This window comes from Tenrec ecaudatus, chromosome 18, assembly GCF_050624435.1.
Source record: "Tenrec ecaudatus isolate mTenEca1 chromosome 18, mTenEca1.hap1, whole genome shotgun sequence".
Taxonomy (NCBI): domain Eukaryota; kingdom Metazoa; phylum Chordata; class Mammalia; order Afrosoricida; family Tenrecidae; genus Tenrec; species Tenrec ecaudatus.
The window spans coordinates 9,753,569-9,896,848 of record NC_134547.1 but is presented as its reverse complement, the minus strand read 5'-3'; the positions used below and the strand labels follow the sequence as shown (position 1 = coordinate 9,896,848).

Genomic DNA, 143,280 nt, shown 5'->3' with positions numbered 1-143,280 from the left:
CCTGCCTCCACTGGGAAGGGAAGGGCATTATCGGGCATCTGAGCTTCCCCCCACTCCTTCTTCTCTTTCAGGAGCCCTGGCCTGGAGTCCAGAGTCGCTGAAGATCATGATGGCGTATATGAACCCGGGGCCCCACTATTCCGTCAATCCCTTGGCCCTGGGTGGCCCCAGTATGGACTTGATGCACCAGGCTGTGTCCTACTCAAGTGAGTACAGCCCACCTCTTGGGGAAGTGGACTTTTGGGGTCCCCTGTTCTCTCTGAAGAGCGCTTTCTCCCTCACGGCACCACCCACCACTGGGATGTGAACACCTGCAGAGGCAAGACCATGCGTCATGTCACTTAGCTGCATTTTGTCCTTGTGCATTGCCACTGAGGCAGTTGCTACTTGTGGCAACCCCTTTGGGCAGAGTGGAACTGTCCCGTAGTTTTCAAATCTGTGAAGTGTGTGGGGGAAACAGGTCAGCAGCCTTGCCTTCCCCGGGGACCCCTCTGAAGGGGTTGGAACCATCAATCCTTAGGATGGCCGATGGGTTCTTAACTGAGTGTGCCACTCAGGGACTCTGGATAGACAGGTAGCTCTATCTAGCTATCTGTATACAGGTTTCCCAAGACTGTACATCCTTATGGGAGCAGACAGCCTCACTGTTCTCCCACAGGGGAGCGGTTGGGTTTGAATCACCAGGGCTCCTGACCCATCGTTAGGGATAGAGATAATTATCACATTACTCATAGGAATGGACGATGGTGGTGTTTGGGTGGGTGGGTGGCAGTGGGGCACGGGGATCTGAATGGGAGCATCAAGAAGAATTTATCTCTCTTAGCAATGCAACACTGCCTTCGAGTCGATTCTGATTCCTCATGACCTCCTAGGACAGGGTCGAACTGCCCTTGTGGATTTCAGAGAATGTCACCCTTTGTGGGAGTAGAAAGCCTCATCTGTCTCCTGCCGAGCGGCTGGTGGTTTCGAACTGCTGACGTTGAGGTTGGCAACTCAACGGTCACAGAAACCCACAGGGGCAGTTTTACCCTGTCCAATAGGGTCACTTCTGAGTGGGCATTGACCTGAGGGTGGTGAGTTTGGTGTGGTGAGTAGCGCAGCAATGGACTGAGACATTATGAGCTGGTGCAGGATGGGGAGGTGTTTCCTGCCCTCGTACAGAGGGCGCTTGTGCTTCGGAACTAGCTGGATGGTACACAACAGCAGCAGCAGCGGACATGCTTCATTGATAAGCCAAGTGAGACCTGGGCTCTTGGCATGACTCTGTGTAAGTCTGGGTACATTAGAGACATAAATCCACAGAAACTCATATGTATAAGAGAGAGTTTAGTATAAAGGATAAGTGCATATCAAGAAAACATCCCAACCCAGTGCTGCCCAAGCCCACAAGTCCAACATTAGCCCATATGTCCAACACCAATCCACAAAGTCCTCCTTCATCTCACAAAACTCATGCAATGATGCCGACTGCAAGAGGAAAGCAGAGTCAGTAAATGTGTAAGCATCTCAGCGCTGGCAGGGGTCTCCACATGGCTGCTCCAGCACCCAGGGTTACATTGGAATAGGCCCATGTGGCTTCTCCTTGGGAATGTCCTGCAGGAAGTGAGCCTTTTCAGTTGAAGCAGGGAACTGCTAAGGCAGCTGCACCCTGGTCCGACCATCACAAAGCAAGAGCCCAGAGAACTCAAAAGGCAAGGCTCACTGAGCCATTTATCCCTCTGCCCTTCAATTAACCCCACATGTGTTTATTGGCCAGGTTGGCACAATAGGCTTTAAGTGTCTCACTCTTACAAAGTAATTATGGCCAGACTGCTCCTTAGAAGCAAGGATGGTGAGGCTTGGGGCATGTTGTCAGGAGAAACCCGTTCCTGGAGGAGGACAGCATGTTTGGCAGCAAAGCCCGTCTTTGAAGGTCCTCTGTCAGAGAAACCAGCCTCTGACAACCGCAGGGTCCGTAGGCGCAGTTGTACGGTGATAATATATAAAAATGATAGTAAAATCATAGAGGATAGGAAAGATAGGAGAGAGAGTAAAATCAAGGAGTCAGACACATTTCATGGTAGCATGCTCACCTCAGCCTCTCTTGGTGGTCCACATGGAGGTGGGAGGAGAGAGCGTGAGTATTTTTCTAATCAAGGCTTATATATACTTAAGCGACTTGCAAGCCCCCCTGATTACATCATAACGGAAAGGGGTGGTACCATAGGTGATACATGCAATGGGAAGGGGATGGTCTAGGGGTGTACACACAATAGCAAGGGGAGGGATTAGGGGTACACATGTGACAAGATGGGCAGATCCTAGATTCCTTGAGTGGGCTCAACCTTGTCTCTGAGTGCTCCTTCAGGGGAGAAATCCACTATCTTTTTCAGCAGGGAGTGGGCCCTACTTAGTGTGGGACAGACTATAGAGACTGATTGCTCTAGATGGCTGATACCCTCAGGAAGATGCCCCCTAAGCAGCTGACATTGACCTCCAAGCACAGTCATTTACCATGAGTTGCAAGCAGTGTCTTAGGTCTGGCATATATTTGGGGGCCACGTTGGGAAAAAATATTTCTGTATCCTACTGTCCTCAAAGAGACGGACTGACACCATGGCTGCGACATTGGACAGCAGCTTAGGGACAATTGTGAAGATGGTGCAGGACCGGGCAGTGTTTCCTTCTGTCATGCAAAAGGTCACGTATGGGTCAGAATCAACATAATGACAACTCTTTTATTAATATTTTAAATCATTTTATTGGGGGCTCGTACAACTCTTATCACAATCCATTCACCCATCCATTGTGTCAAGCACACTTGTAGAGAAGTTGCCATCATCAGTTCCAAAACATTTTCTTTCTACTTCAGCCCTTGGTATCAGCTCTTTCCCCCCTCCATTCCCCTCCCTCCCTCATGAACCCTTGATCGTTTATAAAAAAAAAAAATTCATGACTGATGTCTCCCTTCACCCACTCTTCTGTTGTCCGTCTCCCTGGGAGGGGGTTCTATGTCGATCATTGTGATCGGTAACAACAACTCTTACAGCTTTGTTTTTCATGGTGTTCAATTATGTGAACGCCCCATTTTTGTGGCCTAGAATGCGTTGAACATAAACAACCTCATGCTTCAATGGTATAACTCTTAGATATTATGATTCTGTGTCATCGCACCCATTCTAGCCCAGAGTGAGCCAGGAGCCCGAGTTGAACTGGCCCCACCTGGTTCTCCAGGCTGTCACCGTCATGGAAGCAGCGAACACATCTTTGTCCCACGGAGGGAGCTGGTGGATGGTTTTGAACCCCCGACCTTAGGTTAGCAGCCGAGTGCTTAACTGTTGCTCCATCAGAGTTCTTTGCACATATCCTTCAATGCCATTGAGTCAGTCCCCACTCACAGTGAGTTGATGAACAATAGAACAAAACACTGCTTGATCCCTTGTCATCCTCTCAACTGTGATGTGGGAGCCAGTGTTGCAACCGCTGGGCCCATCCATCTTGTCAAGGGCCTTCCTCTTTCTTACGTCTTGGTGTTGAACACATTTTAGATGGGGGAAGAGAGCAAATTCACCGCCACCTGACAGGACTCACACCACTTCCCCTTGGGATGAGATGTGAGCCTTCAAATGACAGACAAAGGGGAGACCCCAGTTCCAGGGAGACGGAGTGAGATGTAAAAGGGCAGGGAGGACAACCAGCCTTCATCTGGCCAGACAGACGTCCAAAAAAGACTTCTCAGGCCCCTATCCAACTTGAGGGCCCTCCCACAGCTGTCCTGGCACTGGGAGGTTGGAGCTCCTGAGTAGCCACACCCCTTTTCCCACCCCAGGCACCCCAAGGAAGCAACGGCGGGAACGTACCACCTTCACCCGGAGCCAGCTGGAGGAGTTAGAGGCCCTGTTCTCCAAGACCCAGTATCCGGACGTGTATGCCCGTGAAGAGGTGGCGCTGAAGATCAACCTGCCTGAGTCCAGGGTTCAGGTGGGATGTGAGATCCCTGGGCCCTTCTTGGACTTTCTGAGACTTCCACCCTGGGCCCTTCTTGGACTTTCTGAGACTTCCAGGAGAGACCCAAGGTGGAGGGTAGAGGGAGCCAGTCACAGAGTAACAGTCAACCTTTAAAGTAGCCTAAAATCCACCACCTCCACCACCACCACCACCACCACCACCACCTCCATCACCTCCACCACCTCCTCCACCACCGACCTCCCTTGCCATGTTCATTCTGTCTCATATTCCTTCAGCCACATGGACCCCTGGATCTTCCTCGAATGTGCTTTGCAAACACCCTCCTACCTCAGGACCTTTGCACTCCCTGTCCCCGCTGCCTGAAGTGCCCATCCCTCAGATCAACACCTGGCATGTCCCATCACCTTGTTGGAATCTGTGCTCAAAAGTATCTGAAGGAAACCCACACTCACTATTGCGCTGAAAGCTGCAGCTTTCTCCCAACACTGCAGCCCCCCTCCCGTCTTGCTCCAACGGTCTCGTCCATGGTCTTTAGGATGACGATCACCTCCTAAGTATTTTCTGATTTACTTATCTACTCCACCACCAGGGCTCCTTGTGCATATCTGTGTATGGATCATTGTATATGTGCGTAGATCCCTGGACGGATAGATGGATCTGTGTGTGTGTGCCTGGTTGTAGGACTGGCTGGATTAATGACTAGATGGAAAGATGAAGAGATAGCATCAAGGAGTAACTGTGGAACAATGGGTTAATGCTCGGGTTGCTCATCACAGGATAGGTCATTCAAATCCATCCGCCATTCCTCGGGTGAAAGATGAGGCCATGTGCTTCTACAAAGATGTAGTCTCAGAAACCCTATAGAGAAGTTCTACTCGACTTTATAGGGTCGCTCTGAGCCATAGTCAACTTGATGGCAGTTGAGTGTATGATGTGCCACCGGATGGTTGGATGGATGGGTGACTCTGATTATATGCATACACATATATATGAATAAGGAGCTCTGGTGATGTAATGGTTGCACATTGAACTGCTCACTGCAAGGACTGCTGTACAAAACTCCAGATGCTCCAAGGGAGAAAGGCAGGGCTTTCTACTCCTGTAAAGAGTCACAGTCTCAGAAACTCACAGGGTCAGTTCTACCCTGTCCTATAGGGTCGCTGTGAGTCTGCATGAACTCGATGGCAATGTGTGTGAGAGAGAAAGAAAGATATACACATGAATGATTGTCATTGGATGGACGAATCATGACTGTTGGGTGGATGGAATGTATGTAGGTAGGTGTGATTGAATTAGTGGATGGAGGGGTGGGTGGGTAGATGTATGAGGCAGTTGATGGATGAATAGATGATGTCTGTCTCTCTGTATGAATGAATGAATGAATAAATGGATGGATGAATTACAGGTGATGGGATGTGTGAATGAATGGATGGACGGTCCCCAAATGGTCTGTACGGTGGAAAGCTGACATTTCTTGCTGATAAACATCATCTTTCCTAAATACCACGGAGGCTCTCCAGGGCCTCTTGCGCATTCAATCTTCCCTCTTCCCACAACAGGTTTGGTTCAAGAACCGCAGGGCTAAATGTAGACAGCAGCGTCAACAGCAGAAGCAGCAGCAGCAGCAGCCCCCAGGAGGACCAACGAAGGCTCGTCCAGTAAAGAGGAAGGCGGGGACACCCCCCAGAGCCTCTATAGATGCCTGTCCAGACCCTCTGGGCATCTCAGATTCCTACAGCCCACCTCTACCTGGCCCCTCGGGCTCCTCTACCACAGCGGTGGCGGCTGTGTCCATCTGGAGTCCGGCTTCAGATTCCCCTTTGCCTGAGTCCCAGCGGGCTGGGTTGGTGGCCTCTGGGCCTGCTCTGACCTCATCCCCCTATGCCATGACCTATGCCCCCACCTCTGCTTTCTGCTCTTCCCCATCGGCATATGCGTCTCCAAGCTCCTATTTCAGTGGTCTGGATCCCTACCTTTCTCCCATGGTGCCCCAGTTGGGGGGTCCAGCTCTCAGCCCCCTGTCCGGGCCCTCCATGGGACCATCCCTTGCTCAGTCACCCACCTCTCTGTCAGGTCAGTGTTATGGCTCCTACAGCCCTGTGGACAGCTTGGAATTCAAGGACCCCACAGGCACCTGGAAATTCACCTACAACCCCATGGATCCTCTTGACTATAAGGATCAGAGTGCCTGGAAGTTTCAGATCTTGTAGAAGATACTCTCTCTAGCTGGCATCAGCTCCCTTTTTTTGGTCCAGCTCTGCTTCCCTGCAGCTGAGATTCTTGGACAGCATCTCTGTGGAACCAACAAGGACTTACATCCTTCCAAAGGCGGTGGCATCCTTGGCTGCATGTTCAGATTAGCTCAACACAGTCCACCCCTTTCCTTCCTAGGGAGAAGTCCCCCTCTCTCTGCTGGGGCAGTTCAACATGTCCCAGGTGTTTCCTATAACACCATCTCATGTGGGTTGTGTCTGACATGTTCGTCTATAAGGTTCAGACACCAGAACCTGTGCTGAGAACTAGACCCTGAAAAGAAAGCAAATCTAACTTACGGTTGATACGGGGGCGGGGGTGTCTTGGTTAGGCCAGAATCACAGAATCACTCTGGAAATTTTTCTTTGTGGCTGCTGGGCGCTGTCAAGTTAGTCTTGATTCATGGGGACCCCAGGTGACAGAGTACAATAGCCTTCTAGGGCTTCTGAGACTGTAATCTTTACAGAAGCCGATTGCCACATATTTCTCCCACAGAACTGTTATCAGCGGCTCTCAACTTGTGGGTCGTCACCCCTTTGGGGGTCAAACGACCCTTTCACAGGGGTCGCCCGATTCATAATAGTAGCAAAATGACAGTGATGAAGTAGCAACGGAAATAATGTTATGGTTGGGGGTCACCACCTCATGAGGAACTGTATGAAAGGGTCGTGGCATGAGGAAGGTGGACAACCACTGTGTTAAGTGGATGCAAACCACTGACCTGTTGATTAGCAACTGAGTGCTTTACCATTGAACCACCAGAAGAAAAACAGAAAATCAAGCTGGTGGATTTGAATCTTTAATTTTCATCTTTGACTTTTTTTTTTTTAAAGCATGAGATGAAGGTTTTTTCCTAGACATTCCCAAGGCAGACGTTAGGAATTCCCATCAGGAAACCCTAGGCAAATTATGAAGTTGCATTAAAAAATAGATGGTCAAGTCCGTAGATAGGTGTTACCAGTGTAAGGTTTACATGGTAGATTTAGTGGGCTGACTTTTTCCCTCTTCTGCATTTTTTTCCTTTAAAAACAAGACTTTTCGGGGGCAAATTATGTTAAAGTTTACAGACCAGGTCATAGTTTTACCTTCAACAATTCAGACACATGCTGGTTGAACACACCCACTGCAATTTCTCCGGTGCATCACCCTTTATCCCACATCCCTCCTATGTCAGCTAACTACAAGGTCAGCAGTTTGAAACCAGCAGCCGCTCTGAGGGTGAAAGGCAAGGTTTCTACATCTGTAACGAGTTACAGTCTTGGAAACTCACAGGGGCAGCTCAACCCTGTCATGTAGGAGTCCCCGTGGACTCAGTGGTGGTGAGAATTTGGGGTTTTCTTTCCTATCCCTCAGAGCTGTGTTCTCCAGTAACTGCTGTCCTTTGGATCTCACCTAGTCAATTCTTCTACTCCAGAGCGCGGTCAGTTACAGACCAGAAGGTTAAGGGCCACCACTCGGAGGTCCCAGCACTATGCATCCATCCTCTTCATTTATTCCTTCAAGTCATTTCTTCCTTCCTCCATTGGCCGATGGGTTTGGGAGTGGGACATGTTTGGTAGGGCAATGAGTGGAAGGCAAGTTGTCTGTCCCGACCCTTCATTGTTCTTCTCTTTCAGAATTTTCTAAAGACGGGCTTCTGCTCAAATAGTGGTGGAAGTCGGGTCATCTCATGGAGTGGACCCTTATTGTGAACTGTGGTCGAGTCAACTCGTGGCAACCGCATATGCGCAGAGTGGAACAGTTCCGTTGTGTCTTACAGACTGTGACTTTGAGGGAGTTGATCACCAGACCGATCTTTCAAGGTGCCTTTGGGTGGATTCGAACCTTGAGCCTCCTGGCTGGTTGTCGAGTGCTTACCCATTGGCACCACGTTGTCTCTGTACTCACCATAGCTGCGGGTATTTCCAAGAGATGGGGCAGGCAGACAAGCTTTCCATCTGCCAATATACACGAGACGGGAGAGAGACGTGGTTTGGGAGGCCCCGTGAAGTGTCAAACATATAGTCTCTCTTAACAGTGTTTTGCTTTCAGTTTTGATTGTGGGGTTGGCTTGAGGAAGTTGTTTTGAGGGTGGCACCGTATTTCGCTAGATGCAATTTTACCCACAGGACAGCGCCAAGCTCGGGGAGGATTTTAAGAACAGTTCGGGCATGTTGACTCTCCTGGGAGTTGGGTAAGGAAGCCTGGTGGTGTGGCACTTAAGCACACAACTTTGGATACCTGATGGGGACACGTCTACTCTGTCCTGTAGGGTTGCTTGAGGTTGGAAGTGACTCCATTGTTACCGGGTTTGGAAGTTCGGTATTTTCCTTCTTGCTTTCTTCCTGAATTCTCCTTTCCATTTTGAGTGGGGGAAGCAGCAGAGATGCGGCTGGCCCCGGGTGGATCTCACAAGGCATCGAGTGTAAGAAAATATGGTGGTGTGCTGGTAGATGTTGAATCATTGGCACTGCAAAGAAGAGAGGACGTTCTGATTCTTTTGGGCGTCTGCCAATTTTCATGGTGTAGACACTCCCGCCATTATCTGTTTCAAAATCCCAAGCTGAGCTCCATGAACTTGGACTTGGAAGAGACTTGGGAATACAATGAGTATTCATGAGCTGTTACATCTCATTTCAGGAAGGGCATGTCAGGAGGAAGGTAAGGAGATGTACTGGGATCTCCCCACCTCCTACTTATTAGAAGTCCTCACAGACTAAACCCCCCAAAAGGGGAGTATTTCAATCACTTTTGTTGTTATTAGATGTCATCAAGCCAATTTTCCACTTTTAGAGACTCTATAGTAGCGGTTCTTAACTTGTGGGTCGCGACCCTTTTGGGGGTTGAATGACCCTTTCACAAGGGTCGCCCGATTCATCACAGTAGCAAAATGACAGTGATCAAGTAGCAACGAAAATAATCATATGGTTGGTGGGGTCACCACCACATGAGGAACTGTATGAAAGGGTCACGGCAGGAGGAAGGTTGAGAACCACTGACTGTGCTCCAACCCAACCCATAAACAACATCACGATCCATAGAGCATTTTTCAGTTGTCAAGGTCTTCATTTTACCGAGATCTACAGTCCCTATCCATGGAGCAGCAGTTAAGGAATCACACAATGTCCAACTCCATAAACTCAACCCCCAAAGAAGGCGGTGGTGTCCATTATGATGGACTGCCCTGAAAGAGATCACGAGAGAAGGTCCATGATAGACTGGGGCAGGGGAGGGAGGGAGGTGGAACAAAACTCAAAATCATGAAGCAGACGGGGTTTCCTGGTGGGAAAAGAGTCTTGTGGAACCTCGAAGACTATGGCTTTGGGTCACCCGTCAGATCTGGGACTGACCTCATGGGTCAAGTTTCCATTTTCAGCCCAACCACTGACTGGCCTGGAAGGGGAACAGGGACATGAGTCAAGAGGTGCACACCCCATAGGCTAGCCCACCGCTGGACAGAAAGAGAACCCGGACCTAAGGAAAGAGTTCAACAATGATCAGGCAGACAGGAGGACACGGTGAGGTGAAGCACCATGCGCACGGCCGGGTGGGAAATGGGTCTGCTCTGTAAACCTTCATTTAACTCACCATCAAAAGTTAGAGACACAGAGATCCACCCATGGATTGCAGTGGGTGCACACCTGCTGCGAAGAACCTCCTTTCAAAATGTTAAAAACGCAACATCCTGGGGGGCGGGTAGTTCTAGTCTGTCTCAGGATTGGAATCCATCCCAAGGCAGTCAGTTGGGTTGGGTTTTATGCCTGTGGTTATGTGGTTATGATTCTATTTGGGAATGTCTCTCTCTCTCTCTCTCTCTCTCTCTCTCTCTCTCTCTCTCTCTCTCTCTCTCTCTCTCTCTCTCTGGATTCTGTGTAGGGTGTGTCTGACGCTCATCTCTCCTTTTTCCTTTCCTCAACACTTTTTACTGTATATTGGGTGAAGGCTCACCGGGCAGCTCATCTGTTTCACCTTTGACAATTCACACACGCTTTGTTTCATCTCCTTTCTTGTGATCGCTTCACTGTAACAAACGTCACTTTCCTCGCTTCCTGTCTGTGCCCTGTTTCCAGGCCTCCACCTTTTCTAACCTTTCTGAATTTTGTCCTTGGGTAAATATTGTCCTTTTGACCTTAAAGAGCTGGTCATTCTAAGGTGTTTGTATCTCGCTAGGATTACTGCCCCCCTTACAGACCTGTCTATGTGACGGCTGAAAATTGAGGCATGGGGTGAGTTCACCTTTAGACCTGAAGTCTGCCACAGGGCCATCATCTTGGCAATGGGGATTGATCTCCCCAGTCTCTATCTGACTGTCAGCCTGACTGGTCTCTTATGATTTTGAGATATGGTCCATATTTTTCTCTTTATCTAGCACTTTCTTTATTTAAAAATATGCTGTTGGCTTTCTGTTTTCTATTTTTATTAATCATTTTATGGGGGGGCCTCTTACAAATCTTATGACAATCCATCGTTCAATTGTATTCAGCATGCTTGTACATAGGTTGCCATTGACATTTCCAAAAACATTTTCTTTCTACCTGAGCCCTTGGTGTCAGCTCCTCTTTTATCTCCTCCCTCCCCCAGCCTCGCACCTTCATGAATCCTTGATCAACTATATATTATTGTTGTTGTTTCGTGTCTTACACTGTCTGTTGTCTCCTTTCATCCACATTTTTTGCTATTCATCCCTCCTGGGGGGTGGGCTAGTTAGTCAGCCTTGTGATGGGGATCTAGAACTTTCTAACTGGATCCCTTCCAGAGTAGTTGGTAGTGAAAACCAAACACCACAGAGCTCTTCTGGTCTCCGTGCCACAAGGACTGCTGTTGGCATGTTTTTGTTAGGCCATTGGACGACTCTGTTGCGTGGACCATCGATTTCCATCACTCTCCTCCAGGTACGGGGAGACCAATCATTGCCCCTTAAATGCCCATTCATAAGGCTCCAAGACCCTAGTCTCTAACTTGCCCAAGTAGGATGCAGAACCATGTCTTGGTGGACTTTTCCCAGTTGCTCACCCTCTTCCTTCCTTCCTTCCTTCCTTCCTTCCTTTCTTTCCATTGCAGAACATCTGTCTCTTACACATTGTTGTTAACTGGCCCCATTTCCCACCCTCCTCCCCAGCCATGGCCCCAGGGAATTGTCAATCCAGGTTTTTGCTGTCTCTGTAGCTGTACTAAAATGTCAGTCTCTTTGGTGATGATAGAAGAGATTCAGTGAGCAAGCCAGCAAGGGGAGTGGAGAGAGAGGGGGTAAAATCGAGGCCAAGTCCCAGGAGGATCTCCAAAGAACCAGGAAGCAGAAGCCGATGATGCATGGAAGACCTTCCTGATCTCTTCAGTCACCTCCTTGCAGAATTTCGGTCTACAGCACTAGCCCATTGCAATTGCTCTAGGAGCGAAGCAGAAGGGGGCTTTGAATCCCATCAGGCGACTGCCAGTTGATTTTCCCAGATGGCAATCCCTGCCTCCCTATGTGCAGTCTGTCCAGCTGTCCCCGGAGGATGTCAAGGGTTTTGCTTTCTAAAAAACGGGAAGGGCTCCAAGGATGTGAGGGCAGGAGGAAGGGCCCGGAGGCCTTCACCTGGTTCTGTGTCTGTCTGTCTGCCCTTCCCTTTCCCACTCACCGGGTCCCCCACAGCCCCCCACTCCGCTTTCCTGGTCGCTCCCCGAGGAAAAACTATTAAAATGTCGAGTCTCATGGAAGGCCTGGGTGTCTTGTTTATTTCCAAAGGCAGAGGATGGACGAGGTGCGCACTCTAGGTCGGTTATGAGAGGCATGGTCTCAGGGGCACCCGAGGTAACGTGGTGGAAACTGGTGACATAGTGCAGCTGCAGCAACTCCAGCCCCTCCCCTGCACTTCTCACTTTCCTTCTGGTTCCGTGTCTCTCTCTCTCTCTCTCTCTCTCTCTTTCTCTCTCTCTCTCTCTCTGTCCCATGCTTGCCTTTGCCTTCCCGGTGTGTGAAGAGGCTTCCAAAGTTCCCAAGAGGAAAATGAAGCTACAAGATATGAGTGTGGGGGAAGAGATAACGCACATTCTGTGGTTTCTCCTTTTAATCTCAGTCACATGGTACATGCAGGTGGGCTGCGAGTCATAAGGTACAAGACAGGCTACACAAAACCATGAAATACATTTAAATACAGAAAATACAGCAAGTCCGTGTAATTCATTATCCTGACATCTACTTTCTAACTGACCACTACTTAAAAGTCTTATGCAATGGCCCAGAATGCAGAGACCGTAGATTGAACTCCAAGCAAGACTCAGTCATTCCCACCCCTCTTTTTTCCAAAATCATTTTATTGGGGGCCCTTACAGCTCTTATAACATTCTGTACATCAATTTTATCAAGTATATTTGTACATATGTTACCATCATCATTTACTAAACAAGTTCTACTTGAGCCCTTGGTATAAGCTCCTCTTTTTCCCCCCTTTTCCCTCTCCCTCCACACTCGTGAATCTTTGATCAATTATATATTGTTATTACTATTTCATATCTTACACTGTCCATTGTCTCCCTTCACCCACATTTCTGTTATTCGTCCCCTTGGGGGAGGGGGACCTGTATATCACCTTGTGATAGGTTTCCCTCTCCTCCCCCTCTCCCCTCCCCAACCATCCCCCATTCCCCAAACTCTTGTTTGAGCCCTTGAGAAAGAGCCCAAACATACCATTGATAAGAGAATTACAAACTTGACTTTACAGAAACAAGGCTGATTCACATGAAAACAGCTGTGATCTTGCTCACAACTCACAATCTTTCTTCCTTCCTTTCCCACCACTCTCCCCTCATCCCCATATGTGCTCCCTCTGTTCCTTCCGATCTGACAGGCCCCTACCCCCATCCCCTACCCCCTACCAGGTTGCTCCCTGTTCCCGAAGAGAACTAATTTAGCACCCTCTACAATCCTCTTACACAGGAGCTGACCTCAGCAGAAAGGCAGGGGGATTAGCAGGGATTAGGAACAAAGTCAAGGAGCCCAAGAAACACAATTGGTTAAGGGTTGGGCTGAACCCAAAAGTTGTCGGTTGGAAGCCACCAGCCTTTCTGAACCAGAAAGATGAGTCAGTGTGCTTGTGTTATGATTGACAGCCTTGGAAACCCAGTGGGGGCTGTTCTACTCTGTTTTATAGGGTCGCTATGCATTGGGGTGGACTTGGACCCAGATGCGTTTCTGTTCCATTCGTATGGTAAATACCATTGATTAGTATTCCTGAGCTAAACCCTGCATCTGGTCAGGATTCAGTATTCTTGTCACATATTGATTGGGTTGGACTGATGGACGATGGGTGGGTTTGACCTTTGTGTTCATGAGGGATGTCATGGCTGTTGTTAGGTACCTTGGAGTGGATCTCTGGCTCATGGTGACCCCATGCGACAGAACTACAGAGGTCCCCAGAGGATCCGTTAGTTTAGGTGGATGAAGGATGAACAAGTCAGAAAAGAAGGGTGGGGCTATTTGCATACCTGGAAGATTGAAACCTGTGTCCCTGACCTGTCCAGGTAGCTACTGATGAATCGGTGTATGTTTGGCTGCGTGGATTCTCAACCACAACAAAAATAATTTTAACAACGATCACTTTCATTCCTTAAACAAATGCAAGCACACGTGCCTTATGATCCCCCAAGTTCTCTACTGGACACACCTACTAACGAAATCAGTAACCCAACATGAACAGACCTGCGCACCCCTGTGCTGACTGCGGCCACTCCCGTATGAGCAACAAGATGGCAAGAACCCCAAACTCAGGTTACAGAGGACTGGCTGCACAAACTCTGATACGTTTCTACGGCGGAATCTTATGCCTTCGTGAACACAAGACGTGATTATGCTAAGCAAAGTTAGTCAAGTCTATAAAGATCCATATTTATTGACACCATTATGATAAGGAAAAAAACAAAGAAAAAGTGGTTTTCACTCCAAAGTGACTTTGAAGATTATGAGGCGACCAGGGGGTGGCGGTGGTGGGGAGGGGGAACAGGGAGAGGTGGGGGAAAGGAAATTATCTCGGGGAGAGAGGGAGGGATGGAGAGGGGAACAAAGAGAAAGGGACTTTAAAAATCATCACGATGTGTTAAATGGCACCTAAAGGGAAACCGCAAAGGAAGAAGAGATTTTTTAAAATGAGGCTAGAAATGAACATTGTCGAAAATAATATACTATCGGATAAAAAGGCCCAAGACAGAAGTAGCTTTGTCAGGGCGTATGAAGGGGCTAGTCAAATAAAAATCACCGTGTATAAGCCAGTAACACGAACATCGATCGTATCACTGTATCCCAGCAATAAAAGATTAGAAAATTCAAAGTTGGCATGCATGCCCTTTGGTTCATTGTCAAGCACAGCTAACCTCTGGAGCCATCCAGGGACACCCTTGTAGACCATGGAATTGCCTGGAGGGAAGGGGCACCGTCTGTCTTGCAGACCAAAGGATCCTCAGTCTCCTGCAGGTACAGTGTAACAGGGGCTTCAGAATGTCTGTTGAATAATGGAATAAAAAAAATGAAATTTTTCCCAGGAACATGTTGAAGCCACATTATATGTCCATGTGTGTCAGTCTGGGTGGACTAGAGAAACAAATTTGTAGACACTCATATGTGTATAAGAAAGAGCTTTATTTCCAAGAGCAATTGTCTATTGAGAACATCCCAGCCCAGTCCAGATCAAGTCCACAAGTCCGATATGAGCCCATCTGTCCGATTCCAATCTATAAAGTCCTCTTCAGACTCTCGAAACACATGCAATGACGCCAAATGCAGGGAGGTCACAGGCCAGTGGGTGGAAAGGCTTGTGCATCCACTGGTGGTGGAAGCCTCTCAGCCCTGGCATGGGTCTTCACTTGGCTCCTCCAGCTCCAGGGCTCTGGCTCCATCATTGTGTCTTTATGTGGTTTGTCAACAGGAATGGAGAACAGAGAGAGCTCCTGGTCTTCAGTGAGCTATTTATCTCCTATGCACCTCCAAATGCAGTCACCAAGCTGCGACCTGATCGACAGGCTAGACTCCACCCCTTCGCAAGTTGACAGACAATGTAAGTGCCACACCACATGCATTGTAGGTCACAGTGAGATGTTGTTAGGAAGTGTCATCCTGTTGGTTCCGACCTATAGCAACCTTATGTTCAATGCAGTGAAACACTGCCCCGCACCGCTCCCTTCTCACAATATTAATCTGAAGCTCATTGTAGCAGCTACTGTGACCATCCATGCCCTGGACGTCTTCTTGTCTTTCATGGACTTTTCCACACTGCCCACCGTGATGTCCTTTTCCAGGGACTGATCTCTCCTGAGAACATAGCCAAAGTGAATGAGACCAAGTCTCGCCATCTTGGCTTCTCAGGAGCACTCTATACTACGTGTCTTGTTCTATACTAAGATTTGCTTGTTCTTCTGGCTATTTTCATTTCTAAAATTTTAATTTTAATAAATCATTTTCTTGGGGGCTTTTACAGCTCTTTTAAAATATCATTTTATTGGGGGCCAACTATTTTCAATGTTCTTCACCAACACCATCATTCAAGCGCATCGAGTCTTCTTTATTCATTGGCCAACTTTCGCACTGAAAATAGCGTGACTTGGGTCAGATACACCTCAATGCTCAAAGTGACATCCTGGCTCTTCAACTCTTTCAAGAAGTCCTGGGCGGCAGAGTCGCCATTTGATCTCCTGACTGCTGCTTCTGTGAGCATTGCTTGTGATTCCAGGCAAAATGATGAGCTGGACAAGTTCAGTCTTTTCTCCATTTGTCATGATGTTGGCAATTGGTCCAATTGTGGGCCTTCTGACTTTCTTTCCATTGAGTTGTCCTCCATCCTGACAGCTTCCATCCTTGATCTTCAGCAGCAAGTGCTTCAAATCCTCCTCACTTTCAGCAAGTAGGGTTATGTCATCTGTACACTGCAGGGTATTAATGAGGCTTCCTTCAGTCCTGAGACTGCATTTTTCTTCACATAATCCAGCTTCTCTGTTCACTTGCTCAGCATACAGACCGAATAGGCATATTGGAAGGATGTAACCCTGCCACACACCCTTCCGGAGTTTAAACCCAGGCAGCAGTGTTCTCTTGTTCTGTTCCAAGAACGATCTCTTGGTCCATGTGCAGGTTTCACATGAGCACAACAAAGGCTGCTGGGATTCCCATTCTTATCCGTAGCTTAGAAACCCATAGGGGAAGTTCTACCCTGTCAATAGGAGTCAGCATTGACTCGGAGGCAGTGAGCATTTGTTAATTGGGTGGTTGGGTTTTGGTAGGTTGGGGACAGATGAAGGTGGCTGCTGGACTGGGGATCCTCATTCTTGCCAATTACACCACGTGAATACAGATTTCCATTCCTCTCTCGGTGCTAGCCCACCAATGGTTGAGAACCACCTGAGGGCAAGATCTATTCTCAGCTTCCAAGTAAGTACGAGCTCAAAAAAACATCACTAATGTAGCCAATAGTATAGAATTCAAAATACTAGTGAGAAAAGGAAATATATATGTCTTGCGGGTTCAAATAAATGACAACGACTATAATGTCTTGATAATTGAGAAGAGTCATTATTCGGTATGACTGGACTGCTAGAATCTCGAAGCAATTGATTGATTGAAGTCCCAAGTGGAGTGGACATTTCAGTCCCTCTTTAAAGGGACAGACTCATTTATCCTTTGTTTCGGACTTAGGCCAACATGGACAGAAGCAGAAAGCCAAATTAATGTTGCTATTTTTTATAGTTCATGAGCGTTACAGGGTCCAGCATTGATTATAACATCTTGGTTAATAAAATAATAATATGCTAGTTGCAACATCAAACAGAACACTATTATTAATTACAATGTTCTGTTCTCGAACATATAAGAGTATATTTTAAAATCAATCACTCATGGGATTGTCCGAGATGGGAGGGGGAAGGAGGCAGGTCATTTGGCAGTTAACAAGATGGCCTTACAGGGACCAGTGCGAGTCTGTCTCAATGTGTGTACATGTAGATGTATGTATACTTATATATATGAAATCCCCATAGATTAAAAACCTTAAGTGACAGAACATTGCTTGAGAAAATAAAGAGGGTTGGACCAAAGGCAACCATTTTCAATAAGATAAAATGATTTTTTTCTGCAGAACTAAGACATGTCTCACACACACACATCCAAAGAAAATAGTAGATGGACGTTAGTCTCAAATCACCAAATGCGGGCAACCTCAAAGACAACAGAGATTCGAACCCTAATCCATTGACTTCAAGTCCATGACCTTGAGATAGTGCTTCTGTGTTTCTTCTCATATGAAAGTCTTTCAGCTCTGAATCCAAGGGACTATTTCAGTTCTTTTCATCCGCACTGGGTGTTTCTAAAGTAAACTGTGGCTCCCAAATCGAAGTCCTTCTGATAGGACCTATAAAGAATGCAAAGATAAAGTGTAAATCCAGGTGGTTTACGGCACGGAAGCCTGGATTACTGAAGTCAGAGCAGAAATTTGGTTAGAAAAAAATACATGCTTAGCAACATAATCCTGGGCAGATTTTCCCACTGGGGTTGTATACAGATAAGTTGCCAACTGATTTTTTTTTTATGGTATAGAAGTAAGGTTAGTCTTTTCAACAGAGAATTTGTTAGCAATCGAATATACGTTTGTTAAAAACTTTGAGCCCTACCTCAAACCATACAATTCAAAATGGCATAGGGACGCAGGGGCCCATCAAGGTCAAGTGTCACAACATAATCCACAAAGACAACTTTCTACAGCCTACTTTGCAGAGTAGTGAGATGGGTCTTAAATATTTCTGAATGGTTGATTAAAGTGCCACTATTGGTCTTTCCCCAATCAGAGAAAAGCAGCATGAGGAAAGCCAAAGATGGATGGAAAAACATTAGTCCAAACACTAACGGACCATACAAACCCCAGCCTCTGCTCTAAGACCAGAAGAACCAGAGCAGTGGTCCTCAACCTTCCTAAGACCGCAGCCCATTCACACAGTTCCTCATGTTGTGGTGACTCCCCAGCCATAACATTATTTTCGTTGCTACTCCATCACTGTCATTTCGCTACTGTGATGAATCGGGTGACCCCTGTGAAAAGGTTGTTGGATCCCCAAAGGGGTCGTGGCCCACAGGTTGAGAACCGTGGGACTAGATGATACCCAGCTACCCCTCCTACCCATTCTGAAACCCATCACCACAGGAGATCCTGGATAGAATGGGAGAAAACAATGAAACAGAACTAAAAAGCATTAACATAATAGCATATTGGTTATGTTTGTAAATAAACTCAATACATGAAAAAAAACCATATCAACAACACCCCCACACCCGCAATACAAACAGACACATAAAAACACAGTCATCCTCACACCCTGGCTGGTCTCCCAATGATGCCACTCACAATGCACTACTCGGGCTACTGACATATTGCTTGATGCAGCTCCGAAAAGGGGGGAAAAATGCTACTATAGAATAGATTCTGACTCACAGCAATGGTATAGAACAGCACACAGCCACTCCCGTGGGTTCCTCCTGCGACTGTCAGGCTTTAAAGAAACAGATAGCCACGAGTGGCTGGGGGATTTGTGGGGGGGTCCTTACAGATAGCAGCTGGTTGCTTAACCCACTGGGCCACCAGGTCTCCTGGAAACTGCAAAAGGCATCTTAATTAGTGATGACCCTCTCCTAACATGTACCCCAAATTTATCTCATTCCCTGCAGCAGTCATCCGAAGTACCATGGGTCTCCGTGAAACATGGCTGCCGTGATGCCACGGGCTCACCAGGGGGCACTCACGCACTGCCTTGTGAACCCCGGGAGCAACCAGGAACCGAAGTAGGTTGGGGGAGCTGGGGTTAGGAACCCCCAAGGTCACCCAGACAGCCTGGTTCCACTTAGGGGCGTCTGCAGTTCAGAGAGGGGCAAAGGCCCGAAGGTCACCTCATCATTGCCTCTGTTTGTGGTGGTGGTAGTCGTTACTAAGGAGCGCTCATGGTGTGTAGTGGGTTACCCACGGGCCAGCTAACTGCAGTAGTTTGAAAGCACCCGCTTCCCTGCAGGAGAAAGGCCAGGCTGTCTGCTCCAGTAAAGATTTACAGCGTCGGAAGCCCATAGGGCAGTTCCACTCTGTCCTGGAAGGTCGCTAGGGGTTAATGTTGACTTGATGGCTGCTAGACTTTACTTCTATTTGTGGTTCATCAACTGCTGCTGACCCGGACTCATGGCAATCGTGATCCAATGGGCTTTCTGTCCTTCCTTCCTTCCATTTTATTGAGGGGTATACATCCACTGTGTCAAGCACATTTGTACATATGTTGCCAGCACTTTCAAAACATTTTCTTTCTACTTGAGCCCTTGGGATAAGCTCATGTTTTCCACCCTCCCTCCCTTATGAACCCATGCTAATTTATAAATTATTTTTTCATGTCTTACACGGACCGCTGTCTCCCTTCACCTACTTTCCTGTTGTTCGTCCCGCAAGGGGGTGGGGTGGGGACGGTTATGTCCATCATTGTGATGGTTCCCCCTTTCTCCCCTCACCTGCCCCCTTACCTGCCTGGTATCACTGGTCTCCAAGTGCCCTCTAATGGTGCTATGAGGTATCACAGCAGCCAGCTGAGCTCTCATTGGACCAGACTCAACCACAGTTTTGATCTGCCCCCACATAGGGCACATGGACATCACACCAGTGAAACCCCCGCACCGTTTTATCGTTTAAGTTATGTTCTCTCAGGCACTTTATTTTAGGGGAAGGATTCCAGAAGGAGAGAGAGAGAGAGAGAGAGAGAGAGAGAGAGAGAGAGAGAGAGAGAGAGAGAGAGAAACTGTGAAAATGGCATTATGTCGACTTTTCAACCAGCACAGCTTCTGAGACTGTATTCATAGTGTATTCAAGAGGAGCCTTGGGGGCGGAATGGTGAGGTGTTGGGCTGTGATTCCTCAAGGTCAGCAGTTCCAAACCACCAGCTGCTCCGAGGGGGAAAGACCAAGGCTTTCTGCCTCCGTAAACAGCTGCCGTCTGGGAGACTCACAGGGACAGCTCTCCCCTGACCTGTAGGGTCGCCGTATGCATCGATTCCAAGGCAGGGACTGTTTTTTGGATCGTGGGGTCACTGCTGCCTTCGTGGCGCCCCTGTGTGTCACAGGGTGGAACTGCCCCGCAGGGTTTTTCTAGGCGGTTGGGATGTCTTGGTGGGGATTTGGGGCTGCCATTGCAAGATCAGCAGTTTGAAACCACCAGCCCCTCTCCCTGGTCGAAAGACCACTTTCTACTCCTGTAAAAAGAACTGTCTCAAACCCACAGGGCCAGTTCTACCCTGCCCTTAGGGTCGCTGTGAGTCGGTATGGACCCAATAGCAGTGATTTTTAAAAAATAAAAATCATTTTATTGGGGGCTCATGCAACTCTTATGACAATCCATCCATCCATCCAGTGTGTCAAGCACATTTGTCCATTTGTTGCCACCATCGTTCTCAAAACATTTGCTTCCTACTTGAGCCCTTGGTATCAGCTCATTTCCCCCCTTCATGAACCCTTGATAATTTATAAATTATTATTTCGTCATATCTTGCACCGCCCGACTTCTCCCTTCACCCACTTCTCTGCAGTATGTCCCCAGAGAGGAGGTCACATGTGGATCCGAGCTGCGAGGAGGCATTCCAACCGCAGCGTGGTTGCATCGGGGGCTATGAACCACCACGTCCACCCCTTCCCCGGGAGGCGAGGCTTTCTGCTCCATCAAGAACCTCCCTGGACAGTTCTGATCCTTAGAGTCGCTGGGAGTCAGAATATGGGGAGGGGAGACCCCAGGGAGTCTTGTTTGGGGAGCGGTGCAGGCCAGAAACCTTGGGCTGCCAATAGAAATGGGGTGAACACACCTGCGTGCTCCGCTGGGTGGGGAAAACGCCTTCCAACTTTGGGGACTGTGGGGGGGAGTAGTGGGGGGGGCACAGCGGTAAAGCCTTCGCTTGAGGGCCCATTCAGACACTCTGCGATGACTTGAACTCGACCTGGTGGCACCCAATGACCTTATCCATTTACTATTCAAAAAAATAATAAAGGTGATTGTTCTTTGCCTCCTCTGCTGCAAGACTGAACATGACAGCAAGCGGAGAACGTGCACATTTCCCTGAAGGGCCTGCGGAGGGACTTCAATCACATCACGTGGAACTCCGTCTCCTTGGAGAGAAGAAGGGGCCTCACGTTGCCACGTGGCGGGGAGCTAGAAAGCAACTGGTTCTAGTCCTGTACAGGGAATGTGATCAGAGGCACAACACCCAGACTTCCGATCCAAGAGGAGGGCTGTGTACCCCGGCTTTATTCATGGCGCCCCCGTGTTACCGAGCAGAACTGCTCCAAAGGGTTTTCATTGGCCTGGAGGAGAACCGGGTCCCTGGTTGAAATCTTGGGCAAAAAATACATCGGGGGGGGGGGAGGGGGTTACATGGGGACCAGTGTTGCCTGTTCCGTTTCTCAAGCCCTCCCCCCCCCCCAAGCTAAGCTGATTCTGGAAGGAGAGTCCTTCAGCTTGGACCCAATTCGGCTGCTTGAATGCCACAAGCCCCAACAGTTAAAAACAAGGGTATCCAAAAAGTTTCGGGGATCCAAAGGTATCTGTGTTTCTGGGAAAGGCACAGCGCAGGCAGGCTGATGAGGAAGGTCTGAGGGGAATCCAGCCACCGTCTAGAGGACTCCTTTAGAGCTGCCTGTGATGTTTGGGTGCAATGAAGTTTATCTCACCAAGAAAAATAACAAATAAACAGGGCTGACCATTTAAAATCTTCTTATGGCCCTGGGTTTTCTTAAGTGGATTATCTGCAAATGAGCAAACACCACACACGCAAGCATGTCAAATACGTTTTGGGGGTTTCCCTTTCATGGTGTAAAGGCTTGGTAGGGTCTACGTGGGGGCCGTGGGGTCTCACAGTAAATGTTCTCACCCCCAGTTGGGTTCCCAGCCAATGGCCCTCCTGCTCTGCCCCTCCCCAGTCAGCTTGTGTGTTGCTATGGTGACAAACGGGGTCCAGTGGAGCTTACAGACTCAGATAAACTGAGGCCCAAAGACCTGGCCAGCTGGACCTGATTGCACAGGACAAGGTAGCACTGCCCCCGTGGGCTCCAAGATCAACTCTTCACAGGAGTAGAAAGGCTTGTCTTTCTCCTGCCACGTGGCCAGTGACTTCAAATTGCTGCTCCGTCAGTGAGCACATAACTGCTGGGCCAGCGTCTCCACGAGTCAGAAGCAGCTCCACGTCGGTGAGTTTGTGGTGTGTGTAGGATCAGTCGATGAAGACGGCGAGACCAATTCACAGCAGCTCAAAGGGCAGCAGATCATGGGGATTGGATGGGCCTGGGTCCAGGGAATGCTTCCTTCTGCTCTGTGTGGGGCTGAACAGTCGAGGCAGCTCAGCTCAGCACGGAGGGTCTGAGTCATGACAAAACACACGTGCTCAGGACTCCATCTGATCCCCAACAGGCATCCAGTAGGGACCAGTAGTTCTCAGCTTTGCACACTGGAATCACCAGGGGGAGCTTTCAACATACTGCTGGGATAGATGCATGGCATCACTCTCTGGGGGAAGGTTGGGACACTGGACGCTTTACACGTCCCCAGGTGCCTCTTGTGGGGGGCAAAGTTGGAGAACTATGATTTTAAAGCATTAGCATCTCTTAGATTTGTAAGAAACACAGAAACACACACACACACACACACACACACACCTCTCACTTCATGAAGTCAACGTCAGCTCAGAGAGAGCCTAGATGGCAGGGTAGAACTGCCCCTGTGAGTTTCCAAGACTAACTCTACAGGAGTAGAAAGTTCCATCTTCTTCTGTTGGAGCATCTGGTGGTTTTGAACTGCTGGCCTTATGATTAGCAGCACTGCACAACTACGGCGCCACGGAACTCCTAAGAAATGCAAGGCCCACGGCAACAACCCATAGGGCCATCAGCCAATGGATGAGCAAACCAAACGCATTGTGTGCACACAATGGGACAGCAGAGGTTTTGTCAAGTAGACCGTGACTCAGAGCAAGGCCAAGTGCCAGAGTATAAGCGGCGATAAAGTTTCCTTATAAGTTTATTGTGATTTGAGTGAACGTGACTTGCAATTTACAGAGCAAATTGGCTTCCCATTCAACAATTCACATGAGCTTCCCCGCCCCCAAGCCATTTCTATTTAAGTCGAGCACTTAACCAGTGTGCCACCTGAACTCACTAGAGCCAGAAAGAGAAAGGGAAGTTCAGATCCAGGCTATCCCCTCTCTGATCTTTCCCCTCAGGGTGCCCACCAAGGCTCCCCCACCCCCCAGCACTCAGCTCCCTCTCCTGAAATGACTGCACAATTCCTTTCTCCCAATCCCCCTCGCCCCTTTCACCCATACACAATGTGAGGATCCAACATGGGTGGATCTGTGTTTTCCTGCACGGTATCCCCAGAGGGTAAGTAAGCCCCATCAATGGCTCAGCGCTCCTCTGCTAACCAGAGGTTAGTGGTTCGAACTCACCCAGGGGCTCCTCCCTCAGGAGAAAGGCTGCTGCTGGGTGCCCTTGAGTCAGGCCGGACTGATAGCGACCCCCTGTGTCATAGCCCTGCACCGTCCTTACCGCTGTTCTGCTTGCCTACAAGTTGTCGCTGCTGTGTTGATACATCGCGTTAAGAGCCTGCCTTTAATAGAACCCCAGCCTTACCAGGCACGTGGTCCTGTTCCTCATCACACACCTAAGGTACACGGGGCCAAAATCTCTCCCCAGCCTCGATTCCAAGGCCCCTTCAGGCCGTCCTCCTTCCAACACAGATTTGTTTATACTGCTGGCAGTCCAGGGCAATGCTAACACTTTAAAAACAATTTAATTCCAACATGTCTCAGCCACAGTCACCGCCTAGGAAATCCTGCGGCACCGTGCTACTCTCCCATGGATCATGAATCAAGGTGAATCAGAATGGATTCGACAGCTCCCAACAGTCCTGATAAAACAGTGGCTTTCTTTATAATCTTCGCAGTCGGCCCCTTCCCCCCCAACACACACACACACACACACACACACACACACACACACACACACACACACACACACACACACACACACACACACCACACCACCCCACCCTAATTCTCTCTGCCGAGGCTGGCCTGCCTTAACAGGATTAGAGCCTTTGTTTATTGGGACCAGGACAGACAGTGGGGAGACCCAGGGGGCTGGATGCCCACCAGGTGGCAGCAGAGGGAAACAAGGAAGGGGAAGGGGGACAGAGCAGCAGAAGCTAAAATAGCTTCACTGCCTTTGAGCCGATTGCAATTCAAAGTGACCCTGGAGGACCGAGTAGAAGCGTCACGTTGGGTTTCCCAAGGCTGAAATCTTTCTAAGAACAGTCAGCTTGCTCTTCCAAGGAGCAGGTGGTGGGTTTGAACTGCTGGCCTGACAGTCAATAAAAGCACCCAGGACCGCTCTGGGACCGGGGAGGTGCTGGTGATGCACGCAACCACCTTAGGAGGCACCGCTGTGACACACTGTGGGGTGGCTGGGAGTCAGAATGGGCTCATGGCAAGTGGCTTTACTGTTTGCACAGTGGTGCGAGCTGGGGTCCAGCCTTCAGCTGGTTCTCAAGTCCAGCGTCGAGACAGCTGGGGCGAGTGGAAATCTTTATTCTCAGGGTGTAGGGTGGTCCCTTCTACCGTTTCCCCGAAAATAAGACAGTGTCTTATATTAATTTTTGCTCCCAAAGATGCGCTAGGTCTTATTTTCAGGGGATATCTTACTTTTCCATGAAGAAGAATACGGTACACATTTATTGTTGAACAACAAAAAAGGAAATGTATTACCTGTATAGGGTACGGTAGTAGTTGTCATCACAAACCAGCATAACCAGACCAACTGTGAATCCTACAGTATCAAGAATTTCTTGTTACCACCATTACTTCCATGTACACCAATCCATGGTACATTTATTCACACTTCTTGTCTGTTCCGGCTGCACTACGGTCCAGAGTTACGGTGGCTTCAGGAGGCCTTACCGGGGGGCTTATGTTCAAGGAGGTCTTATTCTCAGGAGGATGCCTTCTATTTCAGCGAGAGGCAAAACTGTAAGTAGGTCTTATTTTCGGGGGATGCCTTACTTTCGGGGAAACACGGTAGGAAAAGAATCGACAAGCTCAGTCATCCTCCTCGATTCTCTCCTAGCCTGGAGCCACACCCGCAAAAGCAATCTACTCACGCCTCTCTGTGCCCAGGGACCACCACCTTGGATGGCCCTGCAGCCTCCTCTCTGGCCCCAAAGACCACTCTCTGCTCTACACTAAGTCCTTTGGGGAAGATCCCTTACCCTGTCCCCCACACACAACCTCGTGTCTGTACCTAGGAAGCGCTTCCATTGACTCTGATGCCGGTTGGGTCTCTGTATGGGATATGCCCACGGACTGAAGGCCTGGTGGGGGTGTTCAGGTGAAGGGCTAATTTCTCATTATGGAATCACCTGGCCTTTGATGTGTTCATTCAACTCAGGAGCTGCTCACGTGAGTCCCTTCCCTCCGAGCTGCAAGCCGTCTTCAGAGAACAGCCAGCTGAACTCGCCCTCCATGGTACCTGGAACCATCATCATTCTGAAGAGTGCTGGTGGGGCCGTGAGGAAGGCGTTGGGCTTCAAACCACAAACTTGCTCCTGGTAAAAAATGTACAAGTCAAGGAAACACTAGGTCCGGTTGAGGAAACCAATGACTTTTAAATTTATTAATTGAGAGTTACGATGTATAACCTACCCTTCCACAATCCAGTCATGTCAAGCAGTGTGGTACAATTGCTACCTACTACTATCAGATTCCAAGCACTTTTTAATCTCTGGGCTCAACATTCGTCTTCCTTTCACTACCCCACCTTCTCTCCAACCCTCCCTCCCCACTGCCGCCCCTAGAGGTTTAATAACGCACACAGAGAAATAAAAACATCCCTGTCAAATCTAACCACTATAAAATACCCAGAGTCATAAAACAACCAACACCGCCAGAGATTTCTTTTCCATTTTAAAAAGCCATGAAAAAAATGAAAATATATTTAAAAGCCATAAAAACCAGTAAAAGCAAATTAAAATCATTCGAAATATGGCAATAACCCTAAACATCCACCTTAGAAAGGATTCCCAGTGCCCACTGGCAAGGGAAATGAATGTTATAATAGCAACAAAGTCACCCACCAGCCCATCAACAGCGGGTTGGTCCAGAGTGAACCACCCACAGCCGCCCTTGGGAAACTCCAGGGCCACATCCACCAACCAAGACATCCCGCTGCCCTGAGCCACCTCCTCCACTGCTGGTCCTTGGAAATCCTGGGAAGACCAATATTTGATGTCCATAACTGAGCTACCCACAGTGAAAACACAGTTTGAGAGTGAGGATCCCACACTTGAAGGGTTAAATGCGGGTGGGCACCGTTAAAACCGGGGTGGGATTTAAATTCTGAATGGGCCTTGCAAACAGAGCCTCAGTGGAACCGAGCATCCATCCAGCTTGAGCAGGAGGGAAGGGGTGGACCCTGAATCACGAAGCTGTGGGTCAAGAGCAGCCGGGCCCAGTACTCTGGTCAGCGGAGCCCGCAGGACATCAGGGGCAGCAGAGGCACCCACCCAACATGGCAAAGGGCACCACGCCAGGGAGGTCCACGGTGCTCCGCTCCCACCGCCACTGGACATGTGCGCTTAGCTCACTGGAACAGCACCCCCTTCCAGCTCCATGCGGAATTGCAGGCGCAGTCCGTTTAGCATTCCGCCTATGCCTGTTAAAGTGAAGCCTCTCGGGAGCAGAAGGGTCCATTGAAGTCCGGCCAGAAGGCCTCCTTGGCGCAGGAGTCCCTGGTTGCAGTCTGTGGTGCCCGGAACATCACACTGGGCTCCCTTCGCAGGGCAGGTGACTAGCCATCTGCAGGTTCCTGCTGTTTGGGAAGGTGCCCAAGGGGCACCTGGGCTGGGGGCTTTAGAAACCGGTCTCTCCAGTGGGGATGGAGGCATCCACAGGGACTTGGGGAGGGACAAAGGAGTGGGGTGGGGGTTGGCGCTTCCCCCTAGCAGGCTTGGTTGGTCACTGCAGGCGGGGCCTGGGGTAGCTGCCCCTGCTGTTCTCGCTGTTTCTGCTGTGGGCAGTCCTTAGGCCAAGGACTCTTGAACCACACCTGGGGGACAGAAGGTATTGTGAGAAGGTGTGTTGAGGGACAGGGACCGGGTAAGGGAGTGACAAGTAGGATCTTGCATGTGTCCTGCTGCTCCCTGCCTGCCCTAGACTCCACGAGAGCGTCCCTGTGTCTTAGAGATGACCCCCCACCTCTGACCCAACCCACGCAATTGGGAGCCCAGGGGACATTCATGCAGAGGCCCTCGGGGTGGGAGACTGGGTCCAGGGATACCCAGTGGTATCACACTGCCAGGCTAGCAGTTAGGGCTGGCCCAGGGTTGAGTGGGACCTTTGGGTCCAGAATTTACACCTAGCCAGGGCTCAACCAGAGTAAGTCCATAGGTGGCCAGGTTGGAAGTGCCTAAGGTAACAGCAAATGCATCCTTGGTATACCTGCACTTGGTGGGCTTCCAGGGTGGCCAGGTTATACCTGTAGTATGTGCCCTTCCTGAAGTGGGTCTTCATCTCCACCACTGCTCCGGGTATAGACCAAGCATCTCTCCTGGTGCCATCTCCACGTTTAGCCCTGGGAAGGTGGGGCATGGACTCTGCAGGTGAGAAGCCAGGTCAAGCCAGTCCACCACTAGGGACCTTTTGCTCCAGCCCAGTTTGCCTCTCTCTAGCTCTCCGTGCCCACATCTTTGAAATGGGCGTGGTAATAATAGCTTCAATAGGATTCCAGGGGTCCCATCTCATGCCAGAGCAACCCAGGGGGTGCAGGATTCCGCTCCACCACCCCTCGTCCCCTTTCACCCAAAGGCTGGTTCTGGCAGAAACTTGTGATTCAGAAGCTGGCTACCCGACTCACCTTGCACTGTTTGAACTCAGTCTTCAAACAACCCACAGCACGGCGAAGAAAAGTGTCCTTCAGTGAGTCCTTCCCAGGCCCAGAGCTGTCCTCTCCCATTCTCCATACTGAACGCCCCCTCCCGTCCCTAGTCAGCACCCCCTGGAAGCTCCGTCCCCGACCCAGGACTCACCCACTTGATTCTTCACTTTCTCTATATTCAGTCCTGGTCTGGTGGAAGCTTATTTCCAGCCAGGCTCTCTCCATAAACGAGGCTCCTTCCGCTCAACTTGACCAGGGTTTAAATCCCACCCAGATTCTGGCTTCACCTACTCAGGCTAGTCCCCGCAGACGTGGCACCTTCCTTCCCAGTCCTGCAATTCACCTCCTGGTTCAGCCGAGGATCATTGAATCCCTTCATGACTGCGCAGTCGTAGGTTGGGGCAACTGGTAAATGCTGACACCTGGCTACCAGCTGAGGATGGAGCCTGGGGTTCACCCAGAGACACGTGGAAGAAAGGCCTGGTGATCTACTCAGCCACAGAAAACCTTATGGACCCAGCTCTGCTCTGACACTGGGGGCTCGTCATGAGTCGCAAGGCATCTGGTTTCATGGCCTGGCTGCCCAGGGCAGGGACCTGGGGTCACAGCACAGAGACGCATGGAAATCCTTATCTGCATGGTGTGGGGTCCCTTCTAGGCCAGATGCTACAAGCTCAGGGGTCACCTCAGTCCCAGGAACCCCACCTCCTCAAGGGAATCCACTTCCTTCTCCCAGCTTTCTGTCTCCCTTCTCTGTCCAGGTGCCATCGTTTCCTTCTCAGATGGTCCAGGAATGTCCTCCCTGGTCCAAAGACCACCCTCTGTCCTACGGTCTGTCCAGTCTGGAAGTTTCCCCCCAAGGATCTGTGACTACGGAGGCCGCATTACACATTGACCTTGGTGAAGGTGGAGTTTCCAGATTGGATTTCGCACGTGGAATGACGGTCTGGTGGGGTTTCAGGTGAAGGAAAGCTGAGGATTTCTCATTAGTGAGTCAGGTGGTTTCTGGTTTATCTATTCAATTCATGAGCTCAGCTCAATTCATGAGCCCTTCCCCCTGTGTAAGCATCTCAGCGCAGGCAGGGGTCTCCACATGGCTGCTCCCGCACCCAGGGCTGCATCAGGGTAGGTCCATGCGGCTTCTCCTTGGGGATGTCTTACAGGACGTGAGCCTTGCCAGCTGAAGCAGGGAACTGGCTAAGGCAGCTGCACCCTAGTCCAACCATCAGAAAGCAAGAGAGCCAAGAACTAGAAAGGTGAGGCTCACCAAGCCATTTATCCCTCCGCCCTTCAATTAACCTCACGTGTGTTTATCAGCCAGGTTGGCACAATAAATTAACAACCTCACTTCTAATGCCTCCCCCCTGTAATACAGTTCCTCATGTGGTGGTGACCCCCCAACCATAAAATTATTTTTGTGACTACTTCATCACTGTCATTTTGCTACTGCTATGAATCGGGCAACCCCTGTGAAAGGGTTGTTGGACCCCCAAAGGGATCGCAACTCACAGGTTGAGACCCACTGCCATAGACGGCCAAATAAACCTGTTTTCGTGGAAGCACATCCGGAATGCCCCTTAGAAAGGTGACATTTCACTTGAACTCTGGACATATTATCAGTAGCAAACCAGTCCCTGGAGAGGGACAGGATGCTCGGTAGGGTGGACAGTCCACTGAAAAGGGGAAACTCCTCCAGGAGGTGGACGAATGCGGTGGCTGCAGCAATGGGCTCCAACATAGTAGGATTTTGGCACAGGACTGGGCAGTGTTTGTTTATTGTGTGGTACAGGGGTTGGTAGCCTCTGACAGCAGCAGCAGCAGCAGCAGCAGCAGCAGCAGCAGCAGCAGCAGCAGCAGCAGCAGCAGCAGCGTAACAGTGTCTTCTACATTAGAGGGTGGGCCCCGCTGCTTGTGAGATTTGTGACTTCAGGTAATTCCGCCCCCCCTCCTTTCATTCCCACTGTGGTAGTTCCATAATCTGGTGTCAACTTGAGAGGATTAAGCACGAAGGGGTGGAGTTTAGCCTGTCAATCAGGTCGCAGCTTGATGACCTCATTTGGAGGTGCCACCGAGAGAAATAGCTCACCTGAGGCCAGGCACACTCTTTCTGCTTCGTCTTCCTGCTGACAAGCCTCATGGGGTTATGCTGATGGAGCCGGAGCCACATGGAGACCCACACCCGTGCTGAGATGCTTCCACCACCACTGGATCCACAAGCTGTTCCACCCCCTGGCCTGTGGTCTTCCTGCATCTGGGGTCATTGCATGTGTTGCATGAATCTGAAGAAGAATTTACAGACTGATATTGGACATAGGAGCTAATATCGGACTTAGGGACTTGATCTGGTCTATGCTGGGATGTTTTCTTAATATACAATTGCTCTTTGATATAAAGTTCTCTCTTACACCTATGAGTGTCTCTGGATTTGTTTCTCTAGTTCACCCGGACTAACACACCCACCTCAACCCTCAGAATTTTGGCTAGAGGTCAAGCTTGGTTCTGAAAATTATTTTTTTGTCAGCTGGTCCCAGTGCCTTGGGGCTTCATGACTATTGAGTTGAGCCAGATCGGGGGACAGTGGGTTCTTTACGGTCACATCAGCCCTCCCAGAGGGTAAAGTGTCCCGGATCGTGCTCAGAGTGTCCTGGTCATGCTTAAGGGTATGCTGTGGGGTCAGCGAGCCTCACCAACTTGGACCTTATTCATCACCTGCTTCCTAAGACTCTCCATAGCCTCGTGAACATCGGGGGATATAACCTCCCATCACCTCTAGGAGAAGTTATATTGTTACAGCTCACTTCACCCTAAGTATAGCTGTTTTGTTCTAAACTAAAACCTAGCCTTTCCCCAGAACACATTATCATCTTTCTCCTCCTCACGCATTCAACCACAAACTTCTCCAAGCATTGGGCCACCATGAACCCCACTCCCCAGTTCCCGGGAAAGAGCCCTTCTTTGTAAAGCCACACTATCTCGCCCCTAGCTCCACAGTCACCAGCCCCTCTTCCAACCTTCTCCTAACTGCACTGCATAAAACCCGCTGCTGGCTGGCCCTCGAGGGTCAGAGTGGTTTCAGCAATAGCTGAGGAGACACTCTGACTGCTAGCAACAAAGACACTTGGTCCTTCCTGACACGTGCTTCCGAGACCCTGCATCACGCCGTAACCATTACACTTAGAATCGAAGAGTACTGAGTCTCCCTTGAGTGTTCAGACCAGGTGGCCATGCATTCCGGAGACCCGGGCTGGAGGCCCAGAAAGCAACTGTCACTTTCTGGAGTCACCCAAAATGATGTACGTTCTGCCCTTGGGATCTCTTTCACCCAGGTGGACCGATTTGGTCCTCTTTTGCTTTCCCAGTGGCCATTGGTATGATTCTTGTTCATGGAACCACGTACCCCACCCCCACCCCCAACCCCTCCACCCACAGAGGTTGTAGACCAGCCCTGTGTTCTACTGGGTTTTCAAGCGTTTTGGATCAGTGGCATTCTCTGGGCAGTGAGACGGTGTCTCGCTGCTGTTTCGATGTGCATGAAATGGGCGACGAGAAGGAAGGGAGGTGGCACAGTGGGTTAAGCATTGGAGTAACAGGCTGTTGGGTGACGGTTGGAACCTACCAGCCATTCTCTGGAAGACAGACCAGGCAGTTGGCGTCAGACAAGATGGCAGCCTTGGAAAACTTGTGGGTCAGGTCCCACTCTGTCCAATAGGGTTGCGATCAGTGAGAACCGACTCAGCTGACTCCATCACAGAGGGTTTGGTTTCGTCGTGGATCATGGTGATGTAATGGACCCGTGCTGGGCTGCTACAACCACGAGGTCAGCAGTTCAAAACCACCTCGGGAGCAAGATGACGCTTTCCACTCCCGTAAAGGGTTACAGTCTTGGAAACCCACAGGGACGGTTCTACCCTGTCCTGTAGGGTTGCTATGAATCAGAATCAATAGCAGTGAGTTTGTTTTTTTTTAATTTTTTTTAACAGTCTTATTGGTGTGTAATTCACACATCATGCACGCCCCATTTTCGAACCTTTTCTTCGTTCTGGTACTCATTGTTATTAGCTCCTCATCTCCCCCCCCCCCGCCACCTCCCCTGGAACACCCCCAAGAAACCATCGATCCACTGGCTGTGTCTCTACAGCTAGAGCTTGGTTTTTGGAATGGAGTCACTAGGTGATTCCGGATGGTGAAAAGGTCAAGGAGATCCTACCACCCCCCCTAGAAAGCAACGTGACTCTTCATTCAAGGTCCCCTCTGAGTGGGGTTGAACCAATAACCTTGTAGCTCATCACTCCACGCTCAATGGCATCAAGGTAACTCCCATGCAGAAAGACACTCTAGGACAGAGTCTAACTGCCCCCAGAGGGCTTCCCAGGCCTGTGCATCTCCCTGGGCCTCAGCTTTCTCTGCTGGAGCTACCTGTGGGCTCACCCCCCCACCATTCCCTTAGCAGCTGGGCGCTTTCACCATCACGCCCCCAGGGCTGCTTCCTAAGAGAGATGTTCCTGAGATTGGAGGCCTGGGAGCAAATGAGAGAGAGTCGTCTGTGTCCCCTGGAGGGCTGGAAGAGGAGGGCAGAATTGGAGGGTATAAAAATTGAAGGTCTGTGTGCTGCCTGCAGGTACTCGGAGGTCATGGGAACCCTGGAAGGCTGGGTGTCCCTGGCGCTCTGCCTGCATGGGCTGAACGCAGGTGAGGCAGCAGGGTGGGGGAGAGGGAACGGGACAGAGAGACGGGGGATCCTTGTTAGGCACGGTGGAGAATTTGGCAAGACTTGCTTTCCAGGGCTGGGTGCGGTTGACATCTTGCTGGTTGCATGAGCACGTGAGAACCAGAACCTGTGTCAGGGCGGAAGCCTGTCAGAGAAGGGAAACAAACACGTCCCACTCCTCAAAGGAGCGAGGGGCAAGGGGGGAGACGGTACCCCGGGGAAAGGCGGGCCTGGCAATAAAAGAAGTCCTGCCTCTTACAGGTTTCACTGCGCCCCTCTCGACCTTTCTCTGAGCCTCTCTTCTCGTCTGTGTCATGGTCACGATCGTTTTTGGGGCTGGGGGAAGCCTGTGGCGTGTTGCCTTGGAAAGTCCTTCCTCCAGGAACTGTGGAGGAGTTCTCTGAGCGCTGCTGTCCCAGAGAGACCACAAGGGGGTGGCTTTGACAAACAGACATTTATTTTCTTACTGTTTAGGAGGCTGGAAGTGTGGACTCAGGGAACTGGCTCCCAGGGAAGGCTTTCTGTCTACGTTGGCCCTGGAGGAAGGCCAGATCCCCCCATGGCTTGGCTGTCTTTCCTCTTCCATGTCTGCTGGCTTCCTCGGCCTCCAGGAGCCCTCGTGGGGCAGTGGTTTAAGTGCTGGGGGGCTAACCAAAAGGTGGGCAGTTTAAACCCACCCGCCCCGCTGTGGTTGAAAACTGTGGAGAAAGTCGGCTCCCACCAAGATTTCTAGCCTCGGAAACTCCACAGGGGGCAGTCCTACTGGGTCCTGTGGACTCAGACTCATTGTGAGTCAGAACCGGCTCCGTGGGCAGGGGGAGTGGTTCTCTGGTGAAGCCTGGTAGTGCAAAGTTTCGTTTCTGTCAATGGTTCGAATCCACCAGTGGCTTGGTAGAAGTAAAAAAGGACTTGGTGGCCATCTGCATCCACAAAGAGGACATCCTGGACGCTTCTGCTCTGTCCCGAGGGGTGCCCATGAGTCAGAAAGGACACGACCACACCATCACAGCAAGGTCAGAAAGGAATCTTTCAGCATCTGGGATCACACAGGGCTGGTTGGGAGCTGGTCAGCCTGGCATGTGTCCTAGGTACCACCCAAAGGGGGTGCCAGCGAGCAGTGTCTATTCAGCCTGGCTGTTCCCGTGACTAATAAGTAGTGAGAGCCCGTTCAGCAAGTTAAAACTGATTACTTTTGTATTTGAGTCTCCGTGGATCAATGAAGTTGGCACAGTGGGTTATGTCTTGGACTGCTAACCACAATTTTGCTGGTTCAAACCCATCAGCTCCTTGGCAGGAGAAAGATGAGGCTGTCTGCTCCCATGAAGATTTAGTCTCTGAAAACCGCAGGGGGCAGTTCTGGTGTGCCTGATAGAGCCACTGTGATGCGGAATCAACTCAATGACAGTGGGTTTTCGTTGTAGCCTTGAGCCTCTAAGAAACCCTGGTGGTGCAATGGATTAAGCACGCCACTGCTAACCCCCAAAGACCAATAGTTTCAAGCCCACCCGCTTCCCCCGTGGGAGAAAGATAAGAGTCTGCTCCTGTAAAGATTTACAGCCCTGGAAACCCTAAAGAGCAGTTCTGCTGTCTGACACGATCACTATGAGTTGGATTCAACTCAATGCCCATTTGAGTTTGGGGAGGCGCTTTATTTGTATGAGTCAAGCAGACTGTGTGATCTTGTTTTGCCAAGTATGGAAAGAGAAGAAACCTCTGTGTGTGTGTGTGTGTGTGTGTGTGTGTGTGTGTGTGTGTGTGTAGGGGTGGTGATGGTGACTGAGGTGTTTGTGTGTGTGGTCGTTGCGTGAGAAGTCAAAGTGGAATGAGCTTCAACTTGGCTTTGGGGGCTGGTGTGATGGGAAAGTGACCTCACAGATGGGCGTTGGACATTTGCACAGGGGCGAGGAGTTTGGGGTGCACCAGTGCCCGGCTGTCTGTGTGGCCTTATTCACCTGAACGTCCCTCCCTGATCCTTCACCTGGAAAGGAGGTTGTTGTGGGAACGTTCGGAAGATCAAAGATGGTCAAGATGAAACGTTGCCAAGATCGGCGGGGATATTGGAAAAGCAGAAACGGACCCAGCGGCAGCCGAGGCTTGTGAAGCGTTGCTGCTTCTCTTCTGAAAATAGATGAGACCCAGTCAAGAAGTCTTGCTAGGGTTCTGGTTCCCACCAGCGTGGGTCTATGCAGAGCCAAGCAGATTGGAACGTGTCTCTGCCGCCAGTCAGTGGCTGCTGACACATCCGTTCTGCAGTGCACTTGTTTGAGTACCACAGAGATGTCTTTTATTTTATTCAAAAAAGGTCCAGCCAAAATGGTAGCTTCCTGGAGGATGTGCTGGGTCAATTGAATCCCAAGCAGAGTGGTCAGCTCAAAAGATGACTTTGACTGCTTGTTTGTTTGTTTGGAGGGGGTGATTCCAAAGGGATCATCTTGTTAGGTGTTTCTCGGAGGACACAGGACGGTCACAGGAGCCCATGGTGACGTTTTAAGAGAATGGAAAACTGCCGCTGTAAGGAAAAGGGCCAGAAAAGGGAGGGTTTGGGTGATGTTGTTCCCCTACCCCCGCTCCTTCATTACAATGCACCTGCTCATTGTTCGAAGGTATCGAGGGGGCCGACTCAGGAGAACTGGAGTGGACTCAACAGCAGCAACAACAATCGCGACGTTCTGTGCGGTCAACGCTGTAGGTGGTGATTTAATTTACCCATGTGTGTTCTCTTTCAGAACTGATCTCCCACTTATACCCTCCAGTTCAAGGTAGGGAGATGTTGCTTCATCTGCTAGCCTCTGAAATGTTCATCCAGCCTCCTTGAGCAAGATTATGTTGCTCCGCATTCCTTGCACTTTCCTTCCATTTTCTTCTCTTTCTTCTTCTTCTTCTTCTTCCTCTCCTCCCCATCCTCCTCCCTCCTCTTTTCCCCCTCCTCCTATTCCTCCTCCCTCATCGTCCCCCCTATTCCTCCTCCCCTCCTCCCTCCTCCTGCTTTCCCCTCCTCCTATTCCTCCTCCCTCCTCCTCCCCCTCCTCCTCCTGTTCATCCTCTCCTCCTCCCTCCTCCTCCTTCCTCCACCTCCTCATCTCTCCTCCTCCCTCCTCCTCCTAATCTTCCCCTCCTCCTCCTCTCCTCCTCCCTCCTCCTCCTTTCCCCTCCTCCTCCCTTCCTCCCTCCTCTTCCTTTCCCCTCCTCCTCTTATTCCTCCTCTCCTCCCTCTCCTCCTCCGTTCCCCTCCTCCTCCTATTCCTCCTCCCTCATGGTTCCCCCTCCTCCTCCTATTCCTCTTCTCTCCTCCTCCCTTCTCCTCCTCCACCTCCTCCTTCTCCTCCTCCCCTTCTCCCCCTCCCCTCCTTCTTCCTCTTCCTCCCCTCCTTCCTCCTCATCCTCCCCTCCACCTCTCCTCTTCCTCCTCTTCCTTCTCCTCCTCCTCCTCCTCCTCAAGCAGGCTCTTCCTGCTCACGATGACATTTTCCCAGTTGGGCAGACATCCTCACAATCCTTCTCCAAATTGTTCCACCACCACTGACAAACTCACTGACCGCTAGGTTTCTCATCTAACCTTTTGAGTTGCCGTTGTCGATTCGACCTCACATAAACAAGGAGCACAGCCCCCAAGGCAGATGTTCTTTCCACACGAGTATCTGAAGACTCCGTTCAGTCTCACCCTTCCAAGATAATTTTAACCTCTTGCTTCTTGACTCATTCCCACTCCGTCTCCTCTAAAAAGAAACAATCTCTGAATAGCTCTTAAATAAACAAATATACCACCAGGAGGTAACAGCTTTTATTTCATATGTGAGCCGGCTGACTGAAAGAAGAAGCACGGGGTAAGTATTGTTCTTCTTACTAGTCTCCCAGCTTTGGCCTGCTACCAGGCGTTTCTCCACACTCTCACAGCTCCTGTCCCAGAGGAAGTAATCCTTTGGATGGCCCAAGCTGCAGCATTATTTCCCCCATTTCTCTCCCTTTGTAGCACCTTTGGGCTTCTTAACAGATGGTTGCACCCCCCCTTCCATAGCCCCCTTGTTTGTGTGAACAAGCAACAAGGCTAATGAGATCGAATTCTGAGCTAACAATTTCAGACTGGCATTGCCCTGTCTGCCTATTGGGCAAGGAGAGGGGGAATTGATTTGCACTCTGTGCAGTCAAAGATACCACCTCTGGAAAATAAAACAGGTTGGAAAATATCATCAGGTCCTTGGTCTATGGATTCAACCTAGTTGGGATGCTCAAGAAAGTCCCATGGAAATTCACGTTGACACCAAGTATAAAGAGAGGGTTCATGAGGAAAGTGGATGTGGAGCTCATGCCCAGAAGAGGGGACCATGTCTCCAGTTCTCTCGAGCAGGAACAATGGTGGCAATTGGGGTACTGCATACGGTTTGAGGAGACGGGGTACAGAGAAGGGTGGTCCAAGACTGGAGGTGGATGGCGGAATCAAATCAAGCAGAGCATCGGAAGCCATTCCAAGGCTTTGTTTGGTGTTTCATACTAAGGGCAATGGATGGGAAGGGCGACTCGTGGTCCAAGCATTCAGTGTTTATCGGCTAACTGATAGGTTGGAGAGACTCTTCAGGAGGAAGGCTTGGTGATTGGCTCCCATAAAGATCATGGCCTATAAAACTCGATGAAGCAGTTCTACCGCATCACTGTGAACGGAAACCAACCCCACCATACCTAACAACAACAAGAAGAGCAATGAAGAATTCATGGGAATGCCAACCAGATTCCTCTTGAAGAATGGTCATTCCGCTTGCAGCCTGAAGAATGGATAAGATAGATGGGTTGGATTGGTCCAGGAATAGCTTCTTTTTGTAGTCGAGGTAAGATAGTAAGTAGGCAGAGGCCAATGAGGTGGAGTCAATGATAGCTTGGAGAGATACGTAGAAACTAACTTTGTTGCAGTTGTTATGTCAGCTCCTCTTGTTAGGGGTCTTCCTCTTTTTCATGGACCCTCTGACTTACCCATCACGATGTCCTTCTGAAGGAATTGGTCCCTCCTGAGAGCATGCCCATTCTTGCTTCTAAGGAGCATTATGGCTGTACTTCTTTCTTAAAAAATTTTTAATCATTTTATTGGGGGCTCGTACAACTCTTATCACCATCCACACATCAATTGAAGCAGGCATGTTTGTACATAGGTTGCGCTCCTTCTTTCCTAGACACGTACTTTCTATTTACTATTTCCATTTACTTTCTATTGACGGCTGTAGTTCTTCCAAGACAGAGTTGTCAGTTCTTCTGGAAGTACATTGTATATGCCATACACTTCACCAACATCATTATTTACAGACATCTATCCTTCGGTCATCCATATCCATTGTCCAGTTTTCACATGCACATGAAGTGATTGAAAATGTCACTCTGCAGGGTTCAAGCATGCCTTATAAGCACAGAATGCATTGTATACTTCTATTTATATGAAGTATCCTGAAGAGGTAAATCCATGCAGACAGAAAGTTGATTAGTGGTTGCCACATGCTTGGGGGGGGGGGGTGAAGGGATACGGAGCAGCTGTTTAATGGGTACAGTGGTTCCCATCTGAGAGTGATGATTGCACAGCATTCTGGATGTGCTAGCCCCACAGAATGACACACGGCAAAATAATTGGTTTATTTTTATGTGAGTTTGCCTCAATTTCAATTGAGGCTTTTGTTTAAAAAAAATGAAGATGTTTCATGACATGTTATGGATGTCCATGAAATCAGAAACTCTGGCCTGGTTTCACTCTGGGTTAAAATCAGATGTCATTGATTCCGTACATGGGATGCCAGCTTGTGAGAGAGCTACACGTGGATGGGGGAGGGAGAGGTGAGCAAGCCTGGGGCTGACCACCACCCACAGACATTTGAAGGTCCACGCCCTCCGTAAGCTCGTGGTGTGCTTCCTTTCCTAGAGTTTTTAAATGAAACGTGCGTGTTTCCGTTCATCTACGGAGAAACGATCTACTACAGTTGCACCTCGATCCAGAGTGACTACGCATGGTGTTCTCTTGACAGCCATTTCCGAGGCAGATGGCGATACTGCACAGGGCATGGTGAGTGTCCCCGTGATGTCTTAGACTGGGTTCTCTAGGGAAGCAAATGCAGTGGAGCTTACACACACGCACGCACGCGCACGCACACACACGCACATGCATACACTCATGCACACACTCACTGGGGTGGGGGAGGGAATAGTCCGTTCTCTTTTAATTCAATTTTATTGACTATAACTTTTAAAAAATTGTGAATTGGTTGAAGGTTTACAGAGCAGATCTGTGTTCCTATTCAACGAGTCCGGTGCATTTTGTTTGATCTCATTGATTGCAGCCCCCACACTGTAACCTCACTTAGTGGCCTTCTTCTCTCTGTATCCCATTTCCATTCCATCTCCTTTCCTAAGCCTTTGGAGCTTTGCTGTGGGGTAAATGCTGCCCTTGATCGGTTATTGTCAGGTGTGTGCACCTTTCCAGTGTCAGTGTCGCCGATAGACCTGTCTGTCTGTTGTTTGACTGAACATTGAGCCTTGGGAGTGACTTCCGATCCAGACCCGAATGATGAAGGACCACAGTCTTAGGGACCCCACCAATCTCTATAGGGCCAGTAAATCTACCCTTTTTAGATGGCTTTCCCCCCTCTCACACTATGTAGGACCTTCAGCAGGAGTGGAAAGCCTTCTTTTCTCTCAAGGTCTATTTGGAGATTTATGACATCACTCTAGGGCCATCTCGGGTCAGACATTTAATCCACTCACCCCTAATGTGATGGCTGGACCGGTTTCTCTTTGAGGAGGTGTGTGCTGTTAGCTGGTATTGATGACTTCTTGGACCTTAGAGGGCTTGTAGGTTGAACAGTCCCCATCCCTGTTCCAGTGTGGTCCCCTCCGGAGCATTTGGAAGCGATAGCAGGGCATCACTTACCATAGTTCTTCTGGTCTCAGGGACATGGAGATGAATGCTGGTGTGGCCCGTTAGTCCATGATGCCAGTTGTTTCTGTGCATCTTTGGTTTTCTTTACTCCTCTGTCCTCTGGATGGAGAGAGATGCCGCGGCGGAGGAGTTTTTGAGACCCCCGTTGCTGCTCAGTGAAGTAGGATGTAGGGTATTGTCTTTGTTAACTATGCTACACCAATGTGCTCTCCTAAGACAATGGTCCTTAGCTTCTGGGTCTAGTGACTCTGTGTTAGTCTGGGTTGACTAGAGAAACAAATTCATAGACACTCACAGGTGTATAAGAAATAACTTTGTTACAAAGAGTCATTGTATATTAAGAAAACACCGCATCCCAGTCCAGATCAAGTCCATAAGTCCAATATTAGTCCCATACACCAAGTCCGATACCACTCTATGAATTCCTCTTCAGACTCACAAAACACATGCAATGATGCCGAATGCAGGAAGATCACAGGCCAGTGGGTGGAAAGTCTTGTGGATCCAGTGGCGGTGGAAGCATCTCCGCACTGGTGTGGGTCTCCATGTGGCTCCTCCAGTTCCAGGGCTCTAGTGTAGCTCCGTGTATCTTGTCAGCAGGAAAGACTAAGCAGGGAGTGTGTCTGTATCTGGCCTCCAGTGAGCTATTTACCTCGGTGGCGCCTCCAAATGAGGTCATCAAGCTGAGACCTGGTTGGCAGGCTAGACTCCGCCCCTTTGCAAGTTGACACCAGATTCTGTACCTCTCGCAGGCTCATTCCTTCCACGTTCTGTTATAGCTAAGACGATTTTTATAACATTGCCCTTGATACGTCCCACCACATTCGTGGATTTATTTGCAGCAAAGGTAAATATCCATGTATGAATCTCCTCCGTCAAACTTACAACTATGCATGGCCATAATCCAACTCTCTCCCACACCCATCTAATGTGTGTGGCTGTCCGTGCTCCCAGATCACCATTGCTACAGGATCCCATGTATAGAAGTAACTACTTTTGCTGCTGTTAACCCTTGCACCCCTCTCAGTCTTCCTCTGTCTCCATCATTTTTACTTGCTTCCTCTAACTATAGATTACTTCCCTCTTTCCCCAAGCTAATATGTATCTAACCTTTAGCCAGTCATTTACTCTCACCTTCTGGATTTCAATTTTCAACCCATTTTTTGAAGCTCCCGTGTGTGTGTGTGTGTGTGTGTGTGTGTGTGTGTGTGTGTGTGATGGTAGTGTCAACCAATCACTACCATCAAATGTAGTCCAACAGATAGCAACTCTTATAAGAATCCTGGGACCTTGTATTCTTTCCTGAAGAAGACAGCTTTGTCTTTCTCCCTCGGGGCAGCTGATGGGTTTCAACCACTGACCTTGTGTTTAGCAGCTCAACACTTAACCCACTGGGCCACCAGGGCTTCTTTAGCAGATGCTCTTGAACAGTTCCACCACCCGGGCATCAGTGTGCTGTACCATGTTGCTATGATGCTGAAACCCATGCTGTGGGGCACTGCAGCACGGGTATTTCAAATATCAGAAGGGTCATCCATGGCAGATCGCGTTCCACAGAGCTTCCTGATTAAGACGCGGAAGAAAGGCCTAGTAGTCTATTTCCAAAAACTAGTCAATGGAAACGTTATCCATGGCAACAGAATAGTGTCCAAGATAGACGTATCATGAGTTAGCAAAGAGCATCTAGGGAAACCCTCACCGTGAGATGGTTTGGGCACCACAGCCACAACGGACTTGAGCATCCCAACACAATGGACTTGATGGTAAAGATGACTTAGGACAACATTTCCTTGTGTTAGAGCTAAGGTTGTCAAGAGTCAGAGTTGACTCAACAGCAGCCAGCCAAAACACAAACTATCTGTTGAATGAATGCCTAGAATAGGTTATGACTATTAGGGGTAGTTTGAAAATGTCCTATGAGGTCCTTATGAGTTAGACTCCATGGTAATGAGTTTTAGGAGCCCTGGGCAGACCAAACAGTGAGGGTCTCAATCACTAACAGAAAGGTTGGTGGTTGGAATCCACTCAGTTGTTCCATGGGTGATCTGCTCTCGTCAGGATTGCAGCGTAGAAAACCCTATGAGGTCGTTCCGCTCTCTTACACGGTGTCGCCATGCTTCAGCATGGGCTTAGTGGCACCTAACCACAACATTACATTCATCAACAGCCAAGTTTGACCACATTTCAACTGGTTGGACCACAGTCGGGTGTAGTAGGAGAGGCATGCGCCGTGAGATTGGCAATGAATAATCAGAAGAGCTTGCTGTGTTCGTCCTTCTGCCCCTCCTGTCTCTGCAGATCCCCCAAGGTGTGTCTTTCCCTTCGTCTTTAGAAAGAGGCTCTTTACCAAGTGCACCAAGAAAGGCTATATCTTGAATCGAAGTTGGTGTGCCCTGACATATAACTACAACAAAGACGGAAAATGGAAACAGTGTTCCCCTCACAAGTAAGGCGGCTGCAGAAGGAGAGAGTGCTTTGCTTGTCTCAAGCGGGGGAAGCTTGGCATCTAGAGGAGTCACGAAAAGCCCAGCGAGTTGATGGTTTCGTCTTTCATGTGGATGTTGTCTGGTGCTGCCAAGTAGATTCTAACTCGTGGTAACTCGATGCATTACAGGGTAGAAATGCGCCCCGTAGGGTTTTCTTGGCTGTGATTTCTCAGAAGCCAGACCTTTTCCTTGGCAAGAGCCATTGGGTGGACTTGATCCACTTACCTTTCGGTTCCCTGGAATTGAGTATTTGCAGGGGTCCCCTGGTGGTGTAAACAGTCAAAGGCTCATCGACCAGCTGGAAGGTGGGTGGTTCCAACCTTTGGAAGACCATCCGGACAAGCTGCTTCTGAAAGGTCACGGCCCCGAAAACTCTATGGAGCCGTTCTACGCTGCACACACGGGGCATTCATTCTGCAGCAACTAACAACTAACTGTTTGCCACGGGCCAAACCATACCTTTAGTGACTAAAGGACAAAGTTGAGCTGCCTCCACGGGGGGTTGGAAGCTGTAAATCTTGACCAAAGCAGACTGCCACATGTCTTTCCCATGGAACGGTGGTTGGGTTCAAACCACTGACCTCTTGGCTTGCAGCTGAGTGCTTTAACCACTTGCCACCAGGGCTCCTTTAGAGACATGCCATTGGCTCGCCATTAGGTACCATCAAGTGAGCCCTGACTCCTCTCTCGTAGGCACCCTGTGTACATAAGCCCCGTCCATTGGTCCTCAACTTGAGCCCATTGTTGCAACCACTTGTGCCAATCCATCTTGTTGAAGGTCAGCCTCTCTTTCGCTGCCCCTCTGCATGACCAAGCATGAGGTCCTTCTCCAGGGACTGGTCTCTCCTGACAACATGCCCGAATACATAAGATGAGGTCTCATCATCTTTGCATCCAAGAAGCATTTTAGCTATACTTCTTCCAAGGTATATTTGTTTGGTCTTTGGGCACTCCATGGCACCTTCAATATTCTTCTCCAGCAACCACATCCATTCTTCTTTGGTCTTCCTTCTTCAATGTCGACGTTAGTCCAGGTGGAGTAGAGAAACAAATCCAGAGACACTCGTATATGTGTCAGAGAGAGCTTTATATCAAAGAGTAACTGTATATTGAGAAAACATCCCAGCCCAGTCCAGATCAAGTCCACAAGTCCCATATTAGCCCCTAAGTCCAATACTTGTCCATACTCGCAATGATGCTGAATTCAGGAAGATCACAGGCCAGCGGGTTGAAAAGTCTTGTGGATCCAGTGGTGGTGGGAGCATCTCCAGGGCTCTGGCTGCCATCAGCGTGGCTTGTCAACATGAAGGTGAAGCAGAGAAAGAGTGCATCCCATCTCCAGGGAAGAAGAAAGGAAGTTCCCAGAATCCTTGTGAGAAGGTCACGCCCACAAGGAGGCATCAGACTGTTACCTGATTGACAGGCTAGATTCCACCCTTTCATTCTTAATATCCTCAAGTTGGCAGGAGATTATGTAACTACCACAAAGTCCAACTTTCCCATGCATAGAAAGCAATGGAAAATGCCATGGCTTGGTTCAGGCACACCTTAGTCCTCAAAGTAGCTGTTGGGGAGACCAGCCCCTAACACATCATCACAGGTCCAGCAGGCACAATTGTACAGCGATAACAATTAAAGATGATAGCAAAGTCACAGAGAGCGTGAGAGATAGAAGAGAGATTGAAATAATGGAGTCAGACACATTTCATGATAGCATGCTCACTTCATCCCTGCTTGGTGGTCCACGTGGAGGGAGAGAGCAATCTTTAATGCTAACCAAGGCTTATATAGTCTCTGGGGACATGCAAGCCCCCTAATTACAGGTGAGGACATACATCACAGGAAAGGGTTGTGCTATAGGTAATACAGTAATGAGAGGGGGTGGTCTAGAGGTATCCACGTAATAGGAAGGGGAGGTATGGGGGGTACACATGTGACAAGATGGGCAGATCCTAGATTCAGGGAGGCAGCTTAATTTTAGATGTCACTGAGCCAGTTTGGCGTGCTCTCTGGCTCACTATTATCAGTAGGTGTAACCCCCCTCGACAGGGACCAGACTGATGGCCGCAAGCCTGTAGGAAGAAGTAGCCCGTTGTCCTTAACAGCAGGCCCTTCTCGTGGTGGGACCAGACAGTAGTCTGGCAACTGACTGCCTTCAGGGAGGACGTCTCTAAGCATCTGACCTCCCACCATATGCTGGCAAATAGCCTCTGATGTTGGGCATATCTTTGGGGGAGACAAAGCTGGAGAAAAGTCTCTATAATCCCATACGTAACGTCCTTGCTTTTCATTTCTATATGAGCATAATGAGAAACTAAGGCTTAGGAGGATGGTCAACTGAATTCATTCCTAGGATTTCCCTAAGAAATCATCTTATACACGAGACTGACCAATAACCTATCACCTATCACTAGGGATGAGCACTGTGTTGCTGACACAGTTTGAGAACCATCAGCTCCCAGCCCTCGCCCTCCCACCACCACCACCTTATTGCCTGTATCTCCAAAACCAGGCTCAGTACTGAATATGACCGTTTGGGTCCTCAGAAGTAGAAGGATCCTTCATCTCTCTTCTTTTTCCTTTTCAGTCCCCCAAATTCAAAATAGCTCATCCGAACAACCGGATTTACACTGATACAATTAATAAGCTAAAAAATAAAATATCATGGGATATCCAAGAGCACATGGCAAGCGGCAAAGTTACCAGTGTACAGACTGTAATTGGAACGGAGTTGGTTGCATTCATTACATGCATGGGGCCGTTGGTGGTTCCGTAGTGGAATGCTCAGCTTCCGTGCAGGAGACCAGGGTTCCACTGCCGGTAATGAACCTTGTACACAACAGTCTGTCATTGCAGGGAGGCTTGTGTGTTGGACAGGTCTCATCAGAGCTTACAGACTAAGATTAGGAAGAAAGGTCTGAGGGTCTGCTTATGAACCTTCTGCAGCACAATGGTCCAATCTATAACCCACCATGGAGGTGGCGCAGGATCAGGCAGCATGCACGGAGTTCTCACGAGTCAGCGGTGGACCAGGCGGCACCTAGCCACAACAAGCATGAATTACATGGTCTGTCATAGTGAGCACCTGCTTATCACACAAAAGGAAACTTCTAGAGTGGTTGATCTCTCCCCTTTACAAGCGATGTTCACCATCATGCTGGAAAGAACCAGTTCTCTCTGCTTCCCAGCCTCCCTGTACCACTGCTGTCTTCCTGCTCCAAGGGCCTACACTCTTTGGTGCTTAAAAAGAGAATCTCTAGAAGAAACTCAAAACTCACTGCCATCAAGTCCATTCTGACTCATGGTGACCCTCTAGGACAGGGCAGAACTGCGCCCGCCTGCGGGTTTCCAAAAGTTTAACTCTTGATGGGAATAGAAAGTCTCATCTAGCAGCCCAACAGGTAATTCACGACACCCCCAGGGGCTCCTTCAACCTCTAGAATAAAACTACTAGCTACCAACTCATCATTCACCGCGCCTCTCTGAGTCTGCTTTCTCATCTACACAATGGGCCTGTTCACTTAGATTTGCCTCATAAAGAAATGTGCAAAGACCTGGAGTCAGAAAAGCAGGGTGGAAGAGCATCCCTCGCATAGCTCCAACTGAGATGGATTTGACCCAGTAGCTGTAACATGGACTCAGATGTAACAATTGTGAGGCTGGTGCAGAACCAGGCAGTGTTTTGTTCTGTTGTACATAAGGTCACTGTGAGCCTGAATCAACTCAGTGATCCCCAACTACACTGTAGGCTGATCATGAAGATGTAATTGGGCAGATTGTATAACACCCTTACAATGATGCCAACCATAGGCTCAGTGTGATACTGTGTTTGCTCTTTCACTGTCCTTTCTTCTCTCTTACCACTCTTCCTCTTTTTTGTGTGTTGTTGTTGATCTCCATCAAGTTGGCCCCCAGCCCACGGTGACCTCATGCAGAATGGAATGAAATGCTACCCAGTCCTGTTCCATCTTCCTGATTGGCAGTGTGTCAGGATCATTGTGGCCCATAAGGCTACTGATGACTAATTTCCAGAATTCGTCTCTCAAACCCACTGCGGGTGAGCTGGTTCCAACTCACATTGACCCTATAGGACCGAGTAGAACAGCATCCCAGGGTTTCCATGACTGTAAATATTTATGGGAGCAGGTCACCTGATCTTTCTCCTGAGGAGTGGCTGGTGGCTTAGAACCACCAACTTTGTCGTTAGCAGCCCAAAACCGAATCCACTTTGCCACTTGGAAACCTTATGGGCCACTTCACTGTTTTAAAGGGTTGTTGTACATCACGGGTTGTGTGCAGCAGCTCTGCTCAATGGAACGCACTTGATTTCCTGACCGCCATTTCCACGGGCATTGTAGAGACACGCAAGACAAAAGCCCTTGGCAACCTCAGTCGTGTCCCATGATATCACCAGTTGTGATACTGTTCCAATGGTAGGGATTTGGGTTTCCTTTACATTGGGCGGCGAGGAAACTCGGCTGCACAAGACCTTTTAAGCATTGACAAGCAAGGATATTACTTTGGGGACGAGGATGTGCTTGACACAGGTCATGGTATTTTAACCACTTGGTATACACACGAAAGTTGAATAAGGAAGACATTTGAATTATGATGAATCTTAAAAGTACAATCGACCTGCCAAAAGAACAAATCAAATCTGTCTGGGAAGAATGTGGCAGTTACCTAATCTCCTGTCAACTTGCGAAGGGGTGGAGTTTAGCCTGTCAAACAGGTCATGCCCACTGAGGCCTCTCTGTGGGCATGGCTTTCTCCTGAGGATTCTACAAATTCCTATTTTCCTCCCTGGAGGTGGGACACACACTCTCTGCTTGGTATTCCTGATGACAAGACACAAGGAGCTACATTAGAACCCTGGAGCTAGAGGAGTCACGTGGAGACCCACGCCAGCATGGAGATGCTTCCACTGCCACTGGATCCACAGGACTTTCCACCCACTGGCCTGTGATCTTCCTGAATTTGGTGTGATTGTGTTTTGTGAGTTTGAAGAGGCATTCATAGCTTGGTTTTGGACATATGAGCTAATATCAGAATTATAGACTTGATCTGGGATGGTTCCTCAATATTCAACTGCTCTTGTATATAAAGCTCTTTCTTATACACATATGAGTGTCTATGACTTTGTTTCTCTAGTTCACCTGGACTAACACAAAGAAGTACAGCCAGAATGCTCCTCAGAGGCAAGGATGGGGAGACTTCATCTCACAGACTTTAGCCATGTTGTCAGGAGAGACTGGTCCCTAGAAAAAGACATAAAGTTTGCTAAAGTGGAGAGGCATGAAAAAGAGAAAGCCTCTCCACAAGATGAACTGACACAGTGGCTGCAGCAGCGGGCTCAAACAGAACAATTGTGAGGACGGTGCAGGGCTGGGGCCATGTTTCATTCTGTTGTGCATAGTGTGTCACTGTGAGTCGGAACTGACTTGATGGCACCATACAACAACAACGAACCGGAATCCACTTGACGGCAATGCCTTGTCTGCCTTTGTTTCTGTCCTCTCCCTCGGGAGACCTGTTATTGAAGTGGCTGAGCGCTCAGCTACGACCCAACGGCACAGTGTTCTCAGCTTACCCAGGGAACCCAAGTGAAAAAAAAAAATGACCTGGCTATCTACTCCCATACAGAGTAGAACCTAGGCTTAATGCTGAGAGGCATTTCCACTCTGCCTCCTAGTGGACCATGAATTGAAACGGGCTCAATCGCCTCCCACAGCCACCTCCTTCTATTGTCCCATGTTGAGGTGACTGAGTTCTTAGGGGGTAGACCAGCTCTCTCATCGGGGAGTGACGTACGCATCCTAACGGAGCGTGACAGATGGTGACACTGAACACAGCCTCTGTTTTTCCCTCCACAGTCTCTAGCTCTGTCCCGGTGTTCTTGAAGGGTCAGGCGGTACAAGAATCATCAGACTAGATGATTCGGCCTCTCCAAATCGAATCCCGTCTTTCCCCATCATCACGGTCCTGCTCAATAAAAGCTTGAGCTCTCTTCCTTGTGAATGACTTTTGTTTTTCTTTTTCCCCATGATTGCTGAGAAGTGCAATGGCGGCTCTCTGGGGGTGAAGGGGGAGACCTGTAAGGCATTTGTGGTAAAGGGCTTGGGTGTAAAGCAAGATCCTGGCGAACAGTCTGATCTCTGGCCATTTTGTCAACCCCGCTGCAAGTCACAGTGTAGAGTTGGGTAGAGTGAACGGTCCCTTGGGGTTTCTGAAACTATAAATCTTAACGGGAGCAGACAGCCTCGTCTTTCTCTTGAGGAGCTGCCAGTGGGTTTGAACCATTGACTCTAGTTAGCAGCCCCATGTTTCACTTACAGTGCTCTTTATGACCCTGGCCAAACCCACTGCTATTCAGTCAGTCCTTGAGAGCGCGTCTCTGAGATTGTGACTCTTTACCGGAGCAGACAGCTTTGTTTTCCTCCCTTGGAGTGGTGGGTAGGTTTCAAGTACTCCTGGTGTTCTTCATGCACTTAGAAAAAAAATTAAAGTTGAATTTTCACTGGGCCTGTTTTCAACAGTACAGAGGATTTCTTAGTGGTGCCATGCGTAAAGCATTCCTCTCCTAACCAGAAGGCCAGCCGCTCTGCAGGAGAGAGATGCAGCCGTTTGCTTTCTTGATGAGAGCACTTGTTCTGCTATGGAAACTCGATGGAGTTGTTCTGCTCTAGGGTGACTATGAGTCGGGATCCACTTGATCGCAATGGGTTTGGTTTGGTTTTAAAGTTACCTGTGTGATCTTTTCCAGGCAACTACCCACCAAGGAGCAACCTTGGTGTTGTAGGGGGTTACACATTGGGTGGCTAACTGCAAGGTCAGAAGCTCGAAACCACCAGCTGCTCCTTGCAAGAAAAATGAGGCTTTCTGCTCCCATCAAGAGTTATGGTCTGGGAAATCCACAGGGGGCAGTTCTACCCTGTTCTATAGGGTCACTATGGGTCAGCATCAACTCAATGGCCGTGAGTTTTGAGATCTGCCGAGGTTAACCAGGATGCTGATTTCTGACAGCAGAGATGAGTGTGTTCTCATTTTGTATTGCCTACTCATTGGATTTCACTCTGTGTCCAGCTACCTTCTCTCTTTTTCACCAACGTTATTGTTGAGACCAGACACAAGACACACAAGAATTTCTACATGTACAATTCAGTGACTGTTAGGCCAGGTGGACTAGAGAAACAAATCCAGAGACACTTACATATGTGTAAGAGAGAGCTTTATAGCAAAGAACAATTGTATATTGAGAAAACATCCCAGCCCAGTCCAGATCAAGTCCATAAGTCTGATATTAGCCCGTGTCCGACAGTAGTCCCTAAATTCCTTTTCAGACTCACGTTGCCACTCACCATGATGTCACACCTTGGCTGCTTGCTTATCTTCAAGCCATTAAGGGGAGCTGATTACAAGAATCTACATATAAATCCCTCCCTAGGGGACAGACAACAGAAAAGTAGGTGATGGGAGATGTCAGACAGTGTAAGACATGACAAAATAAAATAATTTATAAATTATCAAGGATTCATGAGGGAGGGGGGAAATGAGGAGCTGATACCAAGGGCTCAAATAGAAAGCAGAATGATGGTGGCAACAAATATATAAATGTGCTCGACACAATGGATGGATGGATTGCGATAAGAGTTGTACCAGCCCCCAATAAAATGAACTTTTTATAAAAGAAAAAATAACTAAATATCCTTGGGACCTCAAAGTGCCGGTGTTCTCCGTGTGCAGATCGTTTTAAGATTAATAAGGCAGGAAGCAGAGCGCAAAATTTTTTGCTCTTTCGGGTGCCAGAAGATTCTGTCTGAACAAAAAATAAACACATTCTTGTGAGGGACTCGACCTCAGGGCTTCAAGCGCTGTGAAATGAAGGGCTGCCCACGTCCTGAGGCATCCGCCGGCCTCAGCTGGTTCTTCCACCTGCTCAAATGTTCACCCTCACCTGTGTTTCTTCAAGGGACTGTCCGCAGCGCCTGAGGGCAAAGTCATGGGCGTGCAAACCAAGAAGAAAAAGCAAGCAAACAAATTGTCACGAGCGGCGTGATCAAGAATTACTTAACGCTCTCTGACATTTTCGAACGCTCGGTTTATTCGCTGCAGACACACATCAGACAATCTAACCATCCTAATGTTAACTCAAACTATAATATTTCAAACAAATACCAGGTAGAGGGGCAACACACTACATCATTATCCCAGCATCCGAGTCCCCATGAGCATTGCCTTCACCGGTGGGCTCCCCCCGGGTAGAGTCAGAGAGAGCAGGAGTTGATGTCTCCTTGGTTCCCAGCTCTCTGAAGAGTCAGTGTCTCTACCCCGGTTTCAGCTGGCTCCTCGACGTCACTCTGGTCTCATCGGGGTCTTCCAGGCTTTCTGGGGTGGCTTCTTCAGACCAGCTGTTGGTTCCTGACAGTGGCTCAACTTTTCAGCTGGGCCTAACTGTTACACTTTATGTCTTCTCCAAAATGGAGTTTCTTGTGTTTGCTTCTTGTAAGGTAGTTCAACGTCTTGCAAGGACGTTCTATAATGCTCTCATCACAAACAAACTCGCTGCCATCGAATCGGTTCTGACTCCTGGTGGCCCTTGTGGGAGAAATGAACCACTCCTCTGGGTTTCCAAGGAGGTAAATCATGACAGAAGCAGAACGTCCCCTTTTTTTCTTCCTCAGAGAGGCTGGTGGGTTCGAATCACTCACCTTGTGGTTGACCGCCCCACGCATAACTCACCGTGCCCCCAGAGCTCGTTCTGATGGGCATGAAAGGTGCTGCCAACAGTCTCCGGATGCCTCACAGATGCCAGGGACTTATTTGTTTTATTTTCAAATGCTGCTACGAGGCTCTGGGTTCATCCACGCACAGGTTTATTCCAAACAAGGCATGGTGAAACGTGTCTCAGACAAATTCCTTCAGTCATCCACGTCTCTTAGGCTCATTAGGGCGCCTTTAAAACAATCCAAGCAACTTTCCTCTACTTCCTAAATGCTTCTTTCCCTCACCTCCCCCCCACTATCATGATCCCAATTCTACCTTACAAATCCGGCTAGAATAGAGGATGTACACTGGTACAGATAGGAACTGGAAACACAGGGAATCCAGGACAGATGATACCTTCAGGACCAGTGGTGAGAGTGGCCATACCAGGAGGGTGGAGGGAGAGTGGGTTGGAAAGGGAGAACAGATGGCAGGGATCTACATATAACCTCCTCCCTGGGGGATGGACAACAAACGAGTGGGTGAAGGGAGACATCAGACAGGGCAAGATATGATAAAATAATAATTTATAAATTATCAAGGACTCGTGAGGGAGGGAAGAGCGGGGAGGGAGGGGGGAAAATGAGGAGTTTACATGGAGAACAAATGTTTTGAGAATGATGAGAGTAACGAATGTACAAATGTGCTTTATACAAGTGGTATATGTGTGGATTGTGATAAGAGTTGTATGAGTAAGGGAAGGAGGGACCAGACTTCAACCCAGTGCTCCAGGATGTGAATGCAACATGCCAGCATGGAGTAGGGAACCAGTGGAGAGGTCTGAGGGGCCGGTCCCTATCCCAACTATGTGGATAGCTGCCCCTCCCCCCAGAAGAATTTATTTCAGAGGACAGCACTGAAGCTGCAGCTCAGGGAGAGGAACATGTCTGATCAGAGCACACGGGAGTAAATGAAGGGAGAGGAAGAAAGTGGAGCACATCTTGGTCCATCAAGCCTTGAGGATGATATTCTGGCTCAGAGCCGGCAATCCACAGAGAAGACCACATGTCCGGCCCCTCTATGAGACACGACATCCCACACTGACCCATAGCCCTACAGGGGACCACACCGGAGACACAATGAGGGAATTCCGCCTGATCTGGTCCCACCACACCGAGGCAAAACCCTAAGGGCATGGAACAGAACAGCAAGGGGAGCAGACCAATGAAGTCCCCAGAGAATACCAAAAATAAATCTTGGGGCTAGGGCTTGGCACCTCAATAGACTCAACTGGAAAACACTCCTAAAGACCAACAAACAGTCCTGGAACTAACTACAAGCATGTCTTTTTTGTTGCAGTGTTTTGTTTTGTTTGTCAGTGTCTTGTTGTTGTTTCATTTTATTTTGTTGCTTGGTTTTGCTATGTCTTGTTTTGTGCATGCTATTATCTCCACAGGTCTGTCTAAATAATATCGGCTGGATGAACAATCTGGAGGAGAAAACAACAGGACTGACAGTTCCGGGAGAACATGGGAGAGGAGGAGGTGAGGGGAAAGGTAGAAGTGTTAACAAACCCAGGGACAAGGTAACAACAGTGATCCAAATCGGTGTTGAGGAGGGTGTAGGAGGCCTGATAAGGTGTAGGAGACCTGGTAAGGCGTGACCAAGGGTAATGTAACTGAGAGGAATTACTGAAACCCTAATGAAGGCTGAACATGATAGTGGGATAAGAGGAAAGTAAAAGGAAATAGAGGAAAGAGCTAGGAGGTAAAGGGCATTTATAGAGATCTAAATAAAGGCATGTGCATATGTAAATATATTTATATATGAGGATGTGGAAATAGATCTATGTGCATATGTGTATAGATTTAGTATTAAGGTAGCAAATGGACATTGGTCCTCCACTCAATTACTCCATCAATGTAAGAATACTTTCGCCTATTAAATTGGCATTCCATGATGCTCACCTTCCCCACACAATCGCTGAAGACAAATGGGTGCATAAGCAATCGCTGAAGACAAATGGGTGCATAAGCAAATGTGGTGAAGAAAGCTGATGGTGCCCTGCTATCAAAAGATATAGCATATGGGATCTTAAAGGCTTGAAGGTAAATAAGTGGCCATCTAGTTCAGAAGCAACAAAGCCCACATAGAAGAAGCACACCAGCCGGTGCGATCATGAGGTGTCTAAGGGATCAGGTATCAGGCATCATCAAAACAAAAAATCATATCATTGTGAATGAGGGGGAATACGGACAGGAGACCCAAAGCCCATCTGTAGGCAATTGGACATCCCCTTACAAAAGGGTTGCAGGGAGGAGACTAGCCAGTCAAGGTGCAGTGTAGCAATGATGAAACATACAACTTTCCTCTAGTTCTTTAATGCTTCCTTCCCGCCCTCCCACTATCATGATCCCAATTCTACCTTGCAAATCTGGTTAGACCAGAGGATGTACACTGGTACAGATAGGAACTGGAAACACAGGGAATACAGGATGGATGATCCTTTCAGGACCAGTGGTGAGAATGGCCACACAGGGAGGGTGGAGGGAGAGTGGGGTGGAAAGAGGGAAGCGATTACAAGAATCTACATATAACCTCCTCCCTGAGGGATGGACAACAGAAAAGTTTTACTATGAAAAGTTTGACTTTTAATAAAACTTTTGCTATTAGTCAAATAAAGATAAAATGCTACTTTGGGGGAATTGTGACATTGTTGTTGCATTATGTCTTCTAGCCAAGAATATACCATGATCGTTCAAAAAAAAAAGTTCTACATTCTTCACTACGATTTAAATGATTTACTTCATTTGTCATCATTGTTGACATAGAGGTAAGTTCATTTCCAGATCTGAAAGATGACTACGGGTCAGAGGCTCAGGCATTTCACCAATCTCTGTGGAACTGCCCTATAAGAACTGCCCTATGATCAGGGATAAGGCATCATGAAAAAAAAATACCATAGTGAATGAAGGGGGAAGTGCAGAGTGAAGAACCAAAGCCCATTTGTCGGCCACTGGACATCCCCTCACAGAGGAGTTTAGGGGAGGAGATGGGTCAGTCAGGGTGCGATGTAGTACCGATGAAGAACACAGCTTTCCCCCAGATCCTGATGCTTCCTCCACCCAACTACCATGATCTGAATTCTACCTTGCAAGACTGGATAGAGCAAAGCATGTACACTGGTGCATGTAGGAGCTGGAGGCACAGGGAATCCAGGGTGGATGATACCTTCAGGACCAGGGGTGTGAGGGGCGATGCTGGGAGAGAAGAGGGTGAGTGGGTTGGAAAGAGGGAACCGATTACAAGGATCTACATGTGACCTCCTCCCTGGGGGATGGACAACAGAGAAGGGGGTGAAGGGAGATGCCAGATAGGGCAAGATATGACAAAATAATAATCTATAAATTATCAAGGGAGGGACGAGCGGGGAGGGAGGGGAAAAAAAAGAGGACCTGATGCAAAGGGCTTAAGTGGAGAGCAAAAGCTTTGAAAATGATTAGGGCAAAGAATGTACGGATGTGCTTTATACAATTGATGTATGTATATGTATGGATTGTGATAAGAGTTGTATGAGTCCCTAATAAAATGTATATTTAAAAAAAAAGAACTTCCCTATAAGAACAGGCTGGTGGTGCTGTCAGGTAAGCATTGGATGGTCAACTGTAAGGTTGGTGGTTCAAAATCGCCAGCTGATTTTCAGGAGAAAGATGATGCGGTCTGATCCCATAAAACATTACCACCCAATTTAACAACACAACTGACTTGATGGCAGTGTTGTTTCCAGAACCTTCATGAAAACAAAATGCCAAATCATTCACTCAGGGGCCACAAAGTGGGTTCAAAATGTCAGTCTTCTATTAGAAGCCAAGAGCATCACTCTTGCACTTCGGTTTAAGTCTTCTGATTTCTTGCTGCTTTAAACCCCCAAATATTTTTTTTGTCACTGATGTAAGTCGAATGTTTTTCTTTTTCAATTATTATTTAGTTGCTTCTTTACAGGACAGGAAAAAAATCTAATGACTTGTATATTTATCATATCTAGCCACATGACCAAATACTCTTGTCAAGGCTAATCATTTTTTCTAGTTTTCATAGAGGTTTTGAAGTATATCTTCATAAACTAAACTTTCCTGCTTGTATTTCATTAAAAAATTTTTTTTACATAATTTGCTGTCATTGTGGTGTGCCAACAAGTTGATTCTGACTCATAATAACCCAATAGAAAGCAATAGAGCTGTCCCATAAGGTGTCTTATCTGTAATCTTTTATTTTAATAGTTTCATTGGCATGTAATTCACATGTCATACAATTTAATTGATCAGTCATATTAAGCAGAGTTGTGAAATAATCACTACAATCAATTCTAGATTATTTTCTTCTTGTACTTGTTGTTAGCGCTCATTTCCTACCAACCTTCCCTGCCAGACCCCTAGGTAATTATTACTCCTGGATTTTATATACAGAAAAGCATACAAAACACAACCAAGAAGCAAACAAACAAGAAATAACCAACAACAACAAAACAGAAAAACCTCAATTGAAAAGAAAGCAAAAAATATTAAAAACTAAAACAACTTTGAAATGGGTCAAAAGGGAGATCGGTTAAATGATACAGTGTTGCCATTTAACCTAACTACATCTACCATAGTTTCCTTTGTTCTCTGCCTGATAGCAGGGCCACCCACCTCCCTGGACCGTGGGCAGAGGGGATTCACTGGAGACAATCCAGGTGGGGACCCTGTAAACGGATCCGGGGCTTCCACGGTCCTCCATAGTCTTCTGCGAACGTTTCAAGTCTTTTACGTTCGTTTCAGGTTTAAGTTCTGTTACCACCGTTCTCTCCGTCAGATCTGGATTTTATGATGAGGTAGACTCCTTCGATCACACAGGCTGGTTGCAGTGCCAACCCATAACGACCCCGCATGCAAGAGATTCAAGCCCCACCCAGTTCTCACAATTGTCCTTATGTTTGAACCCACGGTTTCAGCCACTGTGTCAGGGCCCGTCCTTTTGTTCACCATCCGTACACTTTACCATGAAGGACGTCCTTCTCCAGGCACTGGTCTCTTCGGACAACATGTCCAAAGGATGTGAGGTGATGTCTCGCCATCTCGGCTACTAAGGAGCATTCTGGCTGTTCTTCTTCCAAGTCAGATGTCTTTGTACTTTTGGCAGTCCCTGATACTTTCCATAATCTTTGCCAGCACCAAAATTTACATGCCTCGATTCTTCTTCAGTCCTCCTTATTCTGTGTCCAACTTTCACCTGCATATGGGGCCATCAAAATACTTTTGGGTCAGCCAAAAAGAGAAAGGCCCTCACGGGATTTGTTGAGATGCTGGATGCACCAGTAGATTCAAACACAGAACCCATTGTTGGGAGGGTAAAGTTATGGGGCAGTGCTACATTCTGCTGTACATCGAATTGCTACAAGTCCACTTACTCGATGGCACCAAACAACCACAAGGATGGCAGCAGGCACAGCATTTTGGCTTTGATTTTGCTTTTCCTGGGAAAGGAGGGTGTTTGGGCTGGGTCTAGAACAGGCAGCCCCTTGCACCAGCCTCTCAAGAAGACAAAAGACCTGCTGAACTTCAAAGCACCTGCCTCCAGCCTTTCACAAAGCTTACCTCCCAGGCAGAACACAGTCTCCTCTCCCTGGCGTTCCAGGAAGCAAGTTTGCTGAGAACAAGATGATTTGCTGACAGGTCATCTCCTGACCCAAAACTTGAAACCACAGTACAAAGGCCTCCCTTCCCCTTACCGGCCCATATGCCTTTAATCTCATATCATATATATATCCTGCCACCCTAGCACCGGGCGCGACTTCCCTGACCTACACTTACTGAGTTGTGGAATTCATCTGGGAGTTCTTTTCCCTCGATAAAATCCTTCTCTTTCACCCCTCGTTTTGTCTGAAGCCTGTCTCTGTCCTGCGACTGTCTCAACCTCTCATCTTGGTGCTAAAACAACCGGGACCAGCAGGAGGGGCTTCTGTGCCGCCCAGGCCTCCCTCTGGCGGGGCACAGCCCCATCCTCTCTTTCCGTGGATCTCCGAAGCCTGTTTGTGCAAGTGCTTTTCCTGTCAGTATTTCTGTGCATGTTCAGTCTGTCTCGTTTGTCTTATTTGTCGTTCTGGGCACCGAGGACCAGCAAACTCATACGGGGGTGTAGGGTTCACAAAGACCTGACTAGCTGAAAGCCCTGAAAAGCAAGTACGCTAGAAAGCTGGACGTGACTCCATTGGTGGGTTCTATATGCCAACCCTAGTACCAAGAGGAGCTGGAAATAACTGCCTTTCCCCACAAGGGGTGCAACGATAAGGTCAGTTTCTCTGTCCACCTTTCCTCTGTGTCTATCTTCCATCTCCTGTGGCCTCCAGCCTTTTGTTTCTGTGTTTACTTTCTGGGATCCCTGCAGCTGACAGGGCTGCTGGCACTGGGCTTGGCAGTCACTGACTGGACTGGAATGCAAAGCTTTCTTCTGAGATTCTTCTGTGTGTGTGTGTGTGTGTGTGTGTGTGTGTGTGTGTGTGTGTGTGTTTCCTGCTGGCAGTTATATGGTGCCTGCTCTCAGACTTACTCTAAAATCTACTTCTTCCTCCTCCCTAGCAGTTCTTCGGTGCCTACTCTCAGATCTTATCTAAAATCCCTCCTGAACAAAGGCCTCTGACCACCCTCCATTCAGCCAGCCACAAAGCCATGCCCCTTTCCCTCCTTAGCTTCCTGAGGTCTTTCACTGATCGAAGGGCCCTGTCTGCAGGTTAAAAAGCCACAGGCCTGCACCAGAAAACCTTCCCGTTCCAGGGAGTCTAAGACTCTCCCACTGGGCCCCTAGCTCGGAAGGGAATGCCTCTCAGGTTTACTGGGCCACTTCCTGACTGATGGGTGTGGGCGGGGACCAGGAGATGTCCTTCTCCTCTGCCATACCCCCTGCAGTTTGAGACATCATGGGAAGTGCTCTATCCAAGCCTCCCAGGGACAGTCCCTTGGAATGCCTGCTGGCCAACTCACTGAGCTGGGCCTGGATCCGAACATTCGCCCTAAGCATCTGGTCTTTTTCTGTAACCAAGTGTTACAACACCAATTGGACAACGGGTCGCGCTGGCCAGAAAAATGGTACATTTGATTTCAGGATTCGCTGAGACCTCAACAACTTCTGTCACCAAACCCCCAAATGATCTGAGATTCTGTACATTCAGGCCTTCTTTTTCCTTGACTCCTGTCCTTCCTTATGTGTCACCTGTCACCCAGCCCAAGTCCTTCTTGCTCAATTACCTGCGGTGGCCTCTTCCAAACTCCCGTTACCCCCAGCAGCCGCTCAGATCACCCCCACCCCCTCTGACTCCCTGGAAGCATTGTCGTTTCCACCTGTCCATCCTCCACCCTATTCTGTACCATTTCCTGCAAACCCGGAGCCTACTCAGACCCCTCCCCAGCCTTCGAAACTTCAACCCTAGACTGCCCCACTCCCTCAACTCTCTAAGCCTCCCCAACCCCAACTCCCTCAGCCGCCACCTCCCCAATCTTCTCTTGTCCCTCTATTCCCTCCTGTTGGTTCACACACTAGGTCACATTATATTTTCCCACTCCATGAAGTGACTGGGGTGGAGGGCCCTGTCAGAGTTCACGTGGCATTCTCCCTCACAGGTCTTTCTCAAATAGAAAAACGCTCAGAATCAGTATTAGTCTAGGTACTTTAGAGAAACAAATCCACAGCAACTCATGTATGGGAGAGAGTTTTATGTAAGGATTAAGTGTGCATCACAAAAACATCCCAACCCAATGCTGCCCAAGCCCACAAGTCCAACATTCACCCATTAACCCATATGTCCAACACCAATCCACAAAGTCCTCCTCCATCTCACAAAACAGAGGCAATGACACAGGAGGAAAGCTGAATCAGTGAATGTGTAAGCATCTCAGTGCTGGAAGGGGTCTCCACACGGTGCTCTAGCACCCAGGGCTGCATTGGGGTAGGTCCATGCTGCTTCTCCTTGGGGATGTCTCGCAGGAAGTGAGCCTTGCAAGCTGAAGCAGGGAACTGCTAAGGCAGCTGCACCCTGGTGCGACCATCAGAAAGCAAGAGACCTGAGAACTAGAAAGGCGAGGCTCACCGAGCCATTTATCCCTCTGCCCTTCAATTAACCCCACATGTGTTTATCCACCAGGTGAGCACAATAACCTAGCTACATCAGGATCCTTTTGTAATGACCCCACCACCTATATTAAGGCATTTCGATGCCTCACCCAAGCCTATGACCGAACCTGGCATGATCTTTATATAGTCCCCACCTCTACCCTCACCCCTGTCGAGTGGGAGCGGGTCTTTACAGCTGCCCAGTAGCATGAAGACCAGGTCCACATGCCCGTAGACCCTCAGGCAGCTCCTAGGGAGGAGCCGGCTTGGACTTATCGAACAGATACCCAAGCTGACGAGACCGCATGATGCGATGTTTGCTGGCTGGCTTACAAGCCATCTCTCAGAAAGCAGTTCATTTCGACGAGCTGCAGAAATCACTCAGCAGCCACATGAAAACCCCACAGCTTTTCCTTCGCGCCTGACTGAAACCTTAACCCAGTACACTAGGTTAGACCCCGCCTCTCCAGCAGGAGCTACTGTTTTAGCCACTCAGCTTTTCTGTAGTCAGCCCTTTCTAATCAATCATAACCTATCGATCCAAGCGCCCCCGCTGGCACACTATTTACCTTTTCTTTCTCTTTTAAGGAAACTACTCCAGGAGCATGCAGACCAGCGTCTGCCCGCCCCAGATTCTATGCCACCTGATCTGCCAGTGATCAGCCCCGGGAGACCCTGTCCTGTGATAGGAATTCCATCCTCAGCCTCTGCAGCCTAAGTGGGCAGGACCGCACACGGTCGTCCTCACCACTCCAGGCGCCGTCTCGGGGATCCTAACTGGCACCATCTCACCACAGTAAAGCTAGCTCCAAACAGAGGGGGGCGGGGATCTTTAATTATCCAGCTGACCCCTGTAGCTTCCTGTATCTAAGGATCCAAGAGCTCTTTCTCCTCCATGTATTAATAGCCCTGTTCCTGATTCCCGCCCCCGCCAGACTCCATCAAAACAACGCAAGATTGAGTTTTATGGCTCTCATGAATATGCACGAGCCGGTCCTGAGCCTCATTTACCACGGGTGACCCACCCAGGTGGCTCCTGATTGCAATCATGTAGCAAGAAGAGCAGACACCCATGACCTCCAATTCCTCCCTCGGGGCAGCTCCAGTTCCAGTCCTACGGAAAGACAGAAACCCATCTCCACACGATCCAGAGACCTTGGGAGGGTCCCTTGGGGACTCGTTGAAAGCACAAGGACCAAGAAGAACATTCTCAAAGGTACACCAGGACTTGGAGACCCGGGAGGGTGTGAGAACCAGGGACAGGAGCCCTGGTGGCCCCGTGGTGAAGCATTCCCTTGTCAACAGAAAGGTTGGTCGTTCAAACCCACAAGCTACCAGCTGCTCTCAGAGAAAAGAGCTGGCAGTTGGACTCCCATAATGTCTACTCCCTCCTATAAGGTGCTATGTGTCCATTTGACTCAACGGCAATGGATGTGGTTTTGAACTTGGTACAGGACAAGGGTGGGACCTTTAGTAACACAGTGGCTGATGCGCTTGGCTGGGAACTCAAAGGCCAGGAGTTCCAATCCATCAGCCTCTCCCCTGGGGGGGAAATATGTGACAGGCTGTTTCCATAAAGATTTACAGACACCGAAAGCCAGTAGGGGGCAGGTCGCCTCTGTCCTTGAAGGTCACGATGAGTCAGCATCGATGCTACAACACACAGCAGCAATAACATAGCATTTTTGTAGTTAGGCAAATCTTCAAGCTTGAGATCACATTTAATTCTCTCAAGCCCCTTGCTCCGGAGGAAGCCTCCCCATGGTAACAAGCTAGCTACCGTTAGCTGACAACGCCACCCCTGACGCGTGTTAAACAGCAAAACGTAGCCTGCACTGCAATACAATATATTAAGGGAAATAAATAATAGGGAAGTATAGAGAGATCACTGTTTATTTTCATAGCCATTTTATTGTGAGCTAATACAGAGATTTTTTCATTCCATAGTTTGGTCACATCAAGCAGTATTGTACAATCACTACCACAGTCCATTTACAAACATTCTCCTCCTGCTTGAGCTCCTTGTTATCAGCTCCCCTGTACCCCCCACTTCCCCACCTGTCCCCCCACTTCCCCACCTGTCCCCCCACTTCCCCACCTGTACCCCCCACTTCCCCACCTGTACCCCCCACTTCCCCACCTGAACCCCCCACTTCCACACCTGTACCCCCCACTTCCCCACCTGAACCCCCCACTTCCTCACCTGTACCCCCCACTTCCCCACCTGAACCCCCCACTTCCTCACCTGAACCCCCCACTTCCCCACCTGAACCCCCCACCTGTACCCCCACTTCCCCACCTGTACCCCACTTCCCCACCTGTACCCCCACTTCCCCACCTGTACCCCCCACTTCCCCACCTGTACCCCCCAGGAGCTCTTACTCAACTTGCTGCCCCTATGGCTCATCAATCCCGGGTTTCACATACTGACAAGCATAGAACAAAAACTCAAGAGGGCTACTACCCCCAACGACAAAATACTTTAGAGATAAACCCTAATATGGAAGGAAAAAAATAGACATAGAAAATGTTGAAGACCAGAGCAGGCCCAATGTGTATCAGAGGGTGGGTGGGTGGGGGGTCAGCTGGCAAGGTTTGAGACCAAAGTTCATTGATGGTTACCGAGACCGGCTAGGAGGGAGGGTGCCATGCACAGGGGATGCTGAGCTTCTTGTTAAGGATGATGGGGACATTTGGGGGGTGAAGAGTGACGGGGATCATGATGACCCTAAGTGAAGATGATTGATCTGCACACTCAATGAAGGTTCCAAAGATAAAGTTTGGTTATGTCTATGTTTGCCACCATTCAAAATACAAAGCTGGGGGAGGGGGAGGATTTAGAGGAAGTGGTCAATTTGTCACTCTCTCATCTCCATAAATAGTCATTGACATCTGATTTGCATGAGGTGGGGCTTCAAGAAGTTTGTTGGGGGGTGGGGAATGGAGCAAAAAGATCATGGCATTTTCCCAGGAACTTTGGGAAGCCCCTCCTATGCCCTCTGACATTTCACACAGTGCTTTCTAGAGCTTTCTAGAACTCTGAACTTGTAGTAAGATGGTTGAGATGGGTTTGTGCGTACCCACTGTGTTAGTCTGGGTGTACCAGAGAAACAAATTCATAGACCTTCATATGTGTACAAGAACGAGCTTTATATACAAGAGTAATTGCTTTTCTATTGTTTCTCAATAGAAAACAGCCCAATCCAGATCAAGTCTATAAGTCTGATATTAGCCCATATGCCCAATACTAGTCTATAAATTCCTCTTCAGACTCACAAAACATGCAGTGACGCTGAATGCAGGAAGAGCACAGGCCAGTGGGTGGAAAGTCTAGTGGATCCAGTGGCGGTGGAAGCATCTCAGTGCTGGCGTGGGTCTCCAGGGGTCTCTTCCAGCTCCAGGGCTCTGGGTCCATCAATGTAGTCCCATGCGTCTTGTCAACAGGGAGACCAAGCAGAGTGTGGGTCTGGCCTCCAGTGAGCTATTTATCCCCATTGTGCCTCCAAATGAGGTCATCAAGCTGTGACCTGATTGATAGGCAAAACTCCACCCCTTCACTCTTAATCGTCTCACGTTGACACCAGATTATGTAACTATGATACTGATTCAATGGCTGGATGGCACAGATAGTTCAGCACTTGACTGGGGGCCCAAAAGGCTGGGAGGTTCGAACCTCTCCCCACCCAGAGGATGGAGGAAGAAAGGACTGGAGATCTGTTTCTGAATGCTCACAGCCTCGTCCACCTTGTGGAGTTCTGCTCTCTGTTGTTGAGTCAGGTCAACATGACCACAATGAACAATGTGGTTTAATGCTCAAAAAAATTAGGCAAATAACGATGAAGGGGAGCACACAGGCCCCCCTGACTCCAAAGTCACATCACCCCCTCTCCCACCCGGCCAACACAGCGATGACCAGGACAACAAGCCAGCTGTCCCAGAGCAAATGGCTCTTCCTCTGAGCCGTAGAAGCACACCGTGCTAACAGAATGTTCTAGATGTGGGCGGCTGGCTCTCCAGGGCTCGTTTCCACTCGGATAGTTTTTTTGAACCATTCCCCCAATATACCAATTGACATTCAAGATGTGGTCCCAGGCCACGTCGTCACATCCCGGAATCCTTCCTCCCCCACCCCAGGCTTGAAGAAGCAAGCCAAGCAACTACATGGGCGGCGGGGGCAGGAGTGTGTGAGAAGGCATCTCAGGTGTGAGAGCAGTAAGGGCCAAAGCTCTGAGATTCAAACAAGCAGGGACTTCCACCAAACTCAAAACCACCCACCACCTCGGATTCCAACTCACAGCCACCTACAGGACAGAGCAGAACTGCCCCTGTGGGTTTCTGAGGGTTGTTTGTTTGTTTTACAAGGTGTCCTAGTTAAGAGTGTGCTTTTGTAGTTTTTCAAAGCCCCTTTATTCTTGTTTTGAGTGCCCCCCAAATCCAACCCCACTGCTACTGAGTCGATGATGACTCACAGAGACCTCACAGAGCGGGGAGAACTGCCCCTGCAGGTATCAGCGACTGTAACTCTTTTTGGATGTAGAAGGCTTCATTTCTCCCCCATGCTGAAAGCATAGGGTGTGTTATAATCTATTTACCTCTCTATCTATGTTGCTATCTACCTTGTTGAGTGCATATACGGTGTCATTATGGACCGACCCATCTATGTATTTATCTATATGTGTTACCATCCATGTATCTTAAAAAAAATAAAAATGTATTTATTTATTTTATTCCCCCTTCGTTTCCCACCCTTTGCCTTCTGGCTTCTCCATAACCATCAAAGCCTGCTTCTTAGTGTATAAAAACCATGTTTCTCCGCCCCCCCGCCCCCCGGCCCCGTTTTCTCATAGGGGTCTCCTACAGTGTTGGTCCTGATGGAATCGACTCATTCCACTCAGCGTAATGTCTTCCAAATGTGTTCATCCGTGCCATTCAGGGATGCACCACATCCCCTCGTATGCATGGGCCAGAGCTGATTTAGTCATCCGTCCCTCCAGAGCTGGGCATTTAGGTTTGCTTCCATCACCTTGCTCTTGTGGATCATGATGTTAAGAAAATCGGGCGTGCTAAGGTCATATCTTTTCACAGAACCAGAAAACCTCCTTTTCCTCCCTCCGAGTGACTAGACATTTTGAACGGCTGACCTTGCAGTTAGCAAGCCAACTCGTAACTCACGCCAACACCAGGTCTCCTCGACTTACACTAGAAAGCCCCCAAACCAAACTCGCTGCCATTGACCTACAACAGCCCGATAGGTCAGGGTAGAACTGCCCCATAGGCTTCCAAGACTGTAGCTCTTTACAGGAGTAGAAAGCCCCCTCTTTCTGCCTCGAAGCGGCTGGTGGTTTCCACTGCTGACCTTGCAGTTAGCAGCCCAATGCAAACCACTAGCGAGATGCCCATGTGGCCAGGGCAGGAGGAGGGTGTGGGGAAGGCCGTGGTGTAGCTTCTCAGTTTCAGCACGCATGTGATGGCAGGTCATTGGAGGGTTGTGCGTTCATGAAGGCCACTCCCTCCTCATTTCCATGTCTTGCCTGGCTCCCAGTTGCACCGAGACTCTAAGGAAGGCTCTCCCGGGATAGGCTACCAGCTGAAAGGTTGGCAGTTCGAACTCACCCAGAGGCATTGCAGAAGAACGAACATCCTGGCATTCTACCACCAACAGGTCACAGCTTTGGAAACCCCATAGAGGTTGGTCAAGTCTACTCTGCCCACATGGGGTCGCCAGAAGCCAGCACGTACCCACAACCACAACTATGATTTAAAAAAACCCTCACTGCCATGGTGTCAAGTCCAACCCCTGGCGACCCTCTAGGACAGACCCTCATTGCCCTCACAGGATGCCAGAGAACAGAAAGCCTCATTCGGCTCCTGAGGAACACCTGATGGGTTTGAACCACCAACCTTGTGGTTAGTGGTCCAGTGCTTAGCAAGCAGTGTCACCAGGGTTCCTGGAAAAGAGTAAACCCAAACCCAGTTTGCTGTCAACAAGTTGACACCAACTCACAGCCACCCCTACACGACAGGGTGGAACTGCCTTTCCGAGTTTCTGAGACTGTAACTCTTTATAGGAATAGAAAGCCTTGTCTTTCTCCTGCAGAGTGGCTTCAAGTGGCTGATCTAAAGACCCCCCCAAACCCTGGAAGTTCAGCACTGCCCATTTCCCTTAAGACAGCCAAGTCCAGTCCAGTTCCTGAGAGAGCCTCTAGGCGTCAGCAGTGTCCACAGGAAGACAACCAACTCCCTGGATGTTTCTGAACCAGACTCTAGCAGGCAACAGAGCCCACTTATGATAAACTAGCTACCATGGAGTCTGTTATGACTCAAAGGGACCCCGTAGGACAGGCTAGAACTGCTCCTGTAGGTTTCTGAGACTGTACCAAGCCTTCTCTTTCTTCCAGGATATAGTAAGTACTCAACAAATGCTAGCTGTCTCCTTCAGAGCGCGATCCTTTCCATAATCAACCAACCCAAACAAAAACCCAAATCCATTGTGATTGAGTCAATTCCGACCCATCGCGACCCAGTATAAAGTTTCCTAGACTGAACATCTTGGTGGGAGCAGACACCTTCATCATTCTGTGGCTCCACTGATAGGTTTGAACTCCTGACCTTGTGATTAGTTGTCCAATGAGTAGCCCGTGGCACTACCAGGCCCCCTTCCATAAGGCCATCTATTTATTTCTGGTTTTTAAAAAAAGCGATACTTTTGGTCACCCCTTGGGGATAGAAAAAGAATGGACATGCATGGCCTCAATTGCGGGGTTCATCAGAAGAGGAAGAACACACGTGGGAGCCAAGTCTTTGTTTACTTTCCATGCAGACACCAGAAGCCAGCCAAAATGAACCGGTGGTCCAGTTACCTGTTGGGATGGACGGCCCTCCTCCTCTATTCCGCGGAGACAAATGGAGGTGCGTAGACCGGGAAACTGTCGGGGAGGATTTCCAATCCCAAACCCCACCCACCGCCATGCAGTGGACTCTGACTCCTGGTGACCCTGGAGGACAGAGTCAGTGTCCCCAGAGGGTTTCTCAGGCTGTCAACCGTTAGGGAAATAGACTGCCACCTCTTTTCCCCGTAGAATGGCTGCTGGGTTTGAACAACCGACCTTCCGATTACCAGCCGAGCACTCTAGAAGAATCTCGGAATTCTTCTCTAAGAGGTAAATGTGGAACAGAATTGCAGATCCTCGTGGAATCCAGACTTACTGGCGTCACTGAGGCCAGATGGCTCCCCAAAATGATTGCCTTGAGGAAATCGTTAAGCTTTAAACCCGACACCTACACGTATCTCTGAGGTCACTCTTAAAACCAAACAGATTTAAACACCCCTCCCCCCCCCAACCCATGGCCATCAACTGGCTTTGGACTCATTGCTGCTCTACATGGGATTTCTGAGACTGTCGATCTTGATAGGAGTAGACGGCCTCATCATTCTCCCTGTGGAGTGACCAGTATTATAGAATCACTGACCTTAGCGTTGGTAGCATGGGCGCCTCACCAACAGCAACGCTGGGGCCTCTTCAACCAGAGTTCAGCTTAATTATGGAGGGGTGGGGGAGGGAAGGGTTGAAGGTCCACAATGAACATTGTATCCTATTCAAAAATTCTCTATATGACATCAAATTGGCAGTGGTCACTCAGAAGGTTAGATGAGAAGCCAGAGGGTCATGGAGTGTGTGTCGAGAAAAGGACCCCCAGTAAGGTGGCCCCACTTGAAGGCTACAAGCCAATGTCGCGGAGTTGTGCAGGTAGACACTATGGAATGAATGGGTTCCACTGTGTGGATCCACACCCCACTCCCAATGTTGTTTAAAAGATAAAAATACACAGACAAGGTTCCAAGCATGGGGTAAAAAAGCCAAGGGGTCAAAAAAAGAAAGAGCAGGATTGGGGGTAGGGGTGGAATACGGTATCTGTGTTTCAAAGTTATTTAATGTTGCACCCCTACATGTGTTTGATCGTTTTATTAGGGGCTCGTACAACTCTTATCACAATCCACACACACATCCATTTTGTCAAGCACATTTGTTCATTCATTGCCCTCATCATTCTCAAAACATTTGCTCTCCACTTAAGCCCCTGGCATCAGCTCCTCATTTTCCCCTCCCTCCCTGCTGCCCCCTCCCTCATGAACCCTTGATCATGTATAAATTATTATTTTGTTATATCTTGCCCCTTCCGACGTCTCCCTTCACCCACTTTTCTGTTGCCCGTGTTTGGGGTCCACTGTTGCCCGTGTTTGGGGTCCATTCCTTCACCTAATTCCAAGGAGCCCTGGTGGTGTCGGGGTCACTCACTGGGCTGTGATCTGAAAGGTCCGCCCTTCAAAACCACCAGCCCACTCTGCAGGAGAAAGAGGGGCTTTTCTGCTCCTGTAAACAGTTCCAGTCTTGGAAACTCACAGGGGCAGTTCTACCCTGTCCGCTAGCATTGCTATGAGCCGGCATCAACTCGATGGCCATGAGAGAGGACCACCTGATTCACAATAAAAAGTTTAATAATGATCATAAAGTACCCTTGTAGGTACGCTCACGGGCGTAATCTATACTCAGGAGGATCATGAGATCTTGGTTGCCATTTTTATTCCTGAAACTCCTTCCCAATAGTCTTGGTCCCCAAATGAGCTGGATATGCCCTTCTAGGTTCTGAGGGAATGGGATGCCAAGCTTGTGTGCATAGCTCTTGGGCCCCCATGAGAACGCACCCTTGGCTCACTCACTATGACTAATCCCCACCCCTCATGTTCTGTCCTTTCAGATATGAAGGACGCATGTGTCTTCCCCTTCTCCTACAAAGGGACGACCTATTTTTCTTGCACGCGAGCCAGGTACTTTTACTCTTGGTGTTCGACCAGGGCAGTGTATGATGGGAATTGGAAGCGCTGTCAAAAGGAAGGTAAGAGGTGCTGCATGCCCCGGTGGGGGTTGGGGCTGGTTCTTAAAACGGTGGGTACAAAAGTTTAGGTATACAAGAGCAACTTTCTAGGTCAGTGATCTCACAGGTTCAGGCTTTGAAAAGTCTCTGGGAGGCTGGACCCTGAATGTGAATCACGAATATGAACAGGAACCTTAGTGGTGCTCTCAGGTGAGCATTGGACGTGAAGCTAGAAGGTTGGTGGTTCAAACCCACCAGGTACTCTGATGGATAGAGATGAGGCTGTCCGCTTCCATCAAGATTTACAGCCTCAGAAACCCTTGAAGTTCCATATGAGTCAGAATCAACTTGATGGCAGTGGGTGGATGCTAATCACGTTAGTGTTGAACACGGTACTTTCAAGAAGGGAAGGAGCCCTGTTGGTGGAGTGGGTTAAGCCTCGGGCTGCTCACAGGGAGCCCAGGGATCCCAACCAAGTCCTCTTCTGTAGAGGTGACAGTGTGGGAACCCATCAGGGATAGTTCAAACTCTGTTGCGGAGAGACTGAATCAGAACAGACTCTGCAATAGGCTGGTTTGACTTTGGTTTTCAGAAAGGGCATATGCGTGCCTCGAAAGAAGCCTCTCCTCGCCAGCATTTTCTTCATTTTCTAAAAATAAGAAGTAAAAGAGGAAACCAAGCTTTTTTTTTAAAGTGCCTGAAATTGGAGAAATTCTGTTTACTGTTTTCAAACGCCAAGACATTTGGACCCACCGTGATGGCTACGTCGGTGAACAGCCACAAAACGCTTGTCATTTGTTTCCGCCCATATGGCACCCCCACAACCCCTCCTGTTGGCGGACACTTCCATTGTTCCTGCTGACACCCAGTGGTTCAAATCCTCAGTGCTGTCTGAATAGGAATGTCGCAAGTGGACTTCAGCAGAGTCCTTTATTCTGGCTCCAAAAGTGTGGACTCAGGGTGCTGGCTCTAGGGGAAGACTTTTTCTCTCTTCAGCTCTCGGGGAAAGTTCTTGTCTTTTTTTAGCATCTTCTCTTCTCCATACGATGAGGGGTGAGATGATTGAAACATGATTTTAGAGGACTCGATGAAATCCATCACCAAGGTCCAAACCCATCGCCATTGGGTTGACTCCAATTCTGAGCAATCATAAAGGACAGATTTGAACTGCGATCTGGAGTTTGGGAACCACCCGGGATTTCACTTCCATGAACAGTTACAGGTTTGGAAACCCACAGGGGGTTGCTATGAGTCAGCATTGATTCGATGGCAATGATTGGGATTATAGAGTTTCCAGGACTGAAACTCGATTGTTTCCAAGACTATAACTCTTTATGGGAACAGACAGTCTTGTCTTTCTTCTCCGGAGCAATGTGTGGGGTTTGAACCACTAACCTTGCAGTTGGTAGCCCGATATTTAATCTACCCCACCATCAGGACTCTTTAAAGTCATAACATCCAGATTTTAAATACTTAGAATATGCCTTTCCCTGGTATTGCTGTTTTTGACAGTGCCCGTGAGGTAGGTATTGGTATGATAGACATATAGTATGTAGGTTTGTGTTGTTGTTAAGTACCACCAAGTTAATTCCAACTCATAGTGACTCAACGGAAAACAGAAGGAAGTGTGGTCTGGTTCTTTGACATCCTCACAATTGTTACTAGCTTCAGCCCATTGTTGCAGCCTTGTATTGCAAACCATCTCATCAAGGGTCTCCCTTGTTTTCACGGACCCTCTGTTTTATCAAGCATGGTGTCTTTTTCCAAGGATTGGTCTCTCCTGATAACATAGCTAAAGGACCGTATATACTCGCGTATAAACTGACCCAAATATCAGCCAAGGTACCTAATTTTACCACAAAAACTACAAAAAAATGTGCTGAAAAACTCGGCTTAGACACGAGTGTATACGGTACGTGATACAGAGTCTTGCCATTCTCACTCCTAAGGAGGATTCTGGCTGTACTTCCTCCAAGATCGACCTGTTTGTTCTTTGGTCAGTCTGAGGTACGTTGAATATTCTTGCCCAACCACTTAATTCAAGTGCATTCGTTCCTCTGCGGTCTTCCTTAATCATTGCCCAGGTTGGGCATGCATATGAGCCTCTATAAATATAAACATGTAGACAGATATGGGGCTTTGGTCGAGCGGCAGCTAAGCACTCACCTGCTCACCAAAACGCCCGTGGTTGAAACCCACCAGCCGGCTGCTCTGCAGGAGAAAGCTGCAGCAGTCTGTTTCTATAAAGATTACAGCCATTGGGTGGATTCAAACCACTGGCCTGTGGGTTAACAGCCAAGTGTATAACAACGGTGCCACCGGGGCTCCTTGTCCACAGAGTAGAGCTCACCAGATGTTTGAGAACAAGAATACATCTAAGCTCTTCCACACCAGATGTTTGCCCTGTACTTTGATGATTGATGGAATGACCAGAGAAAGCAGAGCCCCTTGTGCACGCCTTTGCCCACAGATTTCCCCATAATGCACCCTTCCCCTCAGATTCCCCATGATGCACCTTTCCCCCACAGATTGTCCATGATGCACCTATCCCTACAGATTCCCCATGATGCCCCTGTCCCCACAGATTACCCACGGTGTATTTTCCCTTTCATCTATCATGGAAAGACCTATACTAGATGCATCGCAGAAGGCAGCTGGCTGGGAAGGCTGTGGTGTTCGGTGACATCCAGTTTCGATGAGAAACATCAGTGGAAATACTGCGAAGAACATGGTGAGGCATGGGGCTTTGCTGGAGACCAAGAGGGGGACGGGGCAGAGCAGGGGAGGAAGCGGGCAGTCGTGAGGCTCCTGGAGAGAACGTGAACGAGGTAGAGGGCCAAGCAACTCGGGGAAGAACTTCGAGGAGCCAAGTGCTTTCTCTGAGAACACCCTGGAGTGCCCCAGTGCCAATCCTGAGAACCCCTAAGTAGGACCTGGATCTTGGAAACTTATGGAGTCCTACGGCATGGGTGACCCTCGCAAGCATTGAACTGCCCATAAGAATCCAGTTAGGAAAGAACGGAACTTTCCATGCGTCCAGAAGCCCAGAAGAAGGAAATCTCTAGGGGCAGAAGGTAGATGAGCAATTGGTTTGAGCTGAAGGAAGGAGCCCTGGTGGGGCAGTGGTTACGTGTGGGGTCCAACCTCGCCATCAAGCAGGTCCTTAGGAGCAGCTTGTGTGATTAAGGCAAATATAGGTGGTAGAAAAGATAGGGCAAATGGGCTCCCATCCCCAGGTTGGCATCGAGAGAGAGAATTTATTTAACAGAGAGGATAGATACAGCAGAGGCGTGCAAGCCCCCATCAGGCACATGGACAACAGATTGGGCAAGGTGTGAGCCTGAGAAATCCCGACTTCTTTGGGGAGAACCTGTCAAAGGAAGTGTCAGGAATGCAAGTGAGCAATAGTGCTAAACGGTGCCAATCGCTAATCGCTCTGTCAGAGCCGTCAACACCACGCAGGGGATGTTTGCAGAGATAAGCATACTCTTGGCAGTCTGCGTGAGAAAGTAGGAGTCAGTAGGAAGGAACGTATCATTTTATAGAGCAGTGGTTCTCAACCTGTGGGTCGTGACCCCTTTAGGAAGGATCAAACGACCCTTTCACAGGGGTGGGTGGCCCGATTCATCACAGAAGCAACATGACAGTGATGAAGTAGCAATGGAAATAGTTGTATGGCTGGGGAGTCACCACCACATGAGGAACTGTCTGAAAGGGTCTCGGCATGAGGAAGGCCGAGAATCACTGTTATAGAGGCTACATGTGAAGAGTCTGTTTCCTGGAAAATTATATACACCTGGCTACATCTCAACTTACAGGAGAAGGGTGGATGCTTTACCGGAAGTACCGGCAGCTAAGCTACAAAGTTGCTGCTGACTTCTGGTGTGATCAGAACAAAAGCAGTCTTGTCTGTTTCTTGAGATAGGCATTTACAGTCAGTAGCAAAGGATGCCTGCACGGGGCAGTTTTACTTTAGCATCTTACAGGAGGGCAGTTGTGGGGAGAACTCTTTCCGTCTGGAGAATGTAGATTCGGCTTTATCTCTTAAGATGCAACTGCAAAAGTCTTATCTCATTGGAGCCGGTTTTCCAAACCCCATGGTTACGTCTGTAGAGATTAGGCTGCTTCTATTTCATCCAGTTTCTTAATGCCCTGCTGTTAAACTCTCCTCTGCTCACCGAGAGCTGTGGGTCGGAGCCACCATCCTCTCTGGGTGGCAGTCTGCTGCTATAAATATCTTAGCCAGGGAAACCCTGTGGGAAAGTTCTCCACCACCTGGGGTCACCTTGAGTTGACCTCACCTCGAAAGCACCTCCCAGCATTGAATCAGAAAACGGATGGATCCTTACTTAGGGCTTAAGGAGGCAAGATGGGTAAACCAGGAAGTCATAGTTACGGGGGTTTCTTGGTGAAATGATAAAACATTTCAAAGTTGACTGCACCGATCTGTGACTATGCCCCCAAACCATCCCCCTGGACACTTTAAATGGGGGGGGGGGGCTGCATGGTGTTGTTAGGTTTCTGGAGTGGGTTGGACCTCGGTTCTTTGCTCCACGCGCTGGAAGAATTCACACTTGAAGCATGGTGTGTAATCCCAGGGAGTTTTTATGAAGGAAAGGAAAAAGCTTCCGGGTTTACAGTCTAAAAGGGGTATGTGCTATTTCTGGAAAGGGTGCCCAGACACGCAGAAGCCACGCTGGGGTTCACAACTGGGCATGAAGAATCACGTGGAAAAGAACACCCACACGTGTAGAACTGGGGAATCCTGGGAGACCAAGAGGTCAAGGGAGCAAATGAGCCAGGGGTCAAGAGAGCATGCCGGAGCTTGCTCCTGCCTTTTGCTATCTACCCCCCACCCCCCGGCACAATACAGACACTGGCTGGGGGAGGCGTGGTTGAAGGTATTGGTTGACCTCATTGGCTGAGTGAGGCCCACCTGTGATGTACCTAAGGTAGGTTGTGTGTCCAAGGTATGGGTTTTACCTGGACCTAGGGGGTCCTACTCTGTGAATGGTCGGTTCTGAGTTTCTCCCATAGGTGTTGAATGGGGTGCCTGATTTCTCTCCAACCTCCTCTCTGGGGCCTTTGCAGGGCACGGGAGGGGCCACCCCCTGTCCCTAAGCTAGCAACCCAACAGTGCGTGAGTCAGATCTCAAGAAACCTGATTTTTAAAAAGAAATGAGTAGAAGGAGACTCCGGGTTGTCGCATAGGAAGACTCGCTTGGTGTCCTGGGATGTAAAGACCTCCCATTCATGGAGAACTGGAGGGTCAGAATGAACGGTTACCGTGTGGGTCCCACGGCGAGAGACCACATCTTCCTTGACTCTGGACCTTGTACGTGGGTTTCTTGGGAGGAGGATTCAACCACAACGGGGGCGGGTGGTGGTGATGGAGGAGAGGCATGTACTACCTTTCACGGGATCCAGCCCGACAGCTAGGCTGCCTGTGACCAGCAGGAGAGTGGAAGCCGGCCTTTCTCCCCTTCGCTCCCTGATGTGCCATTTCCCATGCTTCCTTTCCAGAATACGGGGGGAATTCCTTCAGCAAGCCCTGCATTTTCCCCTCCATCTTCAAAAACGACATCCTCACCAAGTGTGTCGACGATGACAGCCACCTCTGGTGTCCGACCACCGAGAACATGGACGAGGATGAAAAATGGAGCATTTGTGCCGACACCAGTAATCGAGGAGGGGCTCGGGCACCGTGGGCACGGGCAGGAGCTGCCATAGTTTCTCAGCGTAGGAGTGTGCCAGGGCTCAGAACTGGATGGGCTCCCGGTTTAGGGGAAGTGAGAAGGCTTCATCAGGGTGCCAGGCTGGTCGACTCCTTCTGAAGGCTCCGTGGGTGAATCTGATGCATGCCTCTCTGCCAGCTTCCAGGGATGGCCAGCCACCCTTGGCTTGTAGCTGTATCCTTCTGATTCTGCCACCACTGTCACATCGTGCACACACACACACACACACACACACACACACACACTCTGTGCCTGCATTTCTGCTCTCCTGGAGGCACAAGGAGCCCTTGGTCCGGGTAATGGCTAAGTCCTGGTCCTGGGCTGCTCACCAAAAGTTCGGTGGTTTGAACCCACCAGCGGCTTGCTCAGCAGGACAAAGATGTAGCAGTCAGCTTGCGTTTCCCAAACAAACAAGCAAACCAAACAAACAAGGTGATCCTGATTCACACTGACCCTGGAGGACAGCATAGAATCGGCTGGCCCGCATTGGGCTTCCAAAGGAGCCCAGATGGTGTAGTGCTTACGCATTGGGCTGAGACCCTCAAGGCCAACTGTTCAAAACCACCAGCCTCTCTGAGGGAGAAAGACAGACAGGGCTTTCCACTCCAGTAAAGAGTTACAATCTTGGAAACCCACAGGGACAGTTCTACCCTGTCCTAGAGGATCGCTATGACTCGGAATCAACTCGATGGCAGTGAGATTGGCTTGGTGTCGGCTTCCATCTTGATGGGAGTAACACACCTTCAAAGCCGCTTGGCGGGTGGGGGGGGTGGGGGGGTGGGGAGGTTGGGGGGGGGGTTTGGGGACCACACAGTTGTTTGTTTTCCCCTGGGATCAAAATCCCACCGGCAGCAGATTTTTGGGTGCTAGGCAACAGACTCGGTTGCTAGGCAACAGATCTGCTGCTAGGCCATGGGATGCCGTCCTAGTTTACCTCCACTACCGAACCCTTCTGACCTGGTTGGAAGGCCAGGTCCAACCACACAGCGGGTTCCATTGTAAATCGCGGGTGGGTCCCGATGCCTAAGTCCCTAGGGTGCAGAAGTCCCCGGAGTCATCGCGTCTTCTTCGCCTCTTTTTCTCCCCAGGAATTACCTCCTTGGTCCCTGGTCCCCCCTGTCACTTCCCATTCAACTATAAAAACAAGAATTACTTCAACTGCACGACCAGAGGATCAAGCGCCGGCCTCCTGTGGTGCGCAACCTCGTACAACTACGATGAGGACCGCACGTGGGTGTATTGCTGACGCGGAGGTGAGGTCACGCAGCCCTCCCTCCCAGTGGCCCCAGAAAACCCATCCATCCGCTTCCATGAAGAGGGCAGCCAAGACATCCCCCCACCCCCACCCCCGGGGCAGTTCTACTCTGTAACAGGAAGGGGCGCTCGGAGCCAGCATCTCGGAGCAATAAGGGCCAGGCCGGGGAGGGATCGCGGGTCAAGGACACTCCAGCCAGTGGGCTTCACCTGACTTCCCATTAGTCAAGCCTTGAAGACTGGGACCGAGTCGCCTTTCCACCCTCACGCCCTTGGAAGCCCATGCATGCCCATCACCTGAAGGCCGGCCTCTGGTTTTCTTTTCAAGGGGAGAAAAGATGTGCCCGGAAGAAGAGGCGGGCACCTGCTGCGTCTTTCCCATCGCCTTAGACACGGGCCCCTAGCGCCACCCTTGTTCCGCCATCGCGTTTACTCCCCCAACCCCCATTAAAGGAGCCCCCCCATATCAACTCTGCAGACTGCCTTGGCGGCTTACTGGTAGGAGGCCAAGGAGCCCTGGTGAAGCGCGATGGTTAAGTGCTTGGCCGCTCACGGAGAACTCACAGCCACATCTTGCTCCTGTGACGGGGTCCAACGGCCCACCGCTCGGTGGGCAGCGGAGCGCTTCGAAAAGGTGGCATCCAGACCTGCCAGTGGTCCACGCACACCTTCTGGTCGCACGGGGGCTTTCCTGGTCTCGATCCTGTCTCTCACCTCGTTGCCCTCCAGTGTGGAGTGTCCACTGCCCACCCAACACACACACACACACACACGCACACACACACCAGTACTAAGCCCAGCCTGGACCCTCCCCTCTCTCCAAGAGTCCTCCTCGGATCACTCTCGCTAACGAAGCCACCCATGCCCGTCCTAACGGGATCCCTGGTGGCGCCCGGGTTAAAGCGCCCCACGGCGAAACACAAGGCCCGTTCAAATGCCCCCTTCGCTCCAAAGGAGAAAGGGATCCTATAGAATCTATAGCATAGATCAAGGTGGAACGGCCCCCGTGCGTTTCTAAGCCTGTAACTCTTTATAGGAGTAGAAAGCCCCGTCTTTCTCTGGAGGAGCGGCTGGTGGTGTAGCACTTCGGACCTTGTGATTAGCAGTCCACTGCGTAAGCGCTATGCCATCAGCGCTCCCAGCTGTGGAGACACGGTGGAACATCCAACAGTTACCGCCCCTACAATTCAGTGGCGCGGGGGGGTGGGTGGGGGGGTGGTTGACAGCCTTGGAGACTCCCCCTCCCTTTTTGGATTGTTCTGCCCCCACCCACATCAGCTCAGTGCCCCCTGCGGTGTAGCACACATCCTCAGAAAAATAACACGTTTACCTTTACAACGTGTTCTAGAACACTATTGATATTCTAGACATCGAGGATTTCTTTTAGGTTGTTTGAACATAATCCTTTAATCAAATCTTTTTTATTTTTCTTTTCTGTACATCCTACGTGTACTCCGAAAAAAAAATAAAGCCCGTGGCTTAGTTCCCTTGTGCGGCTGTAACCAGAAAGGCCACACATGGGGTGGTGTTGATTCCAGCTCACGGCGACCTTACACACAACAGAACCCAGCACAGCCCGCGCCTGCATCGTCCTACCGGTCTTTGCTCCGTCTGAGCCATTGTTGCAGCCACTGTGTAATTCACCTTACTGAGGGTCTTCCTCTGCCCCCCCCCCCAACATCTATGCCACTATCTCTATCTCTGCAATGCGCATACACCCACACCAGCAGTTCTCAACCTGTGGGTCACGACCCCTTTGGGGGTTGAACGACCCTTTTTCCGGGGTCATCCAATTCATCCCAGTAGGAAAACAACAGTGTTGAAGCAGCAACGAAAATCATTTTATGGTTGGGGGGTCACCGCCACATGAGGAACTGTATTCAAGGGTCGTGGCATCAGGAAGGTTGAGAGCCACCGATCTACATGGATGGGGCTGCTAACCCAAGGTCAGCAGTTTGAAATCACCACGGGGCTCTGCAGGAGAAAGATGAGGCTTTGTATTCCTGGAAAGAGCTAGTCTTGGAAACCCTTGGGGGCAGTTCTACCCTGTCCTCTAGGTTCGCTGTGAGTCACAATCAACTCGATAGCAGGGAGTGTGGTTTGGGATCCTTCTGTCTCTCTCTCCAAATGTATAGAACAACAACAAAAAGCCAAACTCAGCCATTGAATCAATGCTGACTCATAGTGACCCCCTCTAAGTTTCTGAGACGGTAACTGTTTATGGGGGTAGAAAGCCCAGTCTTTCTCTCTTGGAGTTAATGGTTTCAAACTCCCAATGTGTGACTACCACACTACCAGTATGTATATAATATACACACACACATACATATATCTATATACATTCATATAGCACATATGTGTGTGTAACAGACACTACCGGTATATATAATATATACACATACATACACATATACATCTATATATGTTCACATATCACATGCATGTGTGTAACAGACACTACCAGTACATACACACCTATATACATATCTATATATGCACATATATATCAGGAGCCCTGGTGGCATAGTAGTCACTCATGCGGTTGTGAACCTCAAGGTCATCAGTCTGAAACCTCAGCCGCTTCTCAGGAGAAAGATGGGCTTTCTACTCCTATAAACTGTTCCGGGCTCAGAAACTCACAGGGGCAGTTCAACCCTGTCCTATGGGTACTCTATGAGTCAGCATAGACTCAATGGCTCTGAGAGAGAGTGACGTATCTATTTTTATCTATTTGCTTTTTGCTGGCCCTCTGGTTTACCAACTGGGGTCCTTCAAACACAGGCGAGCTGTTATTCATTAATTTAAGTAACGTGTCAAGGGGGGTATTAAATGCCACACGTGGGTGGCTTTACCGTCACGGTCAGCAGTTACTTCCAAATCAGAGCCCGGGGCCCTGCTACTCTCTGCTGTAAGCCTCTCTCCTCGTTTAGTTAAATGTAATTAAATTTTATCAAATGAGGCCATTGAATCAGAGGGCCTCGAGGTCTCTAAATCTCCTTAGTGGATTTGAAAGCAGGAAAGATAGTCAATACATAAATAAATGGAGGAGGCCATTGGACCTGAATGCTTCCTGTTGAGACGCGCCCAGCATCGCTCGCTGTCTCTCCACCACCCCTTGTCCCCCTCCCTTCCGGCGCCGTGTCCAGTGCCGTGTCCAGCGCAGAGAGGTGACCCCAGATGGAAGGCAGACTAGGCTCCCACTGGTTCTGTGTGTCACACACACATCCCATGTGGGTGACTCCCAAGATCTGTCATGTCTTTTTCCCGCTGTCTTTTCTTTGTGACTCACAGTGACCCTGGAGGACGGAGCAGAGCCGTCCCTGTGGGTTTCCGAGGCTGAGAATCTCTGACGGGAGCAGACAGCCTCCTCTTTCACCCACCCCAGCGGCTGTTGGTTTCGAAATGCTGACCTCAGAGTTGGCCGGCCAGCCTGCCATCCGCCACACCACTGAGGCCTCCTCACGGCTTCAAATCCACTGCCATCGAGTGGATTCCAAATCACAGTGACCCTACGGGGTAGAGTAGGGCTGTGACCGTGGGTTCCGGGGAGCGCCAACCTGACAGGAGTAGAGAGGCCTCACATTTCCCCCGTGGAGCAGCTGGTGGGTTTGAACTGTCCACCTTGCAATGGGCAGCCTGATGCTTAACCCACGGTGCCACCATGGCATGGGGGTTAAGTATTCCCATGCTTATTTGAGGATGAGGCAGGGGTGTGGGGGTGTCGGGGGGGCCACACAATTCAAACAATTCCACCAGGGAACAGAGAAAACCTCTATTTCTCTGGATGGCACGCAGAAGCTGGGAGCGGGCAGGCCGGCTGGGCTTAGGGTCACGGAGTCTCATCCTCGAGCCCTTTGGCTGTGGCATTTTGTGGGGATTAACTCCCTAGGGCTCAGCCTGCCTTAAGCCTTGATGATCCAGATTTGGGGTTGAATCCTGTCCCCTGATTATTTTATTCAAGGGAGAGGGGGAAGAGGGCGGGAGGCCCTGGCGAAGTGTGGGGTAAGGAAAGTAAAAATCAAATACAGATGATCAGAAAGTGGGGGGTGGGGGGCGTTTGCTTTAAATGCCACTAGAAGAACCCACGCCCCAACCTCTGATTTAGCAAGAGCCCAGTTTCTACCCACGAGCAATTCCCGAGCAGAACCAACAGTTAACTTGCTGGGCAGCTAACCAGAAGCCTGGCGGTGGGTTGGGGTTCTTCCAGAGGCAGCTGGGAAGAAAGGCCAGGCAACTTCTTAAAAACTCAGCTACGGGGTGTGGAGTGGGTTGACGGCAGCTGGTTTGGGGTGCCTTCATTTGTTTGTTTCCAAGTCCCTGGCTGGTTCACATGGTTAATGTGTTCGCCAGAGGCGCATCGCAAGAAAGTCCTGGCAGTCTGCTCCCGTATGGTCACAGCCACAGAAAGCCCTTTGCCCAGGGTGCAGCTGCACCCTGAGAGACCCGGGGTGGCAAGGCGGCAGCTGGTGTCTCCAGTCCTGTCATTGACACACCTCCCTCTCTCTGGGACTTGAAGCAAGAAAAATGTTGGAGAGAGACGGGCAGACAAGAGGCTGAACTTGACTGTGTGGCTGGAGAAAAGACTAGCAGCTGCCCCCACTGCCCCCCACCCCCGGTCCTGGGAAACCGGGGCTGAAACTCCAATAGGAAATGGGATTTCTGATGACATGGCGATGTCCTTGCTCATTTGGCATTCTTGGGGGTGACAATTGGGCCCCTCGTTCAGTGATCTTTCCATACACAGTCTCTTCCTTCTGCATCTCGATCTATCAACCCCGCCCCCCCCCAGCTCAGGGAAAGTTTATGAGTTCCAGTTTGAACTCAGTCAGCACTGCTGCACGCACCCTCTCCCCTTTAAGGGGTCCTGGGTGGAGTAGGGGTAATTCACTGGGCTGCTAACCTCAACATCCGCAGTTCGAAACCACCAATTGCTCTGAGGGAGGCATGAGGCTTTCCACTCCTGTAAAGAGTCACAGTTCTGGAACCCCACAGGGGCAGTTCTACCCTGTCCTGTAGGGTCACTGTGAGTAGGGATGGGCCCAGTGGTAGGGAGTCTGGTTGTTTTGGTTGTTTTGTGTTTTTTTTGGAGGGGGACTTGGTTCTTTCTCCAGAAGAGCTGGCACCAGGTAGGCAGTGACTGAGCTTCCAGAACCTTCTCAACGAGACATCATCTTCACAAACTCTGCCAAGAAAAGTCCCGGGTGAGGTGCGTATTCATCCACCTGCCCTACCCCACCTCTCACAGCCCCGGTGGAATAAGCAGTTCCTATACCCAGCTGCTAAGGGAAGGCTGAGACTACCTGGAGGCCCCTTGGAAGAAAGGCCTGCCAATCTACTTCCCCAAATAAGCCAGTGAGAAGCTATAGGTCACAACCGTGGAAGACTGCAGGGCTGAGCGGAGTCGTGTTCCGCTAGACATGGGGTCACCCTCGGCAATCCTATGAGCTCTCTTCTCTGACACCCATGGGTCAGAGCTGGCTGGGTGGCAACTTGTGTGTGTGTGTGTGTGTGCACATGTCTATGTGCATATGTATGTGTGTATAAGTGTGTATGTAGATGTGCGTATGTATGTGTACATGTGTGTCTACATGGCTATGTATTGTGCATGCGTTATGAATGTGTGTCTATATGCATGTATGTGTATGTATGTGTGTACATGTGTGTCTATATGCATGTGAGTATGTGTATGTATGTGTACATGTGTGTCTACATGGCTATGTATGTATGTGTTATGAATGCCCCCTAGGGGTTCCCAGACGGTCACTTCTTACAGAATTGGAAAGCCCTGTCTTTCTCCCAAGGAGAGAAACTCAAAAACCCAACAAACTCACTGCCAGCCAGTCAATTCTGACTCTTAGTGACCCTACAGGACGAGGTAGAACTGCCCCTGCGAGTTTCCCAAGCTGTCACTCTTCTGGGGAGTCAAGAGCCTGGTCTTCCTCCCAGGGAGCTGTATGGTGGTTTCAAACCGTTGACCTTGAGGTTAGCAGCCCAACGTGGAACCACAGGCCCGATCAGGGGAGAGTGTTGGAAGTGGACTCCCAGTCGTGGCTGCCCCTTCATAACTTCACCTTCGAAGTCCACGGTGCCATCCCCGTTCACGTCGGCCTCCTGGACCACCTCGGAGATCTCCCGGGACGTGAGCCTTTCTCCCAGAAGTCTCTGCATCGCCTGCTGCAGCTCCCCCAGCGTGATCTCCCCGTCCCCGTTGGTGTCGAACTGCGTGGGAGCGGAGGAGACCACGTCAATGACAACGACAATGGTGGTGATGGCGAAAAAGAATCCCCACCTCTGTTTCCTGCCATCCCGCCCATTCCCGCTCTCCGTTTGCTGTTGAGTGGATTCTAACGCACAGCGAACCGATGGGATGAAGGAGAACTGTCGCGTAAGGTTTATGAGGCTGTGAGTCTTTATGGGGGGCGGGGGGGGGGTGGTCAGATGAGACTGTCTGCTCCTGTCAAGATTTGTGGTTCTTGTTCCAGTGCCATTGAGGAGGTTCCGACCCGTAGCCACCTTATGCATGAGAACCACACGGAGGAGGAGGTATAGGTGTTGGAGACCTCAGGGCGTTGCTGGTGGGCATGTCAAATGGAGCAGCGGCTAAGTTAGCCATTGCATCTACTCCGGCTCGTAGCGACCCTATGAGACAAGCACTGCCCCCTGTGGGTTCCTACCTCAAGCCGCACAGTTGGTATAAGTGATTGCTCATTCCTAATGCTACTGGGGAGGGTTGGATGGGGAGGGGGGATTGTGAAAAAGGACCCTGTCCATGGTAATCCTTGGAATGCTCTTTTCCTTTCGGATCGATCCCACCATAACCAAAAGCCACACCGATGGCTGCAGAATGAATTCTGAGTTGTAGCGACCCTGTTATGTTATACTATAGACTCCCTAGTAATGGTTAGTTAGAATTTGGCTTCAATTTTTGGTCTATACTATACTATAGACTCTGTAGCAATGAAACCTGTAAGCCAAAAAAAAAAAAAACACCCCCAAACTCAATTCCCACTCAAAGTGACCCTCAAGGGCAGAGTAGAACTGCCCCCATTTGGGTGTCTGAGGCTGTACGTCTCTACAGGAACAGGCAACCACAGCTTTCCCCACGATGGATTTGAACTGCTGACCCTGTGGTTATAACCCAATGCAACCCAATGTGTGATGCACTACACTCCCAGGACCCCTCAGCTCTTCAATTGCTTCCAGCACCAAGAAGCTCGCCACTTACCTCCTTGAAGGCATCTCGCATCTCCCGGACCCCAATCATCCCAGCGGTTTCTGCGAGCAGTTTGGGGGTCATCAACTCCACAAAGTCATCAAAATCTACACGGCCCCCCACTGAGGGCAGAGAAGGCAGGTTCAGAGAAGATCCTCCGACACCAACCCTCCGTGACCTCGCTGCTCTTTGAGTATGTTCAGAACCCAGCTCCCACTTCTGTGTCTTCTAAGAGCGAGTTCCGACATCCTCTCTCCAGCTCAAGCCCCCATGTCCCTCTAATATGCACAGAGGTGGACAAGGTGTGGTGAGGGGGTGGGGGTGGGTGGGGGTGAATGAACCGTCCAGGTGGTTTGGGGTCAGGCCAAGCTCTTAATTGGGTAATTTTTCTGTCCCTGCTTCATCTGTAGAATGGAGAGTGGCCTGTGAATTGAACAAGCACCAAAGTCTCTTTCAGACAGGAATATTCTATCTTGTCCTGGATGCGACTTGGTTTGCCCATCTGTGTATCCAGAAACAAAGTCAGGAGCAACTTCAACCTCGGCTTTGATCTAACAACAAAACAAAACAAGAAACACCCCCCCCCCCCCACCGGAAATCTGCTTCTGTGAAGATGACGGGCTAGAAACCCCGCTGAGGAAGTTCTGCTCAGTCACCAGGGGTCTCCACCAGTTGAAATGGACACAACAGCACCTAACAATAACGACCACCTAAAAGTCCATGCCTTTTGCAATGCCATCTCAACATTAGTTCCAACTCTACTTCTGTCCCTGTAGTAGTTACCTCATCTGTTGTCCATTTGAGAGGATTAAGAGTAAAGGGGTGGAGCTTAGCCTGTCAACCAGGTCGCAGCTTGAGGACCTCATTTGGAGGCACTAAGGAGATAAATAACTCGCCGGAGGTGGGACACACACACACTCCCTGCGAGACATTCCTATCGACAAGACACCTGGAGCTATGCCAGCCACGTGGGGACCCCTGCCAGCACTGAGATGCTTACACGGCCACTGGATTCACAAGGCTTTCCGCCGACTGGCCTGTGATCTCCCTGCATTCAGTATCATTTGATGGCTGCGTGAGTCTAAAGGAGAATGTATGGGCTAGTATCAACACATGGGGTAATATCAGACTTACGGACTTGATCTGGACTGGGCTGAGATGTTTTCTCAATGTTCAATTGCTCTTGTATATAAAGTTCTCTCTTTGTGGTGGTTATGTAATGGTTTGTCAATTTGAGGATTGCGTGTAGGGATGGAGTCTAGCCTGTCAATCAGGTCATAGCCAATGAGACCTCTGTGTGGGCAGGGCCCTCTCCTGAGAATTCTGGGAAATCCTGTTTTTTCTCCTTGGAGGCAGGAGACACACACTTTCTCTCTCTCTGTTCACTCCCTGGAAGACATTACAGCTGACAAAACGCATGGGACTACACTAGTGTCCGGAGCTGGAGAAGCCACATGGACCTAACCTGATGCAACCAGACCTCTGAAGCCAGCCAAGTCATGTAGAGACTCCTGCCAGCACAGAGAGGCTTACAACACCACTGGATCCAAAGACTCTACCCACTGGCCTATGACCATCCTGCATTTGGCGTCCTTGCATGTGTTTCGTGAGTCTGAAGAGGACATTATAGATTGGTATTGGACATATGGGCTAATATCAAACTTATGGGCTTGGACAGCACTGGGTTGGGATGCTTTCTTAATGTACACATACCCTTTATGTAAAACTCTCTCTTAAACACATGAGTTTCTATGGATTTGTTTCCCTACTCTACCCAATGCCAGGTAAAGCTCTGATCCTGTGCTCTGCTGCTGGCTCTCAGTGCAAATAATTGTAGTTTACATTGAATAAGTTATGGGGGAGGGGCTTCAAAAAGTTTGCGGCAAAACAAAAGTGAAAGCTAATGGGATGTTCCCAATTATAGCTTGCATTTAATAAGTACAGAGGGGATTTCACTTGTGGAAAAATAAAAGTGAAAGTGGACTATTCCCATAAACTCTTTGAAGCTCCTTCATATTTCCTGGTGCTATGCTTTTGACTGCATTAGCAGCTTTATCCCTTCCTTCCCATAAGCCTCAGAGGTAAGAAGTGATATCGTTATCTCTCCACTGATTAAGAGACTAAGAAACAAGAGGATTCGCATTGGTTTTCAAAATGACTCTAATTCATAAAACAACAGCACTGGAACTCAGATCTATCTCTAGAAACGATTCTTTAACCACTTCAAGTAGTGTCTCTCTCTTTTTTTTCTTTTTTAAAATTTCAGATTTCTTGTGCCTCTTACCCTCCTCCCAATTCCCAGTTCTGCTCTCCACCTCCATATCTTCCCCATCTCTACACTCAGTCCTCCCCCGGCCTCAGTTATGCCTCCCGCCCTTTGCTCTCACAGTTCATGCGGATTTGCTGGCCCAGCTCCGTCAGTTCCATCTCCGTGGGCATGTATCCCATCGTCCTCATGAGATTCCCCAAATCCTTGCAAGAGATGAACCCATCTCGGTCTTTGTCAAACTCCAGGAATGCTTCCCGGAGCTCTGAAAGTTGAAACAGGAGAACTTTGGGCAACAGGAAAACAATCGGCGGACAAGAGAAGCAGCCCTTGAGACTGGCAGTCAAATTCTGGCTAGAGACTCCTTGGAGGAGAGCACATTGTGGGGGAATAAAGTGTGAGAGCCAGCACTTGAGGGGACTGCCTTGTGTTTGGTTCTCCCAACGTTTCCACCTTTAACGGGTGTGCTTATCACTTTTCCTTCACAAACCATTAAGAGCCATTCCACACAGACACCCAGAATCTTCTTTCTTGGACAGTGTCCCTTTCCAGCGTCTGTACATTTGGATTAAAAACAACAACAATAACACCCCTCAAAGCCAGTAATAACACCAGCGAGGAATTTACTTCTCAGTACAATCAGCTGTATGAGACAGAAAGGTCAGCATTCCCTCCAAAAGAACGCTTCCAAAGCAGGACAGAAGGCTGGATGGAGACAGGGAGCCCCCAGAGGAAGTGGGAAGAGTGCTGTCACATTGAAGGGACGGCGATCAAGGTCACAAGACAAAAAATGTGTACAAATCATTGAAGAGTAAAAGGAATTCACTGTGGAATGTTTCACTCAAAGTACGCTAAAAACAAAAACAAAAACAAAACAGATAGGAACTGGACACACAGGGAATCCAGGACGGATGATCCCTTCAGGACCAGTGGTGAGAGTGGTGATACCTGGAGGGTGGAAGGAGGGTGGGGTAGAGAGGGGAAACCAATTACAAGGATCTACATATAACCTCCTCCCTGGGGGATGGACAACAGAAAAGTTGGGGAAGGGAGAGGTTGGACAATGTAAGATATGACAAGGGTTCATGAGGGAGGAGGAAGTGGGGAGGGAAGGGAAAATACAGAAGCTGATGCCAGGGGCTTAAGTGGAAAGAAAATGTTTAAGAATGATGATAGCAACAAATGTACCAATGTGTTTGACACGATGGATGGATGGATTGTGATAAACATTGTATGAGCCCCCAACAAAATGATTAAATAATAATAATAATTTAAAAAGAACTAAGCTAAAAGAAAGAAAGAAAACTACCAAAAATTTCAAAAGAGCGTTGTATGAAATGTGTTGGTCAAGAGGTGATAACACAGAAGTGCTTCAAATTCTTGAGTGAAATTAGAGAGAATCAAAAAGCCACCCAGTGAAAATGCCACAATCTCTGTGTGTGTGTGTGTGTGTGTGTGTGTGTGTGTGTGTGTGAGTGAATTGGGCGAAGAGAGGTTTACAGAGCAGATCCATTTTCCATTCAATAATCCAGACACAGTCTGCTTAATTTCAGATTGTAATTCCCATAATGCAACATTGCTCATCCCATGCCCTCCCATCTCCATTCTTCTTTCTTTCTCAGTCCTGAGCTCTGGCCTTGGGTAGATGCTGCCCTTTTGATTTTAAAATGATTGATGATTCCAAGCTGTGCATGCCTTCCTAGAGGTCTGGTTCACCTTACAAAGCTGTCTCTGGTTTGACTGAAAATGGAACCACGAGGGTTGAGTTCCATCAAGGCCATAGTCTTGGGGACTCTGCTGTCTCCAGAGCAGACACCGTCTTTGAGAACTGGGTCATGCCAACTGACCTCACCTAACGATTCTGGATTCATCCTAAAACTCATGTGTTCCTCCTGAGTAGCTGAGATCATTGGGGAGAGAGCTGCCCCGAGGACTTGGGGAGTACATAGACTGTCAGGAGAAAGATCCACAAATGGCATTTGAGTGGGAAGTGAAAATCGAGAGGGAAGGACTGCTAAAAATTTCCCCAGAAGATGTGAACACGGAAATGTACAGAGGGGTAATGGGGAAGGGGGTGGAAGGGCATGAGGGCGTGTTGGGGAGAGATTAGGAAGTGTTACCTTCAATCTCATCTTGTCCCAGTGGTCTTTCCTGGAAAGAAATTCAAGATAAAGGGAATGTGGAGAGAGGGTCAGAAATCCAACACCCATCTTCCCCCAACATGTCTTCCCATGATTCTCCCCAGCTACTCCCCAGCCTTCCCCATTGCTCTTCCCATCCTTGCTCCCCTAACTCCTATCCAGGAGCCCTTGTATTCTCACTCCCCTTCTCCTCATCTCTTCTTCCATCCCATCCACGAATCCTGATTTCTCTCATGTTTCAGAAGTGTCTGCCCCAGGGACCCAGAGATGCATTGCTTGGTTTTGAAACATAAGGTCCGAGGTTCAAATCCATCAGCCACTACATAGAATAAAAATAAGACAGTCCTCCTTCCCTAAAGATCTCAACCTTGGAAACCCTATGGAGCAATTCTACCCTGCCCTGAAGGGTCGCTAACCCTGGACAGGAAGGGGGTTGTGTTTTTTCTTGCATATCTCAGATAGACAACTGTGGGAAACTGACACTGAGGGAAATAGGATGAGGACTCTATTCCCTAACTTATCACAGAGGGAATCTGGAAAGCTGGAATTCCATGGTAGGAGAGTCTCCACTTTGGTAAATTAGAGATAAAGTCCAAGTACACGATCCTGCTTTAAATAGCATTCCCACAGATTCTTCCCTAACACCTATGCTGCCTTAAAGTGAGCACAGGGTGGATTCTATCTCCCTACAGAACCAGACCTCCTTTGATTATCTCCTCCCGCTGTGTCACACAGTCCCCTCAAACCTTCCCCCAATGCAGATATTAAGTTTCTTCACCTGTGAGCTCAGGGACCTTACTGTAGCTACCACCCACTTTGTGATATGTGTAACTACTTGAGACGCATATCTTATAGCGACCTATAAATGTCCCAAGTGAGTAAAGATGCTCTCCTCTCTTCTCCCACCTCTGCATGGACCATCAAGAGGGACTGAAATGAGCATGCTACCGTGAAATATGCCTGACTCCTTTATTATACTGTAGCTCTATCTTGCCTATCCTCTATGACCTTGCTACCATCTTTATATAGTATCGCCGTACAATGGTGCCTGTGGACACTTCGGTTGTTAGAGGCTGGTTTCCTCTGACAGACAACCGTCCAGTTGTGCCTGGAAGGCTCTTGGTGGCCACGGAAACCAACATGTCCACAGTGCTAACTCTGCCAGGCAATGATTCCATTTCGATCTTGGAAGCAGAGGCATGGAGAGATGGAGGAACCTGCCCAAGGTCGCACAGCTCAGAAGTGGCAGGTGCCCCCTTCTCGCCGAGGCATTTCATCGACCCTGCTGCCATCGAGTTGATTCCGATTCACTCATAGCAACCTTACAAAGGAATCTCTGTGGGAGCAGATTGCCTCCTTTCTCCCCCGTAGAGCCCCTGGTGGGTTTGAACCACCACCAGGGCTCCTTCCTTCAAAGTATTAAAAACAATGACGACACCAAACTCACTGTCAATGAGTGGATTACAACTCATGGTGACCCTGTAGGACAGGGGAGAACTGCTCTTGTGGGTTTCCCAGAGCGGAAGGCTTCATCTTTCTCCTCTGAGAGGCTGGTGGGTTCAAGCTATTGACCTTGCCCTTAGCAGCCCACCCAGTCACCCCCCACGCCCCAAGTTTCCTTACCCACAAAGCATGGAGACATTAAGTTGCCTCCTCAAGACAAGGGAACACACAGAGGACTGGTCTGGGACCTGCATTCAGGGATCGAGAGTGTCCCAGCTCAGCATTCTTTCCACTACACTCCATGGAGTGTAAGAGGGTAAGTCAAGAAGTATTGCTACAATGAGACATCAAACACCCCAAACCAAACACATCATTGTGAATGAGTGGTGGGGTGCGGAGTGGAGACCCAAAGCCCATCTGTAGGTCACTGGACACCCCATTACAGAAGGGTCACAAGGAAGAGACGAGCCAGTAGGGTGCAGTATGGCACTGTTGAAACATACAACTTCTCTCTAGTTCTTTAATGCTTCCTCCACCCCAATCTCCCCCAGACTATCATGACCCCAATTCTACCTTACAAATCTGGCTGGATCAGAATATGTACATGGATACAGATAAGAGCTGAAAACACAGGGAATCCAGGAGAGATAAACCCCTCAGGATCAATATTGAGAGTAGAGATACCAGGAGGGTAAGGAGTAAGTGGGATAGAAAAGGGGAGTGGATCACAAGGATCGGCATATAACTCCCTCCCAGGGGGGTGGACAACAGAAAAGGGAGTGAAGGGAGGCATGAGTCAGGGTAGGACATGAAAAAATAATAATCATTTATAAATTATCAAGGGTTCATGAGGGAGGGAGGGGGAAAACAAGGAGCTGACACCAAGGGCTCAAGTAGAAAGAAAATGTTTTGAAAATGATGATGGCAACAAATGTACAAATGTGCTTGACACAGTGGATGGATGAATGGATGGATGGATGGATGGATCGTGATAAAAGTTGTCGGAGCCCCCAATAAAATGATTTTTTAAGTATTGCTACAAATTTGTAGGACACATTCATATACAACCATCCAAGTGTGAAAGTACTGTTTCTTGACACTTGCTCTGTGAGGGTCTAGACGCCCCTGGAGACAGCATTACCATCTCTCTGACCCTTCCCTGGGCGAGGACGCCATGCTTGGTAAAGCAGAAGTTGGCGAGAAAGAGGGAAGACCTGTAATGAAATGGATCGGCACGGTGGCCCGAAGCAACGTGCCCTGAGGCGACAATGAGCCAGCCGGAGGACGGGACAGGACAGGGGTGTTTGGTCAGGTGGCGCAGAGGGTCACGGAGAGGTTGGAAACCAACTCAGTGACACTTCACAAACATAGCAACTACCCTTCTGCCGAAGAAGAATTCTGTGCTCTTCCACGGACTCCCCATGGAGAAGGCAGTGTGAGCATCCATAGTGAAGGACTCACATCATGTTCCTTTGAAATGCTCTCTGCCTCTGCGGAACAAGACAGGGACAGGGTCAAGTTTCCTAAGGGAATTCTGGAAGGAAGGCCCTTGCTAGGTGAGTTGTTGTGATTGGGGTGGGGGTGGGGGAATTCCCCGGTGCAACTCTCCTGCCTTTACCTCACCTATGTAGTTTTCAAGTTTCTCCAAACGGCTTCATCAGAAGCCCCTGTGATCATCCTGTGTCCCTTGAGAAGAACCTATGGAGATGATCCCTTGGGGATAATAATCATAACAAAGAATTGCCCTGACTTTCTGAGCTGACCTCTCTGCTTGGAATGTGTCTGGCCCAGCAGATAGATCCATTTGGAGGCCACTGGTTTGTGTTGGACTTGTGTTTTGTTTTGTTTTCAGACACGCCCACAAGACGAAGACAAGTGTCCACTGTGGTAGTTACGTCATTTCATGTCAGCTTGATGACTACAGTGAAGGGGTGGAGTCTAGCACCTGTCCATCAGGTCACAGCCTGGTGATGCCTCCTTGTGGGCGTGGCCCTTCCTATGAGAATTCTGGGAGTTTCCTCCCTAGAGATGGGACACATTCTCTGTATTCGTTTTCCTGCTATTGAGACCCTCGGAGAGCTGGAGGAGCCACGTGGAGACCCTCGCCAGCATTGAGATGCTTCCACCGCCACTGGATCCACAAGACTTTCCACCCACCAGCCTGTGATCTCCCTGCATCATTGCATGTGCTGTGTGAGTCTAAAGAGGAATTTAGGGATTAGTATCGGACATGTGGATTATTATTGGACTTATGGACTTGATCTGGACTGGACTGGGCTGGGGTGTTTTCTCAATAGACAATTGCTCTTGTATATAAAGCTCTCTGTTACACACATATGAGTGTCCGTGGATTTGTTTCACTAGTCAACCCAGACGAACACAATCACCGAGAGAACTTGTCTGCAGCTGTTTGCTGATTACAGGGACCCGTTTCAACATGCTTTGTTAGGAAGAAACGGATCCATGGGTGAATGGAATCCCTAGTAACAATGCTTTTTTACTCATGTGTCTGATACCTCAGGAAGAGATCATGCGTGAACAACAAGAACTGTTTCACCAGTGTCTGTCTCTGGAGCCCTGGTGGCATAGTGGTCACAGCTGGGCTGCTAACTGCAACGTCAGCAGTTTGAAACTGCTAGCTGCTCCTTGGGAGAAAGACAAGACTTTCTACTCCTATAAAGAGTTACGTCTCAGAAACTCACAGGGGTGATTCTACCCTGTCCTATAGGGCCGCCATGAGTCTGCATCAGCTGGATGGCAGTGAGTTTGTTTGTTGGGTTGTCTCTGGTCTTTCTTCCAATAGGGCCAATGCTCAGTGGACTTCAAAATGACCAGTACCAGCAAGACCCATCTCTACCAACGTCTGAGAATTTCCCCAACCTCTGGCCTGTCTCACCTTCATCCTGTGAGCCCCTCATCCCGGCTCTTCTCTCTCAAATCGCCTCCCCACTTTCCCCACCCCAGGGATCTTAAAACCTGACCGTGAAGGGCATCCTTGCTGAAATTAAACTGATCTGAATCCTTGTATCACCTTAAAGTCCAGGCTTAAGGGATGTCCTGACTCACAGCCTGTGAGTCCCCACCTGTCAAATGGGAATGAAAAATCTCACTGATCTCATGAGCTGTTCCGAATGGCCAATGGCATCAGGCAGGCAGAGCCCTCTGAACAGGGCACAGGGCACGCAGCAGTGGCTTAATCTGTGGCAGCTCTTAGTGTCTGGGGCTCTGGTATCACTTGGATGCTAACTGCCATGTCAGTAGTTCAAATCCATCAGCTGCTCCAAGGGAAAAAGTTGAGACTGCCTGTCCCCATAAAGATTGCCGTCTCAGAAACCAGATAGAGGGCTGATATGAGTCAGAGTCAAATGGTCGGCAGTGGGGAGGGCGGTGGTCATTAGTACCATCATTGCTATGGGGGGGGGTCAGGGGTGGGATTCTCACCTCTTGGGCAGGAGACCCGTGTTCAATTCCTGACCAGTCCACCTCCCTTGTAGGTACCATCCATCTACCCAACACAAGTGGAAGCTGGTGTTGCCAGGAGGCTGACCAGATTCCAGCAGAGCTTCCTGACCACGATGGATGGGGAAGAAAGCCCCAATTATCTACTTCTGCAAAAAATAAACCAATGAAACCCGGCCAGAGTCTAATCTATGACTGATCCTGAGGTTGGTGTGGGAGCAGGGCGGTGTTTCATTCGACTTTCCGAGGGGGTGAGAGCAGAGGATTTCCAAAAGCTTGTGGGACATGGAAGGGAATCTTTCCACCACTTCTTGGAAGACTCCTTCAGACGTGAGTTTGCCCTGAATTGGAAGCAGGCTCACGGCAGCTAACAACAACAACAGCAGCAGCAACAACATTGGTCACATCCTTGCCATCATTCTGTGTGCCCACCCAGAGAAAAGATGTGTGATTCCCGTCAGCCATGACATCACGCCGATTCAACTTATTTCATTTCTCACCGCCGTCCTGTCCTCCTTGGTGCCCAGGATTTCCCACCATGCCCTGCGCCTTTCCCTGGCCCAACTACCTGCTCTGCGCTTGTTATTCCCATCTGCTCCCCTTGTCTCATGGTACCCACCATAGCATCCCTGTCCTTCCCTGCTTCCCCAGGCCTCAGCGCCTCTTGCCCTGCCCTCTGCCTCTCCCCACCAACCTCCTCCTTACCCTCTGCTTCTCCGCAATGCCTTTTCGCAAGAAGATGCAGGCGGGACCCACGGGAAACTGCATGGAGGGGGGCGGGAGCAGGACAAAGATGACCAGGCACCCGTCTCAAGATGGCAGCGCCCCCCTCCTTCCCGTTCCCCCTTGGTGTGGCCTCCTTCTCGTCCCCGCCACTCCTTCGGCCAAGTCGTCCTTCCTCTGTCGACCTCGCCCTCCGTCCTTGTGTCTAAGAGCTGTGACAGCTGGGGCGGAAAGCTCTCGTTGGGTTGGGGAGGGGTCAAAGCTGTTCCTGCCTCCCCATCTGGCTCCAGTGAGACAGTCTCAAGCCCTGACTTTTTATCCCCCCAAATAGATTGGAGAGATCATCTGGAAATGAGGATTACACCCACGGACGGAGACCCATCATTTGATATCCCAATAAGCCGTCAGATGGCCCGCTCTGCGTCAGGCCCCTGCGGGCATGGAGAGGACAGAGGAGCTTTCCAGAGTGCGTGAGGGCCATGTACAAATGAAGGTCTCCCGAGTCGGTCCGAGGTTCCACTGCTCTTCACAACGTTTTCAGTAGCTCAGTTTTCCAGATGGGGCCCACCTCTCCCTTCCCCCTAGAGAAGGGTCCATGAAGGAGAGAAAACTCTCGATGACATGGGTTGATACAGCGGCTCTAACAAGGTCCTCCAACAGAGCAACGGTTGTGAGGATGGCACTGAGCCAGACAGTGTTTCCTTCAACCGAGCATTTCCAAGTGCCCGCCACGGAGCCTTTCTCCCAACCTTGGATTCCCCCAAGCACACGCTCCATGGAAGATAAAGAGAATATAAAAGGCAGAGAAGAGGAAAAGGGAGGAGTAGGAGGAAGGGGGGCTAGGGAGAAGAAGGAGGAGGAGGAGGGAGGAGAAACTCAAATCATGGAGGAATTGATGGTGAGATCTTAAAGATCAAAATGATGCGGTGATGAGAGCAATAAAGAACGACCTTGCAAGATGTGGAACTGGGGACAATAAGCCACCAGAATGGGGAGTGGGTTAAGCAAGGGGTTCACATTTCCAGTAAAAAAAAGGAAGACAAAGATCCCATACCTGAACCCAAGCGGAAGTATTTGGCAAACCTGAGACTAAAACACAGTTGACCCCAATGATGCATGGAGATGGAGCCCAGAGATTCGTGCTTTGAAGACAAGGGTGGCCACAGAAGGACAGGGCTTGCCTGAACCACCAAATGACTGCTGAGTGCCACTGGATAGATTCCAACTCACAGCAAGCCCATGTGACAGAACTGACCCCGTAGGGTTTCCTAGACAACAATCTATAGAAGGAGCCTTGGAGGGAACCATGAGAGTTTGGTGGTTCAAATCCACCAGTCACTGCTCCTCAGGAGGAAGATGTAGCCATCTGCTTTGGTAATGATTTCCCGTCTAGGAAACCCTCTGGGAAATTCTACTCTATTCTAGAAGATCGTCATGGGTCTGAATCAACTTACTGGCAATGGATACTGATGATTTTGGAATCTTTATGGAAGCACGTGGCTAGGTCTTTGTCCCTTGGAGCCAGTGGGTGGGTGAGTGTCAACTGCTGACCTTTCTGTTAGCGACCAAATGTGTGCTTAACCATCGTGGCCATCAGGTGTCCTGATCCCAAGCTTAGATGATGCGGCGTGAAGCAGAGCCTTCGGTTGGTGATGTTGCCACAACTGTCATTCTGAGATGTCCCAGTGCCTCCACTCACTTGCTGGGGACCCCTCTCCAACTCTTTCATCGCCATCAAGTCTAGTCCAAATCATAGAGACCCTGAACGACAGGCTAGAACGGCCCCTGCAGGTTTTCCTAGACTGAAACTCTTCATGAGAGTAGAAAACCTCATCTCTCTGCCCCAGAGAGGCTGGTGGTTTCAAACTGCTGACCTTATAGTTAGCAACTCAGTGCATGACCCACTGCACTCCCAAAAACAAACAAAATAAAATTGTAGCTCTATGGGAGTAGAAAAGCCCCCTCTTTCTCCAGAGGAGCTGCGAGTGGTTTTGAACTGCTGATCTTGTGGATCGCAGCCCAACACGTAACCACCAAGCCACCAGGGCTCCTTACTACACTACTGGGGCCATGCAATCAACTTTGACTCATGGCGCCCCCATTGTGTCAGAATAGAACTACATTCCTCAGGTTTTCAATGGCTGGTTCCTTTTGGCTTTAACCATTTCATTGGGAGCTCTGACCGTTACGACACCATCCCATAGTTCAATCACATCGAGCAGTATTGTACAATTATTACTACAATCCGTTTCAGAACACTTTCGTTCTTATTGAACTCCTTGATTTCTGCTCTCCGCCTCCCCGCTCCATCGCCAATAGCTGTTTGTTTGTTTGTTTCTCAAAAAGAGATCACTGGGCTTATTTTATGAGATGCTGCTGGGGGCACCTGAACCGGCATCTTTCAATTAGCAGCTGAGACTGTCAATGGACCCCACCCAAGGACCCAAAGCAGATATAGTCACCTCACTCCCAGGTCTCTACAGCAAGCGTTTGAAGGACTTGTGGGTCCCCAAGGTGTATGTTAATCTCTTATCTTAGAGGGATTTGCGTGGCTACCTAAAGTCACGGAGCTTAATTCAGGATGACTCATCTGGAACCGGGCTCTTTTAAAATTTATTTTTCAATCATTTTATTGAGGCTCTTACAGCTGTTATAACAACCCATACATCAGTTGTAAGGAACACATTTATACATAGGTTGCCATCATCATTTTCTAGACATTTACTTTCTATTGAGCCCATGGTGTCAGTTCCCCTTCCCCCCTTTCCCTCCCCATCCTTGTGGCCCTTTGATAAATTATAAATTATTATGATGATGTTCATATCTTACACCGACTGCTGTCTCCCTTCCCCCACAATTTCTGTTGTTCATCCCCAGGGGGTGGGGAGGTGAGTGCAGTTATGTGTCAATTATAACAATCAGTTCCCCCTTCCTCCCCTCCTCTCCCTACCTTCCTTCAGGCCTCCTGGTATCACTACTACCATTCTTCTTCCTGTGTGTCCTGAGCTCTTATCTCTTGTCTGTACTTGTGCACATGCTCTGTTCTAGCCCACAGTGAAAGGCAGCACTGGGGTCATGGTGGTGGGGGGTGAGGAAGCCTCCAGGAACCAGCAGAGTGTTGTGTGTTTCATCAGTGCCTTACTGCACCCTGATTGACTCATCCCTTCCCTGTGACCCCTCTGTGAGGGGATGTCCCATTGTCTACAGCTAGACTTTGCATCTCTGCTCTGACCCCCCCCCAAGTTCTCAACAATATGTTTTTTGTTGTTTATTTTGTGGAACTGGGCTCTTTTGAACAGAAGTCAAGCCATTAGTGGCACTTAGCCAAAACCTACTTTTTCAAACGCCGAGTTGATTGGTACAAATATAGGTGCTGCTAGGGGGCTCTGGTGGTGCTACAATTAAGCACTCGGTGGGTCCTGGAGGCCTGCTTCTATACAGATCCCAGCATAGGGGACACCCTTTGGAGCAGCTATGCCCTGTCACATGGGGTCACCATGAATCAAAGTCGACACATGACATCCTGTGGCAACATGCTCCAAATAATACGTTGAGCCCTGGTGGCCCAATGGGGCACAACTGAGCTGCCACAGCAAGGTCAGCAGCGGTTCAAATCCAGGAGTTTCTCCACAGCGGTAACAAGAGGCTGTCTTCTCCCATCAAGATTTTAAAGCGTTGAAAGCCCAAAGAGGCAGTTCTGCCCTGTTCCCTAAGGTTGAAGTTGACTCCCAGGCAGCGGGAGATGCATTCGCGTTCCCAGGGTAAGACTAAGCCAGAGGGGCTGAGTGTAACAGTCGGATAAACTGCAGTTCTCAGAACACTAGCAGACATCAAATTGTATGTGCTCAATGTCCTCAGCTTACCATGTGTGTGAGGCCGGGTTGACTAGAGAAACAAGTCCAGGGGCACTCATATATATGGGTAAGAGAGAGTTTTATAGTAAGATGTAATTATGTATCAACCCAGTCCAGATCAAGTGTCCACAAGTCCACTAGTAGTCTAGAAGTCCCTCTTCACTCACGCAGCCACATGCAATGATGCAGAATGCTGGAACATCACCGGCCGGTGGGTGCAAAGTCTTGTGGATCCACTGGCAGCATCACAGGGCTCTGGCAGCTCCCAGCATGACTCTTCAACAGGAAGGTGAAGGCAGAGAGAGAGAGAGAAAGGTCCCAGGACCCTCCTTATGGGAAGGCCACACCCACAAGGGGACAGCACCCAGCTGTGACCCGATAGACAGGCTAGGCCACACCCCTACACTCTATTTATCAAGTTGACATGAAATTATGTAACTACCACACCATGTGTGATTTTATACCTGGCTAAAGCTTCTTTTAATATATATCTTTATATTTGTATATATTATACACATATATCAAAACAAATATAGATTGCATATGAGTATCTCATATGTATAGATGTATATCAATATTGCTATTCATATAAATGTGTGTATTTTCTGTAATTGTTGAGCATATACACAGCCAAACAATATCCATTCGATAGTTTTTACACGTACCATTCAGGGACACCCTGAATCATGCAATCATCCTCCCACGCCTTCTCTCAGTTGTGCCTCTCTCACTGATGGAAACTAGCAGCCCCCCCAAGAGTCTTATCACACCTTTCGAGTTGCCAGTGTCAGCTTGATCCCACGCACCTTAGTTTTCCATCTGTAGTGTGCCCACGTGGTAACTACCACACCTGATGGGCAGATGGGCGGAACCCAGGTTTGAACGTTGGGTCTGGCCTACATGTCATGTGCCTCATGACATCCCCAGAGGTGACGTTTCAGCCTCATGCACTCTTCACTCGACAGTCTGAAGAGGTCATTTGGGATCCTCTCTGTATAAAGGGATAAGCCATGGCCAAGAAGTCATGGATGGCGTTTGGTCATCCCGTGGTCATGAGAAATAAACCACTGAGGCTTGGGGATTTTTCTGAAGACATAGTGGGTGGCACACTGGGCTACGAACCCGCAAACTGAGCCATTTCAATGCACCGGAGGAGAAAGACGGCTTTCCGGACCCTTCGAGATGTGCCGCTTCATAACCTCACAGCCTACTCTTCTCTACAGGGTTGCTGTGAGTTAGAACCGACTTGCTGGCCGTTGGGCTTTTGGGTTTGTTCTGGGGCAGTTTGTGGCGGCCCATGCAAGAGGGATGTTCTTTGTAGCCACTTTACATTCAGGAGAGGGGTGAAGGGTTGGGTAGAGGGGTGCCTGTGAAGTGCTGGCCTCACATGAAGCCAAGCTACAGGACAGCGTGGGTGTGGACGTGCACTGCCCAGCTCCACGGGGTCCCCAGGTGACCAGTCAGATGCATCTTGTCTAAACCAGTCTCTTCACACTTCTATACCCAGCTCTTCCATCCCCACCCACACACCCCTATCCCCTGGCATCCATGGAGGCAGGAGACTCGTACATACAGGGGAGCAGAATGCTCATGACTGCTGTATGCCAGCCTCACCCACCTGAGGTGTTCCACACACCTTTTGTACATGACCCCACTCACACAAGGTCACCATGCTCCTGATTTGCATTACTAGCAAGCTATCCAATGCCATGGAGGGGCCACAAAGCACCTCATTGGCATAGCACCGCCCAATTATTTGGCGGGCGTTACCAAGACCACAGCTAATAGGGCCGTAATAAGTAATTCAGTGACCCTCAGCTGCCAGGAGGTCACAGCCTTGGAAATCCCCAAGCACACACACGGGGTTGCCACGGGACAGAATCCACTCTATGGCAGCTAAGAACAACCACAAAGCTTGCTGACCACACGTAGGTTGGAGGTCTTCAATCAGCTCAGGTAAGCCCTGCAGGGATACCAATCCTGAGTCAAACCCACTGTGTGGTGTCCACTGTGACTCATAGAGACGCTTGATAGGGTTTCCAGGACTGCGTATCTTGATGGGATCCGACAGCCTCCTCCTTCCCCTGCAGAGCAGCTGGGAGTGGTTACAAACTGGGCTGCTCACTGCCAGGTCGGCAGTTTGAAACCACCAGCCGCTCCTCAGGAGAGATATGGGGCTTTCTACTACCACAAAGAGTTACTGTCTCAGAAATTCCCAAATTAGTTCCACCCCATCCCATGAGAGTCACTAGGAGTCGGCGTGGACTAGAGGGCAGTGAGTTGGGTTGGGGTTTAACCTTCCTGTTGAAGAGTCATGCTGGGAGCTGCCAGAGCCCTGTGATGCTGCCAGTGGATCCACAAGACTTTGCACCCACCGGCCGGTGATGTTCCAGCATTCTGCATCATTGCATGTGGCTGCGTGAGTGAAGAGGGACTTCTGGACTACTAGTGGACTTGTAGACCCTTGATCTGGACTGGGTTGATACATAATTACATCTTACTATAAAACTAACGCTAAGATTAGCAGGTGGCCCCAAATCACCACCAGGGCTCCTTTCCGTGTTTCACTGAAAGGCTGTCTAGTTTACAGATACAAGACTGGGTGTTTTTGTTATGTCATATCATTGTATCAGAAGTGCTAGAAATGATGGCTCCAGAGAACAGACGTTCGTTTGCTCATAGTTCAGGAGGTGAACCAACAACGAAACAAAAACACCAGACTCCCTGCCGTAGAGTCCATTCTGACCCAAAGTGACCCGGCAGGCCAGGGTAGACCTGCCCCTGTGACTTTCTGAGACTGGAACGCTTCACAGAAGTGTCAAGCCTCGTCTTTCTCCCATGAAGCGGCTGGTGGTTTCAAACTGCTGGCCTCGTGGTAAGCCACATGACTTGTAACCCACAATTCTACAAGGACCCAAAGTCTAACACTGGGGACTGGCTCTAGGGGAAGGCTCTCTGGACACCAGCAGGGGGAAATCTTTGCCTCAGTTTTCGGAAGGCCAGGGTGCCTAGCGCCTTGGGAATCTCCACATGGCATCTGTCTTCCCTCCCTTTATATTTGCTTCTCTGTGTCTAGCCTGCCCTTTATACATCTCAAAATTCACTATTAAATGTTTATAGCTTAAACCAAAAATTATCCCCTAAAATCATCCTTCAAGCAAACAACACTGAATAAGATATATAGAAATTGTCTAGGGATCGGGGACATGAGACCTGATTGTGATGATATACAACTCTTTCTCAAAGCGATTTAACCATGGGGGTATATGATATGTGAATACTATATCAAGAAAACTACACAACAGCCACCACAGACAAACTTGGCCAAGGGTCACCATGGGTGAAGGAGGAAGAGAAACGTTGTTGCTTCGGGGCATTGAGTTTATGGTAATGGTGGCGGAACCGCTAGGGAAAGGGTATCAAGAAAGGTTGGAGCATGCATGCACGTGAAGAATTACACATGTAGAAGTTGTGGAATTTTAGAATGTTCTGCCACAATTGACAAGAGTAATTACATGGATAGCAATTATGAGGACAAGGAAGAAGGAAATGTCCTAGAGTTGGTGGTGGTGGTAATTGTACGACACTTCTTGATATGGCTGAAGGATTGAATCGGATGACATGCGGATGAAGCGCCAATAAAATTGTGACTGCTAAAAAGGCTTGTCCAATGGAAATCTGTTTTGCTATGTACGCTTTCATCAGAAGCACCATAAAATAATATTTCAACTAGCAAAATAGGGAGGAGGTGCGGCACATCAAGACACAGGGTCAAGCCATCAGTCAACCAAGGTGCATTTATTGAGAGCTTACGGTATTCTCAGAGCTCCTCTTAGCCCTGCTCAGATCATGATGCAGCTGGCCATGGCTGTGTTGCTCCCACGGAGCTGACCATCTGGCAACACGAGCGGAGAGGAAATAACAAGAGAGCCATTAAGTGGCTTTGATCTGGACCACGACATTCATTTTGGCCATGTGGACGTTGGACACGACGGCTCTGATGGTCAGAGAGTCCAACTCCAGCTCCAGGGTCTGCTGGGGGTCCCGCAGGATACACTTCATCACCTTCATCTCGTAGGACCCCTTCTCCTGAAGGATGTTATCAAAGACACTGCCCAGCTGGTCACTGGGAACTGGCCCTGTTAGGGCCGCCACGGCAAACAAGGGCGTGGAGAACAGGAGGGCCAGGTGCACTTCCGGCCCTTGGTAGACCAGTAAGCCCACACAAGCCGGGGAGCTAGAACTTTTCTTCACAAAGGAGCAGCTGATGGTGGACTGTGGGGGCAGCACGGGTGGTGGGGCCACTTGGGCACGGCCACCTGGGCAGTAAAACCTGGAGAGGAAGGGTAGGTAGAGGTCACCTGGCGGTGGCGTGGTTTATGTGCTGAGCTCCTGGTCCTTAGGTCAGCCACCAGCCGCTCATCAGGACAAAGACGAGACCGTTCCTTAGGACTGACAGTCTCAGGCAATGCATGCGGATGAAGCGCCCGGGGAATTCCTTCGGAAGCAGACCAGGGATGGGAACACCCCTGCTCTCATACAAAGTGCATTGGAAAGAGGAAATCCCATCTACAACCACTATCATCCCATCTCCTTTTGACCCATTCTCAAGTTTTCTTTCCAACTGTGGTTTTCCTCTGTTTCATTTTGTTACTGTTGGTGGCTCTGGGGACGCTTTGTTTCATATTCTTATGTTTCCCAACACGGGAAATCCGGGATGGGCGAAGCTATAGGGACGGTCACTGGATTAAGGGTTCTTTGGGGGTGGGGTGGCAGGGGAGGTTGGGGGCAATTGGGGAGTTCACTAAACAGAAAAGGAATTTTCTAGAATGGAGAGTGGCAATGATTATACAAACACCGCTTGCTATGATTGAACTACTGAATTGTATGACATTCGGCTTATGACTCAAAGAAACTTTTTTTTTTAATGAAGGATTTACAGTCTCAGAAACCCAGAGGGGACAGTTCTCCTCTGTCCTGTAGTGTTGCTATGAATCTGAACCAACATTCAATGGCAGCGGGTTTGTTTTCATTTGGTGTTTAGTGTGTTGCTCTTCCTGGGCCGTGAGGCGCTTAGGACCAGAACAGGCAGCGTGCAGGGCAGGACAGGTCACACATCACTCAGGAGGGGAGAACAGTCATTCATTCATTCATTCATTCATTCATTCAGAATACTTGAGTCTGATCTCAGTTCCCACCACCTCCTGGGGAGCCCCTCTGGTCTACACTGACTGCTGTTATGGGAGGAACTGGGTCCCCCAAATATTCCAGGGAGCTTCGAAAAGTTGGTGGGAAAATCGCATGAGCTTTTCATTCCATTTTCCCATGAACTTTTTGACTCACCCCTCAGACAGAATAGAACTGCTCCCTTGAGTTTAAGAGATGGCCAATAGTTACGGGACCAGTCGGGCACAACATTCTCTTGAAGAGCGGCTGGTGGATTTGAACCACCAACCTTAGCGGCTAGCAGCCTCACCCCTCACAGGCCCCACCTACTGTGAAGTCCCTGTGGCCCTGCAATGCCTGCTGTTATAAATTGGATCGTTTCCCACCCCACTCCCCAAAATCGATACTGTCAAATATAAAGGTCACATATGTACAAGGTAAATCAGAACCCCTGTACGTGTGTGGCTGTCCAGAGAAGGTGCTGGATTGCTCATGGCAAGGTCACTGGTTCAAACCCGCCAGCCACTCCTCGGGAGAAAGACGAGGCTGTCTGCTCTGATATAAATCTACGGTCTCAGAAACTCTGTGTAGGATGGGCTATCATTTGGAATTATCCGGGTAGTAGTGGCTTTCTTTTTTTTTAATACCCCTGGCTGGGTCATGGTCATATGGTGGGCTGTGATCTGCATCGTCGGCAGTTTGAAACTACCAGCAGCTCTGAGAGAAAGGATGGGCTTTCTACTCCCGGAAATAGTTACAGTCTCGGACACCCACAGGAGGGGGTCGCTACCGAGTCAGCACTGACTCAATGGCAGTGAAGGTTTTTGGTTTTCATTCTTAGGGTCCCATTGGGGACCGTGTTTCCTTTGTGATGTGAATGAGGCCGGATCAGGATCGGACGTGTCTTGCCGTGATATTTTTTTTCCATGTAAAGAAGCAAATAAAGTGAGCGGGGGTGGAGTGGGGGTGGGAAGGCAGGTGCCACACGGAGATCTGCAACCCACAGAGACGCCACGAGTTGGCACTGACTGGATGACCTAGTTTGTTTTGCCGTGTGTGTGTGTGTGTGTGTGTGTGTGTGTGTGTGTGCGCCTTACATGAGACTTCTACTCCCGTAAAGAGCTACAGTGTCGGACAAGCACAGGGGCAGTTCCACCCTGTCCCACGGGGTTGCTGGGGGTCAGAACTGACTCAATGGCAATGGAAGTTGTTTGTTTTTTTTAATCTGTAGCATAGAGGTTAAGCACATGGCTGCGAATTCAGAGACTTAAGTCAAACTCACCAGCCATCCCAGAGAGGGGGCCCTGGTGGCATAAGGGGCTATGCTTTGGGCGGCTACCCTCAAGGTCAGCGGTTCAAACACCAGCGGCACCTCAAGAGAAAGACGAGGCTTTCTGCGCCCATAAAGGTTGGCAGCCTTGAAAAGTCACACGGGGAAGTCCTACCCGGTCCTGCCAGGTCACTGTCGATCAGAATTTCACTCAATTGCAATGATGGAGAAGCCTCTCTGGGGCAGGAAGAGGAGGCTTCTGCCGCTGTAAAGATCCACACCCTCAGAAACCCTGTTTGAGTTGAGTCGGAATTCGCTTGAGGGTGGTGGGTTTTCGGTGAAAGCACAGCGGGGAAGTGATTGGCTGTTAGTCAACAGGTTGGCCGTCTGAGCCCACTTCCTCTGTGGGAGAAAGATGTAAGAGTCGGCTCCTGTAAAGGCTTGTTGTTATGACCATTGAGACAGTTCCAACTCCCAGTGACTCTGTGTACAACAGAACGAACTACTGCCCGGTCCTGTGGTGTCCTCACAGTTATCAGGAAGCACCAGTCCCCAAAGAGGGACATGGAGGTAGTTAGTTTATTGTGCCCACCTGGCTGATAAACACATGTGGGGTTAATTGAAGGGAGGAGGGACAAATGGTTCAGTGAGTCTCGCCTTTCTAGTTCTCAGGTCTCTTGCTCTCTGATGGTCGGACCAGGGTGCAGCTGCCTTAGCCAGTTCCCTGCTTCAGCTGGCAAGGCTCACTTCCTGCAAGACAACCCTGAGGAAAAACCACACAGACCTACCCCGATGCAGCCCTGGGTGCTGGAGCAGCCGTGTGGAGACCCTGCCAGCGCTGAGATGCTTACACATTCACTGACTCGGCTTTCCTCCTGCAGTCGGCGTCATTGTGTGTGTGTTTTGGTGAGATGGAGGAGGACTTTGTGGACTGGTGTTGGATATATGGGCTAATGTTGGGCTTGTGGGCTTGGGAAGTACTGGGTTGGGATGTTTTCTTGATGTGCACGTACCCTTTACATAAATCTTTCTTTTGTACATGAGTTGCTGTGGATTTGTTTCTCTAAAGTACCCAGACTAACACACTATCCATACGGTTTTTCGGCAGCTGGCTAATTCCTCCGGAGTGGACAGCCTATTCCTTCTTCGTAGTCTGTAAGAGCGCTACGGAATCTGTTCGCTTTGGGTGATCAGTGATTGGGATTCCGGCATCATCACATGAGCTGCCACAGTATGGCAAACGGATGGACAAATGTGGTGTAAAAACGTACACCCTCGGAAACCCTACAGGGCAATTCTACTCTGTCACACAGGTCGTGATGAGTCCAAATCTGCTCAACAGCGACCGTGGGTGTTTGGGGGTGTCAGAAGGTCCAAACACCTTTCTTGAAGCATTACAAACTCACTTCTAGGTTTCCAACACTTCCTGTTGTGGGAAACTAACATTGAGAGAAATAGGACCAGGATTGTATTCCCTAACTGATAACAGAGGAAATTCAGAAAGCTAATATTCCACGGTAGGAAAGACACCACTTAGGTAAGTTAAAGTCCAAGTACATGATCCTGCTTTAAATAGCGTTCCCACAGATTGTCCCCTAATGGCATGCTGACTGAAAATGAGCACATGGTTGATTCTGTCCCTATAGAAGTAGACATTCTTTGGTCATCTCCTCCCCACCCACCCCGAATGCTGCGGTGCCCATCCCCCCGTGTCATGCCTTCCCACAATGCAGGTATTAAGGTTCCTCACCTGTCAGTTCAGGGACTTTACTGTGATTACCACCCACCTTGTGACATACATAACTCCTGAATATGCATGTCGTATGGCTACTTATAAATGTCCCAAGACAGTAAAGACCCCACTCTCCTCCCTTCATCTTCCACCTCCACATGGACCACCAAGAGGGGCTGAGGTGAGCATGCTACCATGAAATGTGTCTGACTCCTTTATTTTATCCCCTCTCCTATCTTTCCTATCTCTATGACTTTGTTATGATCTTTATATATTATAGCTGTACAATTGCACCTCCGGACCCCGCGCTTGTCCAAGGCTGGTTTACTCTGGCATCGTGTGGAGCAGAGACCACCTGGGCGAAGGAGGCAGAAGCAGGGGGTGTATCTCACCTGAGACCACAGAGAAAGCAAGAGGTGGGTGAGATTGAGGCCCGTGGTCTGTCAGAATAAGAAGCCCACACCCGCAGGCACCCATTGGCCTGCTGGGAGGATCACAACTGTGGGGCATCGGGACATTTAGGGGCAGAAGATATGGAGGAAAGGAAAATGGAAACTCACAGCGGATCCTTGAACGTCACATCCGTATTGTTGGTGATCTCTATCCCTACAGTCCTTGGGCAGTCCACGTCCTCCACCATGTCCTCCTTGGTGACCTCTATGAACTTCCGGGGCTCCCTGAGATGGAGTCAAAAGACCTGGTGTTCATTTAACAGGGATTTCCAGAGCCAACCATGGATCAATGTCAGTTGTGAAGGGACACCCATAAAGTGACTGACCAACCATGGGAGTTTTCCCATGGCTTGTTTGAAGCCCCACGACCTCACATGCTAAACTACTGCCTTAAACAGGAAGTCGTGTATATGCACACCCACGTTCACCGAAGCATCATTTGTGCAATAGCAAGATGATGGGAGCAACCTCAATGCCCATCGGTAGAAAGAGGGAAGAATGCACTTTTGCATATAGCACCCAATGCAGTGCTAGCCATCGTGAAAGAGCAACAGCACCACGGCAAAGCACCTCATGACGCTGAGGGGCTCAGAGGAGGTTATGCTGGGTGAGGTCAGTCCAAAAAGAAAAGGGCACTGACCGTGTGAGGCCACTGTTGTTTGAAAAATCAAGACAAGATTTCAATAGGAAAAGAAATAGACGTTGACAGTTACTGTGGTCGTGATGTCATCTCAACTTGAAGGTATACGGGGTGGCATGCAACCTGTGAGTCTGGTCACAGTCTGAGGGTGCCTCCTTGTGGACAGGGCCTTCTCATAAGGAGGGTCCTTGTCTCTGCCTTCACCTTCCTGCTAACTGACTCTGACTGCTGCCATGCGTCAGCCGGTCATCGGATCCACAGGACCCTGCACACACCAGCCTGCAATACCCCTGCATTCTGCATCAGTGCAGAATGATGGATGAGTCTGAAGAGGGACTTACGGACTACTATCAGACTTACGAGACTGGACTGGGATGTTTTCCTGATATATAATGACTTCTTGATTTAAAGCCTTTTCTTACCCATGTAGGAGGGTCACTGGATTTGTTTCTCTAGTCAATCCAGCACAACACAATTTCCAAGGGCGGGAAGGGAAGGGTGGAAGGGAGATGTAGTAGGCTAGCAGTAGACGGTAGAGAGTTAACTTTGATGAAGGGGAAATAATATGCTACAAGAGGGAGATGAGACTATAAGGGGTGACAGAGCCAACTACTGGGAGGTTTGATACATTGTTTAGAATAGTGAATGCAAAACCTGACCTGATATGTAAGCCCCCACCCAATCCACACTTAAAAAGAGAAAATAGAGAAGGAATGTTATGAAATGTGAGGAAAATATAAAAGCGAATGATATCATCATAATTACATGAGGACCCTTATTCAGAACCACTCACCTTTCCTACGAGAGAAAGTATGACTTACTCAGAAAACAGACACCAAAAAGGTAAACGTAAGGCTGCGCATTGTGTGGTTTCACTTATAGGAAAGGACCAGAGAAAAAAAGAGACGGTCGAGACAGAAAGTGGGTTCGTAGCTGCCTAGGTTTGAAGATGAGAGACCCTCAGTGGCGCACAGGGCTAAGCACTGGCTACTAACTGAAAGGCTGGTGACTCTGACCCACCTGGAGGTGCCGCAAAACGAAGTCTTGGTGAGTCTATTCTTTTATAAAGGATCTGATGATCATTTAACGATCATGTAGGTGATTTTTTTTTTTTTTTTTAGGAGTACAGGATAAGAAGGCTTCAAAAAGTCCCAGGGAAAAATCCATTGTCCTGGAAGTCCACTTTCCCAAGTACTTTTACGAAGCCCCGTCGTTACTTCTGGACGAGGTGCATTATCTTGTGAGTGAAGCTGTCATTTAGCTACAAGGTTATATCTCAGGGCTTTGTTTTGGTTCAAGGCTGCAAGAGCATCTCACAGGGGTACGAAAGTCTTGGGACATCCTCTCGTCTCCACTAGCCCAGTCGTCTGGTTTGGGTTTATTTGAGGTTCTTTCCCCCTTTTCTCCCATGCTGTCAGGATCCATCTTTTGTGGTCCTGGTTAGAATGGTCAGTAGTGGCAGTCGGGCACCATCTAGTTCTCAGGGTAGATGAGTCTGTGGTTTGAGTTTATGCTTATTCGTTTCTCTTTGTCTATTATTAGTTTATACTTTTTAACTTCTTGAATCTCTATCTTCCCCAGAAAGCACCTTGAAGACGAGAACCAGGTCTGTCTTGTGCTCTTTTTCATCACCGATGCTCAGCACCAGACTGGCTCATTGGCTAAAGAAATTGGTTGAAGAAAGGAAAGCATGGAAGGAAATATTTCTATGACCTTAGGCACTTACCTGATTATGTTCCTTATCTCTCTGAGTATATTCTCCTTATTATGCCTAACGTTCTTCTTCGAGACCTCCAGCAGCCGCGTCACCACCTCCTGAGTGTAGCTGTCGGCCAGTTTGATTGTTCCGTAACTGTCGATCCACGTCTGGATGTCATCTGAAGTGCCATCCATCAGACCAACAGAGAAAATGTAAATGAGTGTGGACAGTTCCCTCAACCAATGTTGTTCACGTCAACTAGGAGGAGGCAACCTATAGCTGTGGGTCTAATCCAGCCCAACACTTGTTCTTGTCCATAGAGTTTGATTGGCACACGACCTCATCTATCTGCATGATCTGTGGCTACGTCTGCACGACATTCACAAAACTGAATCAGACCATCCACCTTGGAAGTTGGGCCTTCCTGGAAAACTTCTTACCTAAGACTGGATGATGCCAGGTTCAAGGGGGCAGGTATGCAGGCACTACGAGAATATTTCATACAGAGGAAGCAACATGCAGAAGTATCCCGGGTTGAGAGAGAGCATGACAGGAGGCCAAAGAGTGGACAGGATGATGCCTTCCTTCCATCCCTTCTTGATGACTAACAGTGACCTGGGTGAGCCCCATCCACTCCATCTTTGCTTCATCCTGTCCACCCCCACGGACCTACCTCCACAGGCTTCTGTGTTGAACAAGGGAAAGTGCATCACAACAGGTCCAGTTTTCCCTTTAAGTATGTAGCAGTCAGAGGGGGCTTTGGACCACTCCTGCAGATCTGTCTCTTCCACTGGAGGGAAAGGGATGGCATTGTGGCGGCAGTAGTCAGCAGTAGCCCTGATGGTCTAAAGAAGAGGCAACAGAAACCCGTCTTAGCAGTCAGCTGAAAGACCTCAGGAGCCTGATGCCCAGCAGAACCTCAGGCATAGAAAAGCAAGGATCCGCTTGGAGAGGAATGAAATCTTCTGTAAGGGGAAGAAGATCCCACTTCTGCCACCAACCCTTCAGTCGCCTCTGGCCTACCAGAGCGGGGGGAAAAGCACAATGTCCATAAGGTTTGAGAGTAACCTTAGGAACTGGGGAGACGCAGAGGACAATACAAAGGGTAGGGAGATGGGTTCCGTGAACCTCAGCTCTAGCAGAAACAGCTGTGTGGAGTCACCCCATCACATCACGCCAGTCAAGGGGGTTCCGGTATATCTACTTCACGGGGAGGTTTGGGGGAGAATTTAAATATTCCACACCACGTCTCCAGGTGGTGCCAAAGGGTGAACTGCTCAGCTACCAAGGCTCCATCGCTAACCGAAAGATTAGAAGCCTGGTGTTCATTTCGTGCAGCGGTTCTCAACCTGTGGGTCATGACCCCTTTGGAGGGGTCCAACAGCCCTTTCACAGGGGTCACCTGATTCATCACAGTAGCAAAATGACAGTGATGAGGAAGCAACGAAAACAGTCTTATGTTGGGGGGGGTGTTCACCACTGAGGAACTGTATGAAGGGGGTCACGACATGAGGAAGGTTGAGCACCACTGACTTAGTGGCACCTCCGATGAAAGATCTGGTGATCTACTTGTGAAAAAGCCAGCCACCGAGGACCAAAGGGAGGTCTGCTCCACTCTGACACACAGAATCCGTTTTTGTATACTTGACCATGCACTAGCCAGGTGGGAAGCCCCCACTCACCCCAGCCCACCTGAGGGAGGAGATTCACAGGTAGAGAGTAAAAATGAAATACACCCAACAGACAGGGATGGTAGATGGGGACCCGGCTGCTGACGAGATGTTCTGTGAGGATGCGGGGTCCAGGGAGTCCTCCAGCTGATTCTGAGAAATCAGCAGCTTTCTGATGAGCCCCAGAGTGGCTCGGCATCCCCTGAAGAGCTGCGTTCACTTGAGCTCCCTGAGTCCCAGTCAGCATGCTGCTCCCCACCCTACCTCCACCCACCCCGCCCAGGACTACTCCCAATACTCTTCTTGGTTACCTCAAAAGGATCCCCAGCACTGAAGTCAAAGGAGAGGATGAGATCAGCCTCTCGAGTTGGGGGTAGAACAAGCGGGTAACAGGTATTGATGGCAAAGCCAGCATCCACCAAGTGCAGGAATTCCCGCCCACTCATGGCCTTGTCTCTGATGTCACCTGCAGAACCGGGAAGGGAGTGTGTTGGCCCCGCCTCCTCAGACAGGAAGCGGAACTTGTAAGTGGCGCCCCCTTGCATGTCAGAGTAGAGCTGCACCCACAGGACTGTCGGTGGCAGATTCTTCCAGAGGGGTCATTTGTGTTAGTCTGGGTTGACCAGAGAAACAAATCCAGGGCACTCATATATGTAAGAGAGAGCTTTATATAAGGAGCAATTGTATATTAAGAAAGCAGCCATGTGGAGACCCACGCCAGCGCCGAGATACTTCCACCACCACTGGATCCACAAGACTTCCCACCCACTAGAGCCTGTGATCTTCCTGTATTTGGCATCATTGCATGTGTTGTGTGAGTCTGAAAAGGAATTTACAGACTGGTATTGGGCATATGGACTAATATCAGACTGAGAGACCTGATCTGGACTGAGCTGGGATGTTTTCTTAATATACAGTTACCCTTGATAGAAAGTTCTTTCTTATACACGTGTGCCTCTGGATTTGTTTGTCTAGTCTACCCGGACTAACATACCTTTCTTCCAAAGTAGACCTCCAGCCTTTTCTTCTGAAGTGCCTCTGGCGGCACGGGTAGTGGGATGGGGGCTTGAACCATCAACCCAGTGCCTTGACCATCTGCACCCTTGTAAATATTGGATTATGGAGGGAAAAAATGATGATTCTCACAGCTGGTGAGGGTGGTGTCAAATGGATTCCCTCATGTTTCGCTGCTGGGAGAGCGAATGCATCCAGCCCCTCTGGGGAGATATTTGATGATGAAATAGCCATCCGTTCCCCTGACATTGGTGATCCCATATCTGGCAGTGCATTCTAAGGCAATCGTATTGATACAATGCTAAAGGTTGGTGGTTTGAATTCAACACCCCCCCCACCCAATAAAAGAAAAAAGACAAAACTAAACCAAACTCACTGCCATTGGGTCAATGCTGACTCACAGAGACCTTTACAGGACAGGGTTGAAACTAATCCCTTTGAGTTTCTGAGACTGCAACTGTTTATGGAAGTTTTAGAAAGCCTTATCTTTCTCCACATAGCCACTACTCCATCGGAGCTCCTGTGAGTCCACCCCAGAGGTGGCGTCTAAGCATGGTCTGGTAGGTGGCTTTTGGAAAAATGAAATCAGTCATTACAAACCCTCTGAGACACACAAACACACACACACACACACACACACACACACACACACACACACACACACACCGGGCTGCTATTAGTCAGAATCGAACCCACAGTAGCTAATAACAACAAATTGATACTCACATCTGCAGCACTGGGGACTCAGCTTTTGGGTCTTTCAGTTTAGTGTCTTTCAGACACTCCCCTCCCCGCCTCCCACTCCTGTCACACTGTCCACCCTCTCTGGTCCTGGGCAAGGATGATCTCACCTTGTTTGTACAGGAAGTTGTAAGTGGTGCCCCACTCCCACTTCCACCAACAGATCCCAGTTTTGATCACAAAGTTTACGAAGTCCTTGAACAAGTCTAGAGAGAGAGAGAAATAGAGTGGTCATTGGTGAGCTGGGGACAATCAAGACTTAGGCACTCGGTGATCACAGCTGTCACTGAACTTCAGGAAAGATGGAGGCAGGGGCATAAGGTGGGCGGAGAGCAAGCAAAGGCCACCCTCCAACACTGGGGGAATGAGCTTGTGCCTTCCAGGTGGGGAACAAAGCAGACCTTTCTAGAGCTTTCTAGAATGTTCTTAACATTTCCAGCTCATTCTTTCATGTTCCTTTGCTCAGTAACCATCATGTCATTTTAACAATAAGCCAGGTGATTGAACTCTGTCCTCTTTCTCACTTCTCACCTGTCAATTATTTCCCTTCCTTTTAAAAAAAGAAGGTATGGTGACATATACTAAATGCATACATAAAGTGTTCACTAAAAAACACCCTTTTACAGAGTATCTGGTCAGACTGAGCTGCTGGCAGACCCACTCTAGCCACAGGCAAGAGTCTCAAACAGCCTTGCTGTCAGGCGGAGCCCATTGTAATTTTGATGATGCTGATTGAACTTGATACTTGGCCAGATGACCACCCTGTCGCCGTCACTGTGTATCGAGAATGCCTTCCAACACAGGGGATTCATCTTCCAGCAACAGACCAGGGTCGGCTGTCATCAACAATTAGTCGCAATTGTCAGTGGGCTTTCAGAAATAGACCACCAGGTCTTTCTTCTCAGCCAGCCTTACTCTGGAAGCTCTTCTGAAGCCTGTCCACCATCCGTGGTGATGTCGCTGGTGTTTGAACTACCAGCAGCAGAGCTCCCAGCAATGCAGCAAAATGGAAGGGAACACACTCCTACAGACTCACGGGCAAGCGGTGGGGTCCACTTCACCTCAGAGGGATCTCTGCAGTGTGTCTATTCTCCTCAATCAGCGGTGTCAGCTCTTTATAGAGCGTCTTCTTCCACCCAGGACAGAATACCATGCCCACCTGCCTACTGGCCTTTCGTTCCCTGGGTCTCAGCACCCAGACCTTTCTCTGAAGGACAGGCAGAGCAGCAAGACAGCAAAGTAACCAGCGACACGGGTGCTTGAACTTGATGCTGATTGGAATCTTGACTGCACCCCTTGCTACTAGCTGCGTGACTTTGAGTAAGTCGCTTACCATCTCTGCGCTTTGCTATGGAAACCGCAGGTCGACCGCATGGATGGCACATAATTTGATGAGAATGATGTAAGCGGAGGCACACTTAAAACATGCTGAAGACGACGTCGTTTTAATTCATGTGTCTCCTGGGGTGGCTAGGAGTTGGAATCGCCTCCATGACACCTAAGAGCACCCACACAGTACGTCGCAAAACTCCCTGAGCCGCAGGGGCGCCCCCCCACCAAGGTGGGGGCCCAAGGACTGTAAGGCAAGAATGAGGAAGAGGGATCCAGGAAGACCCAAACCAAAGTCCCTGCCACTGAGTCTATTCCGCCTCAGAGTGACCCCTATGGGGAAGGGGTAGAACTGCACCCCAGCGAGTTTGACAGGAGTCGGAAAAACCTCGTCTCTCCCCAGAAGAGTGGCTGGTAGCTCTGAACTGCTGACCTGGCAATGAGAAGCCCAACACATCACCATTACTGGCCAGCGGAGGTAGGTGATGATGGGACGTCAGCTGTCCTGGCCTTGAGAAGCAGCGCACCAGGTACTCCATGAACTGGCCCTGCTCCTCTTCTGAGATCTGGTCCCACCTCTGGATCATCTCCGACAGCCAGGCATCATCTTCTCTACCTATGGCGAGAAACCCAGGTGGTCACCCGAAAGCAGCGCTTCTCAACCTGGGGGCCGAACGACCCTTTCACAGGAGTCACCCAAGACCATCAGAAAACACCTATTTCCAATGGTCTTAGGATCCAAGACACCGCTCCCCTATCTGTTTCCAGGTGGGTCCGCCCACATGCAGATATGCCCACCTATGAGTACCTGGCATGAAGACATATTGCACCGACCTCATCACATACACCCATACAAATACAGATGCATGTGACAGAGTTGGCGCCGTAATGTACTTAAGCGGACCAGTCATGCGTGTGTAGAGAGCAGCTACTGTGTAGAGAGCAGCTACTGTGTTGAAAGCAGCTGCTGTGTTGTAAGCAGTGGTATTGGAGGTAAAACGACACTTCATGAATTATAATTACCAGGTAAATGTTGTGGAAGATAATCTTCATTGTGCTCTTGCCAAACCTTCCCCAAGAATTTCTGATCTGATGAGAAAGAAAGCTATCTCAACCTTTCCATGGACATTGGCTTTTTTCGCAAACTGTCGCAAAATGTAGCAATGTAGTTGACTGTTGTTATATTAAGACTATGACCCTGCTTCAAGACGAAATTTCATTGATTTGTCATTAGAAATAAACATTTCACAATCTAGAATGAAATCTTGTTTTGTGATGAATCACGATGCTTTCGTGATGTTCCATTTGTAACGATGAAAATCCATCGTTCCTCTCAGATATTGACATGATGATTCGTCACAGTAGCAAAATGGCAGTGATGAAGTAGCAATGAAAATAATTTTATGGCTGGGGGGGTCACCACCACATGAGGAACTGTCTGAAAGGGCCACAGAATTAGGAAGGCTGAGAACCACTGCCCTAAAGGGTCCAGCAGGAATGCTACAGTTCTCAGTCACAGCCAAGGTCTCTAACCCCTTCCCCACCCCACCTAGCATAACGTGACACCTCGCCTTCTGAAGACGTCCCACAGAAACCTCCCCCCTCTCTTCACCTTTCTGCTGGTGCCACAGCCAATCGGAGGGAAGCGCGGGCTCCTTTTAGACACGGTCACTTATTTCTGTCCCCGAAATTAATGAACTCGGGATTTCTTTGTTCTCTCTCTTTCTTCAGCTTCTCGCGTGGCTGCACGTCCGTCCCTCTGTCTCTTCCTCTCTCTAGCTCTCCCTTTCTTACTTTCTGCTGTTCTCTCTTCACCTGTCTTCCGAACACTCCTCACCCTGCCCCCTCTACTATCATTCCAATCTAACCCCCCGGGCGGTCCTTAACGCTATAAAACCTGTTCATTGATTCCTTTGATTACTGTTCTAACACACCCACCGTGGACTGCGTCCATGTCACCGGGGAAGGGCGTCCTGAACACCCCCTCCTTACCCCCAGTCCTCATGTCACATGGCGCCCCCCATGGCCACCGCCCTGCCTGCTGATGACCCCAGGGCTGCCTTTGTTGTTTTCCTTCCCACGTCCTTCTGGCTTGTCTCACTGGTTTGCTCCCCACTCCCCTGACTCAGGGAGGGGAGGTCCCCTCAGGGGCCCATTTGGGGCCCTCCTCTCCTCACTTGCATAAACCCTGGACCACACCCAGAACCAAATTCACCTGCCATCGAGTCGATACCGACTCACAGTGACCCTAGAGGACAGGGTGCGATGGAGCCTGTGAGTGTCTGAGACTGTCCCTCTTTCTAGGAGTTAGACAGCCTTTTCTTTCTCCCGCGGAGCCGCGAGTGGTCTCGAACTGCTGACCTTGCAGTTGGCAGCCCAAGATGTGACCTCTATATGCCACCAGGGAACCTCAAAATACTGGACTCACATCCCCCAAATACCGTCATTGTCCAAGACTCGCCAGATGGGAATCCGAGTGGTAGAGGACACCAGGTCCTTCTGATTCAGGAATGTGTGTTCGGGGCATCCACCAATGTGGCGGTGAGCAGTCAGAAGCTACTCGGCAGCCCCATGGGGATTTCCACACCCTCCACTACTCCCTCTTGCCACCCTCCCAGTCTGCTTCATTCATTTCCTCCCACCAGTTCCAGGCCCAGGGGACAGTGTGAGGGTGAAGGAGTACCGAAAGCAAGACCTCCTGCCCCACCCCCACCTGTGTCCCAGCTCCCTGCTTCCTTGGGGCTTCTGCCCACCTCTGTCATCTCCAAGGTTACAGCAGGGGACAATCGGGCACCCACCTGGGCTCCCGGCATTCAACTCCCGCTGCAGAGTTTGCAACTTCTCCTGGATGTTGCTGGCACTGCTGTCCTTGATGTAAGCCACCACCAGCTCCAGGAGGGCCTCTGCCACGCCCGTACCTGCCCAGAGACACAGGACATCTGCCCACAAGCACATCTGGGCCTGGCGGCCTGGCAGCTTAGTGGTAACACCCTCTAGCTGCTAACAGAAAGGCCTGAGGGTCGAACCCACCAGCTGCCCTTTGGGGAGCAAGATGAGGCAGTCCGTTTCACCATTTGAGACTGACTAAGGATTCAAGAGGGTGGTCAGGTGGGGGAAGGAGGGAATAAAGAGGAGCTGATACCCAGGGGCTCAAGTAGAACGAAAATGCTTGAAAAAAAGGTGATGATGATGGCAGCATCTCTACCAGTTGACTTGATAGGATTATTTATGGGTGGTTATAAGATCTGGAAGGGGCCCCAATGAGATCATCCATCAGATAAATAAATAAAGCCATTTGGGGTTTTCTGAGCCTATAATTGTTTTCTAGAATAGAAGTCTTCAGCTTTGTCCCTCAGAGCAGCTGGTGGTTTTAAACCACTGACTTTGCAGTTACCAGCCCAGCATCTAACCCACTATACCACATGGTTCCTCTGGGAAGAACCACCCTCCAGATGACTATGTGTTTCACAGTGAAAGGGGAACCTACCCTCCACGGTGCTGGCCGGCAGGTAGTTGGCTTTCAGCTTTTCTTTCAGGCTCAGTAACTGGGCTGCAAGAGAACAGAGGCAAAGGGGATCCTCCGCTGTACGATGAAGTCACTGGCTGAGGTGCTCCATATCTCCCAGGCCAATGCAGACGCCTTCCGGGAACCACCTCTTAAGAGACCTCCCCGTGATGTGTTGGGGCCGGCTTAAGGCACTTCTGAAAAGCTATTTGCGCTCATTCCCCCTGCCCCCCCACCTGCCCAGTCCTCAAATGTTTGAGCCCATTGATGCAGACCCTCTACTTGACTCAGCACGATGTCCTCTTCCAGGTGGGGGGAGCATGATGGTGATGCATCGAACTGCTAGCGAACCACAAGGCCAGCAGTTTGAAACCACCAGCCGCTGTGCTGGAGAATAATGAGGCTGTCTACTCCCCTAAGGAGTTACAGTCTCGGACACCCACAAGGGGCAGTTCTAGCCTGTCCTGGAGGGTCACGGTGAGTCAGAATCGACTCGATGGCAGCGGAGTTTGGCTTTAAGGCTGGACATGTTTCTTTTTTTATACTTTATTAGTGGCTCATAAAACTCTTATCACAATCCACACATAGACATACATCAATTGTATAAAGCACATCCATACATTCCCCGCCCCAATCATTCTCAAAGCATTTGCTCTCCACTTAAGCCCTTTGCATCAGGTCCTTTTTTTCCCCCCTCCCTCCCCACTCCCCCCTCCTTCATGTGCCCTTGGTAATTTATACATTGTTATTTTGTCATATCTTGCCCTATCCTGAGTCTCCCTTCCCCCCCTTCTCTGCTGTCCATCTCCCAGGTAGGAGGTCACATGTGGATCCTTGTAATCAGTTCCCCCTTTCCAACCCACTCACCCTCCACTCTACTGGGCATGTTTCTTATCGAATGCTGGACTTAGTACACAGAGTGTCTTTTCTAGAAAAAGTCAATAGAGAGATGATTCCAGGTAAACAAAAGAGATCTTTCACGTAATAATACAACAATAATGAGAGCGTTTTGATGGGCGCCCCCAAGTAGCCGAGTCGCCCTGCAGGTCTGGAACAGAGCTTCTCCCTGACTCCCTTTGCAGTGAAACAATAACCAGGTCCAGATATCCGGGAGGGGTGGTGGTGCTAGTGAGTAACACTAGTCCAGCTTGCCCACCTCGACACAGAAAAGGAACCACATTTGCTAGAGCTGTTAGCAGGCAGGCCTCCCCTCAGCCACATGGAGGAACAGTCCCGGGAGCATCCTTCCCCAAAGACTCACCCAAAATGTGCTCCTTGATGACTTCCATCCTAGCAAGGGCACTTCCCCACAGACCTACCAAGGAAAGATAAGCATGACTGAAATGGTCGCCATGCCCTGGCTTCGAAGTTCAGCACGAAAGTCAATGGACTTTCGCACGGCTATGTCTTTGCCCTGGTGTGTCCGTCCCGGGTTGACTAGAGAAACACATTCATGGACACGCACCTGTGTATAAGAAAGAGCTTTATATACAAGAGCAGGTGACTATGGAGAAAACATCCCAGTCCGGTCCAGATCAAATCCATAAGTCCACTAGTAGCCCGTATGTTGGAAACCAATCTATATAAAGTCCTCTTCAGACCCACGCAACACATGCAGTGACACCAAATGAAGGAAGATCACAGGCTAGTGGGGGGAGGGCAGGGGGAGTCTTGTGGATCCAGTGGTGGTAGAAGCATATCCGCACTGGCAGGGGTCTCCGTGTCGTGGCTTCTCCAAGTCCAGTGCAAGGGTTCCATGAGCATAGCGTCATGTGTCTCATCAGTAGAGTGCTTTTCGGGAAGTGTGTGTGTGTCCCTGCCTCTGGTGAGCTTTCACACCTCCCAATGAGGTCATCAAGCTTCAGTCTGAATGGCAAGATAGACTTCACCCCTTGAATCCTCAAATTGACAACAGATTGTGTAACCACCACACCTGGGAAGGCCAACGCGGCCCTAAGACTATTCTTCCACTCAGAAAATACTTGCCAAGTCACTGTTGGGCACCAGGTACTCTTCAAGATGCTGGGAATATGGCTGTAGGCAAGATGGAAAAGGTCCCTCTCCATCCCCTTACCATGATCTGTTTTTCAATACATCACCTACCATGGTCTGTGTGCAGTGATTTGGGTGTTGGTCCATCCACCATCACATTCTCTGACAATGTCAGCAGTTAGGGGATGGGCTCTGCTTATCCTGGTCACAGAGGAACCCTCTGCCTTCAAAATGATGGCCCCATGTATCAACCAGTCATCCCCATTTCCAGCACATGGTAGGAACCCAAGGGTATAGGTAGACGTTCACTGTTCAACAGATACTCTTGAGACACACCGCAAGCCGGCATGAACGTGGAGGGCTAGCAAGTCCATTCTGACTCATTGGGACCCCGAGGGACAGAACAGATCTGCGGGAACCCCTACAGAGCAGATAATCCTATTCTGTCCTATGGGGTGGCTAGGAGTCAGAACCAATGAGGTGGCTCTTGTGGCATAATAGGTTACCTGTTGGGCTGCTGAGGTTAGCAGTTCGAACCCACCCTCCGCTCCTGGGAAGAAAGAGGAAACTGTCTGCCCCCACTAAGACCTGCCTCCTTGGAAACCCTAGATAAGGTCATAAGGCATCAGAAGAGATTGGAAGGTAGAGGCTCTACTTTGGGGTTTAATCCATACAGAAGCAGACCACCTGGGCTTTCTCACAAAACTCCACTGGGGAGGTTCAAACCAACCACCTTTTGGTCAGTAGCCAAGCGCTTGACCAGGGCTCATTAGGCAGCTTGCGGTGTGTCTCAAGAGTATCTGTTGAACAGTGAACGTCCACCTATACCCTTGGGTTCCTACCATGTGCTGGAAATGGGGATGACTGGTTGATTCATGGGGCCGTCATCATACACACTCTCCCATCCATACTTCGAGGGAAGTGCTAGCATCATCCTGCTCTCTCCAGATGAAGAACCCGGGCTTCAGAGAACGTAAGTGACTTGGCCTAGTGGACATGGTTGGTGTCATGTGCAGTACAGTTTTCTGACCCAGCAAAACAAAGAGCTAGAGGTCATCGGACCCCGGGTACTGAGAAGTGTAGGGTGCTGCAAGCATTTCACAAGTGAACATGATACCTATAGTAGCTATGTTAAACTATGTTAAAGCCAAGTATGGTAGCTACTACATAATCTGCTGCCAATTTGGGACTTAAGAGTGAAGGGGTGGAGTTTAGCCTGTCAATCAGGTGGCAGCTCAATGACCTCATTGGGAGGCGTGATGGAGATAAATAGCTCACTGCAGGCGGGATACACGCTCACTCCCTGCCAGACATTACTGACAATAAGCCTGATGGAGCTATGTTGATGCAGCCAGAGCCCTGGGAGCTGGAGGAGGCTCCGCGTGGAGACCCCTGCCAGCACGGAGATGCTTCTACTGCCACTGGATCCACAAGACTTTCCACTCACTGGCCTGTGATCTTCCTGCACTTGGCGTCATTGCATTTATGGACTAGTATTAGACTTAAGGGCTAATGTTGGACTTATGGACTTGATCTGGACTGGGCTGGGATGTTTTCTTAATGTGCAATTACTCTTCATATAAATCTCTTTTCTATGCACATATGAATGTCTATGAATTTGATTCTCTAGTCTACCCTGACTAACACACCAAGGAAACTCAATAAAACAACAGAACTCACTACCATTATGTCAATACCAACTCTTGATGTGAGCAGACAGTAATCGCCTTTCTCCCAAAGAGTGGTGGGTGGATTTGAACCAACAACCTTGTGGTTAACAGCCCAATGCATAACTCACAGTGCCACCAGGTCTCCACAGAGTTTTGCTTTTTCTCATTATGTTTGCTTTCACTGTGTTGGATTTTTGTTTTTGTTTCTTTGTTTTAATGTTTTTCATTGTCGTTATGGTGAAAGTTTATTCGGTCACTTGTTTTGTTTTAATACCGCATTCTTTAAAGAAATAGTTTGTTATACTCTTGCTTGGCTAGTGCCTAAGACATATTCTGAATCTGTTTACTGGAGGCTGTAGCTCTAGATTTGAAGCTCTCTATCTGAACCTAACCTATCAAGCCACCAAGGAGCCCTGGTGGTGTAGCAGAGTACACATTGGGCTACTAACCAGAGAGTCGGCAGCTCAAAACCACCAGCCCTTCCACAAGAGAAAGCTGAGATTTTCTACTCCAGTAAAGAGTTTCTGTCTCAGAAATCCAGAAAGGCAGTTATATCCTGTCCATTGAGTTGAAATAGACTCAATGGCAGTTTAATTTTTTTTCAGCTTTGAGTTTGGTTTTCCGTTTGTTGTGAAACCACCAAGAATCCCTGGTGATGCCGTGGGTTGAGTATTGGGCTGTTAGCCAGCAGGTCAACAGTTCAAGCCCACTAACCACCCCTCAGGAGAAATATAAGACTGTCTTGTTCCCATAGTGATTTATGGTCTTGGAAACCATATGAACCAGGTCTACTCCATCTTGTGGGTTTGGCTTTCAGAGCAGGTTGTGGGCAACAGTGACGATGCAGGAGAAGGAGCATCGCCTTACCATGATTTATCATCCATTGAGTTAGTTAAAGTTTATTGTGCCAACCTGGCCGATACACACACGTGGGGTTAACTGAAGGGTGGAGAGATAAATGGTTCAGTGAGCCTTGCCTTTCTAGTTCTCATGTCTCTTGCTTTCTGATTGTTGGACTAGGGTGTAGCTGCCTTAGCCAGTTCCCTGCTTCAGCTGGCAAGGCTCGCTTCCTGCAAGACATCCCCAAGGAGAAGTCACATAGACCTACCCTGATGCAGCCCTGGGTGCTGGAGCAGCCTTGTGAAGACCCCTGACAGCGCTGAGATGCTTATGCGTTCCCTGATTCGGCTATCCCCCTGCAGTCCGCATCATAGTGTGTGTTTTGTGAGATGGAGGAGGAATTTGTGGATTGGTGTTAGACATATGGGCTAATGGGTTAATGTTGGACTTGTGGGCTTGGGCAGCACTGGGTGGGGATGTTTTCTTGATGTGCACTTACCCTTTACATAAAACGCTCTTATACATATGAGTTTCTGTGGATTTGTTTCTCTAAAGTACCCAGACTAACACATCCAGTATAGCACATACTGACATCTAGTGCACAGTTACTTATTTCTGTGTTTTTCCATTCAGCATCACATTCCTGTGAGCATTTCTCTGGCTTCCCTGTGCTGGTCCACCACCTTCCTGCATGGTCGCCTAATAGATGTCCCAAAACAAAAAACTGAACCCCCTCCTCCCGGAAGTCCTCCACACCTCTGTTCCCTCCAAGAAGTCCGGCAGCAGAACAGACCTGGACTCTTGGGCAGGGAGGAGAACTTCCGCCCTTCCTCGCACCGTTGTATCACATCAGACCCCAGCACCAACCTTTCAAGAAGCTCAGGTCTCGCTCAGCCTCCAATATGACCAGCTTCCCCTCCTCAAATTTGCTTCCGAAGAGGCTAGTGGGAATGTAGACTCCAAGAGCAGGGTAGCCAGCATGGTGAGGCGTGAACTCGAACCAGGTCTCTGAGGGGGAGGCGATCCGAGAGTGAGCACCTGGCTCCTAGCCTGTGCTCAAAAGACACCCACGGAGTGAGAGATTCTAACCATGATGCTGCAAGATTAGACAGGGGTGGGAAACAGAGGACTGGGCAGAGGGGGTGTGCAACGAAATTCTCCAAGTTCGTGATTGAGGAACCTGAGACGCCAGGATGCTACAGAGGGCGGCCTTCACCTTTGTGAACTGGACATGAGGCCCAGTCACATTCTCCTGGCTGAAAATCATTCCCTCCGCAGCTCCCCCAACCCCCCATTAGTGGTGCTACTTTAAAAGATGTCTCTTACAAGCGCATGGCTAATTACTAAGCGGACTGGCACCCCTATCTATAGGAGCAGACATGTTTTTATAGTTCTCCCAACTCAGGGGACAGGTGACTCCCTCTACCTGCCCCCAGCACAATGAACTCAAGGGCACCTAGGTTGGGACACTACCCACCTAGGTTGGTGGTCTGTAACTAGAGGGGCTTGCATGTCCCCAGGCTACATAAGTTGGTGAAAGAATAGATTCTCTTCTCTCAGTAATCCCATGGAGGAGGTGTGCACACACTAGGTTCTCTGCCTGTCTTTTCTATTTCTTCTTAATTGTACAACCGCTCCTTAGAACCCAACCGGTTGTGTGCGGCTGGCTTCCTCTCACACACAGGGATTGTGCAACTTGGAGCGTTCTTTCCCAGACCGTCGACTCTGTATTCAGCCCAAGGAAACATGTTGCTATCACGGTCTCTGACAATTCCCCACACTTGAGCCTCAACGCCATCTCCATCTCCCTCCTCCTCCTCCTCCTCCATTCTATTGCGGCCGCTTCTCTCTGGGCTGGGAGTAAAGGGGAGAAGGAACTCACGCTGAGACAGGTCGGTTTATTTCTGCACTGTGGGGAGCCCTTAGAACAGTGGTTCTCAACGTGTGGGTCACGACCCCTTTTGGGGTCGAATGTCCCTTTCATAGGGGTGGCCTCAGACCATCAGAAAACATATATTTCTGATGGTCTTAGGAACCGAGACACCGCTCTATCTGTCTCCAGGCAGGTCCGCCCACATGTAGATACGCCCACCTGCGAGTAGCGGGCATGAAGACCATTACCCATGCTACACCGTGCTTCAAGACAAACTTTCATTGATTTGTCATTAGAAATAAATATTTCACAGTATATGACATATTGTTTTGTGATGAATCACTCTGCTTTCATATTGCTCCATTTGTAACAATGAAAATACATCCTGCCTATCAAATATTTGCATGACGACTCATCACAGGAGCAGAATGATAGTTGTGAAGTAGCAACAAAAATCATTTTATGGTGGGGGGGGTCTCCACCACATGAGGAACTGTCTGAAAGGGTCATGGCATGAGGAAGGCTGAGAACCACTGCCTTAGAATGTGTCAAGGCGGGGAATATTGACATGACCAGATCTTCCTTTTGGAAAGGTCCACTAGGCAGCCACAGGAGAAGGTGACAGGCCAGGGCAGGGAGGCCAGCGAGCAAGCAATGACAAGAATCTTCTGGCCCAGAACTGGCTCAGGGGTGATGGAAATGAGAAAAACGGATTCAAGTGTTGTCAGTGGCCTTTGAGTTGATTCAGGTTCCCGGTGACCTCATGCATGCGGAAGAGAAGGGCTCCGTTGGGTTTCCAAGGACAGGATCCTTCAAAAACAGATCGCAAGGCCTGTCGGGAGGCACTGCTGGTTGAGTCAGACTGTCAACCTCTTAGCTAATGGTCAAGGGCGTAAGCATTTGTACCATTGAACATGGACTCCTCGGGTTAAAGTGAGAAGTCACAGATGCCATGTGATGCCCTGGGTGAAGCACTGATCTGCTAACCATGGGGTTGGTGGTTCAAGCCTCCCAGCTGCTCCCTAGGAGAACGAGGCGGCTGTCCAATCCCATAAGGACCGACAGTCTCAGAAACCCGACAGAGCCGTCCCATGCACCCGACGTGAGTCTGAGTCAACTGGATGCCATGGATTGGAGTTGTTTGTGTTTTTCATGGGATGGGGTGAGACTGGTTGGATTTGCGAGTGTCGTCTCTGAAAAGGGACCGATCGTTAGAGAAGGGCATCGCGCCTGGTGAAAGTTGAGGGTCCGTGAAAATACCCCTCCAGAAGACAGGTTGGCATCGAGGCTGCAACAAGGGGTGAGAGCAATGCTAGGGGTGATTGGTTGTCCATCTGAACACCTTCAGAAGTTCCATGGAAGAAAGACCTGGTGTTCTGCTCCCATAAAGATTGCCGCCCTATGGGGCTGTTCTTGGCATTGCCCCGGAAATCGACACCCACCATCAGCAGGCGTTTCCCTCCTCTAAGATGAGCATCTCAGTGCCCGCAATCCCTGCCACAGGTGAACGTCACTCCTCCTGGGCTTGCCAAACGGAACCTCGGCGGCATGGTGGTAAAGCACTGGGCTGCTTACTCAAAGGTCAGTGGTTCAAACCCACCAGTCACTCCGTGGGAGAAAACTGAGGCTGTCTACTTCTGTAAGGAGCACAGCCTTGGGGACTCTAAGAGGCAGCTCCACTCTGTCCTCTGGGATCACTGTGAGTCAGACTCTATCCAGTGGTGCTGAGTTGTGGGAAACAGAAAGATTTCTCCCAAGTTGTCTCCCCCAAACATATGCCAAACTTAGCTGCTTGCTACACATGGTGAACGACTATACACTTGGAGGTCAACAGAAATAGGTCAGGAGTTATTCTCCCTGAGGGTCATCAGCCATCCAGAGCAAGCAGTCACCACTGTTTTTCCAACAAGTAGGACCCACTCCCTTCTGATGAGGAGAGTAGGTGACTGTTTCCTTGTAGGAGACCCTAGAGAGGTCAAGCCCACCCAAGGATGACCAAGGTTAGGCCGCCATCATGAATCTAGGGTCCGCCCATCTCATCACATGTATACCTCTAGCCCTTCCCATTGCTAATGTGCACACCCCTAGCTCATCCCCTTCCTGTCACGTTTATGCCTATCATACATCCCCTTCCTATGATGTGTATGCCTATTGTACTGCCCCTTCCTGTGATGTGTGGTTATCTGTAATCACACCCCCCCCAAGTAGTTATAGCCCTTGGTTAGCAATAAAGTTTGGCTCTCCTGCTCTCCCTCCCAGGCTCTCCCCACGAGGATTACCAAGCGGGGCTGTGTTGAGCATGCTACCATGAATTGTGTCTGACTAAATGACTCAATCTCTCTTCTATCTCTCATGCTCCCTATGACTTTACTATAATCTTTACTTGTTATCGCTGTACAATTGCGCCTACCGGACCAGTGGTGATTTGTTGGGGGTCCTCCTTTCCCCCGCACTGAGTCACCAGACTCCCCAAAGGCAAGATCAGGGAAACATCCTGGCACTTCACTCTAGGATTTTCAGCCTCTTCCTACCGCCCCCCCCCACATCCCCTCCCCAGGAGTGTTGGCTTACTGAGAGCCTTTTTGTCCTGCCAGGCAGTTCTGAGGTCATCGTCAATGGCGGCAAATATTGGGTAGGGCAGTGTCCCTTCTTCCATGTGCTTCGCCAGGCTGGACAAACAGGCATCGTGCAGCTTTGAGGAGAAGGCAGGAAGTTGAGTGGTGGAGATATAAAGAAGCCCTTTTGTCTCCCCCCACCCCACCCCACCCCGCACACACACACCCAGTGTGTGGAGAAGGAGCCCTGGTTAAGCACTTGGCGATGAACTTGACACCCAACTAACACATGGATTTTCTCTTCTGGAAGCTAAGCATGTCAGTGCCCACACTCACTGTTACAGGAGCCTTTCACTCCTCCTGGGCTCAACCTGGTAGTGCAGTGGGTTACCCATGGGGCTGCTAGGCACAAGGTCAGCAGTTTGAAACCAGCAGATACTCCGAGTGAGAAAGAGGAGGCTTTCTACTCTCAATAAAAGAGTTACAGTCTCAGGAGCCCCCAGGGACAGTTCTACCTTGGCCTCTTGGGTCGTTAGGAGTTGGAATTGACTTGATGGTGGTGAGTTTGTTCTTCCGAGAGAGTTCGCCGAAAGGCGTCCTGGCGCCATGGTCTTTCGGGGCTTGGCTGTGAACTAAAAGGTCGGCAGCTTCCACCCCACAGCAGCAGGGTCGCTGAGATAAAAGATGAGGCTGTCCAGGAAGGAGCCCTGGTGGTCTAGTGGGCAATTGTGGCTGTCACCTAATCTGGTGTCAATTTGAGGATGAAAAGTGTAGGGTGGAGTCTAGGCTGTCAATCCAGTGATAGCCAATGAGGCTTCTGTGTGGGCATGGCCTTCTCCTGAGAATTCTGGGAAATCTGGTTCTTCCTCCTTGGAGGCAGAAGACCTCTCTCTCTCTCTCTCTGCTACTCCCTGGAAGACATTGTAGAAGACAAGCCACATGGACGCAACCAGACCTCGGAAGCTGGAGAAGCCACAGAAAGACCCCTGCCAGCACTGAGATGATTACAACGCCACTGGACCCAAAGACTTTCTACCCACTGGCTTGTGATCGTCCTGGATTTGACTTCATTGCATGTGTTTCATGAGTCTGAAGAGGGCTTTATAGATTGGTATCAGAATATGCGTTAATATCAGACTTATGGCCTTGGACTGGACTGGGTTGGGATGTTTTCTCCATGTTCAATTCCTCTTGTATATACGCCTTTCCCTTATATACATATGCGTGTTTATGAGTTTGTTTCTCTAGTGCACCCGGACTAACACATATGGATATAAGGTGGCATCTTTGCATGTGGTCTCCCCTCTGCTGATACATCCTTTTCTTCCCTTTTCTCTGCACCTCTGAAACCCACATGGGAGAACGATCCTGTAGCCGGCTTAGCAAACTATTTGAAACACCCTAACCAAACGCACTGTTGGAATACCATTAGCCTATCCCAGCTTTCACACCCCTACTGGCCAAAGCAGAACTGCGAGTCCATCTATGGGTTTCTGAAGCTGTCCATCTTGACGGGTCAGACAGCCTCATCTTTCTCCTGTGAAGCAGCCAGTGGTTTCAAACAGCTGACTCTGCCGTGAGCAGCCCCACTTGTAAGACCTACAGGCAAAGACCGGAGACTGCTCTCCCCACTCCCCCTAAACGATTATGCTGAACTGCTCTTCCAACCTTGGGCTGAAAAGAACCTGAGGTCACTCTGTAGCGACAGAATGATGAGCCTCATCCGTAAGGACATGCACAGCTCCATTCCCTGTCCCTCGCAGCCATCGTGTGGGTTACAGAGGAAAGGTCTGTCCCAGTCCTGTGTGGGGCAAGCGATCGCGTCCGGTCTCCGGGTGCCCACCTTGGCATCCATCCCTCTCCCGCCCGGGGTTGAGGACCACTCACTTCTCTGGTCTGCTTGGACACAATGATGTAAGCCCAGAAGTCCGTCAGGGAGTAACTCTCCAGTCTGGCCGCCCGGATGGCTCTCTCCAGGCTCTGCTTCAGGTCCCACTCCTTCTGATCGAATCTACGTTTCAGCTCCTCCTCCGCCTCTTCCGTGTTGCCGTGATGGGCGTAAAAGGAAGACAGGGCCCTGGGGGCCGGCAGGCGGGGGTAAGAGCGGAGAGGGGAAGGTGGGCGGCTGATGGGCAGGTTGGGGATGGTGTGTACCCTGGAGGTCTCCGACCCTGAGCACTTACTTCCTGGACGGAAATGGATAACGAGTGGGTAAAAAACCACTAAGACTAGAGTCCTGATGGTGTGTGGTGGGTTCCGTCGTGGGCTGGTAACTACAGAGTCAGCGGTTCCAACCCACCAGGTGCTTGTCTGGAGAAAGATGAGGCTTTCTACTCCATCAAGTTGATTAGTCTAGGAAACCCACAGGGGGCAGTTCAATTCTGTCCTCTAAGGTCGCTAGGTGTTGGGATTCACTAGATGGCAGTGAGTTTGGGTGTCTGGGGTTTGGGGGAAAGGTAAGGTAGGAAATGGGGACCCTGCCACTTCCGGGGGCTGTTCTTGCCTCGTGGTGTTACCGCTGTTTTCTGGAACTGACAAACTGTTTCTGGCCAGTGGTGACCTACACGTGGCAGAGTTCTTGGCAGTGGCTAAGTGCCAGGTTGGGAGTTCAAACCAGCTGGTGAGCCATAGTCTGAGAAACGCTGTGGGGAGTTTTGCTCTGTCCTGTAAGATTTCTAGGAGTTGGAATCCAACTGACGGGGGTGGGTAATCGTTCTAGACACAGATTCCTGGGTTCTTTCTCTCCCAGTGCCCTCGGGGGTGGGTTTGAACAACCGACTTTTCTCTTATTAACCAAGCACAGGCCTTTCGTATTACTGGGAACCCACGTTCCGTCTTTTAAAACTCATTGTCTCCCAGTCCATCCTGGCTCCTAGTGACCCAGTAGGGCCAGAGGTAGACCTGCCCCTGTGGGTTTCCAATGGTCACTCTGCCGGAGTAGAGAGCCTCATCTTTCTAGGAGGAGCAATGGATGTTTTCAAACTGTTGACCTTGTGGTTGGCAGCCCAACGTGTGACCAGAGCTCCTATAGGAGGGCAGATTGTTTGTACCACTCAGAGACCTGCACCGTCAGCCAGGGAAGGACTCTCCTTCAATGGCAGCAAGGACGGACACTATTACGCCCTGGGGTCCCACAGTTCCCCAGCCCCCTTGGGACTCACCACGTGGAGCCAGAGACGCCCGTGAGGTACGTGACAGCATCCAACAGGCCCTGCTCCTTCATCTCACTCAGGACTCCGAGGCAGGCGAGGTGGGCCCGCAGCCCCCCACCAGAGCACAGCAAGGCGATGACAGGGGCCTGGGCATGGAGGGGTGCGGGGAGGAAGGGACCGTTGGAGGGCTTGTTCCTGGACTATGTCAGGGGAGTCATCAGGGTGGCCTGTGATCCCAAGGCATCTGACTCTGACTGCCCCCCTGCCCCCCACCGGCCCCCGGCTGCATTTAAGGGATGAACACTGGGTCTCTTTCTACCCCTTCTTCTCGGTTGTCTCAGGTTGTCATGTCGCTGGTGTGACGCAGTTGTACTGGCTTATACTTTGCACGTCAGGCGATTTGATGGTACAATGGTGCATATTAAGAAGAGTTGGGCACACATCACTATCCATTTCGGCACGCTTTCTCCTTTCTCCTACTCATTGTTGCTGGGCCCCTCCTCGCCCCACCCTGCCCCGCATCCTCCCCTGCGGAGCCCCCAGGTAATGATTCATCCCGTTACTGTCTCTACAGATTTACCCCTCCTGGATTGATATCCAGAACATCCTAACAAAACACAAACAGGAAGCAGACAAAAACAAAACAAACAAACAATCACGACCAGAAAAACCGCAACCGAAAACAAAGCAGAAAGTATTAAATCGTGACACAAATTTACCAGGGGTCAAAAGGCAGATCCAATGAGAAGCTGGTACCGTTTCCTAGTCTAAGCACATCTGTCGTAATCGACAACGCTCCCAGTCTGATGAGACGGGCTTGTTCTGTTTCGTGTTGTTTGCCTCTGAGGCACCTCCTGTCCCCTCCCTTCCCCGCAGCCCTCCCTGGCTGGGCTGCGCCCCAGACACTGGGCACAGAGAGAGGAAGCCAGGCAGGCCTCCTCCATACCTTATCCGTGTGGATCTCCAGTTTTCCCAGGGCCTTCGACACGTGGAGGCTGCGTTTCTCCACAGCCTCCTTCTCTTCTTTCTGGAGTCCAGGAATGCGGAGAACCTCAGAGCTTTCCACGGCAGAAACAAACAAACAAACAAACAAAGCCAAGGAATGAATGGATGAGCGCGCTGGCTGAACTACACGATGATGAACACCATGCATGTGAAGGCTGATAAAATGACAAATATATTATATATCTATTCAGGGCTCTGAGGCACAATGGATAGCACATTGGACTTCTATGCATCTATTCAGGAGCCCCAGTGGTGTGGTGGGTTACAAATTGGCTGCTAACTGCTGGGTCAGCAGTTCAAAACCACCCACCACTCCGAGGGAGAACAGGGAGGCTTCCCGTGTTCGTCAAGAGTCAGTCTTGGCAACCCACAGGGGCAGCTCTACTGCGTCCTGTAGGGTCGCTGTGAGTCAGAATCGACTTGATGGCAATGAGTTTGCCACACACACACAGGTATATACATACACAAACGCATATATCACACACGCACGCCATAGGATTTTCCATGAGCCCAACATGTAAACCCACTACACTGCCAGAGCTCTTTGTTGCAAACATATCTATTGAGATAGGTATAAATTCCGTGGTGGAGAAGAAATAAAAGCATGCTTGACAGTGGAATATTATGCATCCTTAAAGAATAAGGATTAAACTGTGCAACTCCTCGTGGCTTGGCTGGCGTGGTAGTTACATAATCTGGGCTCAGTTTAAAGATGAAGGGTGTAGGGGTGGAGTCTAGCCTGCCAATTGGGATACAGCCAATGAGGCCTCTGTGTGGGCGTGGCCTTCTCCTGAGGATCCTGGGAACTTGTTTTTCCTCCTTGGAAGCAGGAGACACTGTCTGTTCTCTGCTCACTCCCTTGGAGACTCTCTACTGAAAAGACTCAAGACTGAGAGTCGCTCTATTGACAAGACACATAGCGCTATCCTGATAGACCCCGTGTCCTGGGAACTGGAGGAGTTGTGGGAGCCACGTGGGGACCCCTGCCAGCGCTGAGATGCTTCCACCACCACTGGATCCACAAGACTTTGCACCCACTGGCCTGTGATCTTCCTGCATTCGGCATCATTGCATATGTTTCATGCGTCTGAAGAGGAATTTGTAGATTAGTATCAGACATATGGGCTAATATCAGGTTTAGGGACTTGATCTGGACTGGGCTGGGATGTTTTCTCAATATTCAATTGCTCTCGTATATAAACCTTTTTCTTATACACGTATGAGCCTCCCTGAATTTGTTTGTCTAGTCTACCCAGACTAACACAGGTGGATTTGAAGAATGCTATCCTGAGTGAGGTTAGTCAAAGACAGAAGGTCAAATATTGGGTGAGACCACTGTTCGGGGAACAAAGTTCATATAAAACTTTAGTATAACCAAACCATAATGCTCTACCTTAATGCTCTACCTTAAGGGTGTGTGTTGCCCAAGACAGTAGCTACCAGCCACTTTGTCCCAATTGTCCAAATACAGGTGTGTGCTGAGTGTAAAATACCTATGGGATTTTGAGGATTTCATATCAAAAGCAATAATAATTCAGAAATATTGCTCTACTTTTTTATATCGATTACTCGTTCAAATGATAATCCTTTATATATTAGCCAGAGCTCACTGCTACTGGGTCGGTTCCTACTCAAAGTGACCCTATAGGACAGAGTAGAACTGCCCCTTTGGGTTTTCAAGACTAAATCCTTATTGGAGCAGAGAGCCTCACCATTCTCATGCAGAGAGGCTGGTGGGTTCAAACAACTAACCTTGTGACAGCAGCCCTACCCCACCAGGGCTCTTTATTGAAAACCTATATCTATTGCGATGCGTATACACATTTATTTATAAGTAAATAAAGTCCATTATTGAAAGGAACTTAATGGTGTAGCCACTGTGGAAAACAGTTATAAAACTTTTTATTAATTCCATATTTCCACGGAGTTTTTGGAGGTCCCTCGACCACCCAGAAGAAGTGAGAGGAAATGTTCGAACAGAAAGTGTACCCGGGTGTTCACTGCTGCAGTCTTCCGAGTTGTCGAACAAAATCATCTCACTCTGACATGCGTTCTGTCCATCTAACGGATATCATTCAGCCATACGAATGGACGAGCCGCCGGCAGTTTGAAACCACCAGCCACTCCTCAGGAGAAGGAGGAGGCTTTCTACTCCCGTCGAGATTCACCGTCTCAGAAACTCAGTGGGTGACGGCAGTGAGATACAGAAGGAAGGATGTTCTGATAGAGGCTACAGTGGGGTAGACCTTGTCAGTGTTGTCAATGATGTCAGACACACAAGGACACGCATGGTCTGATCCCAATGATCAGAAGTACCTGGGATGAGCAAATCCGTGGAAAGTAGATTAGTGGTTGCCAAGAGCTTGAGGAGATCGGGAGTTGTGGGAAACAGAAAACTTTCTCCCAAGTCGTCTCCCCCAAATATATGATAGACTTAGGACACTGCTTGCAGCTGATGGTAAATGATTGTCAAGTTACCTCCCTGATGGTATTAAGTTGCCAGACTACTGTGTGGTCCCACCATAGGTAGGGCCTGCTCCCTGATGTTAGTCTGGTCCCTGTAGGTGGGGTTTACACCCTACTGATAATGGTTTCTATGGAGAACAGGTCAAACCTGCTCAGGGACATCCAAAGTTAGGCTGCCTCCCTAAATCTAGGATCCGCCCTTCTTATCACATGTGTACTCCCAATCCCTCCTCTTCCTATTGTGTGTATGTCCCTAGATTGTCCCCCTCTCATTGCTGTGTTACCTATAGTGCAACCCCTTCCTGTGACGTATGTCTTACTTCTAATTAGGGGGCTTGCACACCCCCCAAAGGTATATAAGCCTGAGCTAGCCATAAAGAGCTCTCAAGGACTCCCCTCTTGGCCTCTCAACAGTTCCCCATCTCCTCTCCCTTGTCCTTGCTCCCCTGTTCCCCTCCTCCTTGTCCTCCTTCCCTCCCCCTCTCTCCACGTGCACCACCAATTGGGACTGAGGTGAGCATGCTACCATGAAACAGGTCTGGCTCCATTTATTTCAATATCTCTTTTATCTCTCATGCTCTTTATGTCTTTAATATGATATTTATATATCTCAACTGTATAATTGTGCCTATTGAACCCACGATTAGTTGTGGGGGGCTGGCATTTCCCTCACAGGGAGTGACTGCTTAAGGCAGCAGTTCTCAACCTGTGAATCGTGACCCCTTTGGGGGGTCGAACGACCCTTTCACAGGGGTCACCTGATTCATCACAGTAGCAAAATGACAGTGATGAAGTAGCAACAACAATAATCTTATGGCTGGGGAGGTCACCGCCACATGAGGAAGTGTATGAAAGGGCCGCGGTGTGAGGAAGGTTTGGAACCACTTGCTTGAGGGGTGTGTGGATTTTCCATTTGGGCTGCTGAAAAGGTTCTGGAAGGAAGTAGTGACGATGGCGGTGTAACGCTGTAAATGTTGACATTAGGTGCCACTGACTGGGCTCCAACCGTGCACAACAGAATGAACTCGATTCTGTGTCCAACAAACAAAGCACCCCTGGGTCCTGTGCCATCCTCACCAACGTGGCTGCGCTTGAGTTATAATTTCATTCTCAGTCCTTCCTCGGTTTTCCGTTAGACAAATACAGTTTCTTTCCCGATGAGTGAGCTTACCTGTTCACCTCCATGGTCTGCAGTAGCTAGGAAAGCTTCAGGTTCTCTGTGGGAAAGGAGAGAAAAGATTGTTATCACCTCTTGTTGGGCTGATCGAAGAGTAGAGAGTCGGAGAGAACTGAGGCCAGCCCTCTTCGTCCAAGTCTCCTGGATTCCCCTGGACTGAAAGTCCCAGCCTGGCCCACAGTGTGGCTGTTGGGTTCCATCAAATCGATTCTGACGCATGACTATATAGGACTGAGCAAGACTGTCCCAGAAGATTTCCTAGACTGTAATCTTTATGGAAAGGAGGCCCGGCAGCATTGCAGGATACGTCTTGGGCTGGCAACAGCATGATCTGCAGCTCAAATACCAGTCACTCTTCCAGAGAAAGATGAGGCTGTCTGCTCTGGAAAGGATTTATCATCTCAGAAACCCTAATCAGTATCAAAATCAAAGGGGGCAGGGAGAAAAAGGGAGAACCCATCACAAGGCTGGATATATCGCTGCCACACCCCTCGAAGGGGGTGAATAACAGAAATGTGAGTGGAGGGAGACAGCGGACAGTGTGAAATTTGAAATAATAAAAATGACATAATTGTTCAAGGATTCACCGGGGTGGGAGGGTGGGGGAGGAGCAGGAAAAAAGAGGAGCTTATACCAAGGACTCAAGTAGAAAATGTTTTGGAAATGATGATGGCAAGATATGTACAAATATGCTTCATACAATTGATGTATGGAATGTTATAAGAGCTGTAAGAGCCCCCAATAAGACGATTTTTTTTTAAAGAATCAGAATCAACTCAATGGCAGTGGGTGGTTGGGTTAATCTCTATGGAAGCGCATCACCACATCTTTTGTTGTTAAGCCCTGGTGGGGGAGTGGCTACACGTTGGGCTGTGATCTACATGGTCGACGGTTCAAAACCACCCTCAGTTCCTCAGGAGAAGGACGTGGCTTTCTACTCCTTTAGACAGTTACAGTCTCGGAAACCCGCACACAGCAGGATTTGAGTCAGCATCGACTTGATGGCAGCGAGTTTGGGTCTGTTTGTTGTTTTGGTCACCCACCAGGACAGTCCACGGAACATTTCTTAAAATTCCTGCAGATATGGCCAACTCTTCCTGCATACTTGGTCTTACTTCTTCGGCCCTGTGATCAGGAGCCTTCAGTCCCTGGAGAAGGACACGCTGCTTGATAAAGTAGAGGGGCAGTGGAAAACAGGAAGGCTCTCAACGAAATGGATCGACACAGGGGCTGGCTACGACAAGGGGGTCAAACATAAGAACGTTGTGAAGACGGCGCAGGACCCGGTGGTGTTTCCTCCTGTCGTCTGTGGAGTCCCAGTGACTGGGAACAGCCCCCAACAACCCCCACCCAGCATACTGTACTCAGTTCTTCTGTGTTTGTGACATTCCCGTCCCAACCCAACCCCACATTGTCTCCAACCTTGGCATCTTCAGTCTGAGTTCCCACAGACTCCACCCTGCCTCCCTGTCAGGTACCAACCCCCACAATCAAACGGGTCCCAGGGGTGGTTGTGTCACTGCGGGGTAAAATTAAAGAGACATCAGACAAGATAAGGCATGCAATTGCCCACCTCCCGGATGGCCATGGTCTCAGCCGCCAGGTCCGTGCAGAGAGAGAGCGAGAATATATTTCCAGTCATGTTTTATATACATTTTCAGGGACGTTCAAGCCCCCCCCCCCCCCGATTATAGGTAACCACATATGTCACTGGAAGGGGCTGTACAATAGGCATACATGGGACAGGAAGGGGATGAGCTAGGGTGGACACGCAGTAGGAAGGGGAGGCCCTAAGGGTATACATGTGACAAGATGGGTGGACCCTAGATTCATGATGGCGGCCTAACCTTGGTCCTCCTTGAGTTGGCTTGACCTTGTCTTTGGGATCTCCTTCAGGGGAGCAATGTACTATCCCCGTCAGCAGGAGTGGGCCCACATAGGGTGGGGCAGACAATAGGGTCTGACTGCTCTAGATGGCTGATACCCTCAGGGAGATCACCGCTAAGCAGTTGACCTCCAAGCGTCCAGTCAATGACCATGTGTTCTTCGGTTTGGCATATATTATGGGGGCACAACCAGGGGGGAAACCTTTCTGCGCCCCACACCTCCGCACTCAGCTTGATCCTGAACCTCTCTCTCTGTAACTACCTGCTTCCTGCACATCCCTCCGCTTCCTTTCTCCACTTGGAGCCTCGTCCAGAGGACGTACATTTCAAGGCATCTGAGCCAGGTCTGTTGCCTTGGGTCTGCAATGATGTGTTAAAGAAGCAATACATTCCGCATGTAAACAGCTTTCTGGATTCGCTTGAAAAAAATTGCATCATCTGGCAGCAGAGGGACACCCCACCCTTGTGACACGTGTGATTCCTGCCAAGCCCTGTGCTCACTGAGACATGGACGGGAGGGGCTCCCGCGGTCAAAAATCCACACCGCCCCCTCTTGTCGAAGGCTTTGCTTTAACTGCCCCTCCATGTTAGCCAGCACCATGTTTCTTTCCCAGAGACTGGTCTCTCCCGATAACACGACCGAAGTATGTGAGACAAAGTCTCACCATCCTCGCCCGCCTCTCAGGCGTGTTCTCCGTGGCCTTGCTCCAAGACAGATGTTCTCGTTCTTCTGCCAGTGCGTGACAATATTTGCCAACACCCTGATTCAGATACACCAAGTCTCCTTCAGCCTTCGCTGCTGATTATCCAACTTTCACAGGCCTGTGTGACTATTGAAAATGCCCTGGTCTAGAGCGTGTTCACGGGTACAGATCAGAGCTGGAAACACAGGGAATCCAGGACAGATAAACCCCCCCAGGACCAATCATGAGAGTAGCGATACCAGGGGGGGAAGGGGAAGGTGGGGAGAGAAAGGGGGAACTGATCACAGTGGTCAACATATAACCCCCTCCCAGGGGGATGGACAACAGAAAAGCGGGTGAAGGGAAACATCAGTCAGTGTAAGACATGAAAAAATAAGTTATAAATTATCAAGGGTTCATGAGGGAGAGAGGGAGGGAGGGAGAGGCGGGCAATGAGGAGCCCATACCAGGGGCTCAAGTAGAAAGAAAATGCTTTGAAAAGAATGATGGTGAGAGAAAGGGAGAACTGATCACAATGATCAATGTATAACTGACACCACCACCCCATCAAAGGTGGATGAACTACAGAAACGTGGGTGAAGGCAGACAGGGATCGGTGAAAGATATGAAAATAATAATTTATAAATTATCAAGGGTTCATGAGGAAGGGAGGGAGGGGAAAAATAAGGAGCTGATACCAAGGACTCAAACAGAAAGTGTTTTGAAAAGGATGATGGCAACATATGTAAACATGCGCTTGGTATGATGGATGGATGGATTGTGATAAGAGCTGTAAGAGCCCCCAATAAAATGATCTTGTTAAAAAAAAGAAAATGATGATGGCAACATATGTACCAATGTGCTCAACATAATGGATGGATGGATGGATGGATGGATGGATGGATGGATGGATGGATGGATGGATGGGTTGTGATAAGAGCTGTACAAGACCCCCAATAAAATGATTTTTTTTTTTAAATAAAAGAAAATGCCCTGGTCTGGATTAGGCCAAGCTTGGTCTTCAAAGTGACATCGTCGCTCTGTCATTTATTTCATTGTATGTTTGCTCTTTTGTGCTTTAGAGAGCTTGTGCGACGGGTCTGCCCCACTCCGCATGTCACTTGAGGTCTTGCCTGCTGCAGCCATGAGTGCTGATTGGGGGCCTCTATACAGGAGCCCTGGCGGGCCCGTGGTAAGCAATGGAGGCTCCTAACTGGAAGGTCAGTAGTTTGAACCCCGCAGCCACTCCCAAGGGAAGGTGGTGGCAGTCTGTCTGTAGCAAGCATGGCCGTGGGAGCTCTGTGGGGTCCTTCCATGCTGTCCCTTAGGGTCACTGTGCAATAGGACACTCAATGGCAATGGGTTTGATTTGGATTTTAGTCTCTGTATTAAAAAAGAAGAAGAAGAAAAAGTCACGGTTGAGTTGTTACTAAGTCATGGCAGCCCAGATGTCAGAATAGTACTTTGCCCCAGGGCTTTAATTGATTATAATATTAATGGATGGAGATATCTCTCTCTCTCTCTCTCTCTCTCTCTCTCTCTCTCTCTCTCTCTCTCTCTCTCTCTCTCACACACACACACACACACACACACACACACACACACACACACACACACACAGTTGCCATAGAATCAATGGACTCATAGCAACCCCACGTATGTGAAAGAAGAACTGCTCTCCAATTCAATGGCTGAATGGACATCATCTTCTTGAAGTTGTGTTATATGCTTTCCCATGTTTCAGTCTATGAAATCTAGGACGGATGAACCTATAGGGACAGCAAGTAGAGTCAGGGGTTCGGGGGTACAGTGGTGGGGGTGGGTGGGGGTAAAAGGGCGATGAGGTCAAGGAGTCCATGTAGAAAAGATTGTTTGGGAACGGATTGTGGGAGCAACTGTACAATTTGACTTGACGTGATGGAAATGTGCAATGACATATACATGAAAGCCCAAGTAATAGTAATTTTAAAAACGTAGATCTTTTCTTCTGAAGCGCCTCTGTGCGAACTTGAACTGCCAACCTTTCTGGTAGTAGCCAAGCCTAGGAACCTCTTGTACCATTAGGGACTCGCTCCTCCCTCAGTCTACCAAAACAAACAAGCCCCAAACTCACTGCCACGGAGTCCACAGATGCCCAACAGGACAGGGCAGAAGTGCCCCTGTGAGATTCTGAGACTGTAACTCTCTCGTTTTTTTTAGGCTGTGACATATTGATGGGAAGTAGAAAACCCATCACCATCAAGTCAAGGCTAACTCATCTCAGCCTCTACCCTCAAAGAAGAAAGTCAATGACCCCACAGGGGTTTCCAAGGCTAATATTTTTGAGATGGTAACTCTTTATGGGAGCAGAAAGACCCGTCTTTCTCCTGCGGGGTGGCTGGTTTCAATGCCAACTGCTGACTTTGCCATTAGCAGCCCTAAGCGACCCCCAACCTACAGAGCTTATTAATCTATTGATTTAGCTGGTCATCCGTGCACTTGGTAAATGAGTGTATATAAAGGCCAGCTCTGCAAGCAGACCCATCTCACCCCACCCTCCCACACTCCCCAGCCTCCCTACTTGCCCCCTCCACCCCCCGGACTCTCTGTTGCTGCTGCATTGAAGTCAGTACATCCTGGCTTCTCTTTCCCCATCACAACCTCCCCCAACTTCTCGCACTCCTGCCCAGACTCACACATCCCAAGAGCATTCTCCCTCTCGGATGGTAATGCTAGGACGGCCTCGTCTGGCCATGGAGGTAAAGCCTAGTCTAATGGTGGAGGGGTACGCTAGTCTGATGGTGGAGGTATCACCTAGTCTCATGACAGAGTTACAGTCTCGTTTGATGGTGGAGACACAGCCCAGACTGGTAGTGGAGACACAGCCCAGACTGGTGGGGGGGGGAGGCATAGCCCATGGTTGGAAGAGATACAATCTAGTGCCTCTATGGATTTACAGCCAACTCTGGTGGTGGAAGCAGGGACTTGTCTGATGGTGAATCTGACAGTGGGGATATAAGCTACTCTTGAGAGTCTAATCTGTGGGGGAGCTATAGCCTCGTCCAACAGTGTGATCTGACCAAGGAAATGCAGCCTAGTCACATAGTGTGGTCTGACAGCAGCCTAGTCTGTGGACTCCTTGCCCTCCCCCCACCCCAGGGGGTTCCATCTTCCACCATGCCTTCCTGTCTCTGTCTATGTAGTAGTTACATAATCTGTTGTCAACTTGAGATTATTGAGAGTGAAGGGGCGGGTTTTAGCCTGTCAGGTCACAGCTTGATGACCTCATTTGGAGGCGCTAAGGAGATAAATAGCTCACTGGAGGCGGGACACACACTCACACCCTGCGAGACATTACTCTTGACAAGCTACATGGAACTCTGCTGGTGGCAGCCAAAGCCTTGGAGCTGGAGGAGCCACATGGAGACCCACGCCAGCACTAAGATGCTTCCACTGCCACTGGATCCACAAGACTTTCCACCCACTGGCCTGTGATCTTTCCTGCATTCGGCGTCATTGCATTTGTTGCATGAGTCTGAAGAGGAATTAAGACTGGTACTGGACATATGGGGTCATATCGGACTTATGGACTCGATCTGGACTGGGCTGGGATATTTTCTTAATGGACACTGACTCTTTATATAAAACTTTCCTATACACATATGAGTATCTATGAATTTGTTTCTCTAATCTACTCAGACTAACACAGTCTACCAGCTCAACCGGGTCCCATAGCCCACCTGTCTTCCTAAGGTCCCCTTTCTCCCTCTTGCGTCTTGCCAGCACCCACAGATGTCAATCCTCCCTCTACTCACCAGCTCTTTAAAAAAAATCATTTTATTAGGGGCTCATACAACTCTTATCACAATCCATCCATTGTGTCAAGTACATTTGTACATACATTGCCTTCATCATTCTCAAAACATTTGCTCTCCACTAGAAGATGATTCTGAATGAGTATCCAGTCTTCAAATCTATGAACATGGAATGTCCATTTAGTCTTTAATTCCTGTCTGTAATGTTTTACTTTCAGTGTTTAAGTCCTTCACCTGCCCGATGAGCTTTGTTCCTAGGTATCTATTTGTTACGAGGCTGTTACAAATGAAGCTGTTTTCATTCCTTTTTCGGGCGGCTTGTTGCTGATCTAAAAACCTAATTGATTCCGGGTATTGATCTTCTACCCTATACCTTAGCTATTGGACCCACTGGCTTTCTTGTGTGTTCTTCGGGTTTTATTAATGTAGGATCCTGTCATATGTAAGTAAGGGTAGTTCTACTTCTTTCCTAATTTGGTTTTCTTTTAGTTTGTTTTTGTTTTCTTGCTTGCTTAATTGCTCTAGCTGAGACTTCCATTCTCTGTCTTGTTTCTGACAAAGGGGAAAGTTCCCAGTCTTCCTTCGCTATAGGTTTTTCATGACGGCCTTTACTCATATCATGGAATTAACTGGCAATGCAAATTTTGTTGAGCCTTTCTGTCATGAAAGAAGGGTGAATTTTGTCCATTGCCTTTTTTTTTTTCTCTCCTTTCGTCAGCACCTGTGACTTCAGGAAGGTACTGGAAATAATCCCCTCTTCATTTTCAGAAAGAAGAGGCTCTGGGTTGGTTATTATTTGCTCATCCAACCGTTCCAGGACCTTGGTGCGGACGGACCAGCGGGGCCATCGCATTCCATTTCCTCTGGAGACAGTCTGCGTTCTCTTGACAGTCCTTAATCAGCTGCAACTTCCTGTTGGAGGTCTTAGTTTTCAGTTCATAGCTCCAGGGGGACCTGTGACCCCAGCCAGTGTTTTTATAGCCCCCTGTCCCCCGATCCCAGGTTGTCCTCATCGGACAGCTCAGCTATCTTGTCTGTCAAGAGCAGGTGGCCATGTCCATGTCACATTCGGCCCACTAGGCCACCTTTGCCTTCTGAATCCGCTCCATTTCTCCTGGGTGTGTGTGTGTGTGGTGTGTGGTAGTGATACTCCAAGAAGGTGCTGGGGCAAGGAGAGACCTAGGGAGGCCCCGAGGGCGGCAAGAACCAACCAAGAGCAGCTGACTACTCCCAACATGTTTTATTGCGAATGGGGTGAAGGTGCCCAGAGGAGATCACTAATATTCCTTGAGGCAATTCACATATCCTCTGATTCCACTCATCCATCGCCATCCCCCTCAACATGCCATTGCTTGTCCTACGTCCTCCCTGTGTCTCCTGTTCCCATTCCTCCCTCTGTGGAACATTCCTAACGCTTTTGAACTTTGCCCTCGGATAACTCTTGTCCCTACGACCTCAAATGGATGATGGTCTCATGATGGGCCTGGTTCTCTAATTCTATTGCTTCTTTTTTCTTGTTTTTTAAAATTGCTTTATTGGGGGCTCATACAACTCTTATCACAATCCATACATCCATCAAATGTGTAAAGCACATCTGCACATGCATTGCCCTCATCTCTAATTCTATTGTTTCTCCATAAAACCATCTATTGTTTGACTGAAAATGGAGCCACAGGGGCGAGCTCAGTTCTAGATGTGACAGTCGTAGGGGGCCATCTGTCTCAGGGTTTCCATCTGTCTCCATCCGACCTGTAAGCCTGGTCTCTTTTATGAGTTTGCGTTTTGTCCCACCGATTTTGCCTACTCTGCTCAGGACCCTGGAACCACGAGAGTCTAATGTGATCCCTGTCGGAGCAACTGGCAGTGGTATCGGTTCTTCTGGTCGTCAGGCCACGGAGACTAATGCTCAGATAGTGATGGTTTCCATGCGGGTCCAATTTTCATCGCTCCTCTCGCCTCTGGACAGGGAGAGATCAGTCGCTCTGCTGTCGAGGGTCACTCACGAGCTCGTAAGACCCCAGTCACGACTCGCTGACGGGGGCTATCAAACAGGGCCTTTGGGTAATAATTTACACCAATTGGCCTTTGGTGTCCGCCCCCCACCTCCCCACCCCTCCCCCGCAGCTATGATCCTAAATGCCAAGGGCCAGTCTCTCAAGGTATTTGATTTTGTCTGACTACTCTTTGTAAGAACCGTCTTCCCAAAATCATGCATGGGCATGCCAATGAGTGCTTTGAAGACACTTTCTTGTATTTCAAAGAAGCACACGGTGGAAATCAGAAGTGACCTGATTCTCCCGTGACCCCAGGGTTTCCCGTTGTTCTTTTTATAAAGGCTCCCGCGCACGGTTCCATTCACTTTTCCAGGCTAATGTTTAGCAAGCTCCTCCTTCCTGTTCTCCCTGGACTCCTCCCTGAAGGGGATGGCTAATAACACCCAAAGGTTAGCCCTTTGGATCTGCTGGACTAAGGCCATAGTCTACACCTGCCCCCAGGGTACCCCCAGCCCAACCTGGCTGCAGCATCCCGCATCCTTAGAGAGCCAGGTTCCCACTGCCTGTGCTGGCACCAACCAGCAGCTCGGCAAAAAACATCGCGCCCACCACAAAGGAGGGGATAATGGTGGAAGCAGAGTTGCCAAATGTTGCATAAGGTTCCCTTAGGACAGTCTCCCTTCACCCAGTCCTCCTTGGTTGAACACAGTGACCCGTAGCGTCCCAGAAGTCCAATATGGCTGAGTCCAATTGCTCTTTCTGGGGCTACCATTGGTGAAGCAATGGAAGGTTCTCGAATCGGTGAGGCACCTTGACAAGGAGCAACCTCAGACCAGAGGCCCTTTGAACTCATCACAGCCCCCTGGTGAGACAGGTTAGAACTGGCCCACAAGGGTGTCTGGGCTGTGAGCTTTAGGGAAGCAGGACACAGTGTCTCACCCACCACCCACACACACCCTACCTGAACTGCTCAACATTATGAACCCCTTATCACGTACTCTGTGGTTCCCTCTAAGTGTGGGCACTGCCAGGGGGGGTCCGGGGCTTTGTTGCAACTCCCCAAGTGTCTCAGCCCCCACCCCAACCCCAAAACTGACTGCTTGGGGGTGGGGATGGCGAGGATTGGCTTTCTGGGTGCTCAGGCAGGCACAGATGTAAGTCTTGTCAGAATCAGTGGGTTGCACACATTCTGGCACAGAGCAAAGTTCCTACCACCACTCTGTCCCCAGCCATTTGCAGCCCAGCCACACCCTGAGGAGCCCAAGGGCAGGCAGAGCTGGGGCCCTCTGCTGGAGGGAAGAGATAAAGAGAGCATTCCCCTCCATCCTGAGAAGGTAACATGAGAAGGAGGGAGAAGGAAAAATGCCAGAATGTCCCTACCGGCTGTCGGCTGTCGAAGGAGAAAAGGCACGTTTCCACGGTCCACACTGGGGCCAGTGTCCGGAGCACCGGGACCACGGTTCCCCTGCTTTTTCCCGGGGTTTTCCCGGATCCTCTCACGGGGGAGCCCAGAGCAAGCCGCTGCTCACCCAGCCCTCTTGCCAATCTCTGTGGCAGGCTGGCTTTCGGATGCGTCCTCCTTGGCAAGGAGCCCAAGTTATGCAATGCGTTTGGCGCTGGGGCTGGGCCGTCGCGAGCTCCCGAAGAGTCGATCCACAGTGTCTGCATTTGCGCAATGACAGTGGGTTTGGTTTGGGTTCATTCTTCTTGGGGGTGACCCAGAGAGCATGTCAGACACCAGCTGACTGCAAACCAAGGTCGCACGGGCTCCGTGGTGTCTACTTCAGTCCTCTGTCAACATCCGCTCAAACCTGCAGTGTGCATGGGTCAGCTGTACTCTCATGGTTCTACACCACACACACACACACACACACACACGTAGGAGGGGTCTTCAAAAGGTGTGGAATGTTGTGTGGAAAACCAATCCACCGGGACCTTCGCCCAATTGATAAGAAAGTGAAAATAAACAAAGAAATTAAAAGTTGGTTGAAAAATCTCCTTATCAACCAGTCGGCCAGGGTGCAGCATAGCGCCAATGAAAGGAACAGCAGTCCTCTAGTTCTTTAATGCATCCTCTGCCCCCGCTATCAAATCCACCGTCATCAGTAAATGACCCCCGTTCTACCTTCAACAAATCCGGCTAGACCAGAGCATGCACACCGGTACAGAGAAGAGCTCTCCACACACGGAATCCAGGACAGATGAACCCTTCAGGAACAGTAATGGGAGTAGCGATACCATGAGGGGAGGGGGCAGGTGATGGGAGACGAGGGAGAGACGGGGAACCAATCACAGTGGGCGATGTAAAACAACCCCCCTCCACCCCAGGGGAACAACAGAAACTTGGGTAAAGGGAGACAGCAGTTTGTTAACATCACCTCCTTTCCCTGCCTCCCCCTCTCCCATATCCCCACCGGAAACGGAACTGTCAGTGCCTTGTTTTCTCCTTCAGATTGTTTATCCCACCTATCTTATCTAGATAGACCTGCAGAGATGATAATATGCACAAAAAACAAGACAGAGCAAAACAAAGTGACAAAAGAAAACAACAATGACCAAAAATAAAAGCCTGTAGTTCAAGGACTGTTTGTTGGCCTATAGGAGTGTTTTCCGGTCGCGTCTGATGGGGTGCCATGCCCTGGCCCCAAAGTCTATTCTTGGTATTCCCTCGGGACTTCCTTGCTCTGCTCCCCTTGCTGTTCTGTTGCACGCCCTTAGTGTTTTGCCTCCGTGTGGTGGGGTCAGATCGGGTGCAATTCCCACACGGTGTCTCCAGTGTCGTCCCCTGTAGGGCTATGGGTCGGTGAGGGGTGTCGTCTCTCATAGTGGGGCTGGCCACATGGTCCTCTCTATGCATTGGCTGCTCTGAGGAGGGATATCATCCTTGAGGCTTGGTGGGCCAGGATGTGCTCCACTCTCTCTTCCTCCCCCTTCATTTGCT

At 49.5% G+C, this 143,280-nt stretch overlaps 4 protein-coding genes across 4 annotated transcripts; 2 read left to right on the top strand and 2 right to left on the bottom strand.

Annotated features, from left to right (window-relative positions):
* The first annotated feature begins 100 nt into the window (after positions 1–100).
* CRX (cone-rod homeobox) lies at positions 101–6,158 on the top strand. Its single transcript, XM_075537623.1, has 3 exons — positions 101–206; positions 3,809–3,960; positions 5,508–6,158. Exons 1-3 carry the CDS (start codon positions 107–109, stop codon positions 6,156–6,158), a joined length of 903 nt encoding a protein of 300 aa, XP_075393738.1. The 5' UTR covers positions 101–106.
* Positions 6,159–65,911: 59,753 nt separating this feature from the next.
* ELSPBP1 (epididymal sperm binding protein 1) lies at positions 65,912–74,927 on the top strand. The gene is made up of 5 exons (XM_075537717.1): positions 65,912–65,981; positions 67,830–67,967; positions 70,531–70,677; positions 73,470–73,625; positions 74,770–74,927. The coding sequence occupies exons 1-5, from the start codon at positions 65,912–65,914 to the stop codon at positions 74,925–74,927; spliced, it is 669 nt and encodes a 222-aa protein (XP_075393832.1).
* A 5,164-nt stretch (positions 74,928–80,091) lies between these two features.
* Positions 80,092–92,225, bottom strand: CABP5 (calcium binding protein 5). Its single transcript, XM_075537478.1, has 6 exons — positions 92,163–92,225; positions 86,535–86,565; positions 84,536–84,679; positions 82,161–82,270; positions 81,007–81,154; positions 80,092–80,117 (listed from the first exon to the last, which is right to left on the bottom strand). Exons 1-6 carry the CDS (start codon positions 92,223–92,225, stop codon positions 80,092–80,094), a joined length of 522 nt encoding a protein of 173 aa, XP_075393593.1.
* A 7,742-nt stretch (positions 92,226–99,967) lies between these two features.
* PLA2G4C (phospholipase A2 group IVC) lies at positions 99,968–128,487 on the bottom strand. Its single transcript, XM_075537916.1, has 15 exons — positions 128,281–128,487; positions 127,344–127,480; positions 126,070–126,259; positions 124,199–124,319; positions 120,622–120,762; positions 116,514–116,567; positions 115,235–115,297; positions 114,546–114,665; positions 112,181–112,363; positions 110,529–110,624; positions 108,975–109,129; positions 107,667–107,838; positions 107,021–107,171; positions 104,763–104,879; positions 99,968–100,367 (listed from the first exon to the last, which is right to left on the bottom strand). Exons 1-15 carry the CDS (start codon positions 128,485–128,487, stop codon positions 99,968–99,970), a joined length of 2,307 nt encoding a protein of 768 aa, XP_075394031.1.
* Positions 128,488–143,280: the final 14,793 nt, after the last annotated feature.

Coding starts and splice junctions, on each gene's coding strand:
- CRX (XM_075537623.1), top strand. CDS start 107: ATGATGGCGTATATGAACCCGGGGCCCCACTATTCCGTCAATCCCTTG. Junction 207..3,808: donor CCAGGCTGTGTCCTACTCAA/GTGAGTACAGCC, acceptor TTCCCACCCCAG/GCACCCCAAGGAAGCAACGG. Junction 3,961..5,507: donor TGCCTGAGTCCAGGGTTCAG/GTGGGATGTGAG, acceptor TTCCCACAACAG/GTTTGGTTCAAGAACCGCAG.
- ELSPBP1 (XM_075537717.1), top strand. CDS start 65,912: ATGAACCGGTGGTCCAGTTACCTGTTGGGATGGACGGCCCTCCTCCTC. Junction 65,982..67,829: donor TTCCGCGGAGACAAATGGAG/GTGCGTAGACCG, acceptor CTGTCCTTTCAG/ATATGAAGGACGCATGTGTC. Junction 70,678..73,469: donor GAAATACTGCGAAGAACATG/GTGAGGCATGGG, acceptor CTTCCTTTCCAG/AATACGGGGGGAATTCCTTC.
- CABP5 (XM_075537478.1), bottom strand. CDS start 92,225: ATGCAGTTTCCCGTGGGTCCCGCCTGCATCTTCTTGCGAAAAGGCATT. Junction 81,155..82,160: donor TGCGAGATGCCTTCAAGGAG/GTAAGTGGCGAG, acceptor GCTCCCACGCAG/TTCGACACCAACGGGGACGG. Junction 80,118..81,006: donor TGGCACCGTGGACTTCGAAG/GTGAAGTTATGA, acceptor TTTTCTTGGCAG/AGTTTGTGAAGATGATGTCT.
- PLA2G4C (XM_075537916.1), bottom strand. CDS start 128,487: ATGCATGGTGTTCATCATCGTGTAGTTCAGCCAGCGCGCTCATCCATT. Junction 120,763..124,198: donor GCAGGACAAAAAGGCTCTCA/GTAAGCCAACAC, acceptor CCTCCCCCTCAG/AGACCTGGTTCGAGTTCACG. Junction 107,172..107,666: donor CAACACAGAAGCCTGTGGAG/GTAGGTCCGTGG, acceptor ATGGCACTTCAG/ATGACATCCAGACGTGGATC.